At 49.2% G+C, this 113,719-nt stretch overlaps 1 protein-coding gene across 1 annotated transcript; it reads left to right on the top strand.

The window, feature by feature from the left end:
* Positions 1-3,165: 3,165 nt before the first annotated feature.
* KCNB1 (potassium voltage-gated channel subfamily B member 1) lies at positions 3,166-105,492 on the top strand. The gene is made up of 2 exons (XM_065892468.1): positions 3,166-3,732; positions 102,590-105,492. Exons 1-2 carry the CDS (start codon positions 3,166-3,168, stop codon positions 104,597-104,599), a joined length of 2,577 nt encoding a protein of 858 aa, XP_065748540.1. The 3' UTR covers positions 104,600-105,492.
* Positions 105,493-113,719: the final 8,227 nt, after the last annotated feature.

Raw genomic sequence — 113,719 nt, 5'->3', positions numbered from 1 at the left:
TCATGGCATTTAACACAATTCAAATGATCTGGTTTATTTTTTTACTTGTTTATTAACTGTATCCCCCACCAGAATATAAGTCCATGAGTGTAGAGACGGCCTGTTTTATTCTCACTGTATTTCCAGTGTTCAGAGTAGTACCTGGCACATAGTAGGTGCTCACTAATTACTGGTTGAGAGAATAGCATTTCCAGACTGGGAAATACCTTTGCCTTCTATTAAATTAATCTAAGGTTTCTCAACCTTGGCACCATTGGCATTCAGGGCTGGAGAATTCTTTATTGTGGGGCTCCAACCTGTGCATTGGAGGCTGTTTAGCAGCATCCCTGGCCTCTACCTACAAGATGATGGCATCTTGGACACGGATCATGATGATGGAGGTGACGAGAAATGAACAGATTAAAATATATAATAATATTATGTGCAACTCCATGGAAATGAATTCCTTAATTTTAGAAATGAAGGAAAGGGCCAGATGGGGAAGGATCTTACCTTAGGGCACTGTGGCTTGCTCAGTTTTTCTCCTCTAGAACAGGGGCTCACTGCTGTGTCCACAGCACCTATTTACTTATCATGCAGTAAATATGTATGTGAAAGCATAAATGAGTAAACATGGGGCCCAACTATAGCATCCTTGCTATAGGTAGCAAGGAGGCCTTGCTCACTTCTCTAGGTAAATCCTTCCGTTTTTTATTCATTTCTGGAGTTTATTTGATCGATTCTGTCTCCCCCACTGGACAGGGAGCTCCAGGGGAGGACGTATTCTTTGTTGACCCTGGCAGAGGGTCTGGCACACAGGAAGCTCTCAATAACCAGCTGTCCAAAGTGACATGAATGAATGATTGAATCACCGGGCTTTATAAGCTAGCTCACCCTTCACTCTCTCTTCCTGTCACCTTGCTTTATTTTTCTTCTTAGCAGTTATCACCAACTGCCACACTGGATATTTATTTGTTGATGTATCCATTGCTCACCTTCCCCTACTAGAATCTAGACTTCCATTCTAGAATTAGATTTTAGAATCTAGAATGGAAGCTCATGAAAGCAAGGGCTATTTAAAATTGCAATCTTCTCCCCCTACCCCTGCCTCTGTCCCTCTCCTCTGCTTCATTATCCCCACTGCGCTTATCACCGTCTGACATATTCTTTGACTTTCTTGGTTTTGGTCTGTTTCTAACCAGCTCCACAAGGGCTGGACGTTTGCGTTTGGTTCACAGCTGTATCTCGGATGCTTATCTTTGTGCCTTGCACACAGTAGGCGCTCAAGCCACATTGTTGACCGGATGAAGGAAGCCGGGGTTGAGAGGCAGGCAGTGGAGGTAGCCCAGGTGGGAAGGGCCAAACCGCCCAAGACCCCAGCCCGCCCCGAGCCTCACCAACTGGCTGGCCCGGGCAGGCAGGAGTTAAGCGGCGCGCACGCTTCCGACCCGCAGGTGGCGCCGTCCCGCCTCGGTGCCCGACTCTGGGCGCTCAGAAGTGCGGGACAGAATCGCAGCGAGCGCGGAGCCGAAGCTCAGCCCCGACTTGTTGATCTCGCCCAAGCAGCCGCCACCGCTGCCGCGGGAGCAGGAGAAGGAGGAGGAAGCGCCGCCGCCCGATCCCGGTCTTGCCACCCGCGCCCCCAACGCCCGTCCGCGCCCCCAGCCTCGGAGAGCGCGCTCCGGCCCCGCAGCGCCTGCTGCTCCGGCGCGTCGCCTGCCCGTCCGGCGTAGGCCGGGCCCAGCCCGGCCCCGGGTCCGCCGCTGCCCGCGGGCGGGGGCGCCCGGGCGACCGCGGCGATGCGCGGTCCCTGGCCCCGGGAGGCGGCCACCCTGGGGGTGAGTGTTGGGGCGCGCGGCGGGGGCGCAGGGGGACACAGGAGGGGGGCTCGCCTGCCGCGGTTCGGCCTGTTGGTCCACGCAGGCTCCGCGGTTTCAGGCTGGGGGGTGGGGTGGATGAAGGGCCTGGGCCCGGGGAGGTGCGCGATCCGCATTCTGGGGTGAGGGGTTAGGGCGTGAGCTTCACACGCCTGGGGGCTCAGAGGAACCCCTGAAATCCCCTATGGGCGGAGGGAGGAGGGCTCGTTTTGAAAAGGCCAGAAAATTCAGCTCACTTCCCCGCCTCCCACCTCCCCCACCCCTTCCCTTCCAAGCCCCGGGAAAGGCGCAGAACCCGGAGTTATAAAAAGCCACCGCAGGAGAGGAGCGAGGAGGAGGCGGCGGAGGAGGAGGAAGAGGAGGGGGGGGCGGGGAAGGAGCGAGGGGAGGACGAACCAGGTGCATCCCCAGGACGCTGCTCCCCCTTCCTGCCGTGGGGCAGGGGGCGCAGAGGGGGGGCGGGACCCCGCGCAGAGCTTGGCTTTGCGTCTTCAGGGTTCACCTCGTTGCCGGAGAGACCTCAAGAGATGCTCCCGTGGCTTGGGGAGAGGGGTTGCTTCAGGACAGCGGGGCTTCATGACCACCCCGTCTGTTGTGACCGACAGGTGGGCACCTGAAACCCTCCGGAATTCTTCCCGATCTTTAAAGGTTTAGAAAAAGCAATCCCACTGCCACCCCCAAGCCCTCAAATCCTAATTATCTCGGAGCGGGGGAAGGAAAAGATGAGCAGTTAAAAAAAAGAAAAGTTTTCTCATGCAGCTCCCCTCTTCTCCCCATTGCGGGGCCAGGTCGGGGACTGGACGGGGAGACCTAGGGAGAAGCGAGTTTCAGCACTCGAAGGGGCGGACAGCGCCCCAGGCGGCCGGGTCGGGTCCCGGCGGCAGAAGCCCGGGGTAGGGCCTCCTGGGCCCCCGGGGCGCCTCTTGGGGACCCTCTCCCCGCCCCGAAGGGCGGCCCCTCCCTCCAGCCACGGGGTGGGGCGGGCTTCAGCACCGGCGCGCAGGACAGCGCCCAGCCTTTCTGCAGGCCTGAGCGGCTTAAGCGCCGGGAAGGTCAAGGCCGGCTGGGGCCCGGGTGGAGGGGTGGGGAGGGGCCGCGCACAGCTCCCTGTTTGCTGACCTGCGTCTGCTTTCTGCCTCGCAGCCGTCGGGATGGAGGTGAGAAGACGGCCGTGACGCGCGCCCGCGCGGCCCCCTGCACCCCCAGCAGCCCACAGCGCTCCCTGCCCCCCTCCCCCGCGGCGGCTGGCCTTGCCCTCCAGTGACAGCGGCCTGGGGGGGCAGGGGGGGCGGGGGCGGCCGGACCAGCGATGCCGGCGGGCATGACGAAGCATGGCTCACGCTCCACCAGCTCGCTGCCACCCGAGCCCATGGAGATCGTGCGCAGCAAGGCGTGCTCGAGGCGCGTCCGCCTCAACGTCGGTGGGCTGGCGCACGAGGTGCTCTGGCGCACCCTGGACCGCCTGCCCCGCACGCGGCTGGGCAAGCTGCGTGACTGCAACACGCACGACTCGCTGCTGGAGGTGTGCGATGACTACAGCCTCGACGACAATGAGTACTTCTTCGACCGCCACCCGGGCGCCTTCACCTCCATCCTCAACTTCTACCGCACCGGACGGCTGCACATGATGGAGGAGATGTGCGCGCTCAGCTTCAGCCAAGAGCTCGACTACTGGGGCATCGACGAAATCTACCTGGAGTCCTGCTGCCAGGCCCGCTACCACCAGAAGAAGGAGCAGATGAATGAGGAGCTCAAGCGCGAGGCAGAAACCCTACGGGAGCGGGAGGGCGAGGAGTTCGATAACACGTGCTGCGCCGAGAAGAGGAAAAAGCTCTGGGACTTACTGGAGAAGCCCAATTCCTCTGTGGCTGCCAAGGTGAGTGTGAAATCTAGGGGCTGCTGGGCTGGGGCATTCTGCCTGTGTCCCCAGATCGAGGACCATGGCTGGGGGACTCTGGCTTAGTTCCCAAATGTGAAGACCAGAAAAGAGGAAGGGCTATGGCTGAGATCTCAGAGGTGAGGACGAACAACCCCTTCAGACTGTTCCTATGTGGCACTGGCCACCTCATCCTTTTATCATTCAATAATTTATACCCCAACTTTGTTGGAGAAAAGGATTTACAGAGACTTATGAAAACCCACAGCAAGAGAATGGACACTGCAAATAAAAAGGGCACGGAGAGACAATAAAGCTTTGGGATGGAGTAGAGTTGAGTTTGGTCTATTCTACATAATGCTCCCTTGTGGAGGCCCAGACCCGGGCTGGAGGGGGGTCACCCTGCAATTTTAATACTTATCCCTATATTTATAACCTCATTTTGCCCCAAGAAGGGAATGAAGGCAGCTTACAGACATACGTGGAGGACATTGAGATACTGTCAGGCGGTTTTAGCATAAGTGAGAGAAACGAGGCAAAGGGACTCTGGGGGGTGGGTGTGTGCGTGCATGACGCATGCAGCTGGCTGTGGGTGCTTGTGGGCGAGGGGTCACCCCTGGTTTGGTCTTTCTTAATGTGGTGAGTCGATTCCAAGAATGGTTTGATGCAGCTTCTAAAGATGCTTTGGCTGTCGGAAGAGGATGTAAATTTCGAAATAGGAGAAAAAAAAAATGAGGCAATGTGAAAAATAAAGCAGGAGAAAGAGGCAGGAATGGGTTCAATCACACTGGGTAGGCCAGGGAGTCCTGTCTGCTCTCAGGTAAAAAAGCAGAGGCTGTAAGGGACTAAGAAAGGATTGGGGTGGGGGCCAGGCCAGGAGGTCATTTGTTGATGAGCAACTTCTCTGTGTCACGTTGGGACTCGGGGTTGCCTCAGAGAGGTGGGGGCCTGTCTTCACGAGGCCAGTGTGCTGGGATTTGGGAGTAAATGACAACACAGTGTGTGCAGTCCTATAAAAGAGGCCATGCGGGACCCAGGGGGAGCCCAGAACAGAGAGGTGTTGATGTCAAAATCCAGGAAAACCAAGTTGGGAAAGACGTGTTGAACATAACTCATTCTCTGAGTGCAGGGCCAAAGAAGGGGGGGCAGGTAAATGTATTCATGGCGAAAGGAAAAAGAGAAGAGGAAGCCTACATACCAGCCACGATGTATTAGCTAGGGCTGCCTCCTGTCCAGCCTGGCCTCTCATTGTGGGTGCTCCCTGGCTCAACTGCCCCCCACTAAAGGCCCACCTACAGGGCTGGGTCTGGAGCGGGTTTTGTGGGGTCCTTTCTCCAGATCTGTCTGCCCAAGGAGAGGCCTTTGCAAGTGAATGTAGGACTGAGTGGCTGGTTGGAGGGTGGAGAGAGGCCCAAAGGTTTTCTCTCTTCCATGTCGACTCTAAAGAGGACAGAGAGATTCCTAGGCCTGTTTCCTCTGCTGTGGGCTGCCTCTGGCCATAATCCTGCCCCAGGTTTCATGTCCAAAAAGCCTCTCACTTAAGACATAGTCAGTCATTCACCCTTAACCGGCTTAGGATCAACAGACTTATTTTGCTATTTCCAGGCCTGACACGGGTTCTTCCCCTCCACACCTGGTGTAGACCCAGATATGACTCTCCCTCCTTCCTGCCCTGTCCCTAAGACAAGAGAGTGAGGGGCAGAGGAGGGGAGGGTCACTTCCCCAGAAGAAGCAGGCAAAAGGCTGTGTTTGGGTTGGTGCCTGACAGCTAGGCAAGTAGCTCAGGCTTGCAAAAGGTGCTGTTTGGGAATCAACAGCTTCATCTCTCCCTCGGGTTAATCCGCTCACAGGGACGAGGTTCATGACCTCTCTGTGATCCTAGGCTGGGGCTGCCGGCTAGTCCTAGCAGATGGACGACGGCCTAGGATATTCTGCCGCCAAGGCTGAAATGGTGAGGCAGGCAGGCTCGTTGACCCTCAGTATAGAAATCCTGCCATTGTTCACATATCTACTGTGTCTGAAGTATAACAACACATTTAGCCGTATACCAATTCTCTACTATCATCCCACCTTTCACAAAGAGGGAAGATCAGAGAGGTTAAGTAACTCACCTAAGGTCCTGTGACAGGCAAACAGGAGTAGCCAGAAATTCAAACTCAAGTGTGATTTTGAAGGCACTGTTCTTTCCATAGTGATTAAGTACCATAGTCTCCTCCGCAGTCTCCCTGCTTCCACCTTTGCCCCCTGCAATCCATTCCCCATTCGGCAGCCGGAACGAGCTTTTCTAAATGTATATTGGATCACATTAGTCATCTGCTCGAAATGCTCCAGAGAGGTTTCCCATCGCACTCAGAATAAAGTCCAAACGCTTCACCACGAATCCAGCTTCATGACCTCTCTGAGCTCATCTCTTCTCTCCTCTGTTCACTCAGTTTCAGCCCCACTGGCCTCCTTGCTGTTCCCTAAACAGATCAGGCTTTATCCTAACTCAGGACCTTTGCACTTGCTGTTCCTGCCGCCGAGAATTCTCTTCCCTATATCGTCCCATGGCCGGCCACTCCTTCTCATTCCTCATAGGAGCTGGTCCCTGTTCAGATGTCCCCTCCTCTGAGAGACCTTTCCTGACCCCTGTTTAAAACAGCCTCCCTCCCCTTACACTCTGTCACATCTTGCAGTGCCTTTCCTGCATAGGGTTTACGCACCATCTGAAATTCTACTTGCTTCCTTGTGTTTCTCCGTTTCTCCCCCACAAGAGTATGAAAGTCAAGAGTGGTATCCACTGCCCTGTTTCCAGCACCCAGCGTGGTGCCTGACACAGAGGATCTCCAGATAACTACATGTGGAATGAACGAATGGAGCAGGCAGTCAGTCAGTCACTGTGTCTCAGGGTCTGGGGATCTGTCATTCCTTCCTCCCAGCCCACCTGCAGCTCAGTTCTCTGTGCCTCTGGCCTCCTTCAATCATTTGTCCTTTGCCCTCCCCACCCCCATCCAGCCCCCCAACTTGGATGCTTTGCTTGTCAGAACAGCAAGGCCTGTAGAAATTTCTCAGAGGTCACAGAATAAGACGTCAAGTGGAGGATCATTGCTGGGTGATTGTGAGATACAGAAATGACCATACCTCATATATTTAAGAGCAAGGACAAACCTGGGTTCCAAGCCTGTGTTCACCCCCTCCCCAGTTTCTGGCCTTAGGCAAGTTCTTCAGCTCTCCAAGCTCTAGCCTCCCACCAGCTAGCCTCCTAAAGTATAGATAAAAGGCCCACCTTGCAGGGTCATCATGAAATCATGTTTGTCAAAATTTAGCACAGTGCCTAACCCACAGTACATAGGGCTTATTGTTATAAATAATAGGGAGCAGAGTCCTTTCTCTATGGCTGGGGGGGCTGAGTTTGCAGCAAGCCCTTTCCTTCTGATAGCAGTATTGGAAGACCAAGCTGCCACTGTTAATAATTGATGGATGTTCTGGCAACACAGAGACAAACCAAAGCACAGGCCCTCGTCTTCCCCGTCAGGGGAGTGAAAATCAAAATCCATTAGGCAACAGGTTGATTCTTGTTTGGAAGCTGGGGTCAGCGTCATCAGAGTGACATGATTGCAGTGCTGGGCCACCACTGAGTTTCTGCTTTCTGGGAAAACTACAGGCTTTTCTCAGTAGGAGAAACAGGGAACTAATTTGCCAGGCCAGGAGTGTCTGTGGTCCCCGGAAAAGTCTCAGGGTTAAAAGCCTGAGATAATTTCCAGAGTAGCTGCTGTTCATTGTGCCAGGCACTGATTAGTGATACTTTATATGCACTATCTCATTGAAATCCCTTCAACAATTCAATCAGTTTGGGCTACAAGTCACAGATAGAAACCTGGGAGTGGCTTCTGTAAGGAGGAAGATGCATCTTCTCACTTAACAGGAAGTTCCACCTAGCTGGTTTTGTGATCATGGTTCCATGATGCCATTAGGACTCTAGATTCTTTCTGTCCTTCTGCTCCTCTGACTCCTGATGGTGGCTTGGTCCTCAGGCCGGATGCCTCATCTCACAAAATGGCTGCCTAGTTCCAGCCTTCAAGTGCAGACACATGATATCTGACCAGTGAAGGAGAGCGTGCCCTCTTACGTGCCACTTTCTTTTTTCTGCAAGGCAAACCTTTCCCAGCAGCCCCCTGGCAGACTTCTTTTTAAAGAAGTGGCCAGCATCAGGTCACATGCTTACGCTCTATCTGCAGGGAAGCCTGGAAAAGCGTGTCTGGCATTTTCAGATGAGGGAGGGAATGGATTTGATGAGTGGTATTAATATTCTTTTATAAAGAGGAAATGGAAGTTCTGAGAGGGGCAGTCACTTGCCAGAGCTCACACAGCTAAGTGCTCAGTCAATATTTGTTGAAGGAATGAAAATGGCAGAGCAAGGGTTTGAACCCGGGTTGGTCTGGTTCCCAAACCTGTGCTTCTTCAATCTGGAATCTTGGACAGCTCATTCAAGCCCTCTGAGCTTCAGTGAGCTCACCTGCCAAATGGTGATGGTATAAGTGCCCACCTCTTGGGACTATTTGGATGATTCAGTGAGATTTCAGATGGTGAATGTAATTTGCAAATGGAAAGTACTTTATACATATGAATTATTACTATTATATTCCAGTGTGAGAGTAGTCTTTATTTAGAGACTTTGGTCAGTACTTTGCCCACCACAGAATTTTAAATCAGATTTTTAAATCAGCTCTGGGGACTTCCCTGATGGTCCAAGTGGATAAGACTCTGTGCTCCCAATGCAGGGGGCCTGGTTTCAGTCCCCGGTCAGGGAACTAGATCTTGCATGCATGCCTCAACTAAGATTTCACACGCCACAACTAATACCCGGTGCAGGCAAAATAAATATATATATATATATATATTTTTTTTTTTTTTTAAAAAGCCTTCCCCCCCTCCAAAAAAAAAAAAAGATTCAGCTCTGGAGTCCAACAGATGTGGTTCATTTCTACATTGCTTGCCAGGAATATGACCTTGGGTAAGTTCCTTTCCTCCTCTGAGTGTTAGTTTCCTCCTCTACAAAATGGGAATTATAATGGAGCCCGCCTCCTAGGGCCATTAGGAGATAATCTGCATAAAGAGCTTAACCCAGTGCCCGGCAGGTAATAGATGTTCTATATGTGACCACGGGGGTGATTGGTATTATCACCGAGTTCCTCTCTTCCAGCTACTCCCCTGGTTGGCAGCACCCCCTGTTACCGTGCTGTTGATTGTAGGATCCCCGCCTGCGCCCGGGATTTCATGCCTTTACGGTGATGATGCTTCTACTTCCTTGATTTGAGCCAGGACGGCTTCATGTTTTATCATCAAGAAAAATGAGGGAAACCAACTCAGAATCCATGGGGCCCCTCCATTGCTATGAATCGTCTGGCTGAGGCTCCTGCTGGCCCGGGTCAGTCATCCTGGATGTTTGTATTGGGTTGGCCAAAAGTTCACTCAGGTTTTTGTTATAGAAACCCCGAACGAACTTTTTGGCCAACCCAATATGCCAGAGATTCAGAATCCCGGCTGTGGGGTCACACAGACCTGGGTTTGATTCCCAGCCCTGACATTTCCTAGCTCTGGACTTTGGACAAATCATTTCATTTCTCGTAGCTTCCATTTCCTAATCTGTAAATGAGGATGATAATAAAAGCTACCTCCCAGGGTTGCCTGGAGGATTAAGTATGATCGTGCATGGAAAGCACGGAAGCCACACTTCATAAATCCAGTATCCTGATTTGATAAGGGGAAACACGGAGGATACTTCAAGGACTTGCCTGGGTCACACAAGTTGGGGAAAGATCAGGGGCCATTTTCAGGCCTTTCTGCCCCTCCCTCGCCCCCCACGCCCCATTACCCTCACTGAGGTTCAGGGGTATTTCCATTCCTCCAGGATGCTTGACCAGTATCATGCCTAGGCAGCTGGTCTCCCAAGGCTTTTTGAAAGGCTACAAAAAGCTAGAGATTGTGAAAATGTTTAGGAAGGACAAGTGCTGGCCAAATGAGCAGTTTGGCCAAAGCTTAATTAACTGAAAGAGAACAAGCACACATTAAGCACCAACTCCATACCCAGCACTATGTGTACGTCCTATACTTGACAGTGTCCTGGATGGCAGCCCTGATTTTAGGGTTGCCCAAGTTCAACCTGTCGTGGATGGGACTAAGTTCAAAATTTGACTCCCCTGTTACTCACCATGTGACATGTGACAAACTACTGCACCTCCTTGTGCCCCGGTTCCTTCAATCATAAAATGGGGGCAATAGCAGGGACTGCCTCATTGAATCGCCACCAGAATTAAATGAATTAGTGCATGCAAAGCATTTCAAATAGGGTTTGATACGTAGAAAGCCCTCAGTAACTGTTAGCGGGGTTGTTTTTTGTTTCGTTTTTAATTGTCATTTCATTTAACCCTCCGGACTCTCCTGCCAGATAAATAAGATCCTTTTCAAAAATTCATTATTCTTATACAAAGATACATGCTCATTATAAGGTGAGGTTACATAACTTTGCTCAACGTCACATGGGCAATTGGAGCAGAACGGGGACCCAGTCCTGATGGGGAAGATATGGTCAGTGTCCCACCCATATCCTTTTAGCTCTTACCTTTTCAGTGCCACTAGCCCAACTCCCAGCTGCCAGCACCTGCAGTTCTTTGCCTAGAAGCTTCCTCTGGCCTGTCTGGAGTCCAGTAAAGAGAGGGAGTTAAGGCCCTACCTGGAGGGAGCAGCCCTCAACTGATGACTGATGGGGAAGGTGTATAATACTTCAGCTCCCTCCCCCTGGATGGGGATATAACTCAGAGGTTCATGGTCCACACTGGCCCCAGAATTCCTCAGCAGAATTCAGCCCCAGGTGCCCACAGTGGTTCCTTGCTTGCTAGTACACTCTGTTTGGCCTCTTTCCCTTCCCTGTCTCATGTCTCCTCTCCCCTACCAGTGTTTTCTAGGATCACTTCCTACATAAGCCACTTTACTCAGATCTTTATCTTAGGGTCTGCTTCTAGGGATGCAACAAAAGACCTGTGGGAAATCTCAAACTCCTATCGGGGATCATCTTGCAAGAAGAAATTCCAGGGCTGGTTGGGCTCGGTCAGCCTCACTTCCAGCTCCTGGAGAAAATAAAAACAAGAGCAGCCGCAGCTACCACTGGGCCTGACGCGGCGCAAGGAGCATTTAAATGCACTGTGGTGTCTGATTCCCACAGTCACCTCACGAGGGAGGGATAATTATCCTCATCTTACAGCTGTGGAAACTGAGGCCCCGAGAGGTGAAGTGGCTGGCTCAGGGTCACACAGCGAACGGGAGGACTGCGAGCCCACGATCTGGCCTCTGTGCCAAGTGAATGACCTTCAGGAAGTGAGAAAAGAGCTCCAGGATGCCTCTTCACCTTGGGGGACTGAAGTGCTGCGGAGGTGAGAGGCCTTCAGTGTCTCCCTCCTAACTTGGGAGTGTTCCTGGCCCCAAAGACTATGGGATGGAACTATTGGAGACACAGGGTTAGCATTAAGCATTATTTTAATAGATAATTTAAATATTAAGATTAGGCCTTACCTTCTCCCTGACGTGGGATATTCTTGATTTTGGTGTCTCTGGTAGAGGTGGGCTTGACCGGATGGGGGCAGGGACAGAGGCACACCCCTGCCCCCAAACTGGAGGCGGGTGGGGCGGGAGCCGGAATTCACATGTTCGTATCCAGAGCACCAGTTTTCCTTTAAAATTTCCCTGATGACATAAATAGCAAATAAGACGTAATGTCACCACGTGAGACATATTCCTGCGGGTACGGGTATGGCCTGGGTTCCAATTCCACCCCCACTGCTTCCTGGTGGTATAAGCCCACAGGTCACCTCCCCTCTGCTGGGAATGGGAATAATAAATAGGGCACACTTCACAGAGCAGGGTGCTCACCACTGTCTGAACATTTGGGTCACCTGAGCTTCGACAAACACCCATACCTGGACCCCACAATCGAAACCGTCTCTGGCTGATTTCTTTTTTATTTGTGGTAAGGTATACATAACATGAAATTTACCACCGTAACCATGTCTAAGTGGACAGTTCAGTCGTGTTAAGTGTATTCACATGGTTGTGCAACCGACCTCCAGAACTTTTTAGTTTGCAAAATTGAAACTCTGTACCTGTGAAGCAATAACTCCATTCCCACCCCTCAGCCCCTGGCATCCACTCTTCTACTCTCTGTCTTTATGAATTTGACTGCTCTCGGTCCAGTATTTGTCTTTTCATGACTGACTTATTTCGCTTAGTGTAATATCCTCAAGGGTGCCCCGTGTTGTTGCATGTGTCAGAATTTCCTTCCTTTTTAAGGCTGAATAATACTACGTTTTGTGTATATACCACCTTTTATTTATCCGTTCACCTACCAGTGGACACTTGGGTTGCTTCCACCTTTCGGCTATTTTGTGAATAATACTGCTAGGAATGCGGCTGTACAAATATCTCTCCGAGACCCTGCTTTCAGTTCTTTTGGGTGTATACCCGGCAGTGGAACTGCTGGATTACGTGGTAATTCTATTTTTAATTTTTTGCCGTCTTTCACGGCATCTACACCATTTTACATTCCTACCAACAGTGCACAAGGGTTCCAGTTTCTCCGCACCCTCACCAACACTTGTTATTTCCTGCGTGGTTTTGGTTTTGTCTTGTTTATCGTAGCCATCTTAACGGATATGAGGTGGTATCTCGTTGTGATTTTGACTTGCATTTCCCTAATGGTTAGTGATGCTGAATAGCTTTTCACATGCTTGTTGGCCATGTGCATATCTTCTTTGGAGAAATATCTATTTAAGTAAGTTGCCCATCTTCTAATCGGGTTGTTTGTTTTTTATTTTTGAGTTGTAGCAGTTTCTTTATATATTCTGGATATCAACCCCTTATCAGGTATATGATCTACAGATATGTTTTCCCATTTGGTAGGTTGCCTTTGTACTCTGTTGACTGTGTCCTTGGAGGCACAGAAGTTTTAAATTTTGATGAAGTCCAACTTGTCTATGTTTTCTTTCGTCACCTGTGCTTTTGGTGTCAGATCCAAGAAGTCATTGCCAAATCCAATGTCATGAAGTGTTTTCCCCATGATTTCTTCTAAGAGTTTTATACTTTCAGGCCTTGCGTTTAGGCCTTTGAGCTTTGTTTACAAACTTTGGGACTCTCATTATTATCACTAACACATTTCTAGAAGTCTGACTCTCATCTGCTTCTGCCATGCTCTGGGTGCAGGACATCTCTGGCTTTTCAACCTCAGCGCTGTTGACATTTGAGGAAGGATAATTCTCTGTTGTAGGGGGCTGTCCTGTGCATTATAAGATGTTTAGCAGCATCCCTGGCCTCCACCCCCTAGGTGTTGCATGAAGAGTGGGCATTAGAGAAATAAAAGATGAGCAGCTGCCAGGAGGATGTTGCAGCATTGCAGTCAAGAGAAGATGGCGGGGGACTCCCTGGTGGTCCAGTGGTTAGGACTCGGCACTCTCACTGCCAGGTCCCGGGTTTGACCCCTGGTTGGGGAACTAAGATCCCCCAAGCCACACGGCGTGGCCAAAAAAAGAAGAGAGAGAGAAAAATGGCAGTTTGGAAGAGGGAAGTAAGTCAGTGAAAGGTGGCTGGATTGGGGATACATGTGGAATGTGGGGCGGTTCCTGGGCAACCACAAAACCTCAGCCTCCACCAGCAGCCACAGATGCCCAGTCCATGTGATGGGTCTTAGGCCCTGGCCACTTTCTAGCTGTGAGTCCTTGAGCCAAGTGGCTCAGTTTCCCCATCTGGAAAATGGGCCCAATCATAGCCCTTACCTTATAAAGAGGTTGTGAGGATTAGATGATGTAATATAGTAAATAACAATAAACAGATAACACCCACAAGCTCAATAGCAGCTGTTATTATTAGGATTGGTTGTATTCACTTATTCAACAAGATTTATTGAGCACCTACTGTGTGCTGAGCCAGGTCCTAGGTGTTGGGGACACAGCACAGAGAACAAAACAAAGATTCCAGCCCTCATGGCACTGGGATTCCAGTGAATAGAGAGATTAAGACCATTCAAAAAAGAAACAAATACAGATACTTCCTGGGGCTGAGAAACTGTGAAAAACAAATCATGAGACAGTCAGAGGAAGATGAATGCTAACTGGATGTTTGATGTTATGGCGGAATGAATGCTATTTTTTAGGTGTAATAATTGCTATTGTGATTATGTTTGGAAATAGTTATATTTTAGAGATACATAGTGAAGTATTCATGGATGAAATGACAAGATGAAATAAATATGCAATATTTTGGTTGTAGCAGGTGACACGGAGAAGGGTTAGCAGGGAAGGGGGTGGGAGTGTTCGGGTGCGGGGTGTTTAACCAGGATGGTCAGAAAAGGCCTCACCAAGAAGGTGCCAATTAAGCAGAAACCTGCAGGAAGGGAGAGAGGGAGGCATGTGGACTTTGGCAGGGGAGAGTGTTTCTGGTGGAGAAAACAGCACATGCTAAGGCCCTGGGGCAAGAACATGTTTGGGGCAGTCAAGAAACAGCCAGGTTGCCAGTGTGGCCAGAGCAGAGTGAAAGCAGGGGAGCTGGGGAGGTAAGATCAGAGGGATGACTTTGTTGCTGTTGCTTTGGTCTTTCCTCAGAGTCTGAGCCTCTGCACTGGCCTCCCTGCCTCCAGCTGTCCCCTTCCAGTCCCTTCTCTGCAGGGAACCTAAGCCATCTGTCTCAAGCGTAATCTGCTCATGCTAATCATCCCCTTCCAAAAACCCTTGCATGGTTCTCACTGCCCCCAGAATAAAGTCCAAACTCCTCAGCCTGACCTTCAGGACGTCAGCCAACCTCTCCACCTTCGGCGCACCCCGTTCTCTGTCCATGGTACCCTCTGCTCACACCACACCCACCTTCTTGCATTCCCCAAATACACCATCCTTCCTGGGTCCTGCTCCACACTTCTGCCCAAGCTGATTCCTCTGCTTTGCACTCCCTTCTCCCTCTTGTCTGCCTGCAGCCTCTCTCTCATCACCCTTCAAGGCCCAGCTTCTCCCTCCCTCCACCACCCACACCCCCATCAGGCAGCACTGCCTGCTCCCTCCTCTGTGCTCCAGAAACCTGATGTTCATAACTTCCTTGCACAAAACACTCTGAAGACTAGCTTATGGGTTTTTCTGTGGATGCCAGGCCTGGCCCACAGAGAGACAGGAATGCTTAAGAGAGCAGGCTCTGCAGCCCGACTGCCTACATTCCAATCCTAGCTCAATGATGATTCAAGCTGTGTGCCCTTGGGGGAATGAATTTCTCTGGGCTTCAACTTCCTGATCCATAATTTGGGGAGCCTCATAACAACCAGAGTAACAATTCTATCTCTTTCTTTCTTTTTTGGCCGCACTGCGCAGCTTGTGGGATCTTAGTTCCCCAACCAGGGATTGAACTTGGGCCCTCGGCAGCGAGAGCTCAGAGTCCTAACCGCTGGACCTCCAGGGAATTCCTGTGACAATTCTATATGAAGCACTCAGCAATCCCTGGTACTCAGCACGTGTTCGGTACGAGTTAACCATTGCTGTTATTATTAATTTTTATTGTGGTTTAGTGTTAGTAAACAATTGTTGAGTGAATGAATGGGCGAACTTGCATGATCTTATGGTGATTAATCCGAGGGTTCTCCCATACAAGGCAAGTGTCTCCCAGGTGTACCCCCTCCGATCTCCTCCCAGCTTCCTTATCTCTACCTGCCCACTACCATCCCCATACTTCCCGGGCCAGGAAGAAGTGACTTCTGGCCTTCCATTCACAGCGAGGAGGTGCAATTGGATTAGGCACTTGAGGTGTTCCTTCACACCCTGTCTGCTCCATTTTTGCTCTGCAGCAGGGCTGGTCTCCACCGCAATTGCCCACCATGGCCTGGCAGACCGACACTGTCTTTGAGAGAATAATGTTATATTGGCCAATTCCACATCATCTTTCACATCCACCAGGTAATGCACCTGGAATCAAACAGCTTCTAAACATAGAGCATTGTATTTCACTAATTGCTACCTAAGGCCCATGCCTGAGTCTTTCCAAGGCCTGTGTGATCCGTGGGGTCCCTTACCTTGGCCAGCATTTCTTCTCAGAGTCTGTTCGTACCGAAGACGCGGTGCATGATTGCCCTGCCAGGGGCATGTGAGAACAGAAAGAAAGGTGGGGGTAAGATAATGTTGGGGGACTTCCCTGGCGGTCCAGTGGTTAAGACTCTGCGCTCCCAATGCAGGGGGCATAGGTTCGATCCCTGGATGGGGAACTAAGATCCTGCATGCCACAAAGTGTGGCCGCAAAAAGAAAAAAAAAAAAAAAAAAAGATAATGTTGAATCAGTCTTCAACATGTCTAGAATTCCCACTGAATAGATCAATTTTCTTTTATCTCTTATGCTGTGGGTATGTTTACACATCCCTTATTGTTCCTTGAAATACTGACCGAAATTTGATTCAGTTTCAGTCATTCCCTCCTATTCCTGGGACAATCCTATTGGATTCAAAGTTAGTTTTCTTTCTAGGCTTCTCTGGTCCTTCTAACTTCATGTGAGTATATGTGCATGTTTTGAGGTCCTCCTTCAATGCCACCTGTTGTCTGTGTGACAAACATTTACTGCATGTTACTATATGCCAGGCATTGTGCAGGATGTGTGAGAAGCACTTGTGTATCTATTGGTTTAGGATTCCTTTGGTTGTAGGTGAGAAAAATGCAGTTCAAATGGACTTAATCAAAAAAAAATATAATTGAAAAGTCGGGTTAGGTAGGGCTTCAGGCAGGGCTGGATCTGGGGCTTAAATATGTCATCAAGAATTGGTCTCCAATCCATCTAAGTCTCTTCTTATCCATGTTGGCTTCTCAGCAGGCTGTGCAAACATGGCTGGAAAGAGAGCACCCAGCAACTGTAGGCTTCCATCCTGGGGAAAAAGCAAGTCTCTTCCCCAGTAATTCCAGCAAAATCCCAGGGCTGATTTTCACTGGTCCATCCCTAAGCCAATCACTTAGCCAGGTCTGGGTCACATGACAATGGCTGCTTCTGAGTTGGGACTGAGAATGGGAAAGAGGTGGTTTTTCAAAGAAAAATTGAAATACTGTTAGCAAAAAAGGAGAGAATAAATGTAAGCTGGCAAAAATAAACCATAGCCATCATGGAGTTTATAGCCTGCTGGAGGGAGATAGGCATTAAACAAATAAAAATTTAAATGAAAGAATAATCACAAAGTGTAATATGTATGCTGGGAAGGAAAGAAGGTGTTTAGATAGAGAATAACAGGCCAAGGTCAAAGAGGAGTGCAGGTGGCCCTTTCTGAGAACCTGAACTTGATTTTGCTCCTTCCTGAGCCGCAGAAGTGATCTTCTACAAATTCTGTTTCTACCTCTCCTGCACCGTTTAGCATGTTCCCTCGTGTATTCTGTTTTCTTCTAAACTTGTATTACCGCCCCAACTAAGGCAGTATATTCTCAAAATCTAGGACTGTGTCGTACTCATTTCTGTGTTCTAAAGCAGGGTAGGCTGCCAGTTTTGTAAATAAAGCTTTATTGGAACATCAACATGTTCATTTACCTATTATCTATGGTTGCTTTTTGGTAACAACAGCATTTACAGGGAAAGTTTTCTGACCTGTGTTCTAAAGTCACCCCAGGGCCTGATGCAGGGGCGGGGCTGGCTTTGTCAGAGGGGGTTTGTTGGAGGACTGGAGGGAGGGAGGGAAGGCACAAGTTAGCCCTGTGACCTTGAACAAATCACTTAACCTTTCTGGGCCTCTGGCTCTGTATCTTGCAGTGCCAGCTGCCCCTTCTCATCCTTCAGATCTTGGCTCATAAGTCACCTCTTCAGAAAGGCCCTCCCTGACCTTGAACAACCAGTTTGGATTTGGTGGCATTTCCACTCTTTCAATGATAAAAATGTCTCTCTGGTTTATGTTCAGATTAGGCCCACTTGGGGCAGGTGCCCTTCCCCTCCTCTTCACCAGTGTTTTTCCTCCTCTCATATGCCATCTCCCTGGTAGGATGAGTGGAAAGAGCTCTGGCTTGGAACTCTGGAGGCCTGGGTTCATAATCCTAACACCGCCACATATGAGCTACAAGACCCGGGGCAAACAGCCCCATCATCTCTCTGGGCCTCAGTTTCCCTACCTGGAAAATGGGCATGGTAACTTGCCAAGCAGGACTACTGGAAAGACAGGTGCACTCGTCTGTGCCAGAGCGGCCAGCACTGAGCTGGCCAGGCACGGATGCTCCGTTCATATTGTTGGTTTTCCTTCTCTCTTCCTTTTGTCAAGAGGGAGAGAGGAAAGAGAGGCTACCCCAAACTTTGCCTTAATCAGGCCTCTTATGACACCTTTGCCTGCTTGAACCCTTCATGCAATGGCTGTGCCAAGGAGTGACTGGAGAGCAGGGGGCTTAGACCCTCCCCCCAACCTTCTCCCCAGTCTCCATCACACCCCGCATCCGTTGATGTGGGCACATGGAGCCTTCTCCATCTTACATAAAGCCCCATGCAAATGCAACCCAAGGCAAGTCCCCTAGTTCTCCTCCCCCTTCCTTCAGGTTTCTACCCACCAGTACCCACCCCCTGCATAAAAATTTTAGACTCTTGCTGGCCTCACGACTGGGAGGATAAGCCAATCCAAAGAGGTGGTTTTCAACACTCAATTAAGGAGGCAGGAGAGAGTGGTGGGGACTGTGGTGAACTGGAGCATATGTGCCCATCCAAGGAGGCAGCTGCTATTCAGCTCAAGGCTGGATTCTGCATCCAGGCTGGGTTGTGGGCCCAGCCAGAAATTTTAGCTTTCACTGAGATATCCACATTTTTCAATGTTGCCAAATAATTTTTTAAAAAAATTAAAAACATTTGAGTGAGCCAAACAGAACACATCTGTGGACCACATTCAGCCTTTGGGGCTCCACTTCTTGACCCCTGCAGCATAGAACCTTTGATGGCTAGAAATAGCAGGGGGTGCTCACTTCTTTCCTCTGAGACCCTCCCATCGTGAAGGGAGTGGGGAGGAAGGGTATAGAGCCTGGGTGTCAGAAGTAACAGGTCCCCTCTCCCCTCTCCTTACTGCAGCACAGCACAGGGTGGCAAGTGTCTGTTGAATGAATGACTATTCCACACAAGTGGGGCTCCAAAACTCAAGGCAGCCCATCCCCGGTGAATGACAACACAGGTCAGGGAAATTCACAGGTAAGTCCTAAATGTACTAGCTAATAGGATCCTAGGTCCCCCCACCCAAACTCCAAAGAGAGCAGGAGGAAAAAATCTGCTGAAGTGGTTGGGAAAAGCACTGAACATTGAGTCAGCAAACCAGACGGACTCTGAGCCTCAGGTTCCTCATCTGTAAAATGGGAATAATAAATTCCCTGGGGTGGTCCAGAGGATGCACTGAGATATAGCATGTGAAGTGCCCAGCAAAGTGCAGCAAATAAATGTGAGCCAGTGTTATTCGTACTGTTATTTTCATCTTCTTCATCATCATCCAAGCCTCGGGCTTATTTCTGGGGACTGTGGGCCTGTGGGAGAGTTAATTGTGCAGAATTCAACTTTATATCCTTATGGAGTGATGTTAGCTCTACAAATTCAGGCTGGAAAGCTTGGGATTTCAGAAATTCTTGGTAGAGGTTAGGGTGCCTGGGATTGGAATTCTGGGGTTCGGGGTTGCAAGTCTGTCTCTCAAGATCACAGCTGTGGTTGATGTTCATTCTCGGAGCGTCACCATTCGAGGTCACAGCTCTGGGGCTCAAGGTCAGAAGGCTGCCATCCAAGGTCAGAATCCTCAGATTTGTAACTGGACCCAAGGAGTACACAGCCAGAGTGTTGATATTTGTGATTGAAAACTCCAGCAGACAAGGTTGGAATGCTGATGTTTCAGGTTGGAACTCATGGTCGGAGTTGGAATTCTGAGGTTTCAAGGTCTGATCGCAAACGCCGCCGAAGTGGCGCTTGTGATCAGAATTCTGTCAGGCACATTCGGAACGCTGGTGTTTAGAGTCGGAACTCCTGTTTCCAACTCGTTATTTGTGGGTCTCATCTCTTGTGTGTGTCATTACTGTTCATCATCCCCCTCTGGCAGAGTTCCTGAAGAAATGCAAACCACAGAAGGTTCCCAAATCTCCATTTAGCCAGGGGGGTTCTGTTACACCTCTTTCTGTTTCTGACGCCCATCCACTCGGGTGGTGCTGGCAGAGGTGACGTGATCCTCAGGAAGGCGGCTGAAGAATGGCTCCCCTGCCCCACTCCTGCCAAAAACCCTCGAACCTGTTGTCAACTCCGCTTAAATCCACTTCTTTTCCTTGCTGGCTGGCCTGGAACAGGCCCAGGGATGCAGCCCTGCCAACCCCCTGGGGGGCACCCGGATGATCTCACCACCCTATTATCCAGAGAAAGGCAAATGGTGTCAGGCAAAGGCGAGAACAGAGTGCCTAGTGCTTGTGGCTTCCTTACACGCGGCTGGCAGCAACGCGTAGGGAAGGGGAACGGTTTGCTGGTCACTGTGGTCACCGCAAATGCACTCTTGGTGCCAGGCAGAGGGGGAGCTTAATTGATTGTGGGATGGAGAGGTGCTAAAAAGTCATCCTTAAACTCTGCTTACAATGGTGCAAATAATGGACACTCAGGGGACACTGGGTGGGAAGGGGGTCCGCAGGGACAATTTGCTGGGTCACATCCCCCAGTAAATGGTTACAGCACCCCCTCCCCCGATCTTCACATGCTCCATTCTTTCCCTTCTTTTATTTTTCTCATAGTCCTTTCCACCACCTAGAATGCTATATATTTATCTCGCTTTTGTCTGTCTCATTGTATTGCATTATAAGCTCCATTAGAGAGGAACTTGTTCAGGTTTTACTTCTATCTTCCTAGTGCGAAAATCGTGCTTAGCATATAGTAGTTACTAAATGAATATTTGTCGAATAAATAAATGAATGAATGAATGACTACTGCTCTTGCTGATATAGTCTCAGAGAGTTTCCCAAGCTCTCAAATCATTCTATGCAGAGCCCATGTCAAATCACATCCCCTCTACCTAGACAGTTTTTGAATGGGGGTGAGGGGAAGCAGCGGTAGGAAGAGGTATCAACCCCTCCATGGTTTCTCATTGTTCTCAGGATAACTTCCAAAACCCTTACCTGGCCACTAAGGACCTATAAGGAGTACTACCCCACCTTCACATTACAGATGCATCACATGGCTCCCTATCTCCTTTCTCAGATCTTCAGGACACCATTCCCGGTCTCATCTCAGGACCTTTGCACATGCTGTGCTGACTAGCACAAGCTTGCAGCCCCTACGCTGGCCCCCTTGGCCTCCTTAATTCATCCTTTAAAACTCTATTTGAACACCCTTCCCTTGACTTCCAATTTTTTTTTTTTTTTTTTTTTTTTTTTTGCCACGCTGCGTGGCTTGCGGGATCTTAGTTCCTCGACCAGGGATTGAACCGGTGCCCTCGGCAGTGAAAGCGAGGAGTCCTAATGACTGGACCGCTAGGGAATTCCCTTGACTTCCCAAACTTGATGACATTCTAAGCCCCACAATGGGCCCTGGTATTTCTTTCAAGAATTTATCATCAGGGGCTTCCCTGGTGGCGCAGTGGTTGGGAGTTCGCCTGCCGATGCAGGGGACACGGTTCGTGCCCCGGTCCGGGAAGATCCCACATGCCACGGAGCGGCTGGGCCCGTGAGCCATGGCTGCTGAGCCTGCGCGTCCGGAGCCTGTTGCTCCACAACGGGAGAGGCCACAGCAGTGAGAGGCCCACGTACCGCAAAAAAAAAAAAAAATTTATCAACAGACCCCTTTGGTCACTGCTTTTGGATTCCAAAGTTCATTCCTCTGGGATTAATCTTCCCTGAACTGGAGGTTCCTTAGAGGAGGTGCCCAGAAGCCCTTCCCTTTCACTCAGAAAAATGCAGAACCTGGTTCTTCCTCCCAGATATGAGACATTCTCACTCAAGGGAGGAGGAGTTTCACTCTCCCAGGAAGATTTCTTAGCTGCCCTCCAAAGCCTATCTCATATGAGCCCATCGCTGTGGGCCCTGTGTCTCCTCAGTACTTCTCACCCTCCAGCTGTCCAGGCTGACCCCAGATTTCCCTGGGGACTCTGAGGGCTTCAGAGGCACCATCCAGCCTATTTCTCTGCCAATACCCACATAGCTAACATTGCTGTACCACTCATACAGACGTTAACTCAGATAGTCCCCTCAACACCCTATGAGGAATGTACTGTTATTATCCCCATTTTACAGATGTGGAAACTGAGCCCCGGAGAGGCAGAGTAATACATGCAAGGATGCAGCTAAGAGAGGGCCGGGCAGCATCTGACCCCAGGCTGTTACCTGCAGAGCCCAGGCACTGAGCCAGCACCCCACCCCCAGCCCCACGCTGCTCTCCTTCTCTCCATAACTCTCCCTCACTTGCTTCTCCCTTTTATTCTTGGGCTTCTTGCCTTTCTCTTTTTGCTTTTCTCCTTAAGTAGCTCAAACACCCCAACTTTTTAAAGAATCTCAATTGTGTGGATATTTTGTTGTATTTTTCAAATTCCGTAAATCATAAGGGCAGTGGGGTTTTCACAGTTTTATGAGGTAAAGGAGGGAGGAGGGGAAAGGTGGGTGATTTCCATTTGATTTGCTGGAGAATGGGTGGAAGGAGAGGTTAAATCCCCTCCGAGTGGCCTGCAAGTTTCCATGTGGCCAGGCCCCCCACCTCTCTGATTTCATCTCCCAGCACAGTCTCCTGATTCCTTGTGTCCAGCCACACTGATCTCATACTAAATTCCTTCTTGCTTCGGGCCTTCGCACGTGCTTTCCCTCAGCCTGGAATTTGTTTTCCTTTCTTCTTCACCCAGTATTGCCTGCTCATCCTGAAGCTCCCAGATCGAATGTCACCTCCTCCGGGAAGCCGTCCATGATCTCTGAACAGGTCAAACCTCCCAGTTATGGTTTTCAAAGTTCTATGTACCTCTGTTGGATGGCCCTTGTTCCCACTGTAATTTCACATCCATTTTGATGATGGTCTGATTATTCTGCCCTCCCTTGCCCCATGTGGACTGTGAGCTCCCTGATGGCAGGACTTGTCTGCTGTGTTCATCTGTGTCTCCTGCACCTAGCACCGTGCCTGCCTCCCTGTAAGCACTCTGTAGGATTGTGTTGAATGAACTGATGGATGAAAGAATTCAGAGGTTCGTCACAGTTGCCAGGAAGCAAATACCGAACTCCGTTGGGTTACGAGTGGGTGAAATAGTTTTAAAGGTCTGGCCAGAACTCCAACCAGAAGGCTCTTATCATCCCAAACTGAAAGGAGGAAGGGCACCAAATTCTTTGCAAACAGCCAAATATCTTCTCTGGTGCTCAGAATGTATTGAATGATAATTCATGTTTTCTATCAGCTTTTTAAAGGTACCTATTTGGGTTACCTTTTATAGGGTGTTGCTGAGTTTTTCTAAAGCAAATGCCACATACGAAGACTCTAAACCCAGGAAACAGAAGTTCTGAGGGAGGTTTCTAAATGAAAAATTCACCAGAAATATGGTTTAGTTGGAAGTTGCACTACCTTTGGGGGCAGATGGACTTGGTTCAAATCCCAGCTCCACCACTAGTGCCTGGAGCCTCAGACAGGTCACTTCCTCTCTCTGAGCTGACATTTTCTCTGAACTTCATCTTCTGAACACCAAAGCCAGCAGAAAGAGAGGCCCTCTTCCCTGGCTGTTCCAGCAAAAGTCCCAGGGTTGGCTCTGATTGGACACACTTGGGTCATGTGCTCATCTTTGAACCAATCCCTGTGGCCAGAGGAGGACCTAAGTGAGGGGACTCACTTGGGTCAGAAACCACCACTGAGTGCAGGGGAAATACCTGAAACAGGATTTGCTTAATATTCTTTAATTAATTTATTTTACTTCAGTCAAGTTATCTTAAGAGGAAATTTGATATCACGAAGAATTGGTACCATTTGCCATAAATCATGTCATGAAATTCCAGCCAGATGCTGGAGTCCGACACTGCTCTCTCTGGGTTCAAAGGGGAGACGGATGTGTGTTAGAGAGGTGTGATAGTCCCATTAGCTTCCAACAGGGACTTTCCCCTTAAGGGAGTCTGAAGGTTTGAAGGAGAATCGGAAAGGCTAACACCTTCTCACTTTGAATCAATGGGATTTGATGTCTTTCCCTGCACAGCTAACCCAGTCTTGGCTGAACGTGAGAATCATCTGAGGATCTTTGAAAAATCCCAACGCCAGGCCACCCTCCAGACCAATTAAATCAGAATCTCTGTGGGTAGGACCCAGGGACTGGTATTCTGCAAAGCTCCCAAAGTGATTCCAGGGTGCACTGAGGTTGAGAAATCAGATTTCAATGCAGCTGGTACTGGTGGTATGTGTCCCACATTGGCACCCATTGGGGTTCAGCAAGTCCACTGGGCTGTAGGAAGGGGCTCACTGGGAGGCTAGGGTGCCCTGGGCTGGTCAGAGTGGTCCAAGGGCAGGCTCCCTTTTCTCTAAGGAATTAACTGAGCAGGAGTCTGGGGAGGATCATTTAACAGTCTCAAATGGGAAGGAAACACTCATCCATCTTCCAGTCTAGCAGGATAAGATTCCCGGGATGAAATTCAGCTCTCACTCTGCCCCTACCCCCAATATCTGGGGTCCGACTGCTTGTTATCTGAACCAGCTCTTACCTCTCCATCCAGCTGTCAACCATCCCAGACCCAGCTTTCCTGCTGTGTGGCCTTGGGCAAGTCACTTAGCTTCTCTGGTCTTCAGGTTCCTTGTCTGCATACTGGGAACACATTGCTGGTTCCTTGTCTGCATACTGGGAGCACATTGCTGGGTTGTGTGATCTTTAAAGGCATTTCCACTCTGGGGCCCCATGAATCTTCATCAGGGAGGCAGCCACAGGCTCCTTAACCCCACACCCAAGCCCAGGTCAGGGATTCTCAAACCCCAGCAGAATTCAGATTCCCATGTCCATCACTCAGACCACAGAATCAAAGTCTCTAGACACAGCCTGGGATCTGCATTCTAACAGGGATCTCAGTGGATTCTGATGCCGATGGTCCTTGAAGTACACTTTAAAAGCATAGTGCCTCTGCCTTGGGTCTCACCATAAAAACTCCTTCTTCAGCCATGCCCTTCTCACAGCAGCCTCCTTTTTATAGGTGAGGATACTGAGGCTCAGAGAGGCCAAGTGTTTGACCAAGGCTCTGCCCTGAGTACCTGGCACGGCTGGGATTCAAACACCGAACCCGCCTAACCCCAAAGCTGGAGTTCTCCTGTCTCTCACCCTCCATCTTTAAAATGGCGGCTTCTGCCCCCCTGCACTTTCTCCCTTCCCTGATTTATTTATTATTTATTTTTCCATAGCAGTTATTCCCTTCTGGCCCACCCCACTCCTGGCCTACTTGAATATAAGCTTCATGTGAGCAGGGCTTTCTGTTGTGTTTATCCAGCACCTGAATTAGTGCCGGGCACAGAGTAGGTGCTTAATCAACACTCGTTCATGGACGACGTCACTGCATCTCTCTAAGCTTCCGTTTCCCCATGTGTAGAATTTTGACTCACCCACTTCAGAATGCTGCGTGTTTTGCTCGGTAGTGTTTTGCTCACTGTAGAGAGCGCTGTGCCCAGGTGAGGGGGCTGGAGCTTGGCATGGGCGAGGGTGAGATGTGGCCCTGCCCTTGGGCCTGCTCAGGGCCGAAAGGTCTGGTGCCTTTCGTGGCTGGGATGGGGGCTGCAGGCCAGGCCCTCACCTGCGCAAGGATCCTCTGCCCCACCACTCCCCTTCTCACAGGATCAGATCTCGACATTGGTTCCGGGGCCTCCCCTGAGGCCTGGCTAGGCCGCTTTGTCTTTCTTCACCTTGTAACTTCATCTGCACAGCCTGGTGCTCCAGCTGGGCCCCATCCCATCTTCCCTTGGTGAGGCCTCCCCAGCAGGCAGATCGGCTCAGGGCGCCCGAAAGCAATGATTCTGACACGCCACCCTGAGGGTCTCGCAGATTCCAGAATCCTACAGACAGAATAGTTCTAACTTGTACTCTGTGAGCCCAGATGTATGAAGTGCCGTTTCTTTTTTAATTTCTTATTTTCCAAATACTAGATTCCATGGCCTGCAATGGAGGGAGGGTGGTGGAAACTTAACCTCAGCACTATTCAGTCTTTTCCTCATTTTCTTCCAAGGGTTGGCCCTAAGTTGAGGAGGTTTAGGTAGTGATGAGTTACTGCACTAAGTCAAGATGGATGCTGTAGGTGCCTCCCCTACATCCCCTTTCCAGGCTGGTGCACCTGTACCTCTCTCCCCCTCCCTCCATATCCCCCACCCCTTGCAACTGCTATGAGCACCAGCTGCTGATAAGTTACAACTGCCTCCTTCTCATAACTGCCCCCCTCTCACAATTGCCCTTGGCCAATGGGAGTCACCTGCTTGGGGGACTACGCCCTACAACAGCTCTGTCCTCCGGCCCCCTCCCCCGATCACTGGCAGCCTGTAGCCAACGACTCACTGAGTCAGGGGTACAAAAGCTCTGCCTTGGGCTTCCCTGGTGGCGCAGTGCTTCAGAGTCTGCCTGCCGATGCAGGGGACGCGGGTTCGTGCCCCGGTCCGCGAGGGTCCCTACGTGCCACGGAGCGGCTGGGCCCGTGAGCCATGGCCACTGAGCCTGCATGTCCGGAAAGCTCTGCCTTCTTACTTTAAGGTGAGCTCAACTTCACGTGCGGTTCACGCTCCCAAGCTCCCCGTGGTGGGATCAGGCTGAAGCTAGCTTCCTGTAAGACCCCATCTTACCGTAGCTCCTGCCCTGCCGGGTCCTGCTTCCCTCCCTTGCTGTCTCCTCAATAAATCTTGCGCATAAGGCTCTCAAGCTCTGCTTCTAGGGACACCCACTTAACGGTCATGAGGGGGAGTCATTGTGTGTTTAAAATGTACACCCATGTACAAATGCTAGGGATTTATAACTAAACGTGACCCTCGGTCTCGGGCAGTCTACTCCCTCCCAAGCATTCCCACCCGCCTCTCATTTCTCCTTCATCTTCAGGATGGGCTCTCATGGACCCTGTCCCCACAAGCATAGACCTCAGGCCACTCCCCACTGTCCTGCTGGGCTGCAAGCTTTAGCTTCTTCTGCTGACTTGGTGGGGACGACGGCCAGAGTGGGCTGCAGTTCAAGCATTTGTGCACAAAGGGCTTTTAAAGGCTGGCCTGCCTTCCCTCCCGCCTCTCCGCCAGGAATGCTCACCATCCCCAGCGCGAAAGCCCTGGCAAGCTGGGCCTTGTTTCCCTTCTGCTCGGGCGTTTTCTGAGGTTTAACTTGGCAGCCTTCCACGCCGACCTTGCACAGCATAATGAATTGGGGAGAGGCTCTGTGCCAGCTCCCCATTAACATGGCCTTTGAGGGTGTCTCATGGGCTCCCAAAAGCTTTTGGCCTGCTCAGGTCAGGAAGTAGAGAGAGTGGACCAGGCAGAGAGAAAATGATAGATTCAATGGTCCTAAGGTGCAGTGTGACCTTGGACAAGTCAGGTCCCGGATCCCCCATCTATAAAGGAGGACATTGGACTGGGTGATTCCTCCCAGCTCCCTGCTGTACCCATTCATTGGAAAAACCCTTTTTTTTTTTTTTTTTTGTGGTACGCGGGCCTCTCATTGTTGTGGCCTCTCCCGTTGCGGAGCACAGGCTCCAGACGCGCAGGCTCAGCGGCCATGGCTCACGGGCCCAGCCGCTCCGCGGCATGTGGGATCCTCCTGGACCGGGGCACAAACCCGTGTCCCCTGCATCAGCAGGCGGACTCTCAACCACTGTGCCACCAGGGAAGCCTGAAAAACATTTATTGAGTGCTGAGTACATGCCAGGCAGTCTTCTAGGTTCTGGGAACATGGTAGTAAACAAAACAAATTCCCTTCCTCGTGGGATAGGATAGCCCTACTGGGGAGAATAAAAAGAATGTGAGATTTAGAATCAGAAGACCTGGATTTTTTTGCCACTGACTTCTCTGAGCCTCAGTCTCCTTGTCTTTAAAATTGGGTTCTGCTATGGCATCACTGAGATAGTGGACATGAATGTTCTTGGTAGTAGCCACATGTAATATTTATTAAGCATCTACTGTTTTCCAGGGCGTGGACATAGATAATAACCCTCATAGTCTCTCCATGGGGAGGGGTATACTATAAGGGTCGTGAGTGAAGGCTCTGGAGCCATACTGGGTTAAATCCAACTCGGCTGCTTCCCAGCTGTGTGACCTTGGACAAGCTGCTGCACCTCTCTGTGCCTCCGTTCCCTTACCCATAAGAGAGGGGTCTAACTACTAAGCTGGCTGGAAGAATGGAGTGGGTTAGGGCTTGTACAGGCCTTAGAACAGTGCCTGGCACATAGTAAGTGGTCAATCCAAGGGAGGAGGTTGTTAGTCATCCCATTTTTATGGAGGAGAAAACTGAGATTTTACGTACTTTCCTGAGGTCATCCAGCAAGTGGCAGCTAAAGGAGATGCTGAAGGAGCCTCCCCGTGGTCTGGTCCCAGTGCCAGGAGCTTCCCCACCTCCCTTAGCTACCGGGACCTTGAGAGGCTAATCTGAGCTGCAGACTGAAACCCAGGGATTTACAGCTTAGAAATACCTCTTTCTCAGTGTGTATCTGGGTGCATTCGTGAGCTTCCATGCACATATGTGCGAGTGTGTGTGGCTCTGCATGCTTACTTGCATGTGTCTGAGTATGTTAATAGTCATCATCTCTATCTGAGCCTCAAGAATAGGCAAAACTAAACTTTGGTGAAAGAAATCAGAACAGCGGTTGCCTCTGGGGATATTGACTGGAAGAGGGCCCCAAGGGAACTTTCTTGGGTGATGGAAATATGTGTACCTTAATTGGGATGGTGGTTACACAGGTGTTTCCATTTATCAAAAGGCATTGCGCTGAAACACTTAAAACGTGTGCATTTTATATTGTAAATTATACCTCAATAAATAAAAGCATATGGGGGAAATGATCACTTATGTGATCTCATTTACTGAGGGCTAACTAACCACGTGCCAGGCACCATTCTGGGTGCCTTACAGGTGTCTGTCATTTAATCCTCACAGCAGCCCCACGCAGCATGCCTGTATGTACCTTGTCTGGGGCTCTTTCTGTGCAGGTTTATGCGTGGTTCACAGAGCACACATATACACTCCTTCATCCCCAAACCTGAGGGTCCCAGAGGGCAGGCACGAGGATGCACATGTGTCCACAGAGAGCAGGAGGGTGCACGTGCGTCCACAGAGATGTCCACAGGAATAGATGTCTGCTAGCACCTGTGTGCTACATGCAGGAGCATCGCTGGACCACGCTCCACGCACTGTGCCATCGTTAGATGCTAACAGCATTCCAGGCCCCTGGTCTGTGTAGACATCAAGCGCTGTTTCAGACAACAATGGCAAGAGATTGACAGCCAGCCGCCTGTGCCAGGGAGGAGTGTGGACTCCTGGACTCCAGGCAGTTAGCATCTCTAAAGGGCGTCTTGGCTGACTAATTTGCAGACATGGTCCCATTAGCCAAACGCAGCAGGTGGATGAAGGGCCTCCTCCAACAACTTATGAGCCACTCTTGGCTGCAGGTTTTGCCCTGGGAGGAGCCCACACTTTGAGAGTATAAACAGAGCCTGCCTGCCTGAGCCAGCCCTGCCTCTGTCCTTTCCACCGCCTTGTGAGCTGGGGAGGGCATGGAGGCTCAGAGAGGGTGAACAACTTGTCCAGGGTCAAACAGCTAGCAGGCCAGCGACCCAGGAACTTGCAGGCATGTGTGTCTCCCACGACTGTCAGGCACTGACATGCAGCTTTCATGATTTCTTCTTGCCATTTCCTTTCACTAAAGGTACTATTATTTTCTTAGTATTTTTGCTGTAAACGACCCACTTATTAAATTTAAGTTAGTTTATTTTAAAAGGAATCTGCTATTAATGGAAAACCAATATCAGATACTAAATTGAGGTAGACTGACCAACCTTCCCTGTCCCCATTTGCCTGGGACTGAGGCAGTTCCCTGGACATGGAACTTTTCAGTTTTAAAATTGGGATGGGCCCAGCAAACTGGGTTGCGTTGCTTACCCTAAATGGAAAGCAAGTTTAAAAATGCATGCTGTGAAAACGAGCTAGATTATTAAACTGTAACCTGCCACAGTGGCCTGCCACAGGCTCTGAGCCTGGAGTTTTAGACTTGGAGCCCCTCTTTTCTGTAGCCCCCCCACAAGTTCCAGGGTTCACTCTGATTGGCTTGATTCGGTCATGTGCTCAAACGGAGCCAATGGTTGCTACCAGGGGAATGCACCGTTCTGATTGGCCAGACCTAGAGCTAGAGGTGGACTCAGCCTCAACCAAGCCACCTGGCTCCAGAGCAGAGGGACAGACAGTTCCTCTAAAGAGTGAGGGTATTTGTTACCAAGAGGAAGCCCTCCAGGCAGACATGAAACAGCAGATGACCCGTCCATTCTTGCAGGAACAATCTCCTCTTGCTCTCCCAGGCCCTGGTTCCCAATCTGCTTCTTTCTCCCTGTGATCCTTTCTCTCTCTGGGCCTCGGTCTCCCCATCTACAAAATGGAGGGTTGAGGGAGGTTAACTTGAATGATCTCTAAGAATCTTCCCGGCTTTGACATTTTGAGATTTGTCTTCCCTGGAACAATTATTATTGTTGTTTAGTGTGTTACTGTTTTTCTCCCTTTCAATTGCTCAGAGATAGATGAGAAATGGGGAGGTCATATAGCATGAAGAAAGGAACATAAGGCATTTCCAGATTCAAATCCCAGTACTGACACTTTCTGCCTCTGTAATTTTGAGCAAGTCAATTCATTTTTCCGAGCCTCAGTTTCCTCACCTCTAAAATGGAAGAATGATAGTATCTATTTAGAAAGGTCACAATGAGGATTCAAACTGGTGGAAAGTCTTTGGTAAAAGAGATATGTCTGTAAGGATGCATTTGGGGGCAAGAAAAAGAAAACCAAATCAAACTGGCATAAAAAATGAAGGGAAAAAAAAAAATGAAGGGCATTTATTGGGTGATGTAGCTGAAAAGTCTCAGGGAGTTTTGATCCAGGGGTAAAAGAGGGGTCACAATGTCTTTTCAATATCTATGATTCATTCTGCTTTGCCTTTCTCTGTGAGTCAGCTTTGCTCTTGGGCTGGCCCCCCTCATGGGAGCCCTAAAAGTAATTCTAGGCTTCACATTTGCACACCATGTCGTCCAGAAGAAAAGAGAACTCCCAGCATTCCAGCAAAAGTCTCAGAAGTCAATCTCACTGAACTAGTTTAAGTCACACGTCACACTGAGCAATCTCAGTGGCTAGAGGATGCAATGTGCCTATCCTGGGGGATGCAATGTGCTGATTGGCTTATCCCTGGGGCAGGGGCGGAGTCAGCTTCCTGAGGACCAGATGGATCCCAGCTGACCAGGAAGAGGTTGGCAAAGGGAAAATGCATGCTGGGAATGATGCAATCAGATATTGAAGATCACCCGAGACTCTAATGATGACAGCAATGAAAGGGCTGGCTCTCAGGGTTATCTCCTCTTGTCCTAAACTAGCATTTACACAAGGGGAAACTGAGGCTCAGAGAGACGAGGTTCCGGGTGGGTGTCACCTAGAAAATGTGCACTGAGATCTCCCTTTGTCTGGGTTTCTGTAAGACCACACTGAGATAAGAATAATGCTTTAAGAAGGAAAAGAAAGACTAAAACGCATTGTACGCCTACTCCGTGCTAGATTTTCTATCCCCATCATGTCATTTAATCCTTGTAGCCACCCTGGAAAGTAGTCTCTGTCATTGTGTTACCGAGTCCGAGCTCGCTCTGCTCGCTGCACAACAGGCCAATGAATCAGAGATGAGGTGTTGAGACAAGGAATACAACTTTATTCGGAAAGGCAGCAGACCAAGAAGATGGCAGACTAGTGTCTCTGAAAAACCATCTTATCTGGGTCTGGAGGCCGATTTCTTTTATAGAATCAGAGAGGGAGAGGTGGTGAGGAAGTAAAGTAAAAGGTCCATCAGTCTTGCAAAACATCTCCTGGAATGTCCAGCCTCAGTGAGGGGATGTGTTCATTTCTTCTTTCTTGCAGCCTTTCACAGGTGGGCAGGGTTCCCTGAGGCAGGCCATTAGGTATGATTATAATAACAAAATCAACGAAAGGCAAAGGTTAAAGTCAAAGAAACAGATCGAACATGGAGTCCGATTTAGCTCTTCCTGTTACAATTCCCCACTGTCAATATCCATTCCACAGTCTTGTGGAAAAAGGGGTGACAACATTCTAACTGCTCCGTCAGATGGATCTTTCTGGGAGTGTCCACTACTGGTGTCAGGGTTCCAAATGTTGAGATTTGTCTTTTGTTCCGCTTTGGAAGTGTCTACTTTACACCTGCATACTTAAAAATATTCACAACCTAAAAGTTGAGACTTATCAGGAATTTTGAGGGCTTCAAGCCCAGGAGGCCACATCTCAAGTTAAGGAGTTTAGCATTTTTCTGTGTATGGGAAGATACAAGAGTCTGGGCTCACTGAAATCGTTTCTTTGATATGCACCACAGCTATCTGGGGCCTGTATCCTGTATTTTCACATCCTGAGTTTCCTCAGGGCTCACCATAGGGAGTGGCTGCAGTCTGGTGGCTGCAGTCTGATGGCTGCTAGGTGGCAGGTATTCTCCTCCTTCCTGAGTTTCCTCAGGGTTCACCGGCTCACATTGGAGGGCTGCAGTCTCCAATGACTGATCCTCTCCTCCTGGTCAGGAATTTGACCAATATTTGGGAGATATTTCATGATAAGATTTTGTCACACGCACACGGTGCTGGGAGGCTCATCCCAGGTCAGGGGAAAATTCTTGATATGCCACTCTAGGTGCCATTTTTCAGATTAGACCCTATTGATAATTAAAGATTCTCTGGATCCCCTAATTATGATCCAGGAGACATTTTCCCTTGTTGCTTCTTCTCATACTTAGAATCATATTATTACAATTATTTTATGCTATAAAAGTGATCTATTTCCTTAAGATGTTTAGCCATAGAAGTTTTGTTGGAGGCCTGGTTACACACTGGGTACTGCAAGAGACAACGATCTTATAAAATAGGATATAAGCAACGCAGCTAGTAATATTGACAAAGACAGTACAGCGGGGAGACACAAAGCCCAAACAATTTGGAAATAAAGAACAAATTAACACAATGATTAGCGTAATATCAAGTCCACAGGAGAGCCAGCTGGAGACAACAAATTCTGGCAGGGTCAGGGAGAGAGAAAAAGATAAATGTTTCGTCTTTGTTTACAAAGGCATACTTTATCAACTTGTTGTAGGTCATAGCACAAGAGAAAAAGTTTTTCCGAAAAACAAAGATTAAAAACAATATATTTCCCAAAGTCGTAAAGTTATAAATCATATTTACCAGTTTATTCAGTCTCATGTAATTAATTCCCATTGATCTGGATGAAATAGTCAGGTTTCCCGTTAGTTTTGTCATTTGTTACCCAGTCCAGTGATATTATCTAAAGGCTATCAGAAACTTGTATTTCTTAAAAAGTTCCTTTTTATCAGTCTTCTTGAAAATCTTCATTTTGTAAAAGCATCGGGACAAAACTTAAAATGGCATGGATAAAGATTTGAGTACAACATAATTAGCAGGAAACTTGGATATACCATTTTAGAATAGCTAGTATAATGATTGATAACATATCAGGACATATCAGATGTTAGGGATTCCATATAAATTTTGGAATATCTATATAAATGACATATCTCCACACACTATAATCTAAGGTTCATCTCCAATCACTTGACAATGTTTTTGAAGCAATTTAACATATCAAATAAACTTAGTTTGACATCTTGTCTCTGAGATGTCTCAGAGATGTTCTTTCAAAGTATCCCAGAGTCAGCTGGAGGCTAAAAAGCTTGAGTCAGATTTTGATATTTGGGAAGTTTGTCAAAAGTATCAAAAAGGTTTTAAAACACAACAGGATTGTAGGTCACTGTGAAACAGTACTTATCCATTTAACCAAAGTCACAAAACGATTAAAAGAAAACAAATACGGATCACCTAAGGGCACAGAAACTTATATAATCTGTTATCAAAAGAAGCACTTCTAACAGAGAGAGATCAAATTCCAGTCTTGTATTAGCTTACTTAAAAAAATCCATTTACTTAGTTAACTTCAATCTAAATTTTGTTAATCCTGACCATGTACAAAACTTTCTCAGTAAAATGTAATTCCATTTCTCATACCTTCTTAACTGAAAACACACATTCCACTGTACGGAAATGTTTTATTATTTTCAGTAGCTTTAATTATATATTTAAATTAGAATCCCTGACTCTTAAAAACCTTAATTTCTAGTGACAACAAAGAGGCAAGTAATAGTTACCAAAATCTGGAGAAACTATTTTAGATGAGTTTTAGAACATAAAAATATTTTTAGTTTACCTAAAAGCTCTTATCTCATTTATAATTACTTTAAAATTTCATCATATCAAGTTACTTTTCTTGCTGACAAATTTGCAACAGATATAACAAGATTTCATTTAACTTCTATTAGACCTAGGTGCAGTGAAAGTACTATACTTAATGTTGATGGCTCTGAAGACATGTCTATATTAATTAGATCAACAAACTTAAACATTAATACCAAATATTAATTTAAATATTTTCCAGTTCAAGTGAACATGAAACTCATTTAGCTTAATATCTCTTGTATTTAGAATTATTTGGTTTGAAAATGCTTACCTTTCTTTAAGACAATTAAATAGAGCTCATTGACAGACTAACCTCAGCAATGTTATCCAAAGACAAAAACACATACAAACACACAAACAGACAGACATCATAGTGCTTACTTCAAAATTTCAGCCCTGGGCTTCCCTGATGGCGCAGTGGTTGAGAGTCTGCCTGCCGATGCAGGGGACACGGGTTCGTGCCCCGGTCCGGGAAGATCCCACATGCCGTGAGCCATGGCCGCTGAGTCTGCGCGTCCGGAGCGGGAGAGGCCACAACAGTGAGAGGCCCGCGTACTGAAAAGAAAAAAAAAAAAAAAAATTCAGCCCTGAGTCAGGCACGGCAGTGTGAAATCCATCAGTTTACAAAAGAGGTTGGATTAAAGTTGGGTTTCTGGCAGATGGAACAAATCAACTCCCTTATCTAGATGGCTAAACCCTTTCTACTAATATTTATGGAAAACAAGTCAAGTTCTAAATTACCGTACCCTCTTTTTCAAAATTTGCATTTTAAAAAGATGGCAGAGATAAAGGTTTCTGAGAAGACCAGATAGAACATTTGTATCTCAAAGATACAGGCAAGTTTTTCCTAGGATGACTTTGTTTCCCCTTTGTTTAATATTTACAAGCCTCTTAAGATCACCTGTATTTATTAGAAAATCAATCAACTTGTTCCCCACTGTCAATGTTACCCGGGGCTCCTGTGGGGAAATCAGAATTGTACGCCTCAAGTCCAAGGGAGTCCCCTGGCCTCTTACAGGATATCGGGTCAAGAGAAATTGTCCTGCTGAAGAAGTGGCTCCCGGTCCAAATTGGGCGCCCTGTTGGGTCTTAGATGGTGATACTAAACCAGGTCCCTGTGCCCCGGGGGGTTACCATAGAAACTTCTATTTGATCCCCACAGGTAGGGGAAACAGGAGGCAGTGAGAATATGTTGGCGGCATGGGGTGGTGGGGGGAGTTGGAACAACTGCTGGTGCAGCCTACTTGGCCACTGGAGGAGCTGGATAGGCTGGAGCCAGGGCGGGGGGGGGGGGGTAAGTTTTGAAATAACGTGTCCCCACTCTCATTTTCTCCCTCTTCCCTTGTAGAACAGGTTTTCCTTTGTGTTTCCTTTTAGACCACAGCACCATTAGGGGGCAGCCCTCTGACTCCTTTTCCCCCTGATGCAACAGCATAAATGCTCCTACATTTGGAATCTTATCCCTTTTCCCTGCTCTTTTGCAGAGCATTGTATAATAATTGAGTGAGTCATTCAGGGGCCATCGTTCTTCTGATCCTAACATATACTGGGTCCACACCCTATTACAATAGTACATCATGTCTTTCTTAGTCATAGGCTCACAGCTGTTTTGCCCATTTAACTAATATACGCCCAAAAGGGTTCTCCGTCAGGATAAATGGAGTATTTCCCATTTTTATAAGTCTGATAACACAAAAGATGCAGATAGAGCCCAACACAAAAGGCACAAATTCTAGCATCGATGCACACAAAACCAAGACAAAACCAATGAACCAGTTCCCAGATCGGGTAGACTTACCCTGCAAAACCAACGAACTAGCTCTCAGCAAACCGGTTCCCAGAATCAGGTAGAGTCCAGCAACAATTCTCCCCTCCAACAGGGTACCCCAACCAGACTGGCTTGTCCCGTAAGGGAAAAGCCCAGATTGAGGGGGGAATATGTTCCCGGTGTACACACCGGAGCGACTTACCCTCCACAATCTGAGTCCGTCAACTTGTAGCCCCAAATGGAACCGAAGTTCCTCAGATGGAACCGAAGTTCCCCAAATTGGAACCGAAGTTCCAGAATCGAATCGAGCCTGTCGACTCGTGGCCCCAAATTGAAGTTGGTCGGTTCCTTGCTTCAACTGCCAAGTGCTGGGCCAGCTGGTGCCGCTTCAGGGAACTTTGAAGGGACGATCCTCAGGGCAAATGGTCCTGGCAGCTGCTAGGGCCTTGCCCCAGTATTCCCTGACCGGGGCCGGCTAGCCATGAGCAGCAAGGCTCCTGGCTGGCTAAGCCAAATTTGTTACCGAGTCTAAGCTTGCTCTGCTCGCCGCACCACAGGCCAGTGAATCGGAGACAAGGAATACGACTTTATTCAGAAAGCAGGCAGAATAGTGTCTCTGAAAAAACATCTTATCTGGGTCTGGGTGCCAGTTTCTTTTATAGAATCAGAGAGGGAGAGGCGGTGAGGAAGTAAAGTAAAAGGGCCATCGGTCTTGCGAGACACATCTCCTGGAATGACCAGCCTCAGTGAGGGGATGTGTTAGTTTCTACTTTCTAGCAGCCATTCACAGGTGGGCAGGGTTCCCCGAGGCAGGCCATTATGTATGATTATAATAACAAAAGCAACGAAAAGCAAAGGTTAAAGTCAAAGAAACAGATCCTACGTGGAGTCTGATGTACCTCCTCCCTGTTACAATTGCTCCCATTTTACAGAAGTGAAATGTGACATTGAGCAAGTTGAAGTGACTTGCCCAGGGTCACATGCTAGGAGGCAGTACAGCCGGGGTACAAAGCTGGCTGTATTTGAATTCCCACCAGAAGGACACTTGCATTTCGTGTGTACCACCTGTGTGCTAGGTGCTTCCCTGGCCACCATCTCATACTTGAGGGGTCAGTGGGTCTGCCCCCATTTTGCTGAAACCCTGTCTGCCTGTGGGAGGGGCATGTTCTCAGGAGATATCAGAGATCCCCTCTTGCCTTCCAGACATGATCTATTTTTCAAGTTGTCTCTGCCAGCGGTGAATCTGTGACTTCTTCCTCTTTCTTTATCCTGCTCTCCATAGCCCTCCCCCGACCTTTTCTGGCCTAGCAGCTCCCGGCTGGGAGCTTCTGTGTCTTCTAAGTTCCTGGGACCTAGCCCTGGGGCTGGCTGAGGAAGATTTTCTGGACACCCAGGCCTCTGTCTCCCTGGGCCCCAGGGCTCAGCCCCGCCCCCAGCTGCCCCCTCCTGGGCCCCTCCCCAGCACTGGTTTTGGGCCAATGTTTGGGCTGCTATGGCCCAGGCCAGGCTCGAAAAAGGAATTATTTCTGTCTCCTTGCATAGTTCTCAGCCCAATTCCCAAAATGGGAAGTGGCCTGGGAGGTGGGAGGCCCTCCCCACCCCAGCTCCAGGGGAGGAGGGAGGAAGGGAAAACTTGGCAGAGCTGTGAGAAAGGGGGGGCCCAACAAGGACTCCACACACCATCCCCAAACACACACACACACACACACACACACACACACACACACACACACACACACGACAGCCCTTCTGTAGCCCTGCAACCTGTAAAAAGTAGGAAGCTTTGGGGTGTTCCCAGGTCCTGGCAATGTGTCTGACGTGCTTCAGAGGGAGAAAGGGCTCCTGGGATGGGGCAGGGCATGGTGAGGATAAAAAGATTGGGGAATGTGTGGACCCCATGCCCAGAGCTAGAAGAGGACTGGGGTTAAGGAAAGAGGAGACACAAACTGGAAAATTGCCTCCAATCCTGGCCGGGGGATGGGCAGCTAGCCCACCCAGAATGCTTTGCTCTTGACCGCTGAGCCTGGTCCTCCTTCCTCCTCTTCCGGGAAGCCTTCCCTGACTGTTTAGGTGTCTGTGTCAGGGTCTTGCGACGGGTGTTCAGATCCCCAGTTGGTTATTCTGTGACCACCTGTCCCATTTCCCAGCGTCCCTCACAGGGCCCAGTTACTACACTGCCTGGCCTGGATCATAATGACCAGCTGGGTCACTGGCCGGGGAGCAGGTTGGGTCTGACTGTCTGATTCACCCACCACACCACTGGCTGGAGGAGGAATGTCTGAATGATTGGCTTGGCGGTTGCCTCTCTTCCTGATGATCTGTCCATCTAACAAACTGGTTACAAGCCTAGGTCACTGTTGGTCTGTCTGCCTTCCTGCCTGGGTGTCCAACTGACTGGATGAATGGTTGTCTGGCTGTGTCTTTCTGTCCACCTAGGTGTCTGCCTGACTCACCTGTGCGGACTGAGTGGGTGATTACCTCTTTGTCTCCAGACTGACTGAGTGGTTGTGAAACTGAATGGCTCCCTGTGTGATGACACTGTGAGACCTCTGACTGAATGGATGATTGAGTGACCATCTGTCTGTCTGCCTGTCTGACTGACTGTTGTATCTAACTGGATGCGTAACAAATTGTCCACCTCCTTGTTTAAATGCCTTTATGAGTGTCTGACTGTCCGTTTGCCTGTTCTGCCTGGTTGTCTGTCCCAGTGGCTGAGTGACCACCTGGTGGTCTGCCTGCCTTCACGTCTGTCTGACCGGCTGACAGCCTGTTGGGCTGCCTGTTTTCCAGGGTGTTCGGCTGTGATTAGATGAATGGCCGAGCCTATCTCTTCAGCTCCTGGTCTGACTGCCCGCCCGGCTGTCTGTCTCCATGTCTGAGTGGCAAGAGGGCAGACAGCCTGTTTGTCAATCTGACTGCCGGCTGGCTGTTGCATATAACAGATGATGACAGGACGCCTCTCTGTCCATCTCCTTGTCTCACTGACTGACCGTTCGTCTCTCGGCCTGGTTGTCTTACCGTGTCCCTGATCTAATAGTTGAGTGACTGACTCATATCTGCCTGTCTCTGTGTTTGACTGACAAGATGGCCGACAGGCTGACTGAGTGTTTCTCCACCTCCATGTCCCACCAACCGGCTCACTGGATATTTGACTCTTGACTCCCCAACTAGGACACAACTCACAGGCTGTCCTAGGTAGTGGTGGGGTTTGAAGGACGCCCAGCTGGCCTCAGCAACCATGCTTCCCTCCTTCCCCCCATGTACCCCCATGTACCCCCATATACCTCCCCATGTACCCCCATGTACCTCCCCATGTACCCCCCATGTACCCTTCCATGTACCCCTCCATGTACCCCATGTACCCCCATATACCTCCCCATGTACCCCTATGTACCTCCCCATGTACCCGCCATGTACCCCTCCATGTACCCCCGATGTACCTTCCCATGTACCACCATGTACCCCTCCATGTACCCCCATGTACCCCCCATGTACCCCATGCACCCCATGCACCCCTCCATGTACCCCATGCACCCCCACGTACCCCTCCATGTACCCCATGTACCCCTCCATGTACCCCATGTACCCCCATGTACCCCTCCGTGTACCCCCATGTACCCCCATGTACCCCTCCATGTACCCCCATGTACCCCTCCATGTACCCCCATGTACCCCATGCACCCCATGTACCCCTCCATGTACCCCTCCATGTACCCCTCCATGTACCCCATGCACCCCTCCATGTACCCCCATGTACCCCTCCATGTACCCCATGCACCCCCATGTACCCCTCCATGTACCCCCATGTACCCCTCCATGTACCCCTCCATGTACCCCTCCATGTACCCCCATGTACCCCTCCAGAGGAGGGAGGGGAGTGGGGTGGACAACTCAGCATCTGCTCCATCTCCATGATTTCACATGGTTGCACTCTGGGGGAATGAGGAAGGTGATGAATGTGTGCTCCTCACACCGTCCCCCACCCCCAGTTTCAGGGAACCCCCCCAGGGGCCTGATGGAGGAAACATCATTCTTCAAGGAGACCACAATGCTGTCACATCCTGCCCAGGCCCTGCCACCCTTGGAAGGGGGGACCCTTTTCAAATCTTTACACTGTTGTTGTTCAGACACGGACTGATTCCCAGGCCCGGAGGCAGATCCTGGCCATCTGAGGGGCAGACAGCTGCTGCTGCTGGGGAGAGAGGTTCCTTCTGCCAGCAGGCCTTCTCCACCCGTTGGGGACTCCACAGCCCCTCAGAATCAAGCCAGGCTCAGAGGGGAGTGGGTAATGCTTGGCGGGGAAAATGAGGGCACTGTCCTTTCCTGCGGGCGGCACTTCCTCCTGATAATAGAATTTTGCCCAGCTGCTGGGTGGCTATCTGACCTCCCTTCCTTAAAGACAGAATTCTGCTGATGAATTTTATTTCAAGATAAATGTGTGTATGAACATGAAAGAAGGAGATGGGCAGGGAGAAATAGGAGGGGTTTGAGATCCTCTGGATGGAAAAGGGCCTCCCAAGAATTTAGCTCTATCTAAATCATGCCTTCCTGGTCTTTCTTAGGGCTCCCCAGGTCCCCCAGACTGGCCCTTGGAGATGGCAGTCTGGACGATCCTCACGCAGGTGGAGGGAATGTCTGGTCCAAGCTCAGGGATAGGGGGGAAGAGTGCATTCTAGAAGTTTTCCAGACCCTTGGATGGTAGAAAGTGGCAGGTGGAGAGGGTGCTGTCTGCCTGAGGCCAAGGTAAAGCTCACTGTGTGACCAGGGTCAGGACTCAGTGAGTGATGAGGGTCGGGACTTATTCTTGACAAGAATCAGAGCTAATTCTGAGTCTGAGGTCAGTGTGTGACCTGGATCATGGCTCAGCCTAAGACTGGGTCTGTGACCAGGACCAGGGCTCAGATTGTGACCAAAGTGAGAGCTCTGTCGTAACCAGGGTCAGGGCTTAGACTAAGACCAGGGTCGTGAAGGAATCTGTGGCCAGAGTCGGGATTTAGCGTGACCAGCATTAGGACCCAGTCTGGACCCAGGGCAGGGCTCTCTCAGGGTCTGGAATTAGATTCAGTCTGGATCCTTGGGCTCTAAGAGTCAACGTAGGTCCTTATCCCTAAAGGACAGGCAGGCAGGGGCGTGCTGCTGGTTGTCCCTGCCCATTCTGATCCCTCTTCCCCCTGGGCTCTGAGGGCGAAGCCAAGATGCCACGTGAGCCACGGAGGCAGGTGAGGGTGCGGAGGGATGTTCCCTCATCCTTGAACGTTCTGCTGGAGGTGGGACCAGAGGGCCATCCTCGGTCTGGGGGAGGGCATGGAGGCAGAGGACGGCCCCTGATGAGCAGGGAAGAGGAGGAAAAGGAGAAGTCATAAAAGGAAGTGTTTACAAGTTTGGGGTCTGGAGCAGACAACCTGGGTTTCAGTTCTGATTCCGCCACGTACCAGCCGCGTGAGTGACCTTGGGCAAGTTACTCATCCTCTCTGTGCCTTAGCTTTCTTTTCTGTAGCATAGGGATAAAAATCCTATTTACTTCATAGGGTTGTAGTAAGGATTAAGTAAATTAATATGTGTAATGTGCTTACAGAGTGCCTCGTAGGTTGTACATTCTCAGTCAATTTTAGTTGTTTTAGCTCCAGAGCCACACGGGGCCACACCCTGTGAACAGTGCAGGGCAGGGAAGTTGTATCAGGGGAGAGAGGGCTAGAGCCCAGGCTCCTGACCCCTGGCTAACTCCCCAAATCTTTAGGCCTCCCCTCTGTTAAGTGCTGATGCCTCTGTAATCCCCTGGATGTCATCACTAACACGAATGACACTTGTAGTTACTTCTCCAATGGGTCTGTGCCCCACAACTAGAGTGCCTACCCCTTGAGGGCTGGTTTCTCATCTTTCCTGCTCACCGCTGTGTCCTCAGCACCCAGCATAGTAGCTGCACACAGTAGGTGCTCAAGAAACAGTTACTGAATACATGATCATAATAAAGGCAACCAGGCACTGTGCTTTGCCTCTAATTTTTTGATCCGGTCTTTTAAAAACTGATAATTAAAATGAATGCACACACCCAGTGAAGACAAGTTCAGACAATACCAAAGGGTATACAGTGGAAGGATAGCAATCTCGCTCCCACGTCTCCAGGCTCAGAAGAAACCATTTTCTTGTACTTCTTATAAAATCTTCATGTGTTTGAATCTTCATACTCACATTCCACAAGCTCTGAGGAAATAGGGATTTGTCTGTTCTGTCCACTGCTGTATTCCTACTGCTTAGAACAGTCCCTGGCAAGTAGTAGGTTTTCAATAAGGATATGCTGAACATTCCATTTTTTTTCTAATACCAAAGGGATTATTTAATACATCCTGCTCTATACCTTGCCTTTTAACTATTAATAAATTAATAAACCTTAGAGCTCTTTCCACATCAGCAAAAATACATTGATCTCATTCATTTTTAATGGCTACATAATCTTCCAGGCCATGGATGAACCATAATTTAATTAAGTAGACCTTACATTGAGGTAGTTTCTGGTTTTCATTTTTCTTCACCCATAATGTGACACCTGTTTCACACCTTGACTCGGCAAGCGGTTATCACTGATTTTGACTGAGAAGACGGCATCCCAGAGAAGTTAAGGCACTTGCCCAAGGTCACCCAGCTGACCTCCAAACCCACTCCACCACCATGCTGCTGTCCACCAGTGACCCTCACTGAATTTTCCCATCACCAGTCTCAGAGAAGGCTGCCCTGCAACACTTCCATCACCTATACAGGGCATGGACCTCCAGCAAGGGTCTCTCAGATTTTGCAGTGCCTCCCAGGAGCCTAATCTGGGCTCAGGAGGGTAAGAGCCCCCAGATGGACCCAGAATCCATTCCTCCAGAGCTGTAGTTAAGGCAACAGTTCTCAGCCAGGGGTGTTTTGGCCCCCAGGGGACACTTGGCAATGTATGGGATATTCTGGGTTGCCACACCCAGGAGGATGGGTGCTATTGGCATCTAGTGAGTAGAGGCTAGGGATGCTGCTAAACATCCTACAATGCACAGCCCCCTAGACAAGAATGCTCCAGCCCAACAGCGCCTTGGTGGAGAAACCCTGTGTTAAGGGCGTGGACTCTGGCCCAGGCTTCCTGGAGCCAAACCCTGGCCTCTGCCACTTAGTGGCTGAGTGATCTTAGGCAAGTTGTTTAACCCCTCTGTGCCTCTGTTTCCTTATCTGTAAAGCTGGATAAGGAAAATAGGATAAGAATAGGCTCTCTCTTCCAAATGTGTATATGTTATATTTGTAAAACACTTTGGCAAGTGCCTGACCTATGGTAAGCTCTCAGTATATGAAGCCATAATTAGAATCATTGCCCTCAGAATCCAGGTGTCAGAGAGAGCTGGAAGAAGATGTGCTCTGAACAGAAAACAGGGCAGCCAGGCCATTCTCTGCTCCGCAGCCCAGACTCCCCCAGGGAGTGTGACTACGGTCCACAGATAGAAATAGAAGCCCCTGGATGCTACTGACCTCTGATTGGTCAGGAACAGAGGAAACATTGCTCAGAAGACTGTTTCCATTTTGGGGGCTGAAAAAGTGGTTCCCTGGAGACCCTCAGATATCGGGGATTTTCCAGAAGCTGAGTATTAGAAGGTCTTAGAGACCCAAAACTCCAATCTACCCATTTTACAGATGGGGAAACTATGGCCCAGAGAGGGGGCAGGACTTGCTCACACGGCAAGGCAGTGGCAGATCTGAGATGAAAGCCAACCTGGAATGTATTCTGCGCAGCTCCGCCCAAAGGCCCTTCTCAGGCACAGACCAGCACCCAGGTTATATTCACTCTTCCCTCTTTGATGAGAGTCTCTGGAATCCAGCCTGCCTGGGAAGCAATGTCATGTAAGTGTTTAAAAGCACAGCTTTGACATCAGACAGACTTTGGTTCAGATCCCAGTTCTACCAGTTACCTGCCATGACCTTGGCTAGGCCACATACAATTCCCTAAGCCTTGGCAAAATGGGCATTAGCAATTTTTGTCGTTGCAAGGATTAGAGACAATGCATGGGGTCTCTAGCACATTGCTGGTGGAATGCAAATTGGCCAAACCTCTTTGCAGGGCAATTTGACATTGGGAACATTTAAAAGGCATCTACACTTTCTACTCCTGTAGATATGCCCTCACATGTGGGAAATATATATACCTGGATAATCTTTGTCAAGTTGAGAACAATCCAAATGAGGCCTAAGAGAGGACTGGTTGAAGGACTTACGGGGCACGTGTACAAAGTCTTTGACACAATAATTTAATTACGTTTGGGGCTTTGTGTGTACTGATTTGTAACAACTTCCAAGATACATCATTAAGTGAAGAAGTAAGATTCTGAAGGCTATAGGAAAAAATGCTACATTTTTGTGGGGAAGAAAGAATACAGATAAATATAAATGCTTATGTATGTATAGTACATCAGCTAGGAGGGCATGCAGCTGCAAGGAACAGAAAATTCAACAAACAATGGTTTGAACAAACACAACAAAAGTCCAGAGCTGGGTGGACCAGTGCCGACCCAGATGCTCAAGGACTCAGGCATCTTCCTTCTTCCTGTTCCAGAGCATGTGACTTTGATCCTCATGGTTTCAAAATGCCTGCACTGCCTCCAGGCATCAAGTCCACATTCCAGGCAGAAAGGAAAAGGAAGGGCAAAGGACAAAATGTGCTTTGTCTTTGGGGGGAAGTAGAAAGGAATGACTTGCCCAGGGACTTTTGCACAGAACTGGGTCACATGGCTGCTCCTAGTTGCAAGGGAGTCTGGGAACATGAGTATTTTTACCTGGGCGCATGGCTGCCTGAACAAAACTGGGATTCTGTTAGTAAGGTGGATATTGGGTAGGCAAGTGGGGTCTGCCATTCATAGCTCATCATTGGAAGGATCCATAACAAACTGGGACAGTGGCTGGCTCCAGGGAGGGGAGCTGAACGACAGGAATGGGGACAGAAGGGAGATCCCCCCCTTACCTGTATGTATACCCCCTTGTACCTTTTTGATTTTCAAACTGTATGCAAGTATGACCTTCTCAAAAATATATAATTTTTGTAAAAATACAATTTTAAAAAAGGTAATGCCTACAAAATGCCTGGAACATAATAGGCACTCAGTAACACCAGCTTTCTATCTTTAAACAGTTGCTTTAGCACCAGATGCGGATTAAATTCCCAGGTCTGCCACATCTAAGTTTTGTGACCTTGGTCACATTTCGCCATCTTTCTGTGCTTCCATTTCCTTAAACAAGATACATAAAAACACATTCTTTGAGCCGCTGGCAGGAGAATTCCTCCCAGGAGCCCAGTGCTATTGGGGAGATAGCTTCTTAAGACCTCTTGAAATGAGTGAGCCTCTCGGTGGTTGGGGGTAGAGCCAATGCTTCCCAGAAAGGGGGTGAAATTATGCTTCATGAGAAGACAGGAATTTGCTGGTGGGAATGGGGCAAGGGAAGAGAATTAGCTCTGGCTTAGCATCCTTTAATACATGAACTTCCCCACCCCATGACCTGCCAAATACCCCTTACCACTAATCATAATACAGCAATAATAATACATAATATACAATAATAATAACAGCCAACTTTTATTGAATGCCAACCATGTGCCAGGCACTGTTCTAAGTGCTTTTACATACATTAACTCACTTAACCCTGACAACGGTCATTCAAGTTATCTATTACTATTCCCATTTTATAGATGAAGAAACTGAGTCTGCAGTTAAGTCTGCCAGAATGATAAAGTGTTGGGTGGGGTTTCTCATGAAATTGGTAGTGGAGGCTGATCCAGGGCCCAGACGGGGTCAAGACACTTGGTCACAGGAGAGAGAAGCAGCAAGGATCCTGAGTCTACAAATCCATAGGAGTTTTCAGGGCTCTGGGTAAGGGCTGTGGATCGGGTGTTGACCTTGGACAGTGCAAGGAGTTCAGACTGTTCATTAGGTAGGAAGCCCCCACTCCCAGCTGACCACCGGGCAAGTTAAATGGCAATAAAAGTGCCTGCAAATATCAGGGCTGTGGGGAGGTGCAGACAAGACCAGGGATGGGATGGTACACTCCACACCCAGCACCTGACCACTTCCCGAACCTCCATCCCCAGAGCCAAGCCCCCATCATCTTTCACATGGCCCATTATGGTAGCCTCCTCCCTGGTTTCCCAGCTTCCACACTGCCCACTTCCACCCCCGAGTTCATTCTCCATTCCCAGCCAGAGGGAGCCCATGAAAACTTTAGTCAGAACCCATCCCTCCTCTGCTCTAAACTCCTCCATGGCTCCCACCTCACCCCGAAAAAAGCTACAGTTCTTACCACAGCCCACCAGGCCCTCCGTGATCCAGCCCCCATCAATTCTCTGACCTCACCTCCTGCCACGCTCCCTCTGGCTCCTTACATTCCAGCCCTTATTGCTGGATTATTGCTCCCGCCTCAGGGCCTTTGCACTTGCCATTTCTCCAGGTACTCTCCCACCAGATATCTGTGACTCCCTCAATCTCTTCATTCAGGTCCCTGTTCAAATGTCACCTCCTCAGAGTGACCTTCCTGAACCACAGTGCCTCTCCCCTGCCATCTATCCCTCTCTTCCTTTCCTGCTTTATTTTTCTTATCACCAAGAGTCAAATTACACTTTTCTTTGTTCCCTTGTCTCTTCCTTGTTAGCTTCCTGAGAGGGCAGGGGTTTTGCTTTGCTCACTTGGCTCACAGTAGATATTTCATAAATATATCTATCTATCTACATACATATCCACATACATATAACAGCTCTGTTGAGATATTGGGATGTATCATTCACCCACTTAAAGTGCATAATTCAATCATTTTTAGTATATACAGAGCGGTGCAACCATCACCATAATCGATTTTAAAGCATTTTTATCACCCCAAAAGGAAACCCCTTACCCACTAGCAATCACTCCCTATTTCCCCCACCCCTTTCCAGTCCTAGGCAACCACTAATCTACTTTCTGTCTCTATGGATTTGCCTCTTCTGGACATTTCACATAAGTGGGATCATATAATATGCAGCCTTTTGTGTCTGGCTTCTAAGTTAGCATAATGTTTTCAAAGTTCCTCTGTGTAGCATGTATCAGCACTTCATTCATGTCTATGGCTGAATAATATTCCACTGTAGGGAGAATGCTGCATTTTGTTTATCTTTTGTCAGCTGATGGATACTCAGGTTGTTCCCACTTTGGGCTATGATAAATAATGCTGCGGTGAACATCTGTATACAAGTTTTTGTGGACATAGGTTTTCATTTCTCTTGGGTGTATACTTAGGAGTGGAATTGCTGGGTCGTATGGTAACTCTATGTTTAACCTTTTGAGGAGCTGCCAGACTGTTTTCCACAGTGGCTGTGCTGTCTTGCATTCCCACCAGCAATATACCAGGGTTCCAGTTCCTCTACATCTTCAACACTTGTTACTGTCTGTTTTTTATTCTAGCCATCTTAGTGGGTGTGAAGTGGGATTTCCCAGTGGTTTTGATTTACCTTTCCCTGTTGGCTTATCATGAATATTTCTTGAGGGAGTGAATTGAATGACAAGGGTCTACATGGCCCAGCCCTCTCAGCTGCCTTCCAGATCAGGGCAGGGATAAAGTCTAAAGCTCAGGGGACGTGCCCCACCCCCATCCCAGGATGCTATCTATGGCTGGGCAGTCTCCTGGGTCAGGCCAGACAGCCAGGGCAACCCTCTATGCCGACCGGCAGCCATGGCCAGCTTTTGGGACTAAGCTCTAGGGAACGTCACCGCAGTCCCCTCCCCAGTATCACAGAACCATGGCTGGGTCTCCCCTCCTTCCATCTGCTCTTCAGCCTTTTTGGGAGCTGCTGTTACCTCTTGAAAAAAGTGAGGCTCAGAGAGGTGACTTCCTGGCCCTGGGATACCAGCTGAGCCCTGTGCTAACTCACGGGGTCCAAAGTGACTGAGTCCCAGCCCAGTGGAGCTCGCCCTGTAGTGGGAGAGACAGATGGTACACAAGCAGACAAATGTGTAAGATAATTTCAGGAAGGGATAAGAGTGGTGAAGAATAGAGGGAATTGAGGGGCAAGTTGAGGGGCTGCAAATTTAGATGACACTAATAGTACTAGACAATTCTGTGGTGTTTACCAAGTGTTGGGTGCTGTTCAAAGCAGTTTACATATATTTCCAGGTGAGGCAGTCAGAGAAGCCTCTCTGTCACAGAGAAGACAGATCACGCTCTCCACACCCCCCCACACACATGCTTCGTGGGCTTTGACTTTAAACCAGAAAAATAAGGAGCCATGTGAATCACTGCATGAGGGCGCTCCGGAAATGAAAGCAGCAAGTGTAGAGGTACTGGGATGGGAATGCATTTGGTAGAGTCTAGGAATGGTGGAGAGGCTAGTGTGTTGCTGTAGGAGTGAAGGGAGGGTGCAGGAGGTGAGGTCAGCAAAGCTGGCAGGAGGCGCACATCAGGGTGAGTGACCTTGCAGGTTGACATATCGGTAGAACCCAGACTCTAACCCAGGTCTCAGGACTCTCAGCCCAGCGCGCTCCCAGGGGCCACACACTACACTTCGGTCACCCATACTCTCTACCCCACTCCCAGGAGAAAGCATCTCGTAGGGGTCTGTAGGTCTCCTGCCCAGAGGCTGGGAACAGGCAACATGACCCCCCTTCCTGTCCCTGCTCTGAACCAGCACCAGCCTTCACTGGAGCTCAGGTCTGCCACATCCCCATTGTGTGGCCTTGGGCAAGGGACCTGACCTCTCTGTGCCTCAGTTTCCGCCTCTGCCAAATGGAGATCATCATAGGACCCACCTCAGAAGGTCCTTGTGAGAATTAAAATAGGTTGAGATCGACCCAGAGCTTGGACCAGCACCTTGTAAATGCTTTATAAATTCTGGCTTTTCCTATTTCAGCCATTATTATTTCATTTCATTTTTATTCCTGGCCTATGCTTTGCGCGATTGGCAGGGGTGAGGGTGCTTATGGCCCGCGTAACTTGGAGCCAGGGATCTGAGGGAAGCTGGAAGAGGGAGGAGGGAGAGGGTCCAGGGCACAGCCTCCTGGGAGGGGTCTCACCTGCCACTGTAGGCCCAATGCTAAGAGGATAAATGAGTAAGAATTGCAGGGCACCTGCTATGTGGAGTGGGGGTGTGGGGAGTCAAAGAGAGTCAGCATCACTGCTGTCACCTCCCCTTCCCACTGCCACACCCACCCTCAGGCCGGCAGCCCCAAGCTGACCACAGGCACCGTCACGAGCCCCAGCTCCTGCAGTAGCAGTGGGCTCCGTGCTCAGAAGGGCCCCATCCTTTGTTTATGCTCTGCTGTCACTGTCTGGAAAATCACAATAATTTCTGAACAAGAGGCGCTGCATTTTCACTTGGCACTGGGTTCTGTAAGTTACGCATCCAGTCCTGGTTAAGGAGCTGGGAGGCTCCCCTCCCTTGCCAGAGCCGGCCAAATGGATGCTTGCTTTCTATTGGGATTTGGAGGCATTAGTTGATCTATCTAATCAAGTGCCTTGTGAGTTTTCTCCGAGGGTCAAGAGAAGCCTTTATCCTTAAGGGGAACAGGGGAGCCCAGGAAACAGGGAGAGAGAGGGCCTGATGATGCATTTAGCAGGGGGGAGATGGGGCGCGTATGACCAGGGACTTTGTCCCCTGAGATTTTCAAATAAATCACACCTCTGACTCCCAGCACTCCAGAACCTCCTGGAAGGGAAGGGAAGTACCACTGCTGAGCACTGCTTTGTGTCAAAAGCTTTCACTGACTCGTCATTACTATTAATTATTGTTATTAGCCCATTTTGCACAGGATGAAACTGAGACTCCATAAGGCAATGCCGATTGCTCAAGACCCCTTGGTTAGTGGGAGGAAGGGGAGGAGTTGGAGAAAGGGAAGAAGGAGGTTGAGGAGAAGGAAAAAGGAGGAGTGGGAGGAGGATAAGGAAGAGGAGGTGGAGAAGGGGGGTGGTGGGGACAGGGCTTCCCTGGTGGCGCAGTGGTTGGGAGTCCGCCTGCCGATGCAGGGGACATGGGTTCGTGCCCCGGTCCGGGAAGATCCCACATGCCGCGGAGCGGCTGGGCCCGTGAGCCATGGCGGCTGAGCCTGCGCGTCCGGAGCCTGTGCTCTGCAACAGGAGAGGCCACAACAGTGAGAGGCCCGCGTACCGCCAAAAAAAAAAAAAAAAGAGGGGGTGACAGAAAGCAGGACCATGTTATAGCATTCCAGGGGCCCTGGGTCCTTTCGCCTTTCTCCATGAAAATTATTCAATGTTACATTTGATGGCTGCATTGATATAAAAATGACTAGATTAAGATTACCTATTGAAACATCTTCTGCAATCTAAAAGTTCATTGTTTTCCGGGGAATTCCCTGGTGGTGCAGTGGTTAGGAATCGGAGCTTTCACTGCAGTGACCCAGGTTCGATGCCTGGTGGGCAAACTATAAGACCCCACAAGCCACACGGCACGGCCAAAAAAAAAAAAATTCATTGTTTTCCTTCTAATTATAAAGAAATGAGAACACTGGGGAGGGGACCTTAGAAGCCGTGTGAGCCCCACGCTCTGTGTCTCTGGTGTTTCATGGAGAAGTCAGCCCTGGCAGGTGTAGTGGCAGAGAAGGAAGATGAAGAGAAGAGGGGAGAGAAGGCCGAGGAGGAAGAGATGGGGCTGCGTCACGTATGGAAGAGATCAAGGCTGCAGTGCAGCAGGACGGGCAGCAGCCAGAATTTGCGCCCTCCGCCCTCAGTCCAAGCGTTTGAACCCTTGGAGACACCTCCCCGAGACCCCCCGCTCCCTGCCCACCTGGCCTCACCTCTCCCTGGAAGCTTTACCTTTTCACTGTCTGAAGCTGCATCTGTCAGATCAGCTTTGCCCCACGACCCTGCATGGAAACTGCAGACATTGAGAGGGTTGGCCACACCCCCTGCCCCCTCACCCCACCTGTTCTAGAAGCCGCTGCCCCACTTCACAGGTTGAACCTGTTTTGATTTCTGCCATCACCTTGGTGGGCCACACCTGGCATGCAGCCAGCCACTGCCTTTAACACGGCTATTTACTCCCGATAAAAAGACCTTAATTTACAAGGCATATGACTAATACTAGATGATTATGGCCATTAATATTTATGTTTTTCACTCCCAGGAGGGGACTTGGGTGCTAATTGGCACTCTTCTCTTTGCTTCGTTTCTCAATGAGGCTTCCGATTTCCGCTGCAGTTCTGGGTTTCAGCTTCTTAGTTTCAAAGGGAAATATTGCGTGGGGCATTTATTTCTGGATGATTCTCTCATTTCATTCCCTTCTGATCCTGTAAGCAGTGTAGAAACATGCCGGATGCACTGGGGACTCCAGGATATTGGCAGAGGGCTGGGGTCATGGCTGAGGGGAAGATGGCGGCATTGAGCGGTCAGGAGAGTCTGCGCTGCTCCCCAGAGGAAGGGGAGGAGGGAGGGGAGGAGGGAGGGGAGGGGAGGGGAGGAGGGGAGGGGAGGGGAGGAGGGAGGGGAGGGGAGGGGAGGGGGGAGGAGGGGAGGGGAGGGGGAGGGGGGGAGGGGAGGGGGAGGGGGGAGGAGGGGGGGAGGGGGGGAGGAGGGGAGGGGGGAGGGGGAGGAGGGGAGGGGGGAGGGGGGAGGAGGGGAGGGGAGGGGAGGCAGCAGGGAATGTGTACGTTTGCCCAGAAATAGAGCCCCGTCTCAGACACCCACGCCTTCCTCTATCTCTAATCAAACATTTTCTGGTCTTTTTATATAAGATGGAATCTAAATCAACCCCTCCCTACCCCCCATCTCTGGGTTGGTTGAACAAATGCGGGTGTTTGGGGGCATCTGCCTTTGGGGCCCAGATTGGAGAAGACAGATCACACTCTTACTCCTTCTGGCTCTTAGGTTTGGGGGGCACCAGGAGCTGATGTCGCCTGAGCTGGGAAGAGAGATGTACTTGTCTCTCCATTTCGAATGGAAGATGTATTACAAATGGCAGCATGTTGCCATGGTCACCCAGGCACTTCCCTCCAAGAGAGGGGAAGAGTGTCCGGCCCGAGGTCCAGTGCAGCCTCGCCCACCCACGCTTGTGCCCCGTCCACTCGGGCTAGATTGTAACCTCAGAATGCCTCTCCCAGCCTGTACGTGAGTGACATGCCAGGAGGGCCCTGAGCTGGGATGGAGCGCTTGTATCCCAACTAAAGGGGCGGCCACACTCCAGCTCCGGGAAACGGCTGCCAGGCAGAAGAATGGGCATGGTGCTGCCAAACCTTACAATTATCTAAAAAAAGAGAGAAATTTGGATTATAGGCTCACTGTCCCAATTACTTTTTTTTTTTTTTTGCGGTACGCGGGCTTCTCACTGTTGTGGCCTCTCCCGTTGCGGAGCACAAGCTCCGGACACGCAGGCTCAGCGGCCATGGCTCACGGGCCCAGCCGCTCCCCGGCATGTGGGATCTTCCCGGACCGCGGCACGAACCCGTGTCCCCTACATCGGCAGGCGGACTCTCAACCACTGCGCCACCAGGGAAGCCCCGCAATTACTTTTATTGTTGGCAAAGAAGGCGAATCATAAATTCTTTGAGAACTGTGTGGTCCAAACAAAACATGCATCAATACGTGGGCCGGCCATTTTGCCATCTGAGCAGGGAATGTGGGTGACAAAATGGCGGCCCTGCTCAGCATCCTTTTGGGGTCACGAGGTAAGCAAATCCGGGAAGACCGCTTTGTGAGGAGGTGGGGCATGCCCAAATCCCCCCAGTAGACCTGGATTTAGGAACCGGAAGCTGTGATCAGCTGCATCATGTGTCTCTAAACAATCACTCCGGTTCTACCAGTTGGTATTGATCCTGGGCTCGGAAAGGGGCACGTGGCCTGCATCTGCCGCTTCCTGAGGGAGTTTGGACTCTCCCCTTCCCAGTGTCGCCCCATCTGTACAATGATGGGATTGAACCGTTTTGGGGGGTCTTGCTACTGCTGACTGACTGCGCCCCCTATGCTTATTCATTCTGTGTGATGTGATGTCCGCTCTGTGTGATGCCCAGAAATTCCCAGAGTTTTCACAGTCAAGAGTCTGCTACCTCCATTCCATTCACATCTTATTTACCAAAGACCTGCTGAACAACCTCTGTGACAGTCACTGAACTGGGAATGGGGATAAAGCCCTGAGTAGGACAGGCAAGACCTGTATCCACATGGGCTTACATCCTGCTGGTAGAGGCAGGAAAGATGGAGGGGGTCATCTGCGTTTCTGCTGGTACACTGGCCAGATGCTAGGCTGGACTCATTTCCTGGATTGGTCTGGCCAATGTCCATCTTTTTAGACTGAGCTGAGCTGTTACAGCCTCCAGGAAGCTTCCCTAACCAATTTCCCACCCCCTTCCACCTGCTGCCCCCGTCAGGATTTGCTTCTGATTGGGCTAAGACATGGTTTTTCAACCTGAGCACTGTTGACACCTGGATAATTGTGCTGTGGGGCTGTCCTGTGTGCTATAGGATGTTCAGTAGCATCCCTGGCCTCTACCTGCCAGATGCCAGTAGCACCCCCAGCACACACAATTATTGCACAAAAAATGTGTCTCCAAATGTCCCAAGGAGGAAAAAAATCACCTTTCGGTAAAAACTGCTGGTTTGAGACAATCATGGTGGCCCCATTACTTTTACCAGTGATGGCTTAGGTGAGGATATATGATGCCCACATCAAATCTGCTGGGGAGTTTCTGGAAAGGTTTTTCTCTACTTCAGAAAATGATAGGAGGACGAGAAGGACTTTTTTTCCTTTTCTTGTGTGGCCATGTCTTCATGTGATGGCCAGAGCAGTGGCAGCCATCTTGGGTCCATGAGGTGAGTGAGCCTGAGAATGGAGCCAATCCTCTGAGGATGGTAGAACGGATGGTAGAGAACTTGGATCTTTTATGATATTGTTGTGAACTTCAATGATGGGGTACCTATCTCAGGACATTTTGTTATGTGGGATTATAAATGCCCTGCTGGTTTGAGTCTCTTACGAGTCAGTGTTTTCTACTTCTTCAACCAAGAGCATTTCTCACTGATAAATTGTAAATCATAGTTATGTCACATATCAACTTCCTCAGAGAGATCTCCTCTGCCCCCCAGTAGAAATTAGGTCCCCCTTATTATTCTGAACTTTTGTCTGGTGGCATTCATCCCAATTTGTGTTGCTATTTTGCGGATCTACTAAGACCCATCTTCCTCCACTAGTCTGTGAGCTCCATGAGGACAAGGAGCTTGTTTTATCTTTTCTTCCATGGTACCCAGTGACTAACACAGTGCCTGGCACATAGAAGGCCCTCAATAAATTTTTGTTGAATTAATGAATGAACAGGGAAATGGATGGATGGATGGTTGGATGGATGGAGATGTGAAAGGGTGTGTGTTTGCGGCTTGGTCTGTACACTTTGGTGGGAAATTCTTCTCAGGTCTGCAAACCCCAAAGCTGAACTTTGAAAGAAAAGGGAGGGCCCCTGAAAAGCATCTCATTTAGCTCTGAAGAAAGCAAGCCTGTGAAATCTCATCATGCAAATGCTTCACAAAGCTGCAACCTTGTCTTCTTCCTTGAACTCCAGCATCAGGGTTATTTGAGAAGTGGTTATAGAGGCCACAGTGCAGAGTGGCATGCCAAGCGTTAGAAGGACAAAGTTGAGAAAAACAGCACAGATTTAGCCTAGAATCCCTGGGTGGGTGGGGCCCTGAGAAAAGATGTTTGGCTTTGTTCAAATGAAACATGATGAAATGTGGAGAATCATTATATCAGAGGAAGTTAGGGGTGGTCTGGCTGAAACCCCCACCAAGACAGGGAAGGGGACAGTGAGCTGGAATTTCATGGTACAAATGGGGAAACCAAGGCCCACAGAGTGTGAGGAACTTGACTGGGGTTCCCCTGCAAGTGGCCCCAAGTCTGCCTAGGCAAGTCCCTTGTGCTATGATGTAGCTGAGAGCATCATACATTATGTGACCTTGGGCAAGTCATTTCCTTTCTCTGAGCCTTCATTTCTTTGCTGAGATAATGGGGGTGAGGATGTTCTCTCTCACTCAGCAAGGCTGTTGCGTGGCTTCAGTAAGATATCAAAGGCAGAGCACCTGGACACCAGATGTTGCCCAGTCATCACGCTAGGTTCCTTTTCTCATCTGTGGTTAGGATATCTGGAAGGGCTTCCTGAAGGAAGTGTCCTGCAGATTCCCAATTCTCTAGGAACAAGCCCGAAGGTGAATTGTTGGGGCTTGGGGTTGGAATTCTGTCTTGAAATCCTTCTTCAGACATCCCGGAAGACAGCATGGGGCTGCCCATGCTGGGGACGTCTTCTCATTTGTGTGTTCCTCCTTCTAAAACTCTGTTGTCATGGAAATGCTTCTCTTGGTATTCTTTTAAAAATGGTTTGGTTGGGATATAATTCATGTGGCATAAAAATTCACCCACTTAAAAGGTATAACTCAGTCGTTTTTAGTATATTCACAGAGTTGTACAGCTATCACCACAGTCTGATTGTAGAACATTTGCATCATCCCAGAAAGAAACCCATACCCAATACAGTCACTCTCCATCCCTGCTTTCCCTCGGCCCCTGGCAACCACCAATCTGCTTTCCGTTTGTATAGGTCTGCCTCTTCTGGACATTTCATATAAACGGAGCCATACACCATGTGGCCTTTTTGTGTCTGGCTTCTTCACTTAGCGTAACGTTTTCAAGGTTCATCCATGTTGCAGCATGTATCCGTGCTTCATTCCTTTTTATAGACAAATAATATTGCATTGTATGGATATGCCACATTTTGTTTATCCTTTGTCAGTTTATGGGCATTTGGGTTTTTTCTGCTTTTTGGCTATTATGAATATGACTGCTATGAACATTCATGTATAAGTTTTTGTGTGGCTAGAGGTTTTCAGTTCTCTTGGAAATCTACCTAGGAGTGAAATTGCTGGCTTGTATGGCAACTCTGTTTAACAATTTGAGGAACTGTTCTCTTGGTCTCTCCCCCCAGACTGTGGAGTGTAATTTAGGTCAGAGCTGCTCTTGTGGATCAAGGCTTTTACCTCATAGCTGGGCGTTCCCAAGGTCTCTTCCTCCACTCGGATATTCTAAGGGATCCTCAGCCCACAGTAAGATGTTATGGATTTAGGTCTGCTCTTTCCAGGCTGTGTGATCTCAGATAGGTGACTAAACCTTTCTGAACCTCCATTTCCTCACCTACAAAATGAGGAAAAATACCATTCCTGGCTTGAAAGATAATGATGACAGTCGAAATGAGGGAATGTGTGTGAGACTTATTTGTAAAAGCTTAAAACAGCTGAAGCGATGTTACTTATTCATTCAACATATATTTATCAAGAGCCTTTTATTTGCCAGGTACTATGTTGTGTGGTGGGGATGGAATTGTGACCAAGCCAAACAAAGTGCATGCCTTCTGAGATTTTACATTCTGGTCTTTTCAGATTGTGGCCAACTGTGCTATAATCTTGAGCAAACCATGCTTCCTTTTCAGGCCTCGGTTTTACCACCACCTGTAAAATGGGTGCGCTGGATCCACCCAGCTGCAGCAGAGTTCCTACTTCTCTCAGCCCATCAGTAAAATGGGCACAAATGTACCACACGATGCAAACTCCCAAACTCCAGGGAGCATCTTCAGGAGACAAGGAGAGCGGGCTCTTCCTAGCTACTCAGAATAGTTAAAGAAGGTCCGTCTAGGATGGGCATGTGGACTGAGACGAGCTTCCTTCCCCCCCCCACCTCCACATCCCTGAGACTTAATGGCACCACCATCCCCAGGCAGCTCCCAGACTAATTGGCATGATTCTGCTACATCTGCTGGTTCTTCCCTGTAATGGAACACAGCCTGGTGGTCCAGACCTGGCTGCTGGGCCACAACTGAAAAAGAGACACCCTGTGTGTGTGGGGGTCTTCCTCATGGAGAACAAAGATGTAGACAGCAGTCTAAAACAGACATGGAAAACACTGCTCTTTGTTTTCTCTCTGGAAGGGTGGCTGAGTGATCCACGGCAGGGGACCCAGAACGTCTGTATTGAAAACAGTTATTATCAGACAGCCAGAGGAAGGAGCCGGGAGCTGAGGGGCTGATGGAAGACACCACCCCTCTCACCCCTGAATGCTCTCTAGGCTGGGGTTTGGCCCCGAGAGAACCCTGAGCCAGACTTGATATCATGGGGGATTCTCACTCCTACTTCCCCACACCCCTGCTGACTCTGACCGTGTCCCTTGCTTTGCTCCGCAATCTTCTGTGGCTCCCCACTACCCTCAAGAGAAGTTGAAGGACTTAACAAGGCATTCAAGGCCCTGCAGATTCTGGTCCCAAATGACTTTGCTGGCCTCTTCCCACTCCATACTACTTCTTGGCAGTCCTAGAACTTGCCCTACATTTTCACGCCTTTGCTTACTCAGTGCCTTCCCCTAGAATGCCTGCATTAGTCCAGAAACTCAATTCTAACTGATTAAGGTAAAAAAACCTGTGATGTCCCACTCCCTCCATCCAAAACCAAGCTTAGTGACCTCAGCTTGGAGACCTGGATTGCGAGAATAAAGACCCCCAGAGGCTGCAGGCGGCTGTGTAAATAAATGAAGGGGGCCAAGTGGTGCACCTGGCAGACAGGAATTCTCACGCTCTGTCTAACGGGGTGGCCACTGCTCAGCCCCCACCAGTGGCTGAGATACAGGAACGTGTAGCTTGATCCTCCAGTTTTGCAAGAGAAGTTGAAAATTGGTATTTTAAAATGAAATCTCCCCAAGTTTATGAATGTTAGCAACTAATTCAATGTTTTGGAAACACTATTTAGACCAAACAAAACGTATCTGTGGGCCAGATTCAATTTACAGGCCACAAATTTTCAATTTCCCTTTCCTTGTCACAAATAGAAGAATCTAAGTCACAATCTGTGTTATACGTGATGTAGATATATTTGGCCTTATCCTTGAGGCTGGATTGGGAGCTTTCTCCTAGGGTGGTCTTGACAGTGTCTCTCTGAGGAGATGAGATCTGTGCAGAGACGAAAAGGGAGTGAGGGAGTCAGGCTGTGGTTATCTGGAGGAAGAACTTTCCAGGAAGTTAGAACTACAAGTGCAAAGGCCCTGAGGCAGGAAAGAGCCTGCTACCTTTGAGGCACAGCAACAAGGCTAGCGGGCTGGAGTGGAGTAAGAAAGGAGGAGAGTGGAAGGGGATGAGGATAGAGAGATAACCAGGTCCACATCTACACAGGGCCTGTAGGAGCCTGAATTTAATTCAGAATGAACAATTAAGGCAACAAGTTGATGAATGAAGGAATTTATGAATGAATGAATGGGTTCCAAACTGCTTTCACTAGAATATTGATATTTGGTGTGGGAGTGTGGGTGTAGCTGCTTTGTCTTAGGTTCTGAAGTCTTCAGAATTATCCTGGAAGATGTTGGTCTGTGGTTAACATCCCCAGGATGCCATCAGTCTGTAGCTGTTGTAATCATGCTTTGTTAGAAGCCTCAGATGGAGAGGGGTCTTCATGAGGGTGGGTATGTATGAGAGAGACAGACAAACCGAGAAGAACCAAGGCAGAAAGAGATGGTGCTCACCAGAGTACCCATCAAGTCAAGTACCCTCATCCCAGCAGGCCAGGGACATCAGGCCTCCATGGGGGGACTCTGAGCTCACCAGCGCGCCTATGAGACTTCCTGATCACCAAGTCCTCAGGACTCCTGCAGCAACCCCTGGTGAACCCACCAGTGATGGCGTGTGGCAGGCCTGCTCCTGTCCTTGGCCGCGCTCGGCCTATGAGACTATTTTCTACCTTGATTCAGGCCCTGGCATCCCAGCTGTTGGCAAGCGAGTTGGGTGGGGTTGCCATGGCGACCCTCAGGCTTGGATTTCCAGAGATGCTCCCTGCATCCTCCCGAGCCTGCCACTGCTGATTGCTGGGGGAGAGCGTGACTCACCGTTAAATATATCGCGGCCGTCCCAAATGGCTGCTCAGCCCCAGCAGCCGGATGTGGAGACAGGCAGCATCTGGGGGTGTATGGGGTTGGGAGGCTGAGAGGCACGACCTTCTGTGTATCTTCGGAGCTTTCAGCTCCTGTCACTCCCAGGTGTTACCTTCACCAGTCCCCTGCTCAGATCTCCTGCCTTTCCCAATCTGTCTGGGTTTCAGTCCCAACTCTGTCACTTTGCTAGCTGTGTGACCTTGAACAAGAAGCTTTAATTCTCTGGGTCTCAGAGTCCTCATCTGTAAAATGGGGGTGATGTGAGCGCCAACTGTCAAGAACTGTGGAGGGTTCTGAGATTTTACTTTGCTTGCAAGCAAACAAGTGAGCCTGCCCCAGTTGACTAGATACCAACAGGAGACACGAGACCCCTGGGTCAGAAGACAAAGGACTTTATCACTCACAGGACAGCAGGTGGCAAGAACTTTACATTCGCATCAGCTCTTTTTGCCCCCACGTTCTGTGGGAGCACTGCAAGTTGACCCAGGTGGATGCTGCACCACCTGGACTTGTCACAACTGAGGATCCCCAGGCTTAGGAAACGCCCAGTCTTATAAGAGGGCTGCTGGCAAACCCACCCAGCCTTTGCTCTGGAGGGAGACCTTATCTTTATTATAGTGATTGGGAAACAACTCTCTCTGCCCCAGAGGGAGATACTCTTTCTGTCTTCCAAGGCTGCTTGCTATGCAGGCATCCTTGAGAAGAGAGTCCAGTACAAAGCTCTCAGTGTCTCTTGCTCAGAAGACACGCAGACATCGAGCGACCCATGGAGAATTTTCTCCCAGCATCAGTTCATAGGGCTGCTGAGAGGAGCAAAGAGTTCATATGTGTAAACTGCCTCGCGCAGCACCTGGTGAAGCGTAAGCACTGAATAACGTCAGCCGTTATCATTACGATTCTCAGCTTTTATCCCCATCACAATATAATCTCTTTTTAACTAGTAGGAAGTCAGAGGCCTTCTGCTCCTTGGTTTCCCGTGAGGTGACTAAGAAAATCACAGCTTCCATCCCTTCTAACCAGTACATACCCATTTATCTCCTGTGCTCCACGAGGCCTTAACTACCCCCAGTCCCCACCCCCGGCTCCTCCGGGGGATCATTTATATACCATAACATTCCATTTTAATAATATTGGGGAATCATTTATATACCATAGCATTCCATTTTAAATGTACAATTCAATAATTTTTCGTAAATTTACAGAGTTGTACAGCCATCGCTATAATCCAATTTCAGAACATTTCCCCCAAAACCCTCCCGCCTACTTGCATTCGCTCCCCATTCCCACCCACAGGCCCAGAAAACCACTAATTTACGTTTTATCTCTATGGCTCTGCCTCTTCTGGACATTTCATAGAAATGGAATCATATGATATGTGGCCTTTTGTGTCTGGCTTCTTTCCCTGAGCACAATGTTTTGGAGGCTCATCCATGGTGCATCAGTGCTTCATTCCTTTTTACTGCGGAGTAGTATTTTATTCTTTGGATAGACCACAGTTTGTTTCTAGTCACCTTCACCAGGTTCCTGAGAGAATTTTCCAAGGTAATGCTGACGAGAGCTTTTCGGGTGCTGTCAGCTTCAGAGCGGGCCTTGACTGTCATGGCTAGGATCCTTCTATCGGCACTCCTTGGGCCTGTCCTGTCATCTTGGCCCTTTGGGGAGTTTGAGCTAGCTTAAAATAAGAGAGGGACAGTTTGGCAGACAGAGTTTTAGAGACTTAAAACCACATGACAGGGCTTCCCTGGTGGCGCAGTGGTTGAGAGTCCGCCTGCCGATGCAGGGGACACGGGTTCGTGCCCCGGTCCGGGAAGATCCCACATGCCGCGGGGCGGCTGGGCCCGTGAGCCATGGCCGCTTAGCCTGCGAGTCTGGAGCCTGTGCTCCGCAACGGGAGAGGCCACAACAGTGAGAGGCCCGCGTACCGCAAAAAAAAAAAACCGAAAAACAAAAAAAAACCTTAGTGGCTTGAAACAAACTCAATCATTTATTTGTCCATGAATTTGCAACATGTGCAGGGCTGGGTGGGGCTAGTATATTTCTATCCTGCACGTGGTATCCATGGGGGCACCTCACCTGGGGCTCACTCACACAGCCCAGCCCCGGGAGTTGTTCCCGGCTGTCAGTTCCTCTCCATGGAGTAGCTTATGCCTCCTCACAGCATGGTGGCTAGGCTCCAACAGTGATCATACCAAGAAACAGGAAGTGATAGATGCCAGTTTCTCAAGGTTTGGGTCCCAACACTGGCACCACATCATTTCTGCCATACTCTACTGAGCAAGCAATTGCAGAGCCCAAATTCAGGAGGAAGGGACACGGACCTCACCTCTTAATGGAAGGAGAGGTAAAGATCATGAGGGCGATGTTTTAAGACTCAAGTGACTGGTAAATTCATGGCATGTCCGTAGGTCATGAGGTTTAGGAGGAAGACGCTCCATGGGACTGTTAAACCAGAAGGGCCTGCCCCAGGACAAGACACTCCTTACCACCTCATGTTGGCAATAGCTGGTTTGAGCCAAATTTCATTTTGCCTCACGGGCTAAGCGTGAAGCAGGTCCCTCCCCTGTCTGTTCTATGCCCCTAGGCCAGCGTCCCTGCCCTCCATCCCCGAGGGATTGTGTACTTGGAAATCCAGGCCTTCTTGCCCAGCCTTGGGTCACAACATCCTCTCAGAAGTGGGGAGACCCAACAGGGAGTCGGTGGGGCAACATGCACATGGCTGCTCCAGGCCCCTAAGCACCTGCTTTAATGGAATCCAAAGAAGCGTCTCCAAACACATCTTTCCTCGCCTCTCACCAGAGCTTTTAAGGGGAAATGGCCAGAGCTCTCTGGTTGTCTTCCAGGAACGCACCAGCGGTGAAGTGTAACCCCAGCCCGAACCCTGGGTACTGCATGACTGACTACCCTTGTCATCCGGATGATCTAGAATCCTTTTTTTTTTTTTTTTTCAGACCCTGGCCAGCAGGCCTGTCCTTACCTGCATGGTTGTCTTAGCAAATTGCTAGTGCCAGCGTCCTTATCTTTTCTTGGATTTGGGGTGAGAAGACCAGGGTTTGGGTGCTGTCTTCTGCTCTTAGTGACTGTGGGACATCACTTCACTTCTCGATCCTCCGTTTCCTTTTCTGGCAGGCAGGGATACTATTCAGGGACATCATGAGGGTGAAGTAGACAGTGTACTTCATACCGTGCCTCGCCCATAATAGCTGCTCAGTTAGTGGTAACTATCATTATTATGAATGATTCTTTTCTGCCTAATAATGGTCTTTTGAAAAAGGGAGCCAACCCCAAGAAAAGCCTGTTTTGCATAAGATCTCATTTCTTGTTTACAAAGAAATAATTCCTGGTTGCTTGTAAACCATGCATTTGGAGCAACATTTCACTCTACAAATTTTACCTTGAGCCCCCAAAAGTTCTCATTGTGTTTGTGTGAGTACCTTGAGGAAACAGAGCGTGCTTTGCCTTCAATCACAGAAACACACCGAATGGGTATCGTCACTGCAGTGGCTTGGGCATGTGGCCAGCAAACTACCCAACCCCAGTGGGAAGCAGGGTTTGCATTTCTCGGAGAGAAAGATCCATGGGGCATTTCAGAGCTCCTTGGCCCAGTCGGAGTCCAGAGGAGTCTGTCAGGAGACCTGGATTCATTTGTTTGTTCTCCAACAAATCTTTATTTAGTGTCTACTGTCCACTAGCCCCTTGCTAGGCTCCGAGGATACAGTAATGAAGGAAAAGAACCAAGCCTCCACAGCTCATGAAGCTTGCATTCTAGAAAGGAGAGAAGAACAAAAACAACAAGACACAAATATATAATATCTATGCATAGATGTAATATGTCAGGAGTAAGGGCACAGGTATTCAGATATTCATGGGAGGTTGGTGCCGCTTGAAGTAGGTCAGGGTAAGCCATTCTGGGGATGTGACGTTTAAGCAGAGACCTGAAAGAAGTGAAGGAGATGAGTATGTATGTCAGGGTGGAGTGTTCCAGGCAGAGGGGACAGCCAGCGCAAAGGCCCTGAAGCTGAAGAGTGCCTGGTGTGTTCCAGGAGCATCAAGAAAGCCAGCGTGGGGCTTCCCTGGTGGCTCAGTGGTTGCGAGTCCGCCTGCCGATGCAGGGGACACGGGTTCATGCCCCGGTCCGGGGAGATCCCACATGCCGCGGAGCGGCTGGGCCTGTGAGCCATGGCCGCTGAGCCTGCGTGTCCGGAGCCTGTGCTCTGCAACGGGAGAGGCCACAACAGTGAGAGGCCCATGTACCGCAAAAAAAAAAAAAAAAAAAAAAAAAAAGCCAGCGTGGCTGGAGCCAAGTGAGCGAGGGGAGGAATGGAGAGAGATGGGTCAGAGAGGGAAGGAGGGCCCAACCACGCAGGGTCTGTGGGCCTTGTAAGGACTTCACCTTTAGCTCTGAGCGCACTGGGACACATGGCAGTGTTTTGAGCAAAGAAGAGTGAAATGACCCGGCTTAGGTTCTGACGGGAGCCCTCCAGATGAATGTGGAAGATGGAGTGGGTTTCTTGCAGGGATCAGGACAGAAGCAGGAAGATAGTGAGGATGTGATTGCAGCCATCCAGGCAGAAGAGGAGGGTGGCCTGGCCGGGGGGCATCTGTCGGGGTGGTGAGAGGTGGGTACACTCCAGATACCTCTTGAAGGCAGATGTGACAGGTCTCACTGATCCATTAGATACTCTGAGATTCCCTGTCACTGGTGCCTCCACGTGCCTCCCCCGCCCCTACGCAGGCTGAGCAGCACAGTCTAGACTAGGTCACCTGGTCTCTGCCCACCTGAGGAGGTGGGGGCCTTGTCTATCCATGCCCTGGGGACCCAGGCACTGGGTGAGGCCCACCCTGGCTTCCCCCAGGCGGTGTCAGAGAGATCTCTGGACTGGAGACGCTTACCATGTATGATACTCCCCTGCTGTGTGACCTTAGACGAGTCCCCTCCCCACTCTGAGTCTCAGCTTCCCTGACTGTAAAGTGAGGATTATGAAACCAATCCTGCTACCTCCTAGGGTGGCCGTGAGCGGTAAGATGCGGGCTGGGCACAAGCTTTGAAGACAGTGAAGGGCAATGCTCGCAAAGGTGTCAAACTCGTGTACATTATTAGTCGCGACATTTGGTCATTTCTGCTGTCCTGCAGGCTAGTGGGAAACTTTGACCTTGGTTCAAGCCAGGTCACAGCCACGCTAGATCAACATATCTCACTTTTTTTTTTTGGGGGGGGGGTACGCGGGGCCCCTCACCGCTGCGGCGTCTCCCGCTGCGGAGCACAGGCTCCGGACGCGGACGCGCAGGCTCAGCGGCCATGGCTCACGGGCCCAGCCGCTTCGCGGCACGCGGGATCCTCCCGGACTGGGGCGCGAACCCGCATCCCCTGCATTGGCAGGCGGACCCTCAACCACTGCGCCACCAGGGAAGCCCTCACTTTTTCTTATTGAAGTATAGTTTATTTGCAATATTATATTAGTTTTGGGTGTACAACATAGTGATTCTATGTTCTTATAGATTATATTCCATTTAAAGTTATTATAAAATATTGCCTATATTCCCTGTACTGTACATTACATCCTTGTATCTTATTTATTTTATACCTAGTAATTTATACCCCTTAATCCCCTACCCCTATCTTGCCCTTCTTCCCTCTGGTAACCACTAGTCCATTCTCTGTATCTGTGAGTCTGTTTCAGTTTTGTTATATTGATAAGTTTATTTCATTTTTTAGATTTATAAGTGAAAACACACAGTATCAACATCTCTCACTTTGATCTAGTGGCTAAAAAGCCTGGGCTGTGGGTTCGGACAGAACTGGGTGGAGCTTCTAGCTCAGTTCCCAGAAAGGCAGCTAAAAAACAAGACGGTTCCCCCAGTTCGTAGCCAGACCAGCCTCCCAGGCTGGTATTCCCTCCTGCCCCCGTTCACCAGGGGCCACGTTCCCAGGGGCGGACCTGACCCAGCCTCTGCATCCTGGTGAACTTGTCATCGTCCCCTGGGAGTGGCTAAATGTGGGATTGTGGGTTTACTGTTCCTGGTCTCTCCCTGAGGAGAACTGGGACAGGGTCCCTCAGGCCAAGAGAAGCCTGGAAGACTTCTATTTTTTGAGACTCCTGGAATATTAATTTATTTTTTTAAAAGCCCCCAAATGAAGACATCCCAAAAGTTATGGTACATTTAAAATATTAGGGGCTTCCCTGGTGGCGCAGTGGTTAAGACTCCAGGCTCCCAATCCAGGGGGCCCGGGTTCGATCCCTGGTCAGGGAACTAGATCCCACACGCATGCCGCAACTAAGAGTTTGCATGCCACAACTAAAGAGCCGGCGAGCTGCAACTAAGGAGACAGCGAGCTGCAACTAAGGAGCCTGCCGGCCACAACTAAAACCCAGTAGAACCAAATAAATAAAATAGAATAAAATTTTTAGATATTAAATTGAACAAATTCATGCTTCTGGCCCACCTGCACAAAATTACAGCACAGTGTATGTGTGAGGTTCACAAGATAACCACAGGATTTGTTTTATGTACTTATATACTTATATTATAAATGCATGCTGTTCTCGAGGCATGAGCCAGATAATGGGATACAAGGATGGTGAGGTTTGACGAACATGGCTTTTTTTCATCATTGTCACTGTGTCCCTGTTTATGTATGTAACCCATCTAGAGTTAAGGTCAGAATTCTAAAAATTTTGGGATGTCAGTTTTTTGAATAGGTGATATATTTTCTCGGTATGGAAGTCAAAGTGTCCAAAAGGGCACACAGTGAAAAATCCTTCTCCTGCCCCTTCCCCCAGCCCTCCTCCCCAGAGGCAGCCACTGTTACCAATTTCTTCTGATCCCTTCCAGAAGCAATCTATCTATATACAAGTTCATCCCAATCCATGGATGTGTAGACCCTTTTTTCTTTGGTGTACTGAAATGGGGACTGGTTACGAACATCATTCCTCAGGGATTATTCGCTATTCATGTGTATTGAGCCACCTTGCTCCTTTTTACAGCTACATAGTATTCCGTTGTGTGGCTGACCCACTGCTGGTTTAACTTTTACCCTGTTGATGGACACTGAGGTTGGTTCTGAACTTTCTGATCTAATAAACAATGGTGCAGTGAGGAACCTTATGTCTATATCATGAAAACTCTTGTTTAAGACCCTTAGGGATTATGAGGTCTGGGTGGAATGACCCCTCTTTTGCACACCTCCAACCCCTTCCTGGAAGCTGAGGCTCGATTAGGGATAGCATCACAAAATGGACGAAGAACCTTCCAGGCAGAGGGGACTGCAATGCAAAGGCCCTGGGGCAAAAATGAGCTCAATATATTGGGAAATGGCCAGAAGGCCCTTGAGGCTGGAATGGAGCATGTCGGGGGACAGGAGTAGGAGATGAGGTTAGAGAGGACTTCAGAGGGCAAGGGGGCCATGGTGAGGCTGGAGTGGGTGAATGAACGAATGAAGCCATTCTTTTTTACATTTTTAAATTTTTGGCCGCACCATGTGGCACGTGGGATGTGGGATCTTATTTCCCCGACCAGGGAGCGAACCTGTGCCCCCTGCGATGGAAGCGTGGAGCCCTAACCACTGGACCACCAGGGAATTCCCAATGAAGCCATTCGTTGATATTCATTCAGTGACAACTGAAAAGACATTATATCCCAAGAGACAGGCATGGCCCTCCCCTGACCTCTGGCTGCTGGAAAGACTGGTGGCCCCGCCCCTCTTGGGTCCCCTAGACCTTTCCCCAAGGTCACCCACAGAGAGGAAAGAGCCTAGTGACCTGCCTCAGGTCTGGAACTCACCAAGGCCTTCAGTGGACTTGACTGTGGCCTCTCCCAGCGCCCACACTGGCCTGGGGCAAGCACATTTTTAAAAGGATGGGAACTCATGGGGTGCTGAGGTGGGCTGGGCTCAGAACATCCCGCCGTGCAGCTACCCTGAAATACGCTCCTCCATCTTTGCATGGCCAGCCCCTCTCTCTCTCTGAGCAGATCACCTTCTGAGCCCACCAAACATCAATTGCCTGCCTCTCCTTGTGCCCACCCACCTGCCCACCTTGCCCGTCTCCTCACTCTTTGGAGCCACCCTGAAGCCTGGTGGTTTCAAAGCCAGACTTCCCGAGCAGAACCCGGCTCTGCCCCGACAAGCTGTGAGCAGCCTGTTTCACTGCTCACAGGGGTGAAGACAACACTAACAGCCACCTTTTGGGGCTGGAGCAAGATGCAATAAACACACATAAAGCATTCAGAGCAGGGCCTGGCGCAGACAGTGCTCGGAAGGTCGGTCCTTGCTTTTCCACTCAGTGCCTTAAATCTTATCTCCTTTTATTCATTACTCGTGTGTGCTCCAGCTTCCGCTCTGAACTGTGAGCTCGGGAAGGGGGTGTTGCCAGTCGGGTTCAGCCCTGTGTCCCCAAATGATATTTAAAGAGACCTTGAAGGAGGAGCCAGTGTTACCGGAGGCAAGAGGAGTGAGGCGAGAGCAGAGCCCTTGTATGGCCCCTCGGAACAGCCCAGTGTGGGGACGGGGCGAGGGGACCTGGGCTGTGGGGAGGCGAGGAGGGGTGTGGGGACGGAGGCAGCGGGAGGGGCAGCAGGGGCCACACCTTTCAGGGCCTTGAGAGCCACAGTTAGGAGTCTGGGTTTATTCTGAAGGCACTGGGGAGCCACAGAAAGCTCTATAGAGGAGTGACAAGTTCAGATCTTGTAGAAGATTCTGATCTTGGGATTCTCTGGGAGGAGGGCTTAGAGGAGGTGATAACGTGAGCAGCACCAACTCAAAACATGGCTGCCCTCTCAGGTCTGTCTGTCTGTCTCTCTCCTCTATCACCCTCTCCCCCCCTTCTCTTCCTCCTCCTTTCTCTTGCTCTCTCCCACTCTTTCCTTCTCTTTCTTCTTCTTTTCTCTTCTCTCCTATCATCTTCCCTCTCGTACTCACTCACCATCCCTCTCCTCCCCTCCCTTCCTGCCTACCTCTTCCCCGAGCAAAACTGTAATTCATCTTCCCCACTCTGGCTGGCCCTGGCGCCCTTCCTTTGGCAGGGCTCATTATTTTAATTAAACTCTGGGATCTGTTTTCCTAACCTGACTTCTTGCTTAGGAAAACCAAAAGAGGAGCTGCCTGGGGCCAAGGAAGGGAAATTGCCAGGGGATCATGGAAAGGTTTCCATCGCCCCATCCCAGGAAGGGGCCCTACTTACCCAGCCCAGCCCTTAAAGGGGCAGCTGAGCACAGCGGTTAAGATCTGAGGTCTGGCTTGGCCTCAAAGCCCCATCACTTACTGCGGCAAGCTCTTTCCTGATTTATAAAATGAGGTATTAATAGTTCTTCTCTCATAGGGTTTTGAGAGGTTTAAGTGAGTTAACACAGTACAGCTGGTCAAACGGCGGGTCATAGAATCAATTTAGTGGGTCACAACCACCACTGAAAAAACAAGAACAAAAAAGGCCAGAGAATGTCATCATCGGGATCCGTGCTGTGTGGGGAGCGTTTATTTCAGGGCGGGTATGTTCTCTGGGTGGTTTTGTAAATGTAGCTCGTACTCAGGTGGCCCCTATAGAGGCTTAAAGGCTACAATTAAAGCACTTGGAAAAGTTCGTACAGTAGGTGCTCAAACTGTGGTTGCTGATGTTTTCTTGTGGGAAGCAAGAAAAGATTTTCTATTGATTTCTCTGCAATGTCAGTAGTTTCACCCCATTTTACACACGGGGAGACTGAGGCTCAGAGAAAGAAGAGGCTGTCCCAAAGCCACTGGACCAAGGAGAGCTGCAAACCCTGGACTGCCTGGGCCTGCGTACAGCCTGTCCTCCCATCTAGATCTGCAGGAGGTCAAGGGATGATCATCTGACAGGCAATGAGGGCTCTGGGCAGCCAGGGCCTGGCAGGACTAGGGCTGAGTCTGGGCAGGGGCTTCTGGGGCTGTGTTACCCTTGGCTGTGACCCCAGAGGTAGCAAAAACCCCTCACCCGGTGATCTTTCCTCTCCAGTACCCCACCACCACCCCAGAGGGGAGAAGGCTGCAGTTTCTCTGCTTCCTTCTGGGCTTTCCAGAAGCCAACAAGTCTAGAGGACTTGGGGCAAAGGAAGGTGGGGTGGCTGGTGCAGGGCTGTGAGGAGGGGACAGCCAGCGTGGCAGGGTCTGCAGGCTGTGGAAAGGTGGAGGGGGGCAGGTAGGGAAAGGGGTTATCAGGAGAATTCCATCGAGGTCATGACAGAGAACAAGCCCCCGGATGAGAGGCTGAAAAGAGGGAAGCCTGGGTCCCAGCCCTAATTCTGCCACAGCAGGGCTGTGTGCCTGAGGGCCAGGTCCTTCCCCTCTCTGGGCCTCAGATTCCACACCTGTATATCGGGCATGGTGGCTCTGATGATCTTTAGGAAGCTCACCACTCAGTTGTCTCAAAAGTACTCCCATGAGCCTGTGATTCTGATTCTGAGAAGTCTCTACAACTTCCCCACTGGAGAAGGCCTTGTGTATTCATCCATCCAACAAACATTTATTGAGCACCTCCTTTGTACCAGGGAGCTGGGATACACAGGGGTGAAGGCAGACACAGTCCCTGCCCCCTCACTCTAGTGTATGAGACAGTCAACAAGTCAAGAAAGAAATGACTGAGTGCTTTTAAAGCCCTGAAAGAGGATCCTGGGATAACAAGTGAGGGGGTTTGGTGGGCTGCTCTACCAAGGTGGTCAGGAAGACCTCTCTGTGGAGGTAACCTCTGAGCTGAAACCTGAAGGGTGAGGAGGAAAGATACCTACAGAGATCTAGGGAGGAGTAGTGAGAACTGCACGTGCAAAGGCTCTGAGGCTGGAGCCAGTCTGGGATATTGGAGGAGAAGCCGGGAGGCCAGTGTCAGCGAGGGGGTGGGGGTGAGATGGGAGAGGCAGCCGGAGCCAGATCAGGCAGGGCCTTGAGGCCATGGTGTGGCCGCTGGCTTTTATTCCAAGTTCATGGGACACCCCTAGGGACTTTTGAGCAGGGCAGTGACAGGATCAATGTATGTTTTTAAAAGATCATTCGGGGCTTCCCTGGTGGCGCGGTGGTTCAGAGTCCGCCTGCTGATGCAGGGGACGCGGGTTCGTGCCCCGGTCTGGGAAGATCCCACATGCCGCGGAGCGGCTGGGCCCGTGAGCCATGGCCGCTGGGCCTGCGCGTCCAGAGCCTCTGCTCCGCAACGGGAGAGGCCACAACAGTGAGAGGCCCGTGTACCGCCAAAAAAAAAAAAGATCGTTCTGAGGAGAGAAAGGACTGCAGGGGTAAGGGAGGACATGCGGACACCGTGTGGAGGCCACTGCCATCCTTGCATCCCTGGACCAGGGTGGTGGTGGTGGAGGTGGGGAGAAGTGGTCAGACTCCGGATCCGTTTTGAAGGTGGAGCCCACGGGGCAGCGAGCAGCCAAGCAGGGCTCCCAGGTTGGTGGCCTGGGGATTTGGGAGCATGGGGGTGCCATTTGCCAAAACAGGCAAAATCCAGTAAAGGGCAAGTAGGGGCTCAAGAGCACTGCTGGGCCTTGTTAAGTCTGAGACGCCCGTGGGACAGCCAAGTGTCAAAGCAAACCTCTTCCCACCCAGCCAGGCCCCGCCAGCCCAGATGGTGAGTGGAGGGGAGCCCACCTTGTGGCCGAGATTAATTCCCATGACCCAGTTCTGTCTGCCTGTGGCTATCTGGGTCACCTGGACTGCAGGTCGTTACCCCTCAGGGCCTGTCCTGCACCCACCCTCCCCTCTCTGGTATTTTCGGTTCTCTGGACCTGCTGCCCCGAGAACACTGAGGGAGGGAAACCAGAGATTTCTCTTCCACTGGCCTTTCTGCGAACCCTGGATTTCCCTGCCTCTGCCTTTGCTCTTGTTATGCCCTCTGCCTAGAATTCACTTTCCCCTGTTAACTCTCACGGAGCCAAATTCTTTCCATCCTTTTATGTCAAGCCTAGAAGCCTCCAAGAAACCTTCCTGTGTTTCCGCTTAGAATAATAGGAACCATATTTTAAATGCCTATTACGTGCCAAGTTCTGTAAGAAGTACTTTATCTTTCTGGTCTCATCTAATCTTTGGAGATAGGGATGACTGCCTCTGTTTTACTGATGAGAAAGTTAAGGTTGAAGGAGGTAAAGTCACTATCTTGAGGTCATGCAAGAGAAGTGGCAGAGGTGGCAGAGTGGAAATTCAAACTCTATACTCTCTGTCATGTTTTACAAAGCAGCTTAGGTACTTATTGGCCTAAGGGACTTTGAGTTCCTCAAGGGCATAGATTGAGTTTATTTAGTTTCTGCATCCCCAGAATCTGGCACAGGCTCTCCATAAATGCTGGCAGGCTGGCTGGCTGGCTGAATGGATGGATGGATGGATGGCTAGATAGATAGATAGATAGATAGATAGATACACAGATGGATGGGTGGGTGGACATGTGGATGTGTGGATAGATAAACAATAGATGAACAAGTGGGTAGATGATGGACAGATAGGTGGTGGGTAAGTATATAGATGGTAGAAGGAAGGAAGGAAGGATGGGTGGGTGGGCGGACAGATGGATGATGGAGGGAGTAGAAAAAGAGAGACAAGAAAGGTGTGAGAGATAGAAAATTTCCACATGAGAAAGCTGTTCTTGCACATTAAGTCATTGGTGCCACTCCCCTCTGACTTGGGAAACCTGCAGCTCCAAGGCCACCTCTTTTCAGAGAAGACAGGAAACAGATCCACCATTTATTGAGCGCCCATTATGGACCAGGCACCATTGTAAGAACCAGTTATGCATTCATCAATCCTCACAAAAGCCCCACGAAAAGAGTGCTATTCTTATCTCATTTCTCAGATGAGAAATCAAGCTACTTGCCACAGGAGTGAGAACCCCATGGATGATCACAGCACAGCCTGTTAGTGGGATGTGAATTAAAATGTAGGGTAGCCCTGAAAGTTCCTCCGACCCCAGGGCATTGGCACTTACTGATCTCTGCCTGGGACTGTCTGCCAGGGCTCTTCCCATGATCAGCTCCTTCTCACAGACAGCTCAAACGTCTCCTCTCAGAAAGGCCATCACCAACCACCCTGCTTAGTAGCCACCCTTCCCCCCACAATTATTCTAAGAATTACTTACATAAGATACAGATTTGGCTGCCGTGATAGAGACCCAAATGGCAGTGGCTTAAACAATATCAAAGTTGTTTCTTCTCTTTCTCTCTCAATAAGGAGAGGTCACTGGTTCTTGAAACGTGGTATATACATCTAAGGCGTGTGGAGCCCCAACAGGGCAGGAGAGCACAGTGTTAAGAGTGAGGGCTCTGAACCCAGCTCTGCCTGCATCCAAATCTCACCACCATCTCTCGCAACAGGGGTCAGATGGACCTGGCACAAGGATCTTAGCCTCTCTGAGCCTCCATTTCCTCATCTGAAAATTCAGTTGTAATAACATGCCCATTTCATAAGGGTTCCAGGAGTGAATACACACAAAGTGTCCAGAGCAGGGGTCAGCAGCCCAGGGCCCACAGGCCAAGTCCAGCCCACCACCCCTTTTTGTATGGCTTGCAAGCTAAGAGTGGTTTTTATATTTTCAAGTCACTGAAAAATATCAAAAGAAGAAATTTCATGATACGTGAAAATTATATGAAATCCAAATTCCACTGTCCATGAAGTCTTATTGGAACACAGCCAGGCCCATTTGTTTCTGGCTGCCTTTGTGCCAAGTGCAGAGTGGAGTGGTTGCGACAGACCACGTGACCCACAAAGTCTAAAATATTGGCTGTCTGGCCCTTTAAAGAAAAAGTTTGCCACCCCCTGGTCTAGACAGCATTGCCTGGTACACAGCAAACCTCAGTGTGTTAACTGGTCTCATTCAGGCCCTTGGTAAGCTGCTATGGGGTGAGGACCAGACAGGGTTTATTAAGCACCAATTGTGGGCCGCCTCCTGGGCTAAGCACATTATGTGGACAGATCTCCTTCACAGCACTTCAAGTTAGGTGTGACTATGCCCATTTTATAGATGAGGAAACTGAGGCTCAAAGAGGTGATGGCACTTGCCCAAGATCACCCAGCTGGGCAAGCAGCAGAGCTGCGATTTGAACCCAGGGTCTTCTGGTTCGACTGACTGCCCCCTTCCCTCCCCTTCCGTATACACACCACCCACCCTACTGCCTGAGGTGGCTCTGGGAGAATGTCAGCAACTGTCTCTCTAAGGCCCAGTAACGGAATCATCTGAAAGAGTTTGTTAAAAATGCAGATTCCTGGGTGCTACTGCAGACCTCCTGAATCATTCTCTGTGTGGAGGACCAGGAATCTACATTGTTAGCAAAATTTCCCAGAGGATTTCAGTGTCAGAGGGGTGGTCAGGGAGGAAGAGGTCCCCACGGGCTCAGCTGTCAGGGAGGGCTTCCTGAGGAAGGGTGGGCTGAAGAGAGGCTGGACAGGTGAGGGGAAAGGAAAGGGCATTCCAGGCAGGCAAATCTGCCTGAGCAAAAGTGAGGAGGCAGGATTGAGGCTGGTATCCATGAGCCCCGGCACTCCCAGCAGAAAGGCAGCTCTTCCACCCTGCACCCAGAGCCTCCTCTTCCTCTGGGTTTTTAGAAAAAATTAGAAGTTCCTCACTCTGGCCTTCAAAACCCCGGGTGATCTGGTTCCCGCCTGCCTCTCCATCATCATCTCTGACCTCCCTTTCCCTTGCTTCTTCCACATTGGCCTCTTTCTGGCCGTGAAACATACCTTGTTCCTGCCTCAGGACCTTTGCACTTGCTGTTTCCTCTGTCTTGATGTGCTCATCCTCAGACCTCAGCTGTGTAGGCATCTCAGAGGGGCCTTTTTTTTTTCTTTTATAAAAATTTTTTAACTTTTAATTTTTTTATTATTAATTTTATTTATTTAATTTATTTATTTGGCTGTGTTGAGTCTTCGTTGTTGCACGCGGGCTCTCTCTAGTTGTGGCGAGCGGGGGCTACTCTTCGTCACGGTGAACAGGCTTCTCACTGCGGTGGCTTCTCTTATTGTGGAGCGTGGGCTCCAGGCACGCAGGCTTCAGTAGTTGCAGCACGTGGACTCAGTAGTTGTGGCGCAGGGGCTTTGTTGTTCTGTGGCATGTGGGATCTTCCGGGACCAGGGCTCGAACCTGCGTCCCCTGCATTAGCAGGTGGATTCTTAACCACTGCACCACCAGGGAAGCCCGAGGAGCCTTTCTTGACCAGCTGCCTCCCTCCCACAGGCACCTCTCCCCATTGCCCGTTAACCCCCTCCCTGCCTGCCTTTATTTATATGCTTGTCGGCTCCTCCTCTCCCCTGAGGACCGTGACTTCCTGTCTCATTCGCTGTTGTGGCCCCAGCACAATGCCGTGTCCACATAAAGTGTCCAGTATGTGGCGACCGAGCAGACATAAAATGTGAAACGTGCCGCAGCCAGAGAAGAGCAGAGCGAAGCTTTTAGGCTCCTCTCTTGGTGAAGTACTCAACGCCCTGGGGGCTGCTGGCTAAGGTTGGGGGATGAGAAATTTGTGGCATGAAAGTGGGCAGAGAGGTGTGGGGGGGGAGAATTCCTAAAAGAGAAAGCAAGGCAGTTGAAAGAGCCTTTTCCTTCCTCTACCCTCTGGAGAGGAAGACACGTTGGTACCTTCTAGAATTCTCCAGTCACCCCCCTGCCTCCACAGACCTTGGAGCTAACAGCCACCCCAGCTCCCCTCATTGAACAGGCCCTGGGCCAGCCCTCCACATGCATGTTCCCGTCAAATCCTCACAACTCAATGATTGAGGAAGGATCACTGCGCCCATTTCACAGACAGGGAAACTGAGACTCGGATATGTAAAGGAATTTGTCCTAGTCTAGGGTGAAACCCAAACACTAGTACTCAATTCTGTCTCCAGAGCCTGTTTTCTCAGCCCCCATGTTGTGTGCCACCTTATCCCCACCATTCATGCCATTCCTTCGTCCCACCCTAACACACCATTGTCAGAAAGTCCTTCTGAGATCTAACTCAAAGCCTCAGCACATCACCAAGAGGGAGGATTCAAAGACAGCTTTTGTTTCTGTTTCCAACGTAACTTTAAGGCTCAGTTCTAACCAGAAAGGCATAGAGGGTGGTGAGCAGAGAGGACATAGAAAACCTGAACCCCAGAGGAGGTCAAATCTCAGAAACAAAGCTTCAGAGAACGAGCTGGGGGTCAGGGTGCCTGGGTTCAAATCTCAGCCCCAGCACTTCCTTCGCTTTATGACTTTGGTCAAGCCAGTGTCACCCTCTGTGCTTCCACATGTGCCCATGTGGAAAAGAAGGGTCTTAACATGCAGGCCTTGTGTCCAAGGTGCCTCGAGGTTTGAACCAAAGAAATCAGGTGAAGTCAAGAGTGAGCAGGAGAGGCACGCCCTGCTCCCAGGGAGCTGGAGGCTAGCAGGGAGTCTAGGCCTGAAGGGAGAAAGCATAATAACAAAACAGAGAAAAATTCCAGACTACCGAGAAAGGCTGGTGATTAATTGCCATGTAGAAAGACAATGGGATCCGGTTGGACCCTCCCAGGAGCTGGTGTGGTCCAGAAAAAGGCCTTGATTTTTAGCCAGGGCATCTCAACGTCAGCACTGTGGGAGAATTCTTTGCTGGTGGGGTGGGGTAGGGGTCTGCACTGTCAGATGTTTAGCGGCATCCCTGGCCTCCACCCACTAGATGCCAGTCAGGCCCCACCCCCACCCCAACTCCACGCCCACTGTGACAACCAAAACCTTCCGTAGGGGGTACATTGCCAAATGTCCCCTGGGGAGTAAAATCACACCTGGTTGAACACCAGTGCTTTCAGGTGTAATCTAAAATGTTGGCATCTAATTTATAAAGTTTTTAACCTTCGTGAAGACCTCAGACATAGTTCATCAGCTCAAATGCATCCTGGCATCAGGCAGGTAACAGCCATCAGCAGGTGAGATTCAGCCTGAGAGCTGCCGGTTTAAGACCCCTGTCCCACAAGATAGGCTGACCCTGGAGGTCATTCATTGTACAGATGGGGAGAGTGAGGCCCAAAGAAGGGGAAAGACTTGCTGAGGTCACGCAGCAAGGCAGTGGCAGAGCTGGACCTAGAACCAGGCTCAGTTTCCTCGTCTATAAAATAGCCGGTTAGACTGCATGGTGGGTGGCTGCCTGGCAAACTGCTCTCCCCCAAGACTCAAGTGGTGCCTCCTGTAGAAAGTCTTCCTTCTCCCCACCCCCAGATGGACTTGGTTTCTCCCAGGCTGCGGGCTCCCCCTTCTCCCTGGGACGCCCCACTCTGCTTTGCGATAATTTGTATGTCTGTCTCTCTGCTACTAGACAGCAAGGAGGATTGCGTTTTACTTGCTTTTGCAGACCTGGCGCCTGGTCCAGAGCCGATCATCTTTCGTCCTGCCATAAAGTTGAAATGAATTCATTTTTATTTGCATATATATGAAATATACCAGCCCTTCATTCCTTCAGCCAGTGACCACAGTGCCTCGAGCACCACAGTGCTAGGCGCTTTAGGATCATGGATGAACACGGCAGACTGGGCCCTGGACTGGAGCTCCCAGTGAAGCAATGGAGACAGGCGTTGCAGCTAATCATACAAATATTCAAAATAGTGTTGGCAGGGCCAGGAAGAGAGTGAGGCGACTGAGGTGCCCAGGGCATAAAATTAAAATGTTCACTCTCGGGGTTGTACAGCGCATGCCTCAGCCTGGCCCTGAAAGCATGAGCGGGAGAGACATGCCCTCATCGGGGAGGGAGGAGAGGGTCAAGGAAGGCAGCCCTGAGAAGGGAAGATGTATAAACACACACATCATTCAGGGTAATGTTTCTCCACCTGCTCAACCCCAAGCCCCCTTTACACATAACAAATATTTTGTTAACTCCTCTCACCACTTACTGCCCTAAAATGAAATTCATAGATAGTACACTTGACTTCCCTGGTTAAGACTCCATGCTTCCACTGTGGGGGGCTTGGGTTCGATCCCTGATCGGGGAACTAAGATCCCGCATGCCACACAGCCAAAAAGAAAAAAAAAAAGTAGATAATGTACTTTACCTGTATATGTAACTCCCCCCGCCAAATCAATATATGTAATGCCCTAACTTTAGTAGAAAGGAGAATTATAAGGATAATAATTTATATTAAACTCTCATGCATTTCAATATACAAATGCCTGGTCACGACAATGACACCAGAAAACACGATGAAGTGTCAGGTGCTTACCCTATACATAGAAGCGCTGTGTGACAGTGACAAAAGCAGAGAGCTACAGGTATATCGGCAGCCCAGATACCAGAGTGGCGTTGCCATCAGCCACGTGGTTTTTCCAATGTGGGGAGTAACTTAGTACCTGCACAGATGAAAGTACAGCTCTTCAGCTGTTCTATTCAATGGTTGCATTTCTGGAAAATTCAGGGTATGTTAAACCTTGGCACTGGCAGAAAATATTTGATGTGTTTAGATGGAGTCAGGAAATCATAAGCAGCCCTGCCTCGTATGTGCGTTACAGGTCGCCTGGCATGCCAGCCTCTGCCCACTGAGTGCCTGAGTGTTCTCCCCCATCCTTGGGACATCCTCGAACTTTTCCAGCACCTGCCCGTGTGGGCAGCGCCCCCCCCACACACACACAGAATCACTGGCCCCAACCTCCAACTAACAGCCAGTCTCTGAGCAGAAGGCCACTCTGTTATCTGTTGGTCCTTCTATCCTCAACCTAATGGTTTATTTACACTTTATTTACATTATCAGGGGCCTTGCACACTGAGAGCAGCTTGTGTTTTTTTTGCAGTCTGTGCACATCCTCAGCAATTAGCCTCGGAAATAAAGAAGGGAACACCAGCACAGATTCCCTCCTGACCAGTCTGAATGAGCCTTGCTACTCATTCCTGCTAAAGCACCAAGGAAGTCAGCCACCCCTGGCTGAATCCACTGTGAATTCTCAGCCATTCCAGACTAGCTCTGTAGACATTAACCAGCTCCCATGTGTGCTCACAGCCAGAAATAGGCAGCTCAGGAAGTCTGGAACCCCAGCAGTTGTCTCTTCAAACCAGAACCATAGCGAGTGCTTCTATGAGCCACAGACTTTTAGCTAGAACAGACTTTCTTACCCAAGCATCTAATACGTGAGAACTGGATTTTTCTCGCTTGAGAAGGAAGAGAGACAGAAAAAGAACAATTCTTTATTTCCTCCTTCATCCTTTCACCTTCCCCTAAAGGCCCCGCTTTAGACATGTGCCTCCCGGTCACAAAGAGGGAGAAATTATACACAGTAGGTATATTTTGGGCCCTTCCAATTTAAAGGTAGGCATTTTCAAGAGTAAAGGATGGTGATTCATGATTCATCTTACGTGGTTATCCTTGGAACCAAACCCATGAGGGGTATGAACCTACTGTGTATAATTTCTAATCATCCTCACCACCAGCAGGGTAGGTCTTTCTCATCCTTGTGTTGCAGTTGAGGAAACAGAAGTTCAGAGAGGGCTGTGACTTGCCCAAGGCCACACAGCAGGTCAGTGGCAAGACTGGAGTTTGTCCCTGACCTACTGCCCCCAGAGCCCACCCTTGTTATGGTCGCCCTGCTGCAGAGTCGTTTTCCTTCTCCTGGGGTAGAAATAGCTGTTTGCCCTATTTTTTATGAACAAGTTTCCAAAGAGGCCTCCAGAATGGGTGTGATCAAGCCAGAGGATTCAAAAATACAGCTCTTATTACGGAACTTAGTATTAGCCAGCCACCCACCCACCTGGCTCTAATTAAAGGCCTGTCTGTCTTCTGCTTACAAATCATGGCTTTCTGGGGCCTATAATTTAACTAGTCGCAATTAAGGCCTGGCGAGTTGCGGGTGGAAGACTGGCCTCCTCATTCCCCGTCTTACTGAGGCTAGTGATAGACAGACAGGGTACCTACCATTAGTATGGCCTTGGGGCAGGGGCTCGGGGGTGGCAGGGGAGGCACAAAAATCCAGAATCAGTATTATTGATTTTTTCTTTTCCTTCAGACGCCAGGATGGCTCAACATGACAGATTCTGTCTTTACATAAGATATAGATGCTTTGTTCATCATGCATTTTTTTGCATTAAGTTTGATTTTCTAAAATATTGCATTAAAATATTATTTACTTTGATTACTGAGTTTTGAGGGACTCCCTTCCATCTTGCACCCTTAAATTTTTTCACCTTAGCCTTGGCCCTGGTGCCACTTCATGTAACCTTTGTCAAGTCACCACACACCCGCTCCAAGCTGTAGTTTTCTCATCTGTAAAGTGGGGTTACTGACAGTACCTACCTCATTGGGCTGCTGGATCTCAAGTCCCTGGCATACAGCTGGCATGTAATAATAGCTACCAACATGGGGGAAGGGAGAAACTGGGGGCGCTATTGGTACTGGAGGCAGGATGAGACTTTGATGCAAGACTGTGCATCACAGGACTTCTCCCATCCCTGGCTCCCGCCCACTGAACACCAGTAGCACACCCACCCCATCACGTGACAATCAGAAATGCCTGCCCACCCTCACATTTCCAAAATGCCTCCGAAGGGACAGCGCCACCGCCACCACCACTGGGCTAGATCACCGTCTTGGAGTCACACAGACCTGGGCTCAAATCCAGGTTGTTGTTTAGCTGTGTGACCTTGGGCAAGCTCCTTAACCTCTCTGAGCCTCTCGTTTTCTTCATTTGTCCAATGACGATATCTCATAGTGGTGATTGGAGTGTTTGGTTACCGAATTTGAGGTAGCTGCTACTGTTACGATTATGTCATTTGTATTCAGAGCAATAAGCTCTTCTTGGAGCGAGGCTGTCTTGTGGCAATTCGTGCGGGAGGAGGGAACTATCTACCAGATGAGATTGTGAAGAGAGAAGAGGATCTAGCCTGCTCATGGGTATTGTCTGAATTGAACTGCATTTACATATTTGAATCAGCCGCCAGCATTAACAATTCGGAAGATTTCAGGGGAAAAAACTAGATTTTTTTTTTTGTTTCTCTTAAGAAGTTGGAAAATTAGGCCACCTTTGGGTCAGCTCTGTTCCCTCCTGGAGCTGGTGAGAAGTAGCCTGAGCACCCCTCCCCGCTCCTGGAATTTTACATCCAGCCAGCTGGAGTTATTCGCACTTCCTGCCTGGGCCCTGTAGACCACTGTGTTTTCCGCCCCTGGCTGGCTCTAAGCGGGAGGGACAGAGCACCCCTCAGGAAACTGGAAGGAAGAGTTTTAAAAGGAAGCGAGGGATTGGGCCTGGGTTGTCAGGGAAGATAAGAAGCCCTGGAGGAATTCGGAGTGCCTCAAAAATGGCTGAGAGAATCAAGGTTTTGTTTGTTTGTTCAATCTTGCAAACTCATCGCAAATTGCTAAGAGCCAGGAAAATGTTAACATTCTAGGGAAGGAGGCCGGGATGAGGCACAGCAAGCGCAAAAACCTGGAGGCTGGAATCAACCTAAATTACCCAAGGGGAATGGGTAGAGGCCGGGACCAGTCAGGAAGGGGATGGGGCACCGGGTCAGGAGACCCCTAATCTAATCCTGGTTTCGCCACAGAGTGGCCTAGCGACCTTGGTTAGTCACTCTCTTCTCTGGGCTGTTCCCAGCCTCTTACCCTAGAATGGCTGTAAGGAAATGGTTGAACCAGGGAGCAGCCTTTGGACTCTGAAATTTTAGGTCATCTTCTTCGTTACACCCCTCATTATGCCAGTACTCAGTAGGCGCTTAAGCAGTGCTGTATTATTTTTGTACACAGCTGCACAGAGCTGTGTGGCAACTTGGCCCTGTCCAGGGCTGTGTTCTCTGAAGGCAGGGGTTAAGAACAGCTCTAGGAACAGCCGGAGAAAGTGGCTGTGTTTATAATCTCTGCTGGGGCTGTGGGCTGGAATTCTAGAGAAGATTCCAAGCACAGGCAAGAAAAAAATGCCTAGATGAGAGCTGGGGTCCCTTGGAGGGTTCAGGAGACAGACTATAGGGACAGCGAAAGGGAGCCTGGTCCTGAGGAGCCACCGGTCTGGTTTAAATGTGATTTCTCTGAGGAAGGAATCGAGTGGTGATTACCTTACCCGTGGCAGCTGACACAGGGCCTGACATGCTTGAGGGATGAATGAATAATTGATTAAAAGAAAGATGGAGACAAACACAGGAAATGAGAGAGAGGAAAGGATAGATGGATGGATGGATGGTTGGATGGATGGATGATAGAAGACTAAAGCATAGTGGATGCTGGTTAAGTGGAGAGAAGATGGATGGATTTAAAAATGAAGAATGAGTGAAAGGAGGAAAGAATGAAGGGAGGGAGGGAAGAGAAAGAAGAGAGAAAAGGAAAGTGGAAGAATTGGCAGATGGAGGGACTTCCCTGGTGGTCCAGTGGTAAAGAATCCACTTTCCAGTGCACGGGATGCGGGTTCGATCCCTGGTCAGGGAACTAAGATCCCACATGCCACGGGGCAACAAACCAGCCTGCCACAACTACTGAGCTCTTGTGCCTCAACTAGAGAGCCTGCGTACCGCAAACTACAGAGCCCACGTGCCCTGGAACCCACGCGTCACAACTAGAGAAGAGAAAGCCCACACGTCACAACTAGAGAGAAGCCCAAGTGCCACAACAAACAGCCCATGTGCACTGCAATGAAAGATCCCGCATGCCTCAACAAAGATCCCGCGTGCCACAGCTAAAGACCCAACACAGCCAAAAATAAATAAATAAATAATAAATCCTAAAAAAACAAAAAGAGAATTGGCAGATAGAAAGCTGGCTGGATGAATGAATAGATGGATGGAAGGAGAGTGAGAGAGAGGAAGATGGACAGTATGTGGTTGGGTGAATGGATGCATAGATGAGTAGACAGATAAAGGTAGACTGGTAAGTGGCCGGCTGGCTGGCTGGCTGAATATAAGAATGGAGGATAGGGCTTCCCTGGTGGCGCAGTGGTTGAGAGTCCACCTGCCGATGCAGGGGACGCGGGTTCGTGCCCCGGTCTGGGAAGATCCCCCATGCCGCGGAGCGGCTGGGCCCGTGAGCCATGGCCACTGAGCCTGCGCGTCCGGAGGCTGTGCTCCGCAATGGGAGAGGCCACAACAGTGAGAGGCCCGCGTACCGCAAAAAAAAAAAAAGAAAGGAGGATAGGTGAAAGGAAGAATTAGATGTATGTTAGATAAATGAATGGATAGAAATTTGTGTGGATGGAAGAAAGGAGGCTTAGTTCTGCCTCTGACAAACAATCCATTAATAAGCGTTTATTGAGCCCCTACTATGTGCCTAGCCCTATACTAGGCACTGTGCAGAGACAGAGAAGTAAAGTCAGGCTCTCTCCCCACCTCACCCCATACTCCCCAAGCCCCATGCATCCCCCCCCGCCACACACACACACACACACACACACACACACACACACACACGCACGAGGAATTCACTGTCTAGTTGGGGAGAGATGTTGAGAGGCTGAGACCATTGGCCAAGGCAGCTCAGGTAAGAGGTAAAAAATAGCAGTCCTTCAATTCTGCCTACATACAGGGCTCCTCCACTATAGTCTCAGAACCCTGCATACGAGAGAGTGATCCTGGCCAGGCTTCTTGTGTGGGCTGCGAGGAAACTTCTTGGAATGTCCCCCTGACTGGCAACCCAGCGAGGGCAGGAACCAGGTCTATATTCGCTGCTGCATCCCAGCATCTAATGGAGCCCATCCTCATGCAGAAGGCAATCAATGGCATTTCTTCAATAAATGAATGAGTAGGTGAGGGAGTGAATGAATGTTAATCTGAGTAGCCTTGCCTATGGCTGTAGGCAGACTCCATCACCTTTGCAAACTTTAATGTCCTTGCCCTTGCAATGGATGGTGAAAAGGCTTTATAAAAAAGGGAGGTTTCCAATGGAGATTGTGACATTAATAGAGGTAATAGTAGTCATACCAGCACCAATCATAGGAGCAATAATGGCCCCAGCAGTCATATGTTCATGGTGGTGATGACGGTGTTATTACTGGCAGTGGTAATAGAAGTAGTAATTGCATTAGTGGTGACAATGATGGTTATATTCATGATGTTTGTAAGAACAGGCCTGAGTGAGCTTGTCACTCTCTGCCTTCAGGAGGAGAGAAGAGAAAGGAGGACGTTCCAGGAGGAAAAAAATATTCTGATTTCAGTTGCAAGTGACAGAAATCCAATTCAGACTGGCTTAAGCTCGAAAAGAAAGGGAGAGGTGATTTATTGGCTCAAACAACTGGAAAGTCAAGAAGTTGCTCTGGCTTCTGGCCCAGATACACAGGCCCTTGAACCATATTGTCAGGACTTGTCATTGCAACTTAGGCTCTCTCCATCTTTGGTCTCTGCCTTCCCCTGGGTGAGCTTCACTCTCAGGCAAGCTCTCGGGGCTTCCTGGCTCCTCATCTCCCAGCTAGACATTTCCCTTCGAAAGAGAACTGCTCCTCTCCAGCCCAGGATTACATCCAAAGTCCCAGGACTTGCTCTCATTGGACCATCTTGTGTAACATGCCCATCCTTCCAGCCAATCACTGTGTCTAAGAGGGTTGAAATATGCTGATTGGACCAGCCTGGGTCACGTGGCCACTCCCAGAGCTGGAGGTGGACAAGGTCGTAACAGGGGAGGAGGAAAGAGATGGCAGGAAACCAGTGGGTGGACTTCAGAGGTAGGGCCAGGCAAAGATGACAGAGGTCAAAGGGCCTGGTGCTTGGTAGGTGCTCCTCCCTGTGCTCTGAAAATGGGGAAAAACTCATCCTAAGTTGGAGGATAGAGCAGACCTGGGTTCAAATCCCCGCTCTGCTATTTGCTAGCTGTGTGGCCTTAGGCAAAGTACTTAACTTCTCTGTGGCTCAGTTTCCTCATCCATAAAATGGGACAACAATAATGGATTGGTTTAAGTGTTAAACAACTTATTGCTTAGAGCAGGGCCTGGCATATAGTAAGTACTCAATAAACGGAGGTAATGGTGCCAATTTATATAACTTAGGAGGATTAAAATCTCTTCCCTCTGACTGGACACTCCTCTGCTAGATCTTAAACAGCTGAATCCTTCTCCTTCAGGTCAGATGTCACCTCCCCAAAAAGCCCTCCCTGACCACCACAGCTAACAATGTCCTCCCTACACCCAGTCACACTCTATCCCATTAGCCCATTTTCTTGTCTTTGTGGTATCTGAATTAACCTTGTTCATTTATGTTTCCTTATTTAATATCTTCTCCCCCAACCCAAATGTCAGAGACTTGAAGACAAGGTCTGTCTTGGTCATTGCTGTCCTGAGAATCTATAACAGGGCTTCACACATAGTTTAGGCTCCATAAATATTTGCTGAATGAATGGATCCTTCTTTTCTTCCCTGACACAATGTTTTTGTACAGTGTTTACCACATCAGGGAGGACTCTGATCCAGAGATGCAGGAATGGGGGAGGGGTACAGAGATGCACTCCCCACATTGGCAGGGGTGGAAGGTGGGGGAGACCTGGGTGAGCTTGTCACTCTCTACCTTCAGAGAAGGGCTCCCTTTTGTCTTTGTCCCTGGCTGTGTGGAGGGTCTCAGCTCTGGGGGACCTTGGGGGTCCGGGGTGTCCACCTTGACTTGGGTCATCCCAGCCAAGGTCAGGCTAAAGCCGGAAGGACAGTATGTGCTCAGGCCTCGGATTACACATCCTTACATGTCTGGCTGCTTAGCTGGGATTAGTTCAGACACCACGCCTACCTGTCCAGTCTAGGCCCCGAGACAGGGGCCCAGGAGGGTGGGTCAGAGGCCACCTCTCTGTCCCCACCCCTCAGGCCCATCCTGTACTGGGGAAGGCCTCAAGACCCACCAGACACTGGGCCAGGGCTGCTCACAGTGTGCCTGTACTTTCCCATGCATTTTCAACACCATTTGCTGAACGTCTGCTGTGTTCCAGGCCTGAGGCCAGTGCTTGATAGCCTCTCACTTGGTCCTTCAAGATGGCAGACTGGGGCTTTTTTAAAAATATAGTTCCTCAATAAATAGTCATGGAACACCTACTGTGTGCCCGGCACAGGTCTAAGCATGGGGGACACAGAAGTGACAAAGATCGTCACTACATTCATGGAGCTTTTAGAGGGGAGGACAGACAATCAGTGAGTAAATGCTTTTTAAATGCACGTTGGCTCCTAAAGCAGGGGATGGAGAAGGAGGGGAAGGGAACCCATGGATCAGCAGGTGAGATCACCTTATCGACGTTCTGGTCTCAGGAGTGTGCTTTGTGCCCCTAAACTCATTGCTGGCTGGGGGGAGCATCACTGTCTGGAAGAGAGCAGAATGTGGATCACCTCGTCCCATAAACGTTTGTTGAATGACTGAATGAATATTCAGCTATTGCTCAAAAGCCCTCCGTAGCTCCCCATTGCCTGCAGGGTCTCCTCCAGACCCCTCAGCCAGTGTTCACAGCCCATCATGATCTGGCCTCAGGTGCTCCTCTGGCCTCTCCAGCATGTTCCTCTCAGTCGTCCCCATCTCAGAAAAGGCCACCACGAGCCTCCTGGTTGCTCAGGATGGAACCTGAAATTCCTCCTTGATTCTCCTTTCCCTCACTTCACACGTCTGAGCCATCCGCAATTTGGTTAGTTTCACATCCAAAATGTGCCTTGAACCTTTCTTCTGTATTCTCAACAGCCACCACCATCTCTCACCTGGACACCTGCCAGGATCCCTCACTTGATTCCTGCTTCTATTCCTATCTCCCTACAGGCCGTTACCAAATGCAGCTGGAGGATCTTAAAATCTACATTAGGCCGTGTCACTAGCCTGCTGAGAAGCCCTCTGTGGCTTATGTGGTTCTCAGAATAGAAACATCCTATCAGGTCTTCAAGGCTTTCTTCACTTCTCTCTTGGACCTCATCTCTGACACGCCTTACCTTTCTCCCAGCTCCGGGTACACAGCTCTCCCTTCTCTTCCTCTTACAATTTCTTCTCTGCCTCAGGGCCTTTGCACTCACTGTTACCTCTTCCTGGAACACCGTGTCCCCAGGTCTTCCCATGCCCGGCTCTTTTGCATCTCTCAGATCTCCACTCAAATGTCAGCTCCTCAGAGAGGCCCTTCCGGGCCACTTGAACTCAACTAGTCACTCCTCCCCTCCCTATTTTTTAAATCCCATCACTTTGTTTTATTGGCAGAATGGGTAGTGGAGAATGGGGGTGGGGAGGGCTTCAGAGAGGTCTGGAAGCAAGGGAAAAAATGCATCAGGGGCTCTAAGGAAGCAACAACACGGCTTTCCTACAGACCAGGAAGAGCAGGCCACAGTATGGAAGGGGTGAGGTGCTAGAACAGGTGGGGATTCCAGCCCCACATCCCTGGTTCGGAGCATCCCATGGAGCCAGCTGCAGACCCAGCATTCTTTAAGGGGCCCATGACTGTTTCCCTGGCACTGTTTCTTTCCCTCATCGCTGGCCACACTTCTAATGATTTATGCCTAGGCTCACAAACTGAGATCCCTGCAGAGGCCAAGTAGGCCTCATAAACAACTTGCAGGGGCTGCTTATAAGACTTGAAAAGCACAGGCCTGGACTAGCTGGCAGTCAGCCCTAGACCAGCATTCACAGAGGAACAGGGGCCCAGAGGAGCCAGAGCTTCAGATTGCTTTTTTTTTTTTTTTTTTTTCCCTTTTGAGAAACTGCAAATCTGGATTTGTAGGGGAAATAAATTTTGGCAAATAATCCACCGTGTGGGCCAAAACCATCTGCTTGTAGGTAGGTGGAGCCCTCCAGCCCTCAGTTCATATTTGTCACAGACACTCACCTTTCACTGGCACCAAGTGGCAGTTTGGGGTACGCATGTTCCCCCCATGATTTCTTCCCTGCCTCACAAACACTCGTGTGGTGGAGACTATTCTGAATCCCATGTTACAGATGAGAAAACTGAGGCTCAGAGAGATGACGTGATTATCTATGCCAGGACTCAGCCTGTATGTAGAACTCACTTGTGTGGCCCAAAAGCTAGAGAGATTCTAAACTCTGAACTAAAAGCTTTTACCTGCTTTGCCTGATTTCTTCCTGCATTCCTGTCCATTTCACACAACGGGAAACCAAGGCTCAGAGAGGTTAAGTAATGTAGCAGAGGTCACCCAGCTGGCAAGAGCCAGGATTACAACCCAACTCCGTTCAGTGTCAGAGTTTGCAGGTTAAACCCTTTATTCTTTGTCCAGCTCCAGTGAAAAGGAGCTCTGAAAAGTTCAATGACCACAGAATCCTTGGCAATACTGAAACCATTATCTGCGCACGCTCCTACTAAGTATAAGTTTCTAAGTGCTAGGACTTCAGGCCCTTCCCTGGAAACCTTGGGTTGCAGCCAGGACCCTCAGATGGCATGTTTTGGAGGGAGTGAGATCCTCAGGAGTTTTGTTTAAACCCTGACATCCTGGCAGCTGATTCACTTTATTTGCCAACTCCTAAGCCTTGGTTCCCACTCCTGCCAGACCCCAACACAGTTTGGAAGTTTCTAGATGGAATCCGGAATCTGACCAGAAACTTGGAGCTCCACATGGCATATCTCTTCCAGTCCTCTACTCTGCCATTCTTTGGTTTGTGGGGGATGGGAGCTGACATTTATTGAGGACCTATTAGATGCCAGGCACCTTCTATGTTATATCTCAGTGTGATTCAGTCACTTCCTGGCTGTGTGATCCTGGGTGAGTCACTTTACCTCTATGAATCTTAATTACCTTGCCTGTTAAATGAAGTTAAGAATTTTGTTAGCCAGTTCACTTTTTATTTGCAATAGTCATAAACCCAAATCAAAAAAAGAGCACTGATTGGTTCATATTATTTGACAGTCCAAGGATAATGCCTTCAGGAATGGCTGTATCCAGGTGCTCAAATAGTGTCATCAGAAACTTGCCTTTGTCTCTTAGCATTGAGTCCCTCTACATTGGCTATATTCTTGGGCAGATTCTTTCCAGAGGACCAAAGATTACTTTCTGGCCCCCATAGGTTGATATCCTGTCAACTCAACAGTCTCTGATGAAAGAGAGTACCTCTTTCCCAATAATTCCAGAAACAATCCCAGGATGAAAATTAGCCAGTTTGAGTCATGCCCACACTGCTAAACCAATCACTGTGTCCAGGGGGATAGATTATCCTAACCGGTAAGCTTTGATCTCATTCTTACCCTCCCTGGGACTGGGGGATAGGGTCAACTTCACTCAATACATAAGAGTGGAAGACGGTTGATTCTCCCCCCAAAATGCTAAACAGTCTCAAACATCAAAAACTACATGGGAATTCTCTGGCGGTCCAGTGGTTGGGACTCCATGCTTCCACTGCCGGGACCAGGGTTCGATCCCTGGTAGGTGAACTAAGATCCCATAAGCTGCATGGCGTGGCCAAAAAAACAAAACAAAAAAACGCTACAAAAATACCTACCGCCTGGGTACGTGTGAGAATTAGATGAGATAATATGCTGTGTCTGGCTCTTAGTATGTGCTCACTTAACAGCTTACCTTTGTCTTCTCTCTTCTCGACCCCTGAATACCCCTCTGACCCAGCATGCCCACTCCAGAGTTAGGCAGGCCTCAGTTCAACCCTAATTCTGCTGTGTGACTTTGGGCAAGTTATTTAGCTGCTCCAAGCCTCAGATTGGTCCTCTGAAAAGTGGAGGTAATAAAACGTACCTCTTGGGGTGGTTGTGAGAAAATGCCTTGAGTGAGTAAATGGCATGCAGTAGACGCTTAGTAGGTGGTGGTTTCCACTCTTGCCAGCCTCTGTCTCTGTGCACACCCGCCCAGCCAAACTGGGTTGACTCTCATTCCCCACCTCCAAGCCTTTGCACGTATGGTTACCTCCACCTAGAACACCTCCTCCTCTCATCTCTGCCTGCTGGAATCCATCTCTAGCCCTCGAGGTCCAGCCCAAAGGATTCCTCCTCCAGGAAGCCTCACCTCTCTGTGCCTTGGTTTTCCTAACTACAAAACAGGGATTATGAGAGTATCTACCTCTTAGGGTTGACTTAAGGAGTTAATGAGACTGCCCATGTGAAGCAGTTGGTACAGTGCCTGGCATGGTGAGTAATCAATAAATACTAGTTGTTTTTATTATGTCGTTATTATTAGATGTTCAGCTGCTAATTCCAGCTTGTGTTTCCCCGTAGTGTCTCATGCAGGGTGAGTATTCAATAAACTTGTTACATTTGGGTGGTCTAGTTGAGGCCATGGCTTCTAAACCCACCACCCATCCATCCATCCACCCAACAACCATGAACTCATCCATCCATTCATTTGTTCATTTACTGCACCAGTATTTGTTGAGTGTCAACTCCATACCAAGCTCTGTGCCGGGCAACGGGGGATCCAGCCTTGCAAGATAGACATGGTCCCTGCCCTCATAGTGCTAACCAAGGTCAGTGGGGAAGAAAACGATAAATGAGTGAGCAAATGAAGAAACAAGATGACTGCAGATTGCGGCAAGTCCCCAGTGAGGTAAAACAGGATGGCAAGATTGAGTGAGTAGGGAGGAGTTTCTTTTGGATCAGGTTGTCAGAGACAGCCTCTCTAAGGAGGAAATGTGAGGGATAAGAAGGAGCCAGCCATAGAGAAATCTGGAGGGATGGCATCCCAGGGAGAGAAAACAGCAAGTGCAAAAGTCCTGAGGCAGGAATGATCCTGGCATGTTGAGGAGCAGATAGATGGCCAATGTGGCTAGGGGAGAGGGATTGTGTGGGAGAAAGCAGAGGAGAAGAGATCTGAGAGGCCAACACAGATGAGATCAGGCAGGGTCTTATAAGGCCCATAAGAGATGGAACCTTATTTTGAGCACAGTAGGAAGCCGCTGGAGGGCTGAAAAGGGGAGGGACAAGGCCTAGTTTCTACCTTAAAAAGGCTGCTATGGGGCTTCCCTGGTGGCGCAGTGGTTGAGAGTCCGCCTGCCGATGCAGGGGACACGGGTTCGTGCCCCAGTCCGGGAGGATCCCACATGCCGCGGAGCGGCTGGGGCGTAAGCCATGGCCGCTGAGCCTGCGCGTCCAGAGCCTGTGCTCCGCAATGGGAGAGGCCACAACAGTGAGAGGCCCCTGTACCGCAAAAAAAAAAAAAAAAAAAAAAAAAAGACTGCTATGACAGGGGCAATAAAAGAGTTGAGAAACACACCAGAAGGGCGTTTAATTCAGTCTGGGGAAAGTTGAAAAGGCTTTTTTGAGGAGGTGACATTTCTGCTGAGTCCTGAAAGAAGTCAGAAAGCAAACTGTGTGTAAGAGAGAGGGAGTGGGGAAAGGGCTCTCCAGGCCCACAGAGCAGCAAACAAGAAGGTGCCAAAGGCTCTGCTGACTCCCTTTTATAACAGGAAAATGAGAGGCTACTGGGGTCCAGAGAAGGAAGGTGTCAAAGAAAAAAAAATCAATGACACTTGTTAAGATGGTAAGGCAGACTTTATTCAGGACCATTGAGACATGTGTGGGGACCACTGCAATGGGATTTTACAGTAAGAGAGAGATTGGGCTCAGCTCTGAATACAGCATGAACAAGTGGGTTCATGGGGTGGTTTTGGTGTTGTTTTTTTTAACATCTTTATTGGAGTATAATTGCTTTACAGTGGTGTGTTTGTTTCTGCTGTATAACAAAGTGAGTCAGTGATACGTATACATATATCCCTATATTCCCTCCCTCTTGTGTCTCCCTCCCACCCTCCCTATCCCACCCCTCTAGGTGGTCACAAAGCACCGAGCTGAACTCCCTGTGCCATGCGGCTGCTTCCCACTAGCTATCTATTTTACATCTGGTAGTGTATAATGTCCGTGCCACTCTCTCAATTCGTCCCAGCTTACCCTTCCCACTGTCCTCAAGTCCATTCTCTACATTTGCGTCTTTATTCCTGTCCTACACCTATGTTCTTCAGAACTATTTTTTGTTTTAGATTCCATATATATGTGTTAGCATACGGTATTTGTTTTTCTCTTCCTGACTTACCTCACTCTGTATGACAGTCTCTAGGTACATCCACCTCACTACAAATAACTCAATTTCATTTTTTATGGCTGAGTAATATTCCATTTTATATATGTGCCACATCTTCTTTATCCATTCATCTGTTGATGGACACTTAGGTTGCTTCCATGTCCTGGCTATTGTAAATAGAGCTACCATAAACATTGTGGTACATGACTCTTTTTGAATTATGGTTTTCTCAGGGTATATGCCCAGTAGTGGGATTGCTGGGTCATATGTTAGTTCTATTTAAGGAACCTCCATACTGTTCTCCATAGTGGCTGTATCAGTTTACATTCCCACCAACAGTGCAGGAGGGTTCCCTTTTCTCCACACCCTCTCCAGCATTTATTGTTTGTAGATTTTTTGATGATGGCCATTCTGACTGGTGTGAGGTGATATCTCATTGTAGTTTTGATTTGCATTTCTCTAATGATTAGTGATGTTGAGCATCCTTTCATGTGTTCGTTGGCAATCTGTATATCTTCTTTGGAGAAATGTCTCTTTAGGTCTTCTGCCCATTTTTGGATTGGGTTGTTTGTTTTTTTGATGTTGAGCTGCATGAGCTGCTTGTATATTTTGGAGATTAATCCTTTGTCAGTTGCTTCGTTTGCAAATATTTTCTCCCATTCTGAGGATTGTCTTTTCTTCTTATTTATGGTTTCCTTTGCTGTGCAAAAGCTTGTAAGTTTCATTCAAGTGGGTGTTTATAGCCAAGGAGCAGATAGGGGTCAGTGGATGGAAAATTACTAAGAGGAAACATCAGGGGAAAAGGGGATTCTGGCTAAATTGACCTGACAGGATTCTTGGCTGAATATCTGAGGGACTCCTCCAGAATGTCTTTTCCAAAGCGGGTCCTTAGTTGGGCATGAAGAAGGGAGTCAGAGGAAGACTGCTGCTAATAATACCACTAATAATCATGACATGTTCTACATTTAGTGTGTGTGGCCTGGAGACCCTTTAACACCTGCCCCCATTACCTCTCTCACCTCACCTCCTCTTCCTCTCCCTTTCAGTAGCCCTACTTCACACTGGCACAACACGTTCCCACCTCAGGGCCTTTGCACTTGCTGTTCCCTCTGCCTGGAATGCTCTTCCCACTGATGGTCACATGGCAACTCCTCTTTATCATTCAAGTATTAGTTTCAATGTCACCTCCACAGAGAAGCTCTCCCTGACCACTTCAGCTAAAGTAAACCCATCTCATGGTCATTCTCTTTCCCACTGACCTGCTTCATTTTTTCCTAGCAACGTTCACCACCTGAAATTATCCTGTTGACTTGCTACTGTTCACTGTGTATCCCTTCCCTCTACAAGATGGTCAGCTCTACACAAGCTGGGATTTTTGCCTGGTTTGTTCACTGCTGTATCCCTAGAACCTAAAATGGTACCTCACATCATTGAGTGAATGAATGAGGTCAATCTTAATAAAAACCTGACCATGTAGGTATTATTATTCCCTTTTTTTTTTTCTTTTGCGGTATGCGGGCCTCTCACTGTTGTGGCCTCTCCCATTGTGGAGCACAGGCTCCGGACGCGCAGGCTCAGCGGCCGTGGCTCACGGGCCCAGCTGCTCTGCGGCATGTGGGATCTTCCTGGACCGGGGCACGAACCCGCGTCCCCTGCATCGGCAGGCAGACTCTCAACCACTGCACCACCAGGGAAGCCCTACTATTCCCTTTTTACTGACAAGGAAACCGAGGTGAAGTTCCTTGTGTAAATTTACACAGCTGTGTAAGGGATACCCACCCTTTGGCCTCCCTCCAATGAAAAATAATAATAACTAATTGTAACGGCTCCCACCTTAGTATAGTCTTACATCGAGCTGAAGTCTTCCTCCCAGTTTTTAAAAAAATGAGCAGCTAACATTCACTGGACCTCTACTGTGTGCCAGCCATTTTCTCAATGAATCCTCAGTGAAATAGGAACTGGTTATCCTCATTGCAGAGATGAGGAAATTGAAGCTCAGAGAGGTTAAGTAACATGTCCAAGGTCTCATGGCTTGAAAATTAAGAAGCTGGGATTAAAATGCAGGTCTAGTTCTTAACCAGTACATTCTAGTACCTCCACCCCACTGGACCTAGCCCATTCATTCATTTTTTTAATTCACTTATCCTGTCTTCTTCCTATATGTGATGAGTAAATGAAGCCAGGGTTCACCATAAAAGAGAGTGGATGAAAATCCGCATTACAGAGTCTCCCTGATAATGATGACATGACGAGATCATCATTGTTTTTAACCTCACATTGTTACTGTTGAAGGACTCGTACCAGGAGGAGAAGTATCAGTTTAGCTATTGTCTTGATGTTCTCCTGGGCTTGAATTATTAAGACTATCTCCGAGCAGTTGTTTCTTTGTGAGGATCTTTGTAAGCCTTTCATCTTTGTGTGCAAGGACTAGTTCAGCTAAAACCAGAGGATAGTGCAGGATAAAACCTGCACTCCAACTCAACCGGATGAATTAGAATACCCTAGATTATGCTGCAGTACGTACGAACACACAGTCTCATGACTTTATACGTCAAAGTTTATTTCTGACTCATGTGATTCCCACTGAGGATCCAGTAACAACCTCACACAGCTCTCTTCCAAGTGGTGACTCAAGAATCCAGTAGCTCCATCCTCTGAGCATGAGACCTCCATTCCTGCAGCTACAGACCCTCAGTAGATACTGCATGAAAAAGATCAGAGATGTGAAGACACTTGGCCTAAGGATGTCCAGCCAGAATTAGAAAGTAGGTCTCTAGACTATCCACACATCCATTTTACCTCAATATGAATCTCTAGTGAGACTAAAATGCTATATGAAAAAGAACTCTTGTTAAGTCACCCAAATGACTCTTTCTGAATGTATATTGGGCATTAACCAGCAAAACTGGCTATTGTCAAAATGACCACTCACAGGGCCATCATTCTGACGTTAGCCAGAGTGGTACCCAATCCCAGCATCCAGAGTAACACATTTAGTTACTCTCAGCCACCCAACCACCTCAGCCAAGCTCTCAGAGACTACGCTTCTCCCCATCCTGTCAGACTCAGGGGCAAGAGGACAGGTTTGTGGCTGAGCACAGCCTGTGGACACTGCCCTTGCCTAACATCTCCTATGCTCCTTGTTTTTTTTTGTTTTGTTTTGTTTTTGTTTTTTCCTTGTGGTACGCGGGCCTCTCACTGTCGCGGCCCCTCCCGCTGCGGAGCGCAGGCTCCGGACGCGCAGGCCCAGCGGCCACGGCTCACGGGCCCAGCCGCTCCACGGCATGCGGGACCCTCCCGGACCGGGGCAGGAACCCACGTCCCCCGCATCGGCCGGCGGACCCTCAACCACTGCGCCACCAGGGAAGCCCATGCTCCTTGCTTTTTATTCAAAACACTGCTCTCTGCAGCGGGGATGGACTGATGCCGTTCATCACCGTTAAGACTGACAGTCCCTTCCTCAGCTCCGCATGCCCTCAGCAAATATCAGGACTTGGCGATCACTCAGGCAGGAAGGACACTGCCCCACGTTTCTCCCCATCACCTCCTCCCTCTATAGGGATCAGAGTCAAGTTCCCACCCCCATCAGAGACATTGTCCTCGGACGGGCAGGAGGTTGTAACAGCACCAGCTTCTAGAATTCCTGCTTTGGCAAAGCTCATGAGAACTTAGTTGACCTGTTAGGAAAAGGGTACCCAACCCAGAGCTTTTTGGGAAGAGTCAGGTCACCTAGGGAAGATGGTTCAAATGAGGGCATACATTAAAAACCATAACCCAGACCCCAAGATGCTGGGATAAGAAAGGTCCTCAGTGTTTAAAAAAAAATTGGGGTGGGTGCTTCAGAGTCTAGTAGACATGGATTTATTAAACCCTGCCTCTACCACTTCCTTAATTGTCGCTTTGGATATAGTTTTTCTCAGCCTCAGTTTTCCCAATTATAAACTGGAGAGAGGGGACACAGCACACCCTGCAGATTGTTTGCAGGATGAAATAACATTCATTATTTAGACACAAGCCCTGCCCTCCAGTTGCTTACATTCTACAGAGGTGGGCATTACTGTAAAACTGCAACTTGGACAGCATTAAGAGGAGAAGCGCATAGTACTACTAGAGCCTGCAGTTAGGAATTTGACCTGGTCAGGGATGGCTTCCCTGAGGAGGTGGTGCCTGAGCTGAGCTACGAAGGATGAGTAGGAGTTAACCAAGCAGAGTGGAGGGAAAAGCATTCCAGGCAGAAGGGTCATGGAGACTATGAGGGACATAATGTGCCTGAGATGAGAAAGGCAAGGGGAGCATGGAACAGGACGAGGGTGGAGAGTGAGGCAGGGTATAGACTAAGTGACTGGAACTGTGAGACCCCAAAATACAGTGGCTTGAACAAGATGGCTGTTATGAGGTAGACCAGGAGCTGGCAAACTTCTTCAGTAAAGGGCCAGTCCAGGGCTGGGGTTAGCTTCCACCTCAGATCCGAGATAGCTGCCCCAGCTCTGCACATCACATCTGCCTCCCCTCCAGCAAGAAAGAGGAAAAGGAGAGAGGGCAAGCATCCTTTTTGCTCACATTCCATTGGCCAAGCTTAGTCACATGGCCACATCTAACTACAAGGGAAGCTGGGAAATGTAGTCTTCATTCTGGGTAACCCTTTGTCCCGCTAAAACTCTATTACAATGAAAGAAGGGAATAATAGATATTGGGGACATCTAGTGGCTTTGGGGACACCAGAAAGAGGTCAGTTTGCAGTGGTCCAGTGGGAGGTGAAGGTGACTTGGGACAGGGTCATGGCTTAGCAGGTGGAGCTAATGGAACAGATCCAAAGATGTTTGTGAGCCAGAAGGGAAAGCACTTGGTGACGGTTTGGATATGGAGGCAAAGGATGGGGTTGGATGTGGCAAGCCTAATTGCACTTAGGCTCCTGCCGTGTGCAATTAGATGCAGCTCTTGTCTGGAAAGTTCTTCGTATATGGTAGCAGGTCAGGTAAGTGTTGCTGTCTTCAATATCATATCAGTGGGTCCAGGGGGCAAACCCGACACCTACAGAGACCTGACAGATAATGAAAGGAGTGAAGGGGCCTGTGGCCACTGGGGAGCCCGTGCCCTGTCTAAAGGGACAGCTACTCCTTAGCGCCAGCAAGTTGTTGCCATGGAGAATGCAGGTTGAACGTGTAGACACAGCATGTGATGTTCCAAGGGAAATCTGAAAATCTAGATTTTCATGTGAAATCTCCTAATTTGGAAACTTGGACAAATAAGTAAAAATAAATTCCTCAGCCCCAAGGCCTCTGGTTTATAACACCTGGGACGCCCCCAGCAATGTCACTGCACCCTGTTTCCACCTGTGTGTCTCGGTTGCCTTCTCATGGTGAAAGCCTCTGTTGCCTGGCTCACCCCAAGGCCTTCGTCCTCTATTGTCCCTGGATTCCTGTCCCTTTGTGCCCATGAGCGCCCCCTGCAGGCTCCCGACTCCAATTTCTCACCAACACCCCCCTACCAGAGGCCCCTACCTGTAGAAGAGGGAGCCAAAACCATCAGCCTGCTTCCAATCCCCTTAATCGGATCTGCGCCAGTGACCCTTCTGATTAAAACTCCCCATCTGTAATCCCCCCTTAAAGCTGGGGAAGCGGAAGCACCATAAAAGGAGCGAAAGGTTTGATGCTCCAGAAACTCTGCCACCTCCTACGTCCTTGAAAACGTCTTGGGGAGACGCACAGACCTGAACTGGAGTCCCAGATCCACTCCTTGCAAGTTGTGTGGCCCTGGAAAAGTCACTTCATTCTCTGAGCCTCCATTTCATTCATTTGCTTGATCATTTATTTATTAACTATTTAGGGATCTCCTGCTCTGTGCCGGGCACCGTTTCAGGAGCTGGGGTTACAGTAACGCAAGACAAACCCAGCCTGGGCCCTCATGCAGCTGACATTCTATTGCAGGACACAGAGGAGGAAATTCCAGCTTGGAAAGATCAGTGCCGTGAAAGGACAAACTCAAGGGCTGTGAGAGTCCAGAGGGTGGGTGTTCTCAACCCACAACCGGGAGTCAGAGAGGGCTCACTGGAGCAAGTGGGTTCTGAGCTGAGGCCAGAACAGGCTGTAGGAATCAGCCAGGAGAAGTAGGGGAGGAAGGATACTCCAGGCAGAAGGAACAGCATGGACAAGGATCTGGAGGTGTGAGCAACCATGGCAGCATGGCTTGGGAATTGTAAGTGGTTTTGCCGGGATTCATTATGGAATAGGCAGTGGGAAATGGAGGAAATGGTCCGGAGAGAGAAGAAAGGTGGACTTAATACAAAAGCCAAATCTCCTTTTTATGCCTCCTGCCTCTCTGACCTCATCTCCTCCCACTCTCCGCCTTGCTCACGCAGCCCCACCCACACTGAGCTTCTTTCTGTTGCTTGATATGCCAAGCTCATTCCCACCCCAGGGCCTTTGCACACGCTGTGCTTGTACCTGGAATGCTCAGATCTTTGAATGACATACTCCTCACCTTCAAGTCTCAGAACCAGCACATCTCCTGTGAAAGGCCTGTCCTGATCACCCAACCTCATGTGGACACCCCCAGTGCTTCTCTACTGATACTCCTGGTTTGTTTTTCTCGGTAACATGTAGCACATAATACTACCTGACATCATCTTGTTCCTTTATTGGTTTATGGGTTTTTTTGTCTGCTTTTCCCTACCAGTTCCTTAAGGGCAGGGAAATTGTCTTTCTTATCCATGCTGCATCCCCAGCAAAGAGCATAGCATTAGTAAGTGCTCGGTAAATATATGCCAACTAAATGCAAAAGGATCGGAACTTCATGGGGAGCCATTTCAGGGTTTACAGCAGGGCTGTGGCTTGCTCAGATTTCTGCTTCTCTCCTGTGACCCATCAATGTGGTTGTGAGGATTAAAAGCAATGGGATACTCTTTATGGAAAGCAACTTTTTATATAACTTATATTGAGGCTAATTTTGTATAGCATATAATTCACCATTTCCAGTGAGCAATTCAATGATTTTTCAGTAAATTTGCCAAGTTGTACAACCATCACCCTAAATCAATTTTATAACATTTTCATCATCCCCATGAGATCCTTCATGCCCATTAACTGTTAATTCCTGTCCCCACCCTAGCAACAACTAACCTGCCTTCTGTCTCTATAGGTGTGTCTTATCTGGTCATTTCATATCAATGGAATCATACACTATGTGGCTTTTTGTGTCTGGCTTCTTCCACTCAGCATAATGTTTTCAAGATTCTTCCATATCGTATCATGTATTAGTATTTCCTTCCTTTTTATGGCTGAATAATATTCCATTGTATAGATAGACCACAGTTTGTATATCCATCAGTTGATGGACATTCAGGTTGATTTCACTTTTTGCCTCTTACAAATAATGCCGCTGGGAAGATGGATGTGTATGAAAACAGTTTGCAGGACCTGAACACTAGGTGCAGCTCTCTGCTGGCCAGAGCTTCTAGTGTTGTTGCACAGACTTGACCCCAATGGGCTGTGTGACCATAGACTAGTCCCTTCCCTTCTCTGCTTGAGTCTCCCCATCCTTCCAGAAAGGAGCCTGGACCCTTTTCTGCACAGACATTCTGTGCCTTGTCCATATTCCTGGAAGAGCAGGGAAGTGGTCAGAGCAAATGATAAACAGCCTGTTTATTGCTGGAGCCAAACGTAGGCATCCTGTGATTAACCACCAGAGCCAACAATTTTTTTTAGAATGAGAAAGGCCCGGCTCCAGAACCCTTGATTCCCCCCTGGGTACCCCTACCTGCTAATCTCTTCTCCCAGAGGACCAAAACCCCCTCCCACGCTTGGTGCAGACAAGTAGGCTGCAGGCTTCAGAACCTCATTGCAGGGAGGGAATTTGGGGACAGCCTCTGAGTCCTGGTCCTGTTTCCTGCCTCTGCTCCCTGGGTTCCTGGAGTCCTGCCCAAACCCAATTGGGCTCAGATCCAGGAAAGCAAGGCTGAAAATGCAGGGACCTGGCCAGGGGTTTGAGCTGGGGCCGGGAGGACTCATTGCTGGCCTGGCTGGTCCCCCATCCCTGCAGCCCATCCCAGAGACCAAATCAATACTGTTCATTTGGGTTCAAGACTGTTTAGAGGATGTCTGCTGGCTTAGCCAGGCACTGGGGTCCGCAGACCTAGTCCTGGACCTCCAGAAGCAACCAGTCCAGAGGCTGGAGGTAAGGGTGACAATAAATTATCCAAATAATAATTTAATAGCATAAAATATATATTAAGTGGCTGTTATGTGGTAGGTGCTCAATTACTTTCATCTCCATTTTAGAGATAAAGAAATGGAGTCTCAGAGAGAGGAAGTGATTTGTCCAAGGCCACTCAGCCAGGTGGGAGTAATAACACTACTGCTCAGAGCCAAGTCCAACCGGCTTATAAATAAATATAATGTTGTGAAATAATGAAAGCAATAATGATCTAAGGGCCTTATGAATTCACTGAATTCCCTTTGCCACCTTTCAGTGACCCACCCCCGCCTTACAGATGAGGAGACTGAGGCACAGAGGGTTTAACTCCTGTTCAGGAGAGCCCCAGTCAGGAAGTGTAACCCTGACCCTAAGGGCTTCAGCGGGTCTGGAAGAGAAAGCAGTCTTGTGGGCAGGGCTAGGAAGGGTGGGTCACACTGCATTAGCACAAGTGCTATTTGATGAGCGCATGTGCCAGGGCAGGAGGCCTGGCACTCTCTGACCCTCCCAACGCAACCCTGAGCAGCGGACACCCCCCTCCAGGATGCAGTGAGGCCTCTGCCTGCATTTTCTTCTTTCCTAAGCATGCTCAGGCTGAGAGGACGGGAGGGGAGAGCACTTTCTGGGGTACAAAGAGGGGGTGCCCGCCTTAGAATAACAGCGCTAAGGACTGTACAATAGGTGGGTGCATAATTCATGCATCTGTCAGCAGACATCAATTATGTGGGCCTTCCCTGGAGCTGTCTGGGGGTTAGAAACTGGAGCAGGCTTCCCCTGCCAGCCTCTGGGGAAAATGAGATCTCCCAGCTCTTAAAGGAACAGACTCCCCAGGAATCTGCTCCATTCTCCTGCAGCTGCCCTCAGGGCCAGGAGTCAGAAACTGTAGCAGCTCCACTGCAGGGGCTCAGCCCGAGGTCCCAGCTGGCTGCTCTGTAAGGTCAGACCCACTCTGTGCCTAGCTCTGTGCCAACAGCTCTTTTCCCTCATTCTACAGATCCTGAGGGGCTGACTACTGGTATATCCCAGAGTTTCTCAACATTGGTACTATTAACATTTGGGGCCTGATCATTCTCCTTGGTGGGGACTGTCCTGTGCATTGTATTTAACAGCATCCCTGGCTCCACCCACCAGCTGCCAGTATCACCCCTCCTCCAAATCGTGACAACCAAAAATTTCTGCAGGATTTGCCAAATGTCCCCAAGGGAAGGGGGAGGGGTCAAAATCATCCCCAGTTAAGAACTACTGGAGGATCCCCATTTTACAAATAAGGAAACTGAGGCAAGGAAAGTTGCAATGCCCAAGGCCATGGGACCCATAAATGGCCGTGAACTTGAGCCACAGCCAAGAAACACCATGAAAACCTGTTGCCCTAGGCGCTGTGGGTGCAGAGGTGAATCTCAGAATCCATCCCTGTCCCCCCAAAGCTTACAGATTCTGGGCAGTGATGGACACATTCACACACACACACACACACACACACACACACACACACACCCCTGTGATAGGCTGTAGTGTGCTAAGAGCCCCAAGGCTGGCAAAATGACAAGGGAGCCCAGAGAATGGAGTGGCTGGCCCCTCCAGGGATGACCTCTGCAGGGAGGGGCCATGTAGGCTGGGTTTTAAAAGATGGATTGGAATTCACTGGACAGAGGGGAAGAGGCACAGACCTGCAGAACTGACCAACGATAGTGTGTGATTAGGGAAGCGTGAAGTTTGGGAACCTGTGGCAGGAGAGGCCAAAGAGAGGGGTCAGAGTCAAACTCAGAAAGACTCGGCAACCATGTGTCCTGATTGGGGATTTATTGCAGGGGACAGAACCCTCTTATGCTCACCCAAGCAGCAGTGGCATTTACTTTCAGGATATGGCAGGCAGTTTCAGAACAAGGGCGAGAAGCAAAGACTAGCTGGCCCCTCGGAGGCTGGGTGTTCTGGGCTGACAGGGTGTGGGCTGAGCTATTTCCCCTGTGATGACGTCTAACATTTATTAGACATTCACTAGGTGCTGCTGGAACCTGTCCTGAGTGCTTTGCATGTGTTAACACATTTAATCTTCACAGCAGCTCTCTGAGATAGACATTGTCATTATCATCCCATTTTGCAGATGAAGAAACTGAGGCTTAGAGAAGTTAAATGCCTGACTAAAGGTAAGGAAGTGGAAGCACTGAGACTTGAATCCAAAACAGCCTGACACCAGAGCCCAAGCATTTAACTGTGGCCCTCTACACCCTTTTCAGATCTCCTATGTCCTCTCTGCTTCTTCTCTCTGCCTCTTCCCTTTAATCTCTGGCTTCTTTAAAAGGTTCAGCTTTCTCTGATTTTTTTATGGTTTTTCTGATCCCCTACAACATGAGTGAAAAGTTGCTTGAGGCTTGGACTTATCATGAAGCTGGTTCAGGCCTGGACTGTACTTGACCAATTAATTCAGAGGCTCACCACCCCCATAACCCACTCACCCCTGGATCCCTGAACTCAAATCTTCCATGGTGGACTGGTTCAGCCCAGCATGGGTTTTCTGTCCATCTCTGGGCCACTCAGCGGCAGCCAGGATCAAATGATACAAGCATGGAGACCCCACCCCCACCCGCTGCCCTTTAGCAGGGGCAGCAGAAAGGGAGGCACAAGCCTATGAGAAGAGGACAGCTTTTGGGGGGTGGGGAGGAGGGCTGATAGATAAGTTTAGGAGTCTAGGTTTTTTCCTGAAGAGTCCTGGAAATTTATTGAGAAGGAGAGTGATGTGACTTGGATTTGTATTTTTGAAAAAAAGACCCTAGAACAATTTATTACATCTGCTTGCATTTCTGCATAAGCTGTAGATTAGCCTAGGCTCCATTAAATTCAACAAACATCCAGTGAGCCCAAACATCTGGACCAAACCCTCTTCTTGATCCAGGGGACTCAAAGGCAGTTAAGCTGTGATCCTTAGCCTCAAAAATTCATAGTCACACTCAGGAGTTAATAACATGAGACCAGGATGTCTAGGCCTCCCTGAAAATGATCTGCAAAACCTTGAGTGTTTAGCAAAAAGGCCCATAGCTTTCATCTCATTTCTAACACATTCTTAAGAGCTCACGTATTGGGGTCAGACAGACCCAGGTTAAAATACTGGCTCTGCAACTTACTAGCTTTGGAAGCCTAGGTTTCCTCATCTTTTCATTGGAAGTACAACTTAATGGGGTTGTTGTAAGAATGAAATAAGGAATTGCATGGCAAGTGACAAGCATCGTGCCTCGAATACAGTGAACACTCGATAAAGGGTAACTATTGATATTATCGTTAGTATAATGTCGGGAAAGCGGTACCCCACCCCATAATAGTTATGAACCACTGGTCTAGATCACGAGACGGCCAACTATGGCTTGCAGCCCACTGCCTGTTTTTGTAAATAAAGTTTTATTGAAACAGCTATGCTCATTCGTTTATGTATTATCCAAGGCTGTTTTCGTGCTATAACTGCAGAGTTAAATGGTTGCAACAAAGAATTCATGGGCTTCAAAGTCTAAAAGATTTACTATCTGGCCCTTTATAGAAAAAATTGACTGACCCCTGGGCTTGATGATTAGCTTTAAATCATTTCAATTCTCTGGGCCTCAGTTTCCACGTCTGTATGATACATGGATTTGAATAAATAATCTTTTTAGCTCAAACATCCAGTCATTAGGTAATTAGTGGGCTATGAAAATGCTCTTGAATGTTGAGGAATGTCCTGCAGACCCAGAGTATTAGGATGACCATCCCATTGGGGGTTGATAACTAAATTCCACTCTCTTCTCCTCACAGATCCTCGCCATAATCTCCATCATGTTCATCGTCCTCTCCACCATTGCCCTGTCTCTCAACACACTGCCTGAGCTGCAGAGCCTTGATGAGTTTGGCCAGACCACAGACAACCCCCAGCTGGCCCACGTGGAGGCCGTGTGCATTGCGTGGTTCACCATGGAGTACCTGCTGCGGTTCCTCTCCTCCCCCAAAAAGTGGAAGTTCTTCAAGGGCCCGCTCAACGCCATTGACTTGTTGGCCATCCTGCCATATTATGTCACCATCTTCCTCACTGAATCCAACAAGAGCGTGCTGCAGTTCCAAAATGTCCGCCGCGTGGTCCAGATCTTCCGCATCATGCGTATTCTCCGCATTCTTAAGCTCGCACGTCACTCCACTGGCCTCCAGTCCTTGGGCTTCACTCTGCGGAGGAGCTACAATGAGCTGGGCTTGCTCATCCTCTTCCTTGCCATGGGCATCATGATCTTCTCCAGCCTCGTCTTCTTTGCCGAGAAGGATGAGGATGACACCAAGTTCAAAAGCATCCCAGCCTCTTTCTGGTGGGCCACCATCACCATGACGACCGTTGGGTATGGAGACATCTACCCCAAGACTCTCCTGGGGAAAATTGTGGGGGGTCTTTGCTGCATCGCAGGGGTCCTGGTGATCGCTCTTCCCATCCCCATCATTGTCAATAACTTCTCTGAGTTCTACAAGGAGCAGAAGAGGCAGGAGAAAGCAATCAAGCGGAGAGAGGCTCTGGAGAGAGCCAAGAGAAATGGCAGCATCGTATCCATGAACATGAAGGATGCATTCCCCCGGAGCATCGAGGTGATGGACATTGTGGTTGAGAAAAGTGGAGAGAACATGGGTCAGAAAGACAAAGTGCAAGATAATCACTTGTCTCCCAACAAATGGAAATGGACAAAGAGGACACTGTCCGAAACCAGCTCAAGTAAGTCCTTTGAAACCAAGGAGCAGGGATCCCCTGAGAAGGCCAGATCATCTTCTAGTCCTCAGCACCTGAACGTCCAGCAGTTGGAAGACATGTACAATAAGATGGCCAAGACACAGTCTCAACCCATCCTCAATACTAAGGAGCCAGCAACACAGAGCAAACCAAAGGAAGAACTTGAAATGGAGAGTATCCCCAGCCCCGTAGCCCCTCTGCCCACTCGTACAGAAGGGGTCATTGACATGCGAAGCATGTCAAGCATTGACAGCTTCATTAGCTGTGCCACAGACTTCCCTGAAGCCACCAGATTCTCCCACAGCCCTTTGGCATCACTCCCCAGCAAAACCGGAGGTGGCATGGCCCCAGAGGTTGGCTGGCAGGGAGTCCTGGGTGCCACTGGTGGTAGGTTTGTGGAGGCCAACCCCCCCCCTGATGCCAGCCATCCCTCTGCTTTCTTCATTGAGAGCCCCAAGAGTTCCATGAAGACCACCAACCCCTTGAAGCTTCGAGCACTTAAGGTCAACTTCATGGAGGGGGATCCGAGACCATTAGTCCCCGTTCTGGGGATGTACCATGACCCTCTTAGGAACCGGGGGGGTGCTGCGGCAGCTGTTGCTGGGCTGGAGTGTGCCACACTCTTGGACAGGCCTGTGCTGAGTCCAGAGTCCTCCATCTACACCACAGCAAGTGCTAGGACACCCCCCCGGTCGCCAGAGAAACACACAGCAATAGCGTTCAACTTTGAAGCAGGTATCCACCAGTACATTGATGCGGACACAGATGATGAGGGGCAAGTGCTCTACAGTGTGGACTCCAGCCCCCCCAAGAGCCTCCATGGGAACACTAGTCCCAAGTTCAGTGGCGGGACAAGATCAGAGAAGAACCACTTTGAAAGCTCCCCCTTACCCACCTCCCCTAAGTTCTCGAGGCAGAACTGTATTTACTCTACGGAAGCATTGACTGGAAAAACTCCCAGTGGTCAGGAAAAGTGCAAGCTTGAGAACCACATCTCCCCCGACGTCCGCGTGTTGCCGGGGGGAGGAGCCCATGGAAGCACACGGGATCAGAGCATCTGAACCACCTCCACACGGAGGAGAGACTTGTGGCAGGGTCCAAAGAGGAGTGCTGTTCAGCTTACCTGCCGTGGAGCTTTTCTGCATGACCTCTGAAACAGAAAGGCTTTGTAAAGCCCCCAGAAAGAAGAGAGACCAGAGAAATCTCCCTTAAAACCTTGAGAGCTGTTAACGGGTCCATCAGAGTGAAGTTGGCCAAGCCACAGGGTATGGCGCCTCCTTGTAACAGCTCCACGGCCCTCTTTGGAAGATGACAAGAGCAGAACTCACAGCCACCACTACCACGTTCTAGACATAACCAAGGCCACCTACTCCCCATTCTTCTCTCGTGGCTTTCCATCACAGCCTCTGAGGGCAAGATCGCCATCCCTCCTGGCTTCAGCTGGAGAAGGATGCCGGAACAAGTGGCTGGTGTTAAAAGAGTGGGTTGACCAATTTGGTTTTGGGTGTTGCCTGGACACCTCTAGGAACTTCTGTCCATCACCTGCTGGATGGATCCCACTGTTAGAAGGCTACAGGGAATGCTTGTGTCATGGGGAAAACTGCACCATAAGCCACGATCCCAGCGCAAAACCCTTCCTCAAATGTCTTCATTGACTTCAGTATTCCGTAGTACCTGATATTTTATTTTGAGATATCATCAGGGTGAGTTGCACCACTTGTACTCAATTCTAATTGCCCCCTGGCAATCTGGGAAGAGTTCAGAAGGCGGGCACTCAGCCAACAGTATGAACTCTGAGCATTGCTTTAGGGTTATAGAAGGAAAATGCTTTCTGTACATCGCTAGTGTAGACTCAAAAGATATGCAAGTGTCAAATATGCAGAAGAATAGCTTATTCAAAGAGACTGTATGTTACCGAAGAACAGAATAAAATCTGATTTTTTTTTTTAACCTGAAAAAAACGAAAGGAAAAAAAAAAAAAAAACCCAATTGAAATGCCCAGTTCAGACTTTTGAATACTTCCTGCTGGGGCAGGGAAAGCATTTACTATAATAGAAATTCTTTTTTGTTTCCTGTGATATTCAAGTTTGAAAAAAAAAAAAAGTTAAAATAAAAAGCACTTTATGTTTTTCAAAAATAGGTTCTACCAGGGACAGTGTCAACATCTTGCACTTTAAAACAAGCATGATTTCCCGTGGGCCACTTGTTGGGACTACAGTTGGGTTTTTGCTCCAGGCATGTGTCTGGCCACGGTGAGTGATACTGTGCTGGTATTGCTGTCTGCTGTGTCAAAGTCTGTGGGCTCCTTCCCTGCCCCCCTGAAGCTTCCCCTTAACCCTCTTGCGTCAGGAAGGGTTCTTGGCTCCTGCATGGGGCCTCTTATAAAGTCATGTGTACAGGAAACAGGAACATCTCAGAAGAATGAAGTAGACGGTTGGGCATTGGGTGTTTTACTCTGTTCTCTTTCTTGTCAACCAGGTGTTGGTGTGTTTTCAGTGTCACTGTCTGTACTAACAGCTCAGCTCTCCTTTCTGCAGCCATCAATGCAGCCAGTACCGACAAAAGCAATAAGTATTTGTGTGCATTGTGAGCGGTTCTGGTCTATCTCTTGGTGTTGGTCTTCCTGTCTTAGTTTGATGACCTGGCGTTGGCCTGCCTGATTTTAGTCCAACAGCATGTTGGTGTTGGCCGTTCCTCAGGGCAGTAACACTGAGTGGAGCCGCTGGTTAGCAGGATGCCAAGCTGTTGGCCCATGTGTCAGTAAAGATGACACATTATTGATCTGCTTGTCTTCAGTACAATGAACCGATGTTGTCCTCCTAATACGATTTTGAAGGATGGTGTCCCAAGTACGATAGTGTAGACCTGCCAATCCTCAATACAGTGCCAGGCATGTGTCTTCCTGATGGAACAAAACATGGTTTCCCTGTCCTTCATAGAATATGTTGTTGGTCTGCCTGTTAGTACAATGGCACAATCCACCTGTCAGTGCACAGACATCGTGGCGTCATTCTGCCTGCGCTCTGCACAGTGGCATGAGGTTGGGCAACCTGTCACAGGTATGATGACATGGGATCATTCCACTGCCCTTAAAAACGCGTGTTCTCTGCTCCGTATACACCCGGTTCATACTGCTTCTCAGCATCTCCAAGGACTGTAGATCCCTCCAAGAGGGTGCAGTCCTGTTTTTTGCTGCATTAACAAAGTATCTTGACTCTGGAAGTATCTTCGGAGTACTCTCGCAGCAAACGCAAAGGGATTTAAGGGGCAGGGAGTATGAGGTCAGCCTGTGCTGGGGGCACACCAGAGAGAGGAAGCTCCCAAGGTGCTTTACTGAGCATACAGTACAAGCTGGGGGCCTGTGGAGGAAAGGCCGCAGAAGAGTCCTCCCTGGGCCATCTCACGTCTCTTTGTTTCCATCACCATTTACATCCGCCATCAGCACAAATGTGAAAATTCAGGGAAAACAAACAAATGCTTTTTGATAAAAGTAAATAGTTGTGATTTCCGATTCAGATTTTTTAGAGCTGATGCTATCTGTAAAAATTAATAATAATAATATAGTCTATTTTACATATCAGGAAAGTGAACATGTTTAAATATAGCCATATATAGCGAGAAGGAACTTACCACCCCTTCTTCAAATCGAGGCATTTCATTTGCTGGTTGAAGCAGACGAGAAGTGTACAGATTAGAAATGATTTCTTTCTTTCTTTTTTTTTTAAACGAATAACCAATTGGTGCAACTCTCCTTGTCTCTAACCAAAGGCCCTTTCTGCCTTGTGTGGTCATGCAGGACCTACCCCTTCCTTCCTCATGTATTTTGTCTGAACTTAAAGTAGCATTTTATTGAGTCACTTTTGAAGGATGAATTCAGAAGTATCATTAAGAACCTACCTTTTCAGGCTTAATAGCCAGAGTCCTATAGAGTTCTTATAGAAACAGAATAACTGAAACTCAGCATATACTATGCTTAGAAAGTATTGCGTTTTGTTTTGGGTTTTCCTTTTACTTGTGGATGTATTGTAGGAATATAGCTTTTACCCTGTGCCGATTCAAAATAGAGTATTGTAAGTTCTCCCAGGCCCCCACCTGCCAAAAAGAAACATACCCAGATTTTTAATATGTGTACACCCTACCTGTACCTGTGTATGCGCACTGGGATATCTACCTGAGTCTCCAGTGAGAAGCTAACCTTGATAGACGGGTGTTGATGGAGGAGAGGAAAGCAATGGTTTGGAGGCAAATACTGCTTTAACTTGATGGTCCACGTACCACCCATTCCTAAACCAACGAAAGTGGGAAAAAAAACGAGTCATCCCAAAGAAATGAACCTAGGGACTGGAGGTGAATGGATGCCTGGTCCCTTTGGCAAATTCAGTAAAACTCATCAAGAACCCCACCAAACTTACACCATTATCAAAAAGGGCTAGGGACCAGGTAGCTCTGTGTCCTGATCACACAGGGGACTGTCCACGACCCGCAAAGAGAGGTGGGAGAGCTCTGGAGGAGTCCTCCGTTTATTCACCTTTTTATCTTGGGGTAAAGAAGCAATAGGACTTCGGTGCAGTAGATTTCTCAGTGCCTTCTTTAGGAATTTTACCTTAAGCACACTTAATGGGGAAAGAAAAAAGAGGAAAGAACATTCATTCCCGTGAAGCCCCTTTCTCTAAAAGCACTGGGGATCAAGAAAGGAAGACGATGACGATGGGGAAACGGCAAAATCCTGAGGAGGCCATTTCCTTTCAACCCACCTGGCTTGCCCCTTTGAATTGCTGGTGATACAAACTTTTTCAGACTGATTCCTGACCTCTCCTCCGCCGTGTCTTAGTAACTGTAAGCCTCACCCCTGCCCTTTCTCTGAATAAGATCCACGTTTCTGAGCAGAAAAAACAGAACCGTATTCTCTTCTGTAAAACTGTAATGTATTGTTGATGTTTGTAACTGTTGTATATTTCTGTCTTGCTCCAAGTTATGGCTGGAGTGTATAGTCCATGGGCAGGGGGAAATTTAAAATTCACCATGGACAAGGGTCACTAATGCCAGGTGTCTCTCTCTCTCTCTCTCTCTCTCTCCTTTCCTCATTTCTCTGCCAACTAGTCTCAAGTAACACGACCCCGGGCTTCAGCCTCCAGTCAAGTAACTTTGAATCCAATGTGGTGAGAAGCCTCTAGCATGTGATCCTTTGAGAAAGGACTTTTTCTACTGCTGCGAAGTTGGCAGGCGTTAAAAGGGGGCTTCCCCTGACTCCCCCAGCAGGACAGTGGAGAACCTGCAGCCCTGAGCTAAAATTTCCTCGCCTCCCACTGCTTATATGACAGCATCCAAATGCTTTCACTCAACCCCGGGCGACTCAAACCAGCCCTGGCTACACCCAGAAATAAGAGTTACCTCTGCATTTTCTGTCGCCATTTTTCTGGCTCTAGAAGTATCTGATGCGTGACTACATCATAGGATGTCCACGCATCTCAGAGTAGTCTATTTTTCTGTTCGGATAATATATATATATATGTATTTTTAGCAAATTTATAATTGGGCCATTGAGTCTAATTTCTTCTTTTGTAATACGGAATAACATCTTAGGGGTTTTATTGTTGGTCATAATCGCAGCTGATATCTTCTGGTCTCCTTCATTTCCTCCTGTTGCTCCTTGGATCGTTTTTTTTTTCTTCTTCTTTTCGTTTCTGATTTCCTGGAGGTGGGGAAAGACTTTGGGGTCTGACTTCCTCATGCAGGCATTTCCTGACACAAGGCCTAGAATCTGTTGACCTGTTACTTTCCTCATTCTGTCTGTTCTATTTATTGTTCTTAAAAATCCAGAACACAGATGCAGGAGTGAAACCAGGGGAAGCAGGGCTACAGATGGCCCTGAAAATCAGGATGGGATGTGGGATGGTTTAGCTCATCCTCCACGCCGTTCCTGGGATCTAAAGGGACTGAGTTTGTTCATTTCCAGAGATCTTGGAATCTAAAATCTCGTGCGAGAAAACCTCCCTCTGGCATTTCTGAGACTCAGAAGACACCTAAACCCCTCTTGGCTGGCCTGTTGCCACGCCCAGCGCCCTGCTCTCCTGTGACATCAGTTGGATCTGAAGGTCAGGGCACTTTCAGGTTCTTGCAAAACTTAGAGAAAATCCTGAGCCTCAGATCTCATCAACTTTTTATCAGCTCTTCATTTCAATCCATTTCCAACAGCCTTACCAAAAAAACAGTGGCCAGACAAGCTTGCAGCCAAATCCTGAGAAGACGCGTCCCCAGAATCTGCCATCTCATCTCCCCTTCCCTTTCCAGCTGCCTGGCTCCATAGAGCCAGACATTCGTGGCAAGGGCAGTGGTATTTTTCCAGCTTCCGCCTATCCAGGCCTCGGGGAGTGTCTGGACTATCTTGATAATTAATTCCACCAGGCGGTTTCCAGGCCTCGGGTAGGCAGAGGACATCTCACGAAGCAGGATCTTCAGCAGGAAATGATTCTCCATCCATCAGCTCATGCAGGAAGATGAAGTAAGCCCAGATCATCTCCATCTTGCATCTATAGATTTTCAAATCCCACCTGCCTCGCCGTCAGCTCCAGGGCTCTGGCCTCTGCCCAGGTCAGAGATCTGAACCAAATCAGGACCCCCAGACGGCAGTGAGCCATCCCTGTTGGGTCAACCCCAAGAGGAAACCATCCGAAGTACAGATTCTGGACTGAGATTCTAATCAGCGTTTTCCCATCGCCCCCAAATTCCTGGTAATCTGGTTTGAACCAGAACCAACTAAACCAGACAAGATTGTTTTAAACTACTTCACAAGAACAAGAGCAACAACAAAATTGTCTCCCGGTCATTTGCTAGGTTTGATGCCCGGATAAGCAAACACCCTTGCCCATGGTCGTTTTCATCTAGAAGTTGTGTAGTCTGGGGTTCCATCCACTGACCTTGATATTGGCTTAACCTGGAATTTCTCCTGAACTCCCCAAAATGCCATCTTGAAGACATGGATTTGGAAGGGACTCTGTTAATCTAGTGACCCCTCATCTTCACTGCTAACTCACTCTCCATTCCTTCTTGCAAAGATCCTGGAAAGATCTAAAGGTTGGCGGGGATGGGGATGCAGTTCACCTGAGGGAGAGCCCACCTGCCCACATTATGTCTGCATGCCAGTCTCTGAAAGTTTCTCCTGCATGAAAGGGACAGGGCAGTCAATTTCGGCTCAAATTAAGGAAGCACTTCTAATAGGTGGGCCTGCCTCTCCATGGAACTCGATGCCGTGTTGGGTAATGAGCTCTCTGACAGCACAGGTGTTTAAAGACAGGCTAGTTGATGTACAAAACGGATGTTGCTGAGGGAACCTAGCACTGCATGCTGACCGAACTGAACGTCTGGGGAAGTTGTCTCTCCAGCACCTCCGCCCCACCCCCTTCCAATGTATGCATGTGTGCGTGTGTGTGGTTTGAACATCTGAGCACAGGCTCAAGCCACTGGGGCACAGGCAGAGAGCACAGTTAGCAGAAACTCAGATTCTAGAATGTGGAGCTTTCTGGGGGAATGTCAGGGAGGGAAGTGGCAGCAGGATACCCTGATCCTCTGTGCTCCCCATCTTGGACAGTTTTAGTGACTCTGTTGGTCGCTTATCCACCCCCAGTTCCCTGACAGGGACCACATGTGTGGGATGAGGCTCGTGCTCCCCTCCCCCAGGCCAGCCAAGGAGCAACCCCCCTGTTTGGGCGGCCTTCTCACGGTGCTTCAGCCCTTCTGCCCAGGCCCTGGGCCCTCGTAGGCCTCAGGCTTTCTGTACAAGAGATACAATTTTCCTTTGCCCACTCGCCGGCTGCCTAGTGAACAAACTGGCCAGGCAATAGCAAATGGTACCATCCCTAAAGGGCTTTTTTTTTTTTCTTTTTGGCAAATTAAACAGGAAATCCCATTCAAGACCCTTGAAAGTCCCCACCCAATGAAGTAAGTCCAGAAGGGCCAAAAGAAAGAGACAGCCGCAATCTAGTTTGACAACAAAACGAGGCTTCGGCTACCTGCAGGTTGAATGCTCACCTCCCACCTCTGTAGCCCCTTCCCAAGTGAATCTGGATACCGCAGGCTCCAAGGACAGCATGTGACAAAAGAGCTTTTAAAGTTCCATCTAACTGTGTATGGTGGGCTTGGAGGAAGTGAGGCTTCATCCTCAGGGTGACCCCAAGTCCAGCAAGTCTCAGGTTGCTTCATTATAGGATGAGGCAAGGCCATAGGTTTTGATGGATAATCTGAACAGCTGCCTTCCTCCCAAAATTAAACAAAAACCCAGTTTCTGAGATCCCCCTCTGAGGCTCTGCCCTACAGAAATAGCTCAAGTTGCTGGCTGCAATGAGATGACAATTCTGGAAAATGAAGAAAACTCCCAATTCTGTCCCATTCGGATGCTCTCCAGAGTCCTGCGTGGATTGTTGCATACTTCCTGCCTCCCTAAACTAATCCAGGTTTGGAAAACAAGGAGGGAAGCACAGAAGAAGATGCCCATGAGGGGCTTCCCTGTTGGTGCAGTGGTTAAGAATCCGCCTGCCAATGCAGGGAACACGGGTTCGAGCCCTGGTCCGGGAAGATCCCACATGTCATGGGGCAACTAAGTGTGCCGTGTGCCACAACTACTAAGCCTGCGCTCTAGAGCCTGTGAGCCACAACTACTGAGCCTGCATGCCACGACTACTGAAGCCCCTGTGCCTAGAGCCCATGCTCTGCAACAAGAGAAGCCACCGCAATGAGAAGCCCACGCACCGCAGTGAAGAGTAGCCCCCACTCGCCTCAACTAGAGAAAGCCCACGCGCAGCAATGAAGACCCAACGCAGCCAAAAAAAAAAAAAAGAATAAATAAATTAAAAAAAAAAAGAAGATGCCCCTGAGATCTGGACTTCTCCACAGTGGGGCTTAGGCTCCCCGGTTTTCACCAGGGCTTTGGGGTCTCTCTCTGATGAGCTTGACATCTGAGCTCCGGATGCCTGCAGGGTGGAGAAGAGGACGATCAGGAGCTGCTGGGCTGTGCAGCTGTGGCCCCTTTGCCCTCCAGGCCTGTCCTGGCTTCAATCCAAGGTCAAGGAACTCAGGGTTATCTCCCAACATATGACTCTGGCACACAGTGGTCACCCAACCTGTGTTTGGTTTTTTTTTTTTTTTGAGTGGTTGTGTAAATGAGTGACTTCTGAGTGAATGAATGAATGTGTGAGTGGAGAGAGGAGTTCATTCGTTCTCACCTGGCTTGAGGTTTTCCTAACTGGGGAAGGAAGGAGAAATGGGAGGCTCCTCCCACTGAAGCCCGAAAGCCCCGTCAGTGTCATCTGTTCTTTGACTCAATTGGTGGTCAAGATGACGGTCAAATTTTCTGCCCTAAGGGTCTTCTCAGAGCTACACTTCCAGGGGGCTATGGGGACAGCCCCAGCCTCTTTTTGACCCTCCTATCCTGCATTTTCAGCCTCGTGCTCTAGTTTAGCTCACACTAGCCCATGGGAGACTACAAGGTGGTTTTCCAATAGGCTAAGCCAAGGGTCCAAGGTAACAGTTTCCCCTGGTCTGGGACTTGCCGGGGGCAGGAATGTGGGAGCTGATATCTGGAAACTGGATCGCATTCCCTGAGCCGTGGGAGCTGAGCTGGAAAACAGGGCCACCCTGTCCTCCAGCTTTGAGAGCCAATGGTCTTCCTTTTTTCTGAGCCCAACGCCCCCCCATGGTAGCATGCTCCCTGATCCCATGAGCTAAGACCCTCTGTCTCTCCCAGGAACCATGGTGTGAGGTTGAGGCTTTTCTGCCAGCAAAGCCATTCTGATCGCCCCACCCATAATGGGGGCCAATCACATTAGCCATAAATGACCAATGTCCTTAGCCACTCTTTTCTCGGGGTCACGTTCATGGGTTCTGTTCATCTCTGGTCAGTTGATGTCTCTAGTCCTTCCTGTAAAGGTGAAAATGAGCATCATACACACACACACACACACACACACACACACACACACACGAGGAAACCAAACCACAAAAAACCCAGTGTCTTTTTATGCATGTGATGAGATGAAATTGTGACCTCCAGCTGCTGTCCTGTCTTGTAAAATACGTCCAAATGTTTAAGAGTTGCTAAGCAAATGGTCCCTTAATGAGTCTGCAGAGTTCAATAAAAAAAGGTATGGAGAAAACAAGCTTGGTGGTTTATTTTCTGGAGGGCACAG

Source organism: Phocoena phocoena, chromosome 15 (assembly GCF_963924675.1).
Source record: "Phocoena phocoena chromosome 15, mPhoPho1.1, whole genome shotgun sequence".
NCBI classification, from domain to species: Eukaryota; Metazoa; Chordata; class Mammalia; order Artiodactyla; family Phocoenidae; genus Phocoena; species Phocoena phocoena.
The sequence above is the reverse complement of the archived record's forward strand: the minus strand, read 5'-3'. Positions and strand labels throughout refer to the sequence as shown.

Bases quoted from the DNA above. Each gene is read 5' to 3' on its own strand.
- KCNB1 (XM_065892468.1), top strand. From the start codon at position 3,166: ATGCCGGCGGGCATGACGAAGCATGGCTCACGCTCCACCAGCTCGCTG. The intron at 3,733-102,589 runs GTGAGTGTGAAA...TTCTCCTCACAG, and splicing joins ATTCCTCTGTGGCTGCCAAG to ATCCTCGCCATAATCTCCAT.